This window comes from Chlorocebus sabaeus, chromosome 10 (assembly GCF_047675955.1).
Source record: "Chlorocebus sabaeus isolate Y175 chromosome 10, mChlSab1.0.hap1, whole genome shotgun sequence".
NCBI classification, from domain to species: Eukaryota; Metazoa; Chordata; class Mammalia; order Primates; family Cercopithecidae; genus Chlorocebus; species Chlorocebus sabaeus.
Genome location: NC_132913.1, coordinates 53,040,168 through 53,145,480, shown reverse-complemented (window position 1 = coordinate 53,145,480; position 105,313 = coordinate 53,040,168). Strand labels below are relative to the sequence as shown.

The 105,313-nt window shown below is 36.8% G+C and overlaps 1 protein-coding gene across 3 annotated transcripts; it reads left to right on the top strand.

The window, feature by feature from the left end:
- The first annotated feature begins 39,880 nt into the window (after positions 1–39,880).
- Positions 39,881–90,840, top strand: GALNT3 (polypeptide N-acetylgalactosaminyltransferase 3). Of its 3 annotated transcripts, XM_073019776.1 has the most exons (12): positions 39,881–40,595; positions 60,426–60,468; positions 64,731–65,351; positions 69,129–69,301; positions 72,136–72,285; positions 74,601–74,835; positions 75,312–75,429; positions 76,922–77,122; positions 79,189–79,320; positions 79,525–79,626; positions 84,397–84,549; positions 85,372–90,840. In XM_073019776.1, exons 3-12 carry the CDS (start codon positions 64,837–64,839, stop codon positions 85,492–85,494), a joined length of 1,902 nt encoding a protein of 633 aa, XP_072875877.1. In that variant the 5' UTR covers positions 39,881–40,595; positions 60,426–60,468; positions 64,731–64,836; the 3' UTR covers positions 85,495–90,840. The 3 variants fall into 3 exon arrangements, with proteins under 3 accessions (XP_072875877.1, XP_007963411.1, XP_007963413.1); XM_007965220.3 differs by lacking the exon at positions 60,426–60,468; XM_007965222.3 differs by lacking the exons at positions 39,881–40,595; positions 60,426–60,468 and adding an exon at positions 63,053–63,341.
- Positions 90,841–105,313: the final 14,473 nt, after the last annotated feature.

The window sequence follows — 105,313 nt, the reverse complement described above, 5'->3', positions numbered from 1 at the left end:
TGCTACATCAGCTAGTGGGCTTACCAGAAATAAGCAGGTACCCCATACATGTGTACTTTCGGTTAATACATAGTTTAAAAATAGAAGTTTCTAAAATAAATTATAATATTCCCATCTAATAGCTGTAAAAGTGACATTCAGTAAAGAATAATAAGGAAATCTTTGGATAAAGAGAAATGACATCTCTATAGCCATCAAGACTGGCTTATATCTCAATATAAGAAACTGTTTCATGTAAGATTGCATTAAATCAGATACGGGGTTGGAATGACACTTGTTTAATGATGATTGCAATAACAATGTAAAACAGTTACATAATTAATTAGATGCTAAACGCTATGTGTCTAAGAGTTTTATGCTGTAACAGAAGTAAAGGAGATTCATGTGTGGCTACAACCGTGCTGTCTATTGAGCACTTGAAATGTGGCTGGTCCAAATTGCGATGTGCTCTAAGTGCAAAATACACACAGGATTTTGAAGACATAGTATAAAAATAAGAATGTAGGCCGAGTACGATGGCTCATGCCTGTAATCCCAGCACTTTGGGAGGCCAAGGTGGGTGGATCATGAGGTCAGGAGATCAAGACCATCCTGGCTAACACAGTGAAACCCCGTCTCTACTAAAAAATACAAAAAACTAGCCAGGTGCGGTGGCGGGCGCCTGTAGTCCCAGCTACTCCAGAGGCTGAGGCAGGAGAATGACGTGAACCCGGGAGATGCAGCTTGCAGTGAGCTGAGATGGTGCCACTGCACTCCAGCCTGGGCAACAAAGCGAGACTCCATCTCAAAAAAAAAAAAAAAAAAGAAGAGAGAGAATGTAAAATAACTCTATAGTTTTTATGTTAATTACATGTTGAAGTGATATTTTAGATATATTGGGTTAAATAAAACATAATATTAACTTTATTTTCACCTATTTCTTTTTACTTTTTAAATGTAACTGCTAGAAAAATTTAAACTACATATATGTAGCTTGCATGAGAAGCTCATGTGAGATATACTTTTTGAACAATGATGGTCTACACAAAGAGAAGCAAAGGAGAAAACAAGGACAGAGGGTCTTCACCATTGTTTACGAAGAAAAAAAAAGTTGTCACTGTGAAGTGTCTTGAATCTCCCAGTCACTAGAGAGGGGATCTTGTTTCTGGGTTGCAGTACTTCAACAGGATTTCTAAAGATTTATTTCAAGATCTCTGAAAATTCATCCCATTCCCTTTTAAAGAACTCACCTTCAGGAGGGAAGGGAGGAGTTGAGGCAGAGAAATTTCCAATAACTAATTTGGTTTCCCAGATCTTCCAATAGAGGAAGGAGTGTCTAGGGGAAGCAACTAATGCCTTGTGGTTATTGGAAAGAATATGCCCCACTGGAAGTAAATGCATTGATCTTGAATCAATTATAGCACGTTTCACTGCAAATAATAGAAAAACTGGCTTAAGCAATGAGGAAACATATTGTCTCAACACCAAGTCCAGAGATAAAGCAGGCTTCTGCTCCATTTTTCTGCAGTTTCTCAGGCTCTGCTTTTCTGGGTATATTGGTTTTCTTTTCAAATTATTTTTAATAACATAATGAATTCGTGGCTTCATTTCTTCTTATTATTCTATTTATTTTTTACCACACTCTTTATCATTAAAACTTTCCAAAAATTTTGCAGGCTTTTTTTGGCCTTTATTTATTTATTTATTTATTTATGTAGTGAATATATTTATTGAGTACCTACAATGTGCCAGACATAACACAATTCTTGTTCTTATGGAGTTCGCCATCTCTCTCTTATTAGATAAAACAGACAAGTACACACAAATCATCTCTCAAGTTTGTCAAAACAATAAAGTTCTTCAATAGACTTAAAGTTACCTAAATTCAAGTCCAAAACTTTGTCTTTGAAATCCAGTGGCCAAATTGGGTGGAAGAACCAGCCTGGTCAGTCCAAGCCATTCCCGAGAAGGGACTTGTATCAGCAGGTTTTTCTGTTCTTCAGTCTGTGCTTTGGATCCATCAATGACTAATGCTTGTGGAACTGTGTGATGAATCTTGCCAAATATCTTTGTCAAAGAAAGAGAGTGAAGCTTTAATTTTCTGTGAAATTCTGTTTTTCTTTTTGCCCAGGTGAAACACTAGGGAGGCTCCGTAAGGCATGACTCTTTGAAGAAGGCCACTATCTTTTACTGCCACAACACCATTTCTCAGAACACATCACATGGCCCCTGAGTGGTCAGAAGTCCAGAGAAAAACAAATCAAGCCCTCGTTTAATAGTAAAATTGTTGTCTGACCCTCTCAAATGGCTTTTTAGATCTCTTGCAAACTGAACCAGAAGATCTTTGGTTCAAGTTCCTGACTTAGCAATTGTGGATGTGTTATCTCACATGCAATGATCAGGTTCTTTGTGGAAGTTCTCTTTAATTCTTTGTGAAATAGGTTGCGCTTTGTTTTATTTTTCAATGCCTATTTGAAATCTGAGGAAACAAAAGCTCGGAAAGTGACTGGGTCCTTGACTTCCCAGCTCTTTACTACAGTTATTGGGGAACACAGTGACCCCATCCCTAATCGCTTCTTCAAGAGGTGCAAGTGACCCAGGAATTCCCCGGCCATTGCACAATGAACTTTCCATACCTTTATTGGGAATTCAATTGTGGGGAGGAAATCAAGACTTCCAAAAACATTATCAGGAGACAAAAATGAAACCCCATCTGCATTTCAATTTTCCAGTTTCTCAGTGTCAGGCACTTTGTCATGGTTTGGCTTCCACTCGTTTTCTGCTTCAATGCTCAACAAGAAGACACAGAAGCGCAGCACCACCTAGAAGTCACTTGGTAAATCCTGTTGAAAGAAAGAAAGAATGAACGAATGAGCCCAGGTTTTCTCATCCTAGAGATTGCTATGAACTTCTGTCTTTAAAGATTGGTTTAATTTCAGGCCCATCTCAGAAAGAATAACCAGTTGGTGTGATGAAAAGTTTTTACATATGGGGTTTCCTTCTAGAGCTTTTATTACATTTCATTACCATTTTTCAGAGCAGACATTTTTTTTTGTTTTTGTTTTTGTTTGTTTGCTTGTTTTGTTTTGTTGTTTGAGACGGAGTCTCGCTTTGTCGCCCAGGAGTGGAGCAATCTCGGCTCACTGCAAGCTTTGCCTCCCAGGTTCACGCCATTCTCCTACCTCAGCAGAGCAGACAATTTTAACCGAGGATTAGGAGAGCTCAAAATATCTTTAGCACGCCTCGGTTTTCCCACATTTTTGACCAAGATACAGGAAAGAGAACAAATAGTAGGGAGAATGACTAGCCAACTCTTAATTCTTCAGGTTGGAAAGAAACGCATTTCCTGTGAGTTGGAAAAGGTCCTTCCGTTCTTTACAGGTGAGTGGACAGCAGAAGTATTTTTCTTGGTATTCTAAGTAGAAGTGGCCCTGGAAGCTGCTGAATCTTGGTTTTAACCAGTCAACTGAATTTGGTTGTGTTGTGGGAAGTGGACCGCTAATCATGAGTGCCTCTTCCGGTATTCCATAAAATCCTCCCACTCCATTTCCTGGCACTATAGGCCCCTTGTTTTGACAGATAGCTCTTACCTAATGATACAGATAGTTGTTCCAATTTATGCATAATGTTTTTAGTGCTAAATTCATAACACACCATGTAGTGTTTACAGCAGTGTATTGATAACACACACATACATATGTGTAGCTAAAGACTAATAACTTTCTATTTTGTCACTTACAACAATTTGTACTTGTTAATGATTTTTTCCCAATACTTACAATCCAGAGGTAGAGTCATTACAAATAAAGTGAGGGACCTATGGCAAGAGAGGGTTTGCTTTTCCCCAAACTACTCTCTACCATACCCCCTGACATCCTATCTCTATCTCCCTTCCCTCATCTAAAAAAAAGAAAACCACAAAATCTCTCCTAAGGATGTTTGTCAATGATTAAAATTCTACCTTCAATGGCATATATTCCTTTGATAGACTGCATCTCTTAATGGTATATAAATTACTCTGGAGAAAGGTTAACGTTGTGATTTTGCTATTTAGCCCTTGATGTTGAATGCGAAGAATGCATAGATCATGAAGCTGCTAAATAAATCCTCACAGTGGTATTGGTGGTAGGTGAGATTGCACCAGGCAATTTTGAGTATCAAGGGAAATTTTTGTCTACTGAACATTGTGGGCAGGGTTGGCATTCATATTGTGCTTCTTGCTTCTTGCTTGTGGCTATAGAAGGCTAGAAAAGTGTTATATAATCATGAAAAGCACTTGGAACGACTCCTGGTACTATCAGCTTTGTTGAAATTTGTACTGACTTGAGTTATGTTAACTAAAGTCTAATTGTTAAAACATTTATTATCAGAGTGTATTTCTGATAATGTTTATACAATTAAGAAGTGGCAAAGTTGGCCTAAGAAGCCGAATGTATCTGATTCTGGATACAAACCTTATTGTTTTGGAATCATATACATTAGGCTTCTTAGGCCAACTTTGCCACTTCTTGATTGTATAAACTTCAACTCTCAGGGCCTCATTTTCAGTTAAAGTTTATTTAAGTCAAGAGTAGTCTCCCTTTATCCATGGTTTCAATTTTTGCAGTTTCAGTTAGCCCTGGTCAACCTGAAAATATTAAATGGAAAATTCCAGAATTAAACAATTCTTAAGTTTTAAATTTTGTACCCTTCTGAGTAGTGTGATGAAATCTCATGCTGTCCCGCTCTGTCCTCCTCGAGACATGAATCCTCACCTGCACGCTGTACACAGTACTTGCCTATTAGTCACTTAGTATCTGTCTTGGTTATCAGATTGACTGTCCTGGCAGCCCAGTGCTTGGACTCAAATAACCTTTATTTTACTTACTAATGGCTCCAAAGTGCAAGAGGAGGGATACTAGCAATTTGAATATGCCAAAAAGAAGGCGTCAGTTGCTTCCTTTAAGTGAAAAGATAAAAGTCGTCAATTTTAGGGAGGAAAAAAATCATATGCTGAGATTGCTAAGATGTTCTGTCTGTGAAATTGTGAAGAAGGAAAAGAAATTTCTGCCAGTTTGGTTGTCACATCGCAAATTGCAGAAATTACAGTCACAGTGCATGCTAAGTGCTTGGTTAGATGGAAAAGGCATTAAACTTGTGAGTGGAAGACATGAACAGATACGTATTCCAACTGATGGCCATCAGGTGTGGTACTCTTCTAGGTTTCAGCTATCCACTGGGGTCTTGGAACTTATCCCCCATGGATTAGTGGGGGACTGTTGTACTTATTTTATAGTATTAGTATAGTAGATTGTATAGTACTTTATAGTATTACATATTAAGTAAGATAATGTGTGGTGGTTATTTAACACAGTGTAGATTTACTTAAATAATAAAGGTAACAATGATGATGATGATGATAGATGAGACTTTAACAGATGCATGTCAAGGTTTTACTCTTTTCAGTTGCTATATTAGTATTAAAATAAAACCTCTTAGGTTCCTAAGTAAAGACGTTTTTGATGACATGGTAATAGAATTTTTGAACATTAATGTCTTTTGACATGATAAGTCCAAATCTATACCTATTCCCAAGGCCCAACCTAGATCTATTATTACTAAAGATATTAATACATGCTTTGAGTTCTTTGCAATATAAGTAAGTCAAATGCTACATATCATCTTACCTCTTTCCTTGACAGTCTGTGAGCTCCTTGAGTTCCGTCCTGCATACTTTTTAGACCGTGCTTCCGTTTTGACTTCAATCATTTTCATAGAATCAACCTACAGTGATTCCTTACCCTGTATCCATCCATATACCCAACCACCTATGGTTGTCTCCATCTGAATGCCCCTCCCCAGCCCACCCTTACCTTCTTGGAGCCTTTAGAATTTGGTTTAGGTATCACCTCTTCTAGAAACCTTCCCTTTCATATATAGTTCAAGAGTTCCTCTTCTGAATACTTACAAGTTACATTATATACTTTGTGTAACGTGACTAGTTGGCAACACACATGCTTGATATATAATTAGTATATCATGAATAAAGTCACTTGGTCCTTTCAACCACTTCTATTTTCACACACATATGCTTCACTCATTTATATTGCACATGTCTTATAGATTACTAATTTATCTATGCTTAATGCATCTTCTGAGCTTCATGCATCCTGTTTATTTTCTTGCCTTCTACAGCTGAATTGATTGCTTGCAAATACGCATTACAGATTATGTATTTTTGTCACTCAGTACCACCAATTTGAAATACTATCTCTTCTTGAAATTTACCCTTGACAGTTTACCCTTTGAACCTAATCCAGGTATTAAATATTTCTAATTTAAAGGAAAAACAATTTGTTCCTTTAAGTCTCAAGGTGATTTACAGAAGTCAAGTTAAATGGCACCTTGGTTAACTACTTTAACCTCTCTAAGCTTTAGCTTCCTCTATCATAAAAGTAAGACTTTATATCAGATACATGTGAATGCTGCCATTTCAGCTTCATAGGGGCACGGGGGCATGTTCACTTTTGAATGGTTTAGCAGATCATATAGAGTGAGTATCTCTCAGGTCTAAGGATAGGTGGAGAGGGTTGAATATCTAAATCAGTACAAGGAAAAATACCCTATAAGGCTGGGCATGGCAACTCAGACCTGTAATCCCAGCACTTTGGGAAGGTGAGGAGGCAGGATCGCCTGAGTCCAGGAGTTTGAGATCACCCTGGAAACACAGTGAGACCCCAAATTTTAAAATTTTTTAAATTAAAAATTAAACTAGCCGAGCAAGGTGGCGGGTGCCTGTAGTCCCAGCTACTTGGGAGGCTGAGGCAGGCGAATGGCATAAACCCAGGAGGTGGAGCTTGCAGTGAGCTGAGATCGTGCCACTGCACTGCAGCCTGGGTGACAGAGCGAGACTCCGTCTCAAAAAAAATAAAATAAAATAAAAATAAAATAAAAATTTTAAAAAATTAGCCAGACATGGTGGCAGGCACCTGTCATCCTAGCTACTTGGGAGGCTAAGGTGGGAGGATCCTTTGAGCCCAGGAGTTCGAGGCTGCAGTGAGCTATGGTTGTATCACTGCACTCCAGCCTGGGTGATACAGCAAGGCTCTGTCTCCAAAAAAGTAAGATACCCTATAACACAGAAAGAAATGCTTGCTGCCATGTGGAGTTGCTTTCAAACCTTTAGTGCATTAGGCCTACCCATGCCTTTTCCATGACCAGTTAGTAAGTAAGTGGCCTGCTGCTGAATAAGGTGACCAACCATTCTGGTTTGCCCGGGAGTCTCCTGGTGTTAAGAGTGAAAATTCTGCAACCTGGGAAACCTCTCAGTCTCGGGCAAATCAGGATGGTGGTTGAACTTATTGCTTAGTCTCTGTTTCCTCAAATATAGAGGGGGAGATATAGACATATCCATCACAGCAGTTACAAGGGCTAAAAGAGGTAATGAGAGTAGAGTGCTTAACAACAATGCCTTCACTATGAAGGCCATGAACATCATGTTTCTCAACCACCAATCTAGTTTGGGGTTTCATCATCTCTGAGTAAACTTGTGCTTATTTTTATTTTATTTTACTTTATCTCATTTTTCATGGAAACACATGTAAACTGTCAGAGAATGGCAGATGGTTCCTCCTAAAAGTGCTGGTTTTTAACAAACTTAAAGGATAGAGTTTCCTCCTCTGCATATTATTATATGCAGCATTTGACTGCTAAGGGTTAAGGTTCCTCCTGTGTGTGGTGTTCATAGTTCAAATCTTTGGTGCAGTAGGCTTAGCCATGCCTTTCCCACAACCAGTTAGTAACTAAGTGACCTATGCAAATCATAGTTTCAGTCAATATCTTCCAGGCAACTGATTAACTTCCCATAGTTCACTGTAAATCAGAATAGGCAAAATTTTCCCTACTAGCCAAATATGATGTTCAACCTAAACTTAGAGTTTCAAAACATTTCAAACAAATGCAGAGTAAAATGTTCGGTAAGTGTAGCCAGATTTGACAATTACATTTTGAATGGCTGATTACATGTTTTACAGCTGTTTAAATTTAAGTGTTTCAATTTGGATGCTTAGTTACCTTCTCCCCTGTGAGATCACCTTGACTACTCTCAGCTTTTATACCCTTCCTTGTAGCAATGACTTCTTTGGAGGAAGTCAAATCTCATTCTCGGTGGCAGAAATAAAGTGAGCAGTGAAATGTAAACAAGGTCTCTTGACTTGACAAGATGTTCAAAATCCAAAATCCCTCTTCTCAGCGTAATAGCTATTGACAAAGTTTAAACATATATAGTCTTAGCAATCATGTTGCACCTCATTTAATGCTGAATTATCTGCCTCTGTAAATCAAGCTGCAACATTTGTGGGCATCTATTTTCAAAGATTGTTTTAGCTTTGGAGAAGGTTTCACTGGCACTCTCATCTCCCTTTCTTTTCCCTAAATTTGAGACACTTTTGAATTTGCAAAGTAACCTATTTTCTGAAATTCTGTTTCTGGCATAGGAATGTATTTAGATGAGAGAGGAAACTGATGAAATGTGAAGAGAAAAAGAGGATTATTAATCCAGGTAACAGTTATATTGTGTTTGTCGTAGGTAATTTATCATTATGTGTCATCTCGACTCTTAGAAAACAAGGGATTACTATGCCTTAGAGGGGCATCCTCTCCAACACTCCAACTTACCTTCAGCTGGGATTGGATGACCTATCTTAAACTTCAAGGAAAGATTAACACTTTAAAATGTCTATAGAGAATCAAACAAGGATATTGTCTAGCAGATTTTAAAGGAATAGAGATTGAGAGGCTGTTCCTAGATGGGAAGGGAAACTTACAAGTCACAAGGTCTGATACTAGGTGGGGCTCTTGCTCATTCTAGGGCCTATACTTCTCTGCATAATTTGTCTATTGTTACGTGACTTGATGGCACAAATCAACAGCAATCACTTCTTGTTATTATGACGTCTCATGGTTTTGGGTGCTTACTGGACTCAGTGAGGCGGTTCTTATTGGGGTGTCTCATATGGCCGCAGGCAGTGATTGCAACATCTGGTGCTCCTTGATCTCCACTCTCTATCATGAGGTCTTTCCAGCATTGCAGCTCTGGGGTGTTAGATTGCCACATGGCTCTTCAGGAGTTCAAAGGCACACAGTTTCCAATCTACTTCTTAGTTCTTCATTATGAAACATGAACACACAGCCAAGGATCATCAGGCATTTGAGGAAACTGTCTAACACAAATGATAAAGACTAAAATAAAACAGGAAAAAAAGGAACTTGGAGGAAATGGATATAATAACATATCATATAGGCCTCTTTTCCAGTTACTGTTCTGAGTGCCGGGTACATTTTGCTCTCATTTGTACCTCACAATAATGCCATGCGTTATTGTGTACTCTTATTGTTTCTATTTTACTGAGACAACTGATGAGTAGAGGTTAGATAACTTGCCCAAGGTCATAGGCACAGTCAATGGCAGTACTGATTGGCATTTAAGCTGGATGCAGAGTCTAAATTTCCAGCCAGTACACCATATACTAGAAACCATTCATGGAGTAACAGGAAAAGTTTCTGTAAGTCATATCCCCAGAAACAAAAGTAGATTTTGCACCCATGAAAAAGAACAGAATGCTGTCTAAAAGAAATAAAATTTTTAAAAACTCTTTAAATTAAAAAAAAAATACAGTAACACAGATAAGAACAGAAGAATTTAAACACAAATTTTGAGAAAGTCTTTCAGAAACTAAAATAAAAATCAAAGAGATGAAAAATGGTATAGAAAAGACAAGAATCAGAGGTTTCACATCCAATTAACCCATTTATGCAGGAGGTTGCAAATTTCTTTTGTGTGAAAAATCAGACCTTGGCGATGACCTTGAGCAGTAAGATATAAATAACTCTCACAAGCTTAGTGTTCCAATAATGGAACACTAGGCATAAATGGATTAATAGGAGTTCCACAAACAGAGAAGAGATATAACAGAGGGCATAGCATTATCAAGGAAATCATAGAATAAACATTTCTGGTACTGAAGGACACATTCTCAGATTGAAAACGCTGATTAAGAACCTAACACAATGAATGAAGAAAGACCCACATCAAGCAAGGCTTATCATCAGGAAGCCAGAGATAAAGAAAAGACCTTAAAAGTCTCCCAGAGAGAAAAATCAGTTCTCATTACAAGGATTCACAATCCAGATCAGATTCCACTGAACCTCTCAACAGCAGCATGGGTCCCGTCCCGGTCGGAGCACTGCCTTCAACGTTCTGGGGGAAAATGATTTCCAACCTTAAATTTGGTTCTGTGCCAAGCCACAATCAAGCATGAGAACAGAATAAAGATATTTTTGACATGCAGTACCTCAATATATTTACCTCTCAAATCCTACTTCTCAAGAGGCTGCTGAACGATTTGCTTCTTCACAATGAGAGGGTCAACAAAAAAAGAGGAGGGCATGAAATCTAAACTATACAGGGCTGATTAAAAATGAGAAAGAATGGGAATACTCAGAAAAAAAGCAGATGACATTTCTAGTACCACAGCAGTTCAGGCTACAAAATCATTTTTGGTAAAGACTTGCAAGGGGAATAAAATTAGCCATTTGAGAGTAGGATGAACTAAGGAATCTCTGGAAAAGTTCTTGTAGAGAGACACTCTTGGGAATCTGTGTCTATTTTATAGGCAAAACACAGCAACATTTGCTCTTTCCTGGTTATCCCTCACTCACACAAGAAACCTTATTCGAGACATAGGAAAAATAATCAAAATGAAAATAAAGTTGTATCTTCAGGTCACAGGTCAAGACTGCTCTTCACTAAATATTGAGTTTTATTGTCATTTGAATGAAGAGATACAATTAGGAATAATAGAGTATCTGTAGTGGACCAGAGAAGCAAAAGGACAGACAGCCCCAGGAAGACTGTCTCCATGAAAGGAAAAGTATTACCAATAGTTCACCTAATGTGTCTTAATTTTACTGAGAGTTTAGCAGCAGTATCAGAAAATTTGAGATTGCATGAATGATAGGCACATACGAAACAAGAAAACAAAACAGTGCATGGCTATTTTAAAGGCTAGGAATAATGGAAATTAATATGAGAAAAGAAATGTAAATTACAAAACATGGCATTTTTCAGCTGTGATTGATAGGCACAGTGACATCAATGGAAATATTAAATATTAATTTAACCCCAAAGTCTGCTATAGAGTAAGAAGATGGAAGGAGGGACATGTATTTGTGGTGTGCGGTGAGAAGCGTGCATCAGACTGCTTAATCTTAATTTCTCATACAGGGAAATCATTCAATAATGATATGTAAAATTGAAAAGTCAATAAAGTGGGCAGGTAGTTTAGAAATTCGGAAATACATATAAACAAATCAAGTGTTGAAGATTCTGCTTTTGAAATGAGGCAATGTAGCAGGCAAGCTACTTTTATTAAAAGCTCTCTAAGTGCTATTTTGCTTTGTAAAAGCATGCATCTGTGTATTACTCTGATAAAATTAAAAATTAAATAGAATTGAAGCGCCAATGAAATAATATTTATCAGTAGCTCCTATCTGTATCTATGATTGTGACTAGAAACTAAGAGCTGTTGCCCCGCTTGGTATGACTATGGATTTAACAGAAAACATCCTGTTGCAAGAAGCCTGAATTCCCTTGATGGAACAGATTTCTTTCCACTGAAGCACTGAAGGACACTTTTAAATTGCTCTTGCTACCTGGAGTAGTAACACACTGGTCTACCATCAGTCATTAATTTTCAAAATAGTTCATCAGTTAAAAGAGCATTATTTTGGAGTGCCTTGAGGAAACAAAGCCAAAGGCTAAAGCATTCAGAGGGTATAGAGTGAGGTAAATCTGGTCTTTGGGGCCCCACCTAGAAGTTCTGTCTGCAGGGACAGAGCTGAACGAGATGGGGAGAGGCTTCAGGCTGAGGTGTAGCAGTGTCAGCTGAAAAAGTTGGGCACTAGAGAAAGCGTGGGGGAAGATTGGACGGTAGTATTCAAAATAACACATCTTTCTATTTCATAGGTTTGCCATGGGCTTGTTTTGCAAAATTAAAGACCCCTATGGTTTTATCCATTTACAGACACATTTGGATTTAAATATCTGTAGAAGTATAAGAATTATTTTTATTCACTTTGGAAAGATTTTGAAACAATAACTTCTTTTTCTAAATGTAGTGTCTCCTAAAGGTATTCGTTAACCTGATCTAAAAAAGAACGTCCTGGTACAAACAAATGTGTGAGGGGGGAAAAGGACAATGCAGTTTTTTAACTCTAGTAAGAAAGGGAGACTGGTTTTTTTTTTTTTTAGCCTACTGAAAAAATTATTAACATTATATTTGAAAACAGATTTAAGCAAGGTCTCTTGTTATCTTTCTAACCTCCTGAGTGAAACAGTAACCTTCCAGCTCATTCATACTAAAACTTCTGGGTTTCTCTCCTACAGTTAACTTGTAGGTTCACAAGATTGTTCTCTCAGCAACTTCTTTGGATTGGTGCCCAACTTCATGTAACACATACCTTTTCTATTGTTAGGATATTTCAGCATCTCTAAGCTGTACTCATTTTTCTATAATCTCATAGACTTTTTTCTTAAGAAATATATCCAGTATCATCCTCATCTCTTAATCCTCTATCCCTCCTAATCACTTCCTTTACCCAAAATCTCCTTCCAAATAACCTTTGTGTAAAGTAGAAACTACCTTTAAGGATATTAAAACCATTGGTTTTAACATTGTTGAGGGAGAAGTTAAGAATACATTTCAAACATTTTAAATATCCATAGTCAGTAATCTTTGGGAATAAAACCTAAAGAGATAATCAGAGAAACACACATTGGTATTTGCTATAGTGTTATTTAAAATTGAATTGAAATTACTTAAATGTCCATCAATAGTGGATTGGTAAAATATGTAAAATAGAATCTAATACGATGCAGCACTTTAAGTGGTGAGTTGGAGATCTCTCTGTCTGATCATCTACTTATTTTATATATTTTAAATAGTATATTGTTACTTTTAAAAGAGTATGGTATTTTAGAGGAAATAAAATGTGTCTTCTACATTCTTGGGGTCTCTGACTAGACCTAAAAGTCAAATTGACATAAGATAGATGAATAGGAGAAAAGCACATAGGTTTTATTAGAATGGTACATGTACATGGGAATCCTCACAGGAAAATGAAACCATGAAGAAGTGACCAGAGTAGAAAGCATATGTACCTTTTGGACAAAGAAATGATGAATTTGTGAAGAAATGACAAGACAAAGTGGTTTGGGTTATGGGGCAGTTAATTGTAGGGAAGTAACTAAAAGATAAAGTAGGGAAAACTAGTGGACAGTAAGAGTTATTTTAGTAAATGTGTGTATACAGATTTATTTTAGTGTTGATTCCCAGTCTCTGCTGATAAGGATGTTCTTCACTTTTTGTTACAAGGAAGGCATCTTTTTCATATGAAATTTTATGGCCTGTTTTTAAATAGAAAGGAGGTGGTCAGAAAGTCCTTCTAATACCTACTGTCTCCTAAATGTCTTTTTTTAAATTATTATTTGAGACAGGCTCTCACTCTGTCACCCAGGCTGGAGTGCAGAGGTGTAATCTTAGCTCACTGGAGCCTCCACTTCCTGAGTTCAAGCAATTCTCCAGCCTCAGCCTCCTGAGTAGCTGGGACAACAGGTGAGTACCACCACTTCCAGCTAATTTTTGTATTTTTTTGGTAGAGATGGGGTTTTGCCATGTTAGACAGACTGGTCTCAAACTCCTGACCTCAAGTCCTCACCTATGTTGGCCTCCCAGAGTGCTGAGATTAAAGGCGTGAGCCACCATGCCCAACCTCAAGTGTCTTTAAATAAAAATAATCAGTACGCCAAAAGGACATATTTTGGGGTGGCAGGTCCTGAACTCCTCCAGTATTATCCCATTTGTTTTAAAAAATGTATATGCCTAATGTCTATCCATATAAATATCTGAAAGGATGTTCATGAACATTTTCATAGTGATATTCTTTGGGTACCTAGAAATATAGGTGGGTTGCATTGGGTTTAAACAATTTTTTAAGGAATTCCCCTATTTTGTTTTGCTATAAGTAGGCATTATTTTTAATCAGACAGAAAAAATAAGTTATTTTCATTTAAAAATACATATGGAAAATTAATTACTCTTTAAGTTATCTACAAATCATTTCAATAAAGAGTTTATCCTATTCTTTATATATCTGAATTAATTATTTGGTAAAAATAGCTAAACAGCTTTCAAATCATAAAGCAATGGTCTTGGAAGCAGCTCCAAGATATTGCCCTGATCTTTGAGCAAGATAATAATTAAGTTAAATACTTTCATATATTTTTCCATGAGAATATATTTAGGGGCAGTGTTGGGAGTATAATTAAAAGGCCAACCATAAATCTTAAATGGAACGAGCAATGCCTTTTGGGCAGAGGCAGTAACTGCTTTCATATACTGAGTGAATATCACTAATGAGAACATTTTATTACATGTGCACAATGGAAGTCAAAATCTCACTGTTCCATGAACACATTGTGAAACAAAGTATGCCGACTTGTCAGAAACCCTAAGAATACAAATGTGAGTTTTAAGTTTCTTAAGTAAGACAAAAGTGCAAAAGTTTTGACTGTACCATACACATACTTTCTGCTCATCAGCAGAAATTAGCACAACTTGATTAGAAAAATTGACCAGAGAGAAACTGGAATATCTAGAACCTAAAGAAAGGTTGTATTCACCTGCAAGGCTCAAACTCATTGAAATAGAAATGAAGTGGATTTCTCAGAGCTTTCAGAGTCCCTCATGTTAGTTCCTAGTTTTATCCAATTTCCTTGCCCGACAGTAAACATGGATTGCTTTTGTAAAATTTTTTACTTTTATACTAATTGCTATTGCTCTTATTAGTGAGGACAAGTAGCTTGGATTAGGTCCAATTTAAGGTCTGTGGAAATTAGTTTGGTTTCCTTCCAGACTAAGCCAATGAAAATAACTGGTTCCATTCATTTATTAGCCCAGATAAACAGAGCCAGTTTTATTCTGGGCATAATGCTTATCTGTGTGACTGACCTGCACTGAAGCAGAGGGGAAGACAGAAACCATGAAAGGCAGAAACTGAAAAGTTGGCCTCTTTTCCCAAGAGCTAATTGTGTTCCAGAGCAAAGAGAAATATTACGCAGAGGAGCTGATGTTAAGACCAATAGGCTCTCTGGTGTTTTGACCTTTGATAGGGAAAGGTCAAATTAATTACTGATTAAAGTAATTTTACAGTGTATTCTGCAAGAGCAGTTTTTCTTAGTTTGTACTCAGCTTAAAGATACACAGGAATGCAAATGAAATTACTCACTAAGGTACTGCTCCCTATTCGAAAACAACACTTCTCTCTTCCCAAACTGTGTGAAACATATTTCCTTTCAAAATTAGATTACCACTTACTTTTATTTTGAGATCTTTAAAGTAATTCTACAAGTTCTTGAACTACTCAGAAATGAACTTGTAATAAAATCAGGACTGGGAAATACTGGTTTATTAATTTGGGCATTAATTTCATGATTGCATATCACTTAGCCTCTAACTAGCCACTATGGAACTGACCAAAAATGGCTTATTTTTCTTTAATTAAATAATTTTTATTCTTTCTTTAATTAAATAATTTTTAATAAAAATATATTAGCATGGTAAATTCTTTCTTTAAATAGTTATTCTTTCTTTAATTAAATAATTTTTAATAAAAATATATTAGCATGGTAAAAATCACATAATACAAAGGACAGACAATGAAAAGTGTGCCTGCTGCTGAGTCCAGATTCCCATCCAGAAATGGGGATCACTATACGTACTTTCTTGCTGATCTTTTCAGAAATGTTCCATGCATACATAGCATTCACGTGTACTAAATGAATACATAAAGCACAGAAAAATATTTATGTCTCACAAATGGAAATCTTCCTTGTACCCATTCTGTACTTTTCTTTCTCTCTTTATTTTGTTTGTATTTGTGTTTTAATTTAAAAACATGTCCTGGAGATCATTCCAAATAAGCTCATGTAGATCTATATTATTCTTTATAATGACTGAATAATATTAATTATATGGATATGTCATAATTTAACTAGTTCTCTACTGAAGGATAGTTTGGCTGTTATCTGCTTTTTTTCCCTGCAAACAATGCTTCAAAAAACAATAAACATTCAGATATATATGTCTTTGCACATATGTATAAGTATGCATACATAGAATAAAATTCTAGAAGTGAAATTGCTCGGTCAAAGTTTCTCTGCTTCATTTTAAAAGCTCCCTGCATAATAAATTTTACAAAATTTTGTCTTCATTGGAATAACTTCACAATGAAAACATTACAAAGCCAAGAAGCTAACTGTATAAGATAGAATCAGTGATGGGCATTGATTTAAGGTCAATAATATACTCATTTTTGCATGTTTGGTGTATTTTTAAAAATCAGCATGTCGATGCAGCTAAACCAAAGAGAAAGGCTCTCCACAAGCTTATGCCCCTTTAAAACACATGCAACTTTCAGTTCCTGAAAGAATTTGCCACCAAGTTGTGAAGAAGATACCTTCTAGAGCATTTAAAATTAAATTCTCTAGTAATTCAGTTGAGATCTGCAAGTCTCTATTGCCTGCCCACTCTTTACTAAGCCCACATACACTGAAAAAAAAAAAAAAGGATTCTCTACTATTCATGTATTGTAGGGACATGGGAGTGAGAGAAAGCAACTCAACAAAGAGTTTAATGAAAGAACCCTATTTGAGGCCTATTTTCACTGTAACTTGGAAAATTATTTATCATATTTCTCATATAACATAATTTTGATATGAGGTGATTTCTATTATATCACTCATCATGGGACAAAGCTACGTTATATAACAGGTGATATAAGGAAAGTCATATTTTTCTAGCACATTGTAGATATCAACAAATGTGTTTTGAAGGAAAAAAGGAAGGAGAAAGGTAAGGACAAAATGACACTAAAAACAAAAACAGTCTCCAGCATGCATCATCCAAAAATATTTCCTTCATGTCTTATTCATCTTTGTGTCTCCATCGCTCATGTGATGTACCCAAGTACACATCTTATAATCCCATCTCTCTTGACTGCTTTGTCTTTTTCTGTAACATGTAAACACACAGACACACATAGAAACACAGAAACACACACACACACACCTTTTGCCCTTTCACCCTTCTATGCCTTTGCAACCATTGTTGGTTTCATCAGGAATGCCTTCCCTGCACTAATCCACCCAGCAATAGTCTACCTAATCTTGCATTGCTGACTCAAGGATCATTACCTATCCTTTCAATCTGGAAGGTACACCCATGTCTTCCTCTAGGATCACATGCTCCTGGGGTATATCTCTTCATTTTTTTAAGAGATGGGGTCTTGCTATCATGCCCAGGCCATGATGAGGAGGCCATGTCTCAATTATAGCTTTTTTTTCTTCCTGATCCCTTATTCTTCTGCACTATCAATTGGACATATCTGATCTTTCTTGCAATATTTATTACATACCATCTTTATTATGATTACTTGTGAATGTCACTTATGACTAGGCTATAATTTCTTTCATGTCTTCCCTAAAAATACGAGGAACATTCATATTTCTTACATTGTTTAACACAGTGCACTATAATAAAAAAATAACATCTACTATCCAGGTAATATGGCAATGTAATGGCTTATATTGCATCACTAAACACTTGGTAATAATAGCAAATGGTTATAGGGCTTACCATGTGTAGTCACTTATTAAAGTACTTTATATCATTAACCTATCTGTTTAATTTACAGCTACTGAGAGGTCAGTTTGCTATTATCATTTCTATTTTCAGATGTGGAAACTGAGGCACTGATAAATTCAATAATTTGCCTAAGTTTAATAGCTAAGTGTTAGCACTAGTCTTCAAACTGAGGCAGTTTGGCTTCAGAGTCCATGCTCTAAGTTGTTATACAAGACTGCCTTGAGGCTTGAGGAGATGTATACCTCAACGCTTTGGGCTAAACATCACAATTCCTATTTTAGAGTGGAGGCTTAGAGAAGCAAAATAACTTATTCACAGTCACCACAGCTCATTGGTGAAGATGGGTTCAAAATTATTTTTAATTCTAAAATCCATACATTTTCTACTGCCTATGCTTCAACTGGAATCAAAGTTCTACTTATCCCTCAGGCATGACTCAAGTCTCAATTTGTATTTTTCAGCAGAAGTTTTTGCCTGCCCAGCATGTTTCACCCAAGCACACTGTTATTTCTTCAAGGATCTATCCCCTCTCACTCTCAGTCCACAGAGGCAGCACAACATTTCTATTGCCCGTATGTTTACATGTCTTCTCCCTGGCAGGATTTGAAGCTCCTGAGAACAAGGATTCCTCCCAACTTCTTCCTTGTCCTCCTTCCTTCCTTCTCCTCCTCCTTCTTCTCCTTCATTAAGGTGAATCTTATGCATGACACACAGTAGGAGTTGAAAATATTCATTGAATGAATTGCTTGCATATGGTACTTGCTCACTCGATGTTTGTGGGATTGAGCTATTTGTCAAATTCCATAGCAAATAAAATGGGGTTCACCAAATTGTTAGAATGTCAGTAGGCAGAGAGAGATTAAGTGTCATATATGCCCCAGGAATCCTCTACTTCCTTGTACCATTCAAGGACAAGAGTATTTGAGGCACTGGCGATTTCGGAGGCAGTTTTTATGGGAGGGACCATGTAGAATACTTAAGCATAATTAACCTGTTAGTCATAAGGGAGTGACCATACTGATAGATTCCACTTCTTAACAGGGGGAAAACACAACATTCTCTGGATAGGGCAGTAAAGGGATTATGATACCTATCTCAATGGCAAAAATCAAGTAATTCCTATGCAGTCTTGGACTAAATCAGATTAAGACATTTAGAGTTTCTAAATAGTAAAGAAGATTACAATGTCCATCCACCTTCTATCCTTCCAAAAATACAGTTAAAAACAAACAAACCAAACAAAACGAACTCTAAGTCAAAAATAAATATAACAAAGTCCTGTGAAATTCCAAATTTTTCCACTGATAACTGTTTAAAAAAGCATCAAATATCTATTTTTTCCCCCCAAAAATGTTTATAGGAACCTTCCCTGCTGTGTCCTAAATATGTTCTTGATTTTTCTTTTGCATAGTTTTGTGCTGACTCTAAGATGAAAAGCAATGGTGATGTAAGTGCTGACACAGTCGTGAAAAGGTGGCCTCTCAGATTATGTCCTCTGTTGCTGCACAGAGACCCTGACTTCAGACTTGCTGGTCTACATGGATTCTCTGTTTCTAGAATACTATTCTATTCTATTCTATTCTATTCTACTCTATTCTATTCTATTCTATTCTATTCTATTCTATTCTATTCTATTCTATAACAGACATTCACATTCCTTGTTCGAAAACCACCATTTATTTCCCATTATCCACAACAATATTGCCCTGAGTATTTTCTGAAGAAAGCAGTCATAATCTTCCTAATATTCCTAATTTTACACTGCATCTGCAGTACAGAAAAAGTGCTTTGAGGTCACTCATGCATGGGTCACTCTATCTCATTCATTGGGGATATCAGATTACACTTATTATCATATAAAGGCCCTAATGGGTAAAGAAGGTGAACACAATGATAATATTGGAGTCCCAATCATTTGGCTTTGAGATACCATATTTATCAGGGAATGAGATAGAAATGAAGAAGGGCAGTGTAAATGAGGAAGTTAGAAAAGATGCAAATAATTATATTACCATTCTTCTTAGTACCACACTCTAGTTCCTGCTTCTAATTAAAGAACCTGTTATTTCAATCAGTTACTGTCCACACTGCTGAGCCTCGTTTAGGATGATTATATTTTTGACTCTGCATAACATAAAATTGTAGGAGTGGAGGTGAAAAAGTTCAAGGGAGAGGGGTATGAAAAAGGAAGTGTTTACCAAGATAAGATTTAGCGTAGGTCTACATTACTTCCTTGCGCAGCCATTGATACTTCTCGTTTTGCTGGTTTTAGTCTAAGTTTTCCATTTTATGTCTCTATTTGCTGAAAGACAACAAGAGGAAAGCTGGGCCTGGAAAGGAATTGGCCCACAAGATAGTTTTAATAATGGCTAATATTTTGAGTGCTTACAATTTGCAGTCACAGTGCTAAGACTTTGATGATCTGACTAAACCTGGTGCCCATGATATAGGTACTATTGTTAACCTAAGTTTACAAATGAGGAAATGGAAGCTTAGATTGGTTAAGAAAAAATAAAACTTATTAAGGCACACAGCTGTGCTTTAATCACTACTCTAAAATGACAAATGAATGATGTGAGTATAATAACCTGAGATGAGACAATGGCTGAGTAAAAAGGGTCTTGGTCTAGGAATAAAAGGACTCAGTTTTTCATCTGCCTCGATTATGGGGTTATTGTGACAAATCAGCTAAGATACTGTCTCTTTTAAGGCCTCTGTAAATGTACGCAAAAACAAACACAATGCGTTACTCTAGTACACATAAGACAGAATGGTTTGAGAGTTAGCAAATTCCCATCGGAGAACTAAAATTGAGGGAGTTCACACTTGATATTAGAGGGAGAAAGATGGCTATATGACTATGTGATTAGGTATTCTGATGCTTGGGAAGTTGGGGCAGACAGAGGAGGATGGGTCTAAGATTCTTTCTAGGAAAGCAAAAGAGGAAATACCAAATGACGAGTAGGTGTTGGCTAGCATGGCATGGAGATGTTTACACCAAAATAATAATAATAATAATGATAATAATAATGATAATGATAATGAAGAAGCAGCAGAAGGAGACAGAGACATCCAAAGCTCAATTCCAAACTGGAGTAACAAGGAAGTGGATTTTTCTCTGGCTGTTGGATTGTCTATGTTTGCTACTGTGGCTGCTGAAACAAATGCTAACCTGCTCTGAAGAAAAGGAAACTGCATCCTTGGTCTTCTGCATATTTGTTCTGTGGATGCCTGGGCCATCTAGGTTCTGTCTACGGGCTTCACTTGCTTTGCTTTTTCCTTCCTTCCTTCCTTCCTTCCTTCCTTCCTTCCTTCCTTCCTTCCTTCCTTCCTTCCTTCCTTCCTTCCTTCCTTCCTTCTTCCTCTCCTCCCCTTCCTCCCTCCTTCTCTCCTTGCCTCCTCCTTTCCCTCCCTCCCTCTGCCTCCCTCCCTCCATCCCTCCCTTCTTTTCCTCCCTTGGAAGCTCATGAAGTTGAATTTGAGATTTTTGCCAAATATCTTAAACCAGTGGTCTTCAAATTTAGTAAGCATTGGAATCCCTGGGATTTGTTTGCCAGATTTAGCAATTAAAAGTACAGGATACTCCATTTAATTTGAATTTCAGATAAACAATAAATAATTTTTTAGTATACGTATGTTCCCAATATTGCATGGGACATACTTATATTAAAAATTATTCATTGTTTATCTGAATTTCAAGTTTAACTGGATGTCCTATAATTTATCTGGCTCCCCCAGCTAGGGGGAGCTTGTTATATGCAGACTTACTAGTTTCATTTTCTAACTCTGTCAGTTAGTCTGAAATGGGGCCACGTGGGCCTCCAGGTGATTCCAGTGCAGCTTGTTCTTGTACAACACCTTGAAAGATACTGGTCAAGCTCGGATGATGCTGACTCGAGGATGAAACATTTCAGGAGGAGAGAAGGACATCTGGGAGAGAGGAGGGAGCTATGCATAACCATGGTAAACCCAGGGATGCTAGAGGACCTAGTCCTTGAGTAAGACCAGAAATAGCTGTGGGTGCTAGGATGCTAGTATGGTAACAAAAGAAGACATTGATTGAGCCCCACTGTTGTCATTTAGTCCTCTCAACAACCACATGAGAAAGATAACTATTATTATCTGTATCTCATTGGATGAGGAAATAAGAGCTCAGGATTATTTAACTTGTCAAATGTCCTATAGGTAGTACTGAGTGGAATCAGGGTTTGATCCTAGACTGGTTATTTCCAAAGTCCACATTCTGAGCCAGTCCTATGAAAAAATAGTAGGTTTGAGGAGTTTTGTCAATACAACTATGTATATATATTGCTAAGTTACCTAAAGTATAGTCAGGGATGTGACATTTGCCCTCTGGAAGTGCTCAAACATCTCTACATTCTAATATATAACAGGCAAAGTGCCTGCGCATTTGTGAAAAGCCTAAAGATTTAAGCTACTAAAAAATTTGGAGACTGATTAGATGAGATATTGTTTAAGGAAAGCTTTTTTTTTGTCTAGAAGGCTCAGCCACATAGCCAAACCCATCATCCTAAAGAAAAGTATGTCAAGGGACCTCTTCCTTTGGAGAATAGACCAACAATTCTCTCACCAGTTGACTCAAGACAGCTTAAAAGGCTCTGAAGAGAATGTCAGGTAAGATCACTAGATACAGGGAACAGGTCAGTGGAGGAATTGGAGCCAATTAGACTAGAAGAAAGACAGCTTGAAGAAAACATGGCTAAGGATTCCTAACATTTGTAGAGCTGGTAAAGAGAAAAGGCAATGGGGAAGGAGGGATATTAGTTGGAAAAGGATTTGACTCAATAACTATGTGGTACATTGCACTGTTATTCCAGATATTTACTGCTGTTCTCTGGGTTGTCTTGTTCTTGTCCTTCTCTCTAATGGGCAGTAAATGATTCTCCAGGACCTCTTTTCCTCTGCCATGAGATCAGAAATGTCCCAGAGAGGGGCTTCTCCCTCAGCCAGGATCCCATATGGATATCAATATATACCGGAGCCAAACTGATTTGATAGGCACATAATGTTAGCAAAAAAAAAAAAAAAAAAAAAAAAAAAAAAAGGCCTCTGTTGTATTAGAGTTGACATTTTAGGGCTGTTTGTTACTGCAGAACAGCTTAGCTATCCTGACTGGTGAAATAAGAAAGCATGCTCTAAAGTCGCAGTTGTCTAAGCATGGAAAGGACTACTTGAGGAAGTATTAGGTTCCATGGACTGGAAGTATTTGATATAGCTATAGGACCAGTTTGAATGGAAAATGTTAAAAGAAAAAAAAAAAGTCCTGGAGAGAGGTGGATTGAAATCTTGCGGGGAGTAGTTGGATCTTAATCTATTTTCCATACCTGAGAGTCTATGCTATGTTAATGGAAGATGAAGGTAGGTACAAACTGAACAAGACAAATTGTGTGGATCCATGCTTTCAACTCACTTGAAGAAGAGGAACACAGAGACATTAGGGTAGATTAATATCACTTTGTGGTTACTGAAACATATCGTTGTTTGAGAACAGGCTTCTGCAATGTAACTAAAAGGAGAGTTAAATATTTATATGGTTTGAGATTAACCATAAAAGACCTTCAGTGGAGGATTAGAACACAAGAATAGCTAGGGAAAGTACAATCTGGTCACTACCATGATGAGTCTCTCCTCAGAACGCCGCTAAATGTTAGTTGTGCAGTGCCAAGCCACACGCTTGGCCAGAGATCAGAGAAGACAGGGTCACGGGGTGGGATACCACCATTCCATCATATCCACAGTGCCCAGAGAAATATCTGGGTAGTGCTCACTCTTCTCCTCTCTCCTCTTTCCTGTTTATTTTCTTCATAATCCTGAGCTTTCACCCCTTCTTCCCTTTCATTCACCTCTCACTCTTAACTTCATCTCTCTTAATAATCTAATGTCTCATTATTTTCTCATCTGTCAATGATCTGACCTTATTTCCATCGATTCATCTACATAAGTCACCAGTGAGAAAGCTAGGAATGAAAAAGCGTAAAAACAAAGCAGAATTATAAAAGAAGGGAAGATTTTATTCACAAAATGAATTAATCAGCATGTAGTGGTATGTGTACTATGTGCCAGCATGACTTGGGGAGAAAAAGAGATTTTGTCCAAACTTCAGCTCCACTGCTTATGCCCTGGGTGGCCTTGAATGAATTACTTAGCCTCTCAGTTTTCACAGTTTTCTAACACTTAAGATGAGGCTAATAACTACCTAGTAGTGTTGTTGTGAAGATTAAAGTATGTTATACCATTATTACATAATAGGCACCAGATAAAAAGTTTCTATTATAGATTATATAACATTTTAGTTCAATTTGAATCTGTATTCACCACTTCTTATTTAAGTTTAAATGCATTAAAAGCTGGGACTATTTTCTGTTGGTTTTTTTTCAGTGTCTACAATTTTGCGGGGCATAGGAAGTTTTAATACGTATTCTAATACATGGAGCAAAAATTGACTTCTGGGAATATTCTATATTATTTTTAACATAGAAATAAATAATGGTCTAAATGTTTATGTTCCCCCAAATTTATATGTTGAAACCCTAACCTCTAGTGTGATGGTATTTGAATGTGGAACCTTTGCAGGGGTGCTCAGGTTTAGATCAGGACATGAGGGCGAAGTCCCCATGATGGGATTAGTGTCCTTATAAGAAAAGAAGGGAGGCCAGAGAACTCTCTCTCCACCATGCAAGGACACTAAGAGGAGATCATTTAAACCACCTAGTTCATCATATTTTGCTACAGTAGCCTAAGATGACCATGAATACATATATTTATAATCTCTTTCTAGTTTTGTGCTCAAATAGCACCCCTCATATTAGAAAAATTGAGTGAAATTTGGGGATACTGCCTTAGTGTATAGAATTTGTAGTGTCAAACATTTTTCTTATGGTCTGAGTTCTACACACAAAGAAGAGAACAGGCACAATCCCAGCCTTTAAGAATTTTACATTCAAATGAACTAGGGCATTTAGGCAGGCCCTTTCTGTCCCCTACCAAATATTCATTCCTCTGTGTCCTTTGCTACTACAATTTAAGATTTTGTTTGAATTGTCAATATGCCTTTTCCTAGGCAATGTCTCACAATGGTGCCAAAAATGAGAATCTTGTGTTCTGCTTTTCTACTCTTTGAAATTTGTGGCCTTGAGATGTAAGGAGGAGTCGCTAAGAGAGCTTCTGGGAAAGCTTTTGCTTTTCTGACAAAAGAGACAAAGATAGAGCTGGCAGCCCCTCCCTCCATCCTGCCCTCGCTCGAGCACTCAAGTATTAGTGGGCAATAGCAGCCATTTTGTGACCCTGATATGACACCTACCAGGAAGGAAACCCAACACGTTGAAGATAGTGAACAGAAATATAAAAAGACAAGACAGTTATTGATTATATTGTCGAATAACTGAAAGAAAGGCAGCAACCACCTACTTCTTGACTTGTTACATGAGAAAATAAACCTGTATTTAAGTCACTATGTTATATATTTCAAATCATAACCAAATACATTTTCAATAAATACCAGATAAAAGGAAAATGTATAGCAGAATTTCTGCTGCTGTGAAATTTCAGGACAAGTAAACAATAGGGCGAAATATCATTTGCATGGAAACAATGAAAAAGGGGAACATTTTTCTGAGATGCTTTTTCTTTTGTTGTTGTTGCTTGTTTGTTTTTGAGATGGAACCTCACTGTGCCACCCAGTTTAGAGTGCAGTGGTGCCATCTTGGTTCACTGCAGTCTCCACCTCTCAGGTTCAAGCAATTCTCCTGCCTCAGCCTCCCAAGTAGCTGGGATTACAGGCATGCACTACCATGCCTGTCTAATTTTTGTATTTTTAGTGGAGACGGGGTTTCACTCTGTTGGCCAGGCTGGTCTAGAACTCCTGACCTCAAGTGATGGTGCTTGCCTCCTCCTCCCAAAGTGCTGGGATTACAGGAATGAGCCACCGCACCAGCCCTGAGAAGCTTTTTATATTATAAAGACCCCATTTATGTGAGCAAATATAATCTTCACCGTGCTAAGAAATGATAAGTAGAGAACAGCTGTCAGTGGTATTTTATTAAAAAAAATTGATTTTCAATATTTAGAATATTCTTAAAGTAGATATATTAGGGAACATAAAACTTTATATTTTAATCTTAAAAGGAGAAGAAAAAATATATATAATACGTACATTTCAAAACATAAATAGGGAATGCTAGATGGATATGGCTATCTGATGATGAAAGAAAGTTATTTTAGGGAAACTTTTTATAGTAAATATTAGTTATGTGATGTTGGCAATTAACACAGTTTTTACCTGCTGTCGCCACATTTGTCAATATCATGTGTTGCAATGCTTAAAGGAAACTAAGCATCAATATATTATATTTAAATTTTTTTAAAATTTGGCTGTAGTCTGATTTCTTATTTCTAACTAGTCACCCCTTTACCCTCATATCGGTTTATGTCCCCATGCGAATTTGATTGTTTTGGAGTGCTTACCTTACTGCTAATTTCTACTGGGACATTATTTACCTCAGGATTAATTCAGTAATCTTCCATACTTTTTTAGTTTCATACATCTCTGAGTTTTATGTTTCTGTGAAAAACCTTTAATACAAGCAGGGCTTACCTACAATTTTTTTTTTCATGCAAATGTTTGATTATAGTTGGGCAGTTTGTATACCTTTCTTGTTGACTTCTTTTAAAATTGGCTTTCTTATATTCATAATACTTCTTTGGTCATTACAAAGTTTTCTAACTCAACACTTTGTGACTTGCTATGCTCAAAGGGATCAGAGCCAAGTACAGATGTACCAAAGACATTTCTTTAACATGTTTATCTAGTTACAGTAGCAGTTTAGATTGTGCAACTAACTGATGTTTAGAGTTGCACAGTATAGTAAGCACATCACCTTATTAGAGTTGCATAGTATAGTAAGCACATAGCTTCTACATCAGCTGGCATGAGCTGAATCCTCACTTTGCTGCTCACTAGCTTTGTTGCCTTGGTTAATTCACACAAATCTTCTAAAACTCAGTCTCCTCATCTGCAACATGATAGTAATATTACCTACCTGAAAAAACTTTTGCACAAAATAGAGTATGTAGTTATTGGTACATATGATATGAAATAATTAATATTCCATTGATATTTTTATTATTATTTGATGGACGATTTTTGATTTTTTTTTTTTTTTTTTTTTTTTTTTGAGACGGAGTCTCGCTCTGTAGCCCAGGCTGGAGTGCAGTGGCCGGATCTCAGCTCACTGCAAGCTCCACCTCCCGGGCTTACGCCATTCTCCAGCCTCAGCCTCCCAAGTAGCTGGGACTACAGGCGCCCGCCACCTTGCCCGGCTAGGTTTTTTTTTTGTATTTTTTAGTAGAGACGGGGTTTCACCGTATTATCCAGGATGGTCTCGATCTCTTGACCTCGTGATCCGCCCGTCTCGGCCTCCCAAAGTGCTGGGATTACAGGCTTGAGCCACCGAGCCCGGCCGATTTTTGATTTTTTTTTAAGGGCGGATGCTTGCTTTGTGATATTGGATTGAAGATTAGAAAAGCATCTCTGTGCTGAGTATTTCTCCATCAACAAAGCAATAACAATACCCAAATAATTTAGGGCCCAATGTATTTTGCATAGAAAATTCAGAAAATTTTTGCAGTTCTCTATTTAATTTGCAATATAAACCTATGATGTTTCTTATCATAGTACTTAGTGTCCAATAATTTCTCATTATTAATATCAATGATTGCTCATACGTACACTGGGTTACTCATTTAGTATTGATAAAGCATATTAGTGAGTGCACTGCACCACTGAAATGAACACATAATGAAGTACCTAAACCACTTTATCTTAACTGCAAGATAGAGTCTTACAGATTTCTGGTTCTCATGGAAGAGACCATCAGGGGCCCACACATTAAAAACAGCAGAGTGCAAGAGCTGGGAGGGTACCACTCTACGAACATTTTTAAATAATATTACCATTTGCTTGATTCTAATTTAATTAATTTGGAATTCTTATAACATTGGGAAATTTTGAAAAGTAGGATATTTACACAAAGAGATTATAAAAGAAATAATTTTTTGGAATTATGCAATGCATTTCTTTTAAGAGATATCACATTCTAGTAGGCCTTCACTGATTAAATTTATTAGATATAAATTTATCTCATTTATTAGATATAAATGAGAAGCATGTGCTTCTGGTAGTATTGTACCCAGAGGATTTTAGTTAAGTCAAGTCTGTACTTTTACAGCATTTGAAATATACTTAGTTGGGCAGTTAATGGATCCTCTTCAACTTAAAATAGATGATTATTATAGGAGAAAAAATGTACAAAAAGAGTTACAGAGTAGACAAAAATAAATTATTTTCCAGTGTTCCAATTCTGATGATTTTTAGGAGTTATAGCTGAGGAAGTATCCTCCATCCCTAAAATTGGTTTCTTGCATAACACGTTATTTTGAATGTTACCAGTTAGCCCTTGGGCTTCTTTAAAAGACCGAATAATAAGATTGAAAATAAAGTGAATGCATATTTTGGTCCTATAAATGAAGACATCAGAAGTGTAATAAAAGGCAAATGAAAGATAAATACATTTGTTTTTCCATCTGTTAAGATACAAGTGGCAGGGCGTGGTGGCTCACGCCTGTAATCCCAGCACTTTGGGAGGCCGAGAAGGGCAGATCACGAGGTCAGGAGATTGAGACCATCCTGGCTAACACAGTGAAACCCTGTCTCTACTAAAAATACAAAAAAAAATTAGCCGGACGTGGTGGTGGGCGCCTGTAGTCCCAGCTACTCAGGAGGCTGAGGCAGGAGAATGGCGTGAACCTGGGAGGCAGAGCTTGCAGTGAGCGGAGATCACGCCACTGCACTCCAGCCTGGGTGACAGAGCGAGACTGTCTCAAAAAAAAAAAAAAAAAAAAAAAATAGAAGATACAACTAAAACATTCTTCCCATTTTTTCCTTAATATTTTGTTTCCTGGCAACAAATGACAAAAATTCCCAATCAACCACATCTTTCACAGTTCTAGGTTTTCTGAAATGCCAGCACTAACACTATTATTTAGATTTTTAGTATATAAAATCATTTTCAGAAAAGGAGTTATGTATATTAAAATGATATATTGTGGATGTGTGTGTGCCTGTGTGTGTGTGAGAGACAGAGAGATAATAATGAAGCATGCCATTAAAACCATAAGGGTGTGTTATATAAGCACTTTGGAAAATAATTGGCATTATCTGGTAAATTTGCTACTACCCAGCAATTTCACTCTTAGTTATTTTTCCAAAAGAAGCTCTTTCACATGCTCTTTAACCAGAAGGAGAGTATAAAAATGTTCTTAGCAGCACTATTTGTAATCTCTCTCACACGTACACACGCAGCTGGAGATTTTTCAAATGTTCATCAAGAGCGGAATGGATTAACATAATACAGTGTGAAGGTTAATTAATTACAGCTACATGCAACAACATGTACAAATCTCATGTATCCAATTTTGGGCAAAAAAAATCAGGTAGCAAAATAATATCCATACACTTCATTAATATACAAAGCTGTAAAAAGTGTGAAATTAACCAGTATTTTGTTTAGGAAGATGCAGTAAACCTCTAAAGAAAAACAAGGAAGTGATTGAAAAAATTCAGAATTAGGAGGGGACAGGATCTGACAGGGTTCCATGATAGATACAAAAATATTTTTCTTTAAGTAAGTAGTAGGTACATAGTTGTTTATTGTATTATGATTCCTTATGTATTGTATGTATTTAGTAAGTGTTCCTTTGAAACTACTCAATATTTGGTAAAAGTATAAAACAAAGGGTGCTAATATTTATTGCCATTATTCTATCTAAGCAAAATATTTTAAAAGTAATATAATCCTTCAGTCCTTCATAACTCATCCACTTGTGTGTGGTCTGGAACATTATTTCATGATTTTGTGGCAGTGTTTAATTGCTGTTTAAAAAAAAAAAAAGATAAGATGGCAAAACGGGTAATACCAGTTCATCGTGGTTTGTGAGGCTGCAAAAAGTCAAATTCCATAAAGCAAATTAACAGGCTGTCTCAGGTCTATTGTGCTTCACAATATGTAGAAAGGAAAAGTTACTGTGAAATAACGGTTATAATCGAGATATTATAAAATATTTTTATTTATGAGTATTCTCTTCTTATTTTGGTCGACCTTTTCATGAAATAATTTCATATACTTTTGGAATGACTCTTTAAATGCCTCTGAAATTCCACATATCTAGGGGTTTGTATGTATTTCAATACAATTAAATGATAAAACATACAGTTCTAGTTTTGATATTAAATTCATTGTATCTTCTCATTTCACATTTTTGCTTCTGTCAAGAAATTGCTTTAGTTAAGAATTATTGGTCCAAAAGTCTTTCACTCTCAACTAAAGTTTATGGAGAGACTTAAAGGAGAGACCCTTATTTTTACATCAGTATATCAATTTGGAAGAATTTTATTTATTTTTTTCTAGTTATAATTTAATGGACCAAATTATACTATTAAATATTATAAAAAATACTTTGGATCATTTTATGTTTTAAAAATAACACATACAGCTGGGTGTGATAGGCTCAAGCATGTAATTCCAGCACTTTGGGAGGCCGAGGCCAGCAGATTGCTTGAGGTCAGGAGTTCGAGACCAGCCTGGGCAACATTTAGTAGAAACACTGTCTGTATTAAAAATACAAAAATTAACTGGGCATGGTGGCCACTTAGGAGGCAGAAGAATTGCTTGAACCCAGAAGGCAGAGGTTGCTGTGAGCCAAGATCACACCACTGCACTCCAGCCTGGGCAACAGAGTGAGACTCTCTCTCAAAATAACTAAGTAAATAAATAAATAAAAATAAAAATACCACATACCAAGTTATTATATAATTATACCAAAATTGTTACAATCAATTTTTTAAAGAAACCTCATTATACTTAAAGTTATACAGTACCCAAATGAACAAACAATGTTCTTATTCTTAAATAAAGCATTGTGTCAACCCAATTTTGTACTCCCTTTTTCCTCTGAGTTATCTAGAGTTTCCTGTGTTCCTCAGTGTTTTGATTATAGATTTAAGTGTGTTTGCTTTTTGGTATGACCCTGTTTCATAGCATCTTATATTTGAAGGAATCTCTATGTGAAGTGAAATTAACAATTTTGGCTTTATTACATTTGAAAATGTTGTAAAATTTATACATGAAAACAAAGCCTTCTATTGCTTAATACTTCCACATGTTATTCCTGTATGAATGGAACACAAACTGGTAAAGTAGAAATTGTTTATGAATGCCAAAGGGCAAGCTAATGATGACAAATTATTTACCCTTGGATTCCAGGTAAAATTATTTTACAACTTCTATGATGTAGTTTACAGAGCATGGGTTTTTGAGTCTGGCAGACCTGCTTTTACATTTTGGCTCTTTAGCTATACATCTTTGAGCTTGTCACTGAGGTCTTCTTACCTGTTATGTAGGGTTTTCTGGAGACTGAATGAGATAATGTAGGAATAATTCCTGGCACAGAGTTAATACTCAGTAAATGAACTCCCAGCTCCCACATCCCAGCTCAAAGTGGGGAGTAAGATTTTTCTCAATGTAAGAATGTCAGGCTATTGCAAAGGACAACAAGCTACTTCCTTATCATCCAAAGCACTTTCCAGTGTTTTATGTGCAATAAACCACAGAACTCTGGAACCCTGCCCTGTTGTTGCCTCCCACACACTTCATAGATGTTTTCCTATGCACCTCTTGTATCCTTGGGGCTTAGGGCAAGGGAGAGAAATAGTTGTCTCAGGGAATAGAAAAACTTATAGTAAAGGAAGGAGAGGAAAATTAACAAGCATCATCATCAGAAAAAGATTTTGTAATACATAAGTTGTGAATAACATGCTTCCTACATGAAATGGCAAAATAATAGAAAAATGATAGAAAAATGCTATCATGCAGTTTTCTAAGGTAAAAGACCAAGGGAAAACCTACTGAGGCAGAACATTCAGCAGGTATTTCCTTTTTATCAATTTTCTGTCATAATTATCACTATGGAAGGCTTTATAGTGCATGCCAGTTTCTGAAGACAGAACCAGGTATATAAGAAACTTAATCTAACATTATTTTCCTATGTCTATACCTAAGGTTATTTTTTCTCTTAAATCCCTGTTACACCATGTGACAATAGCTAAATCTCAGTAAAATCAGGGACTTTTCCTGTTTCACTAGAGATGCAGCTAACTCCATGGATCCTATCTAGCATAAGGTATATAGGATGGGAGTGGTAGGATGCATTTGTATAAGAAAATTAGGCCATCGCAGGTATCAGGCTTTCATGCTCTGACACTACACCCTGGTCCCAATGTCAGCAGCTGAAGACAATGGGCCTTTCCATTATGGTCCACATGGTTTATTTGTATTTTGTATTATTACACAAGGCTTAAGTTTTACCAGTTCTTTGTGTTTTATCTAATATAAGGACTTTTTAAAAATAAAGGACCAGATAGTAAATGTTTTAGGCTTTGTGTACCATATGATCTCTGTCACAGCTACCTAACTCTGCTATTGTAGTGTCAAAGCAGTCATAGGCAACAGGTAAATGTATGGGTTTGGCTCTCTTCCAATAAAAACTAATTTACAAAAACATGTGGATCTAAACCATTCTCACCTGCACTGAAAAACCACTTTGGGGCTCTCTGCATCTTCCTGGGACATGAGGGCTGTGGGACTGCCTAAGGCCTGTCTGCCTCAGGATCCTCTTTAGAATTGTTTTCTGTTCTTACTTAACATTGGGCAAGGAATAACTCTGGGGTCTTACCAATCTCCATCGTAGGGGCTATGAGCCTAGCTTCGCTTTCGTTGGTGAGCCCTCTCACCAGTCTGGTTTCAAAGGTCAAGATGCATTACTAAACATCTTACTCTATCTAAATGGCGGTCCATGAGGTTGTGCAATATGGTATTCTAGCATGGTGAGAGGCTACAGGGCTTTTTCTCAGGTGCATTGTCAATATCCACCTCTGACCCACCATCTTACCCCCGACTTTCTTCTCCTTTCTCCAGTCTGCACTAATATAATCAAGATTTGAGGTGGAAATAGAAAACTGGCTCAGAACTGAGAACATATTCTTCAAAATATATGGCTTTTGGCATGGTTTTGTACAGTCCTTCAAGGCTTAGACTTCTAAAATTCCAATACATTCGAGCTTTTGCATCTCAAAAGTTTTCTCTGTGTGAACAGGAAGAGTACAAAGAATGTACAAATGCAAAAAGAAAGTGCTTATGTTCATGTTAAGAGACCGAACTTAGGTGAAACAGTCAAAACACTCTCTCAAAACTTACTGGCTTAAGACAACAACAATTTAATATTTCTCATGATTCTGTGGGTTGACCAGGTGATTCTTCCGCTGGTATTTGCTTGGGGTCCATCACCAGGTTGCATTGAGCTGGCAGGTGGCTGGGGGCAGTGCTCAGTGAGAGCATCTGGGAAGCTGAGCCTCTCACTCCACATGGCCTTTCACCCCAGACTTCTTCATGGTGTGGTGATCTCAGGGCAACATTCCAAGGGAGTGAAAGCAGAAAGTGAAAAATCTCTTTTAAGACTTAGACCTGAAAGTCATGCAACATGACTTTCACCATATTTGATTGGTCAAAGAAAGTTGCATAGCTACTCTAGATTAAAAGGTGAAGAAACGGACTTTACCCTTGATAAGAAGAGCAGCAAGTCACATTCCAAAATGACATGCCTATTGGAGAGGGAGAAATTCATAGCCGTGTTTTACAATTCAATACCAACTTTCTGTGAATCAAATACATAATGGATCTTCATGAAGGCTATGATTTTTACGAGAAAGTTCAGGTAATTATGCCAAATCTGTACAGAGTTTGCAGTGGGAAGAGAAGGAGAGACAAAGAAATTGGATGTTGCTCCTGGTTTAGCTTCTGTCCTCCCTGTACATTCTTCTCAGGAGTGAAGTTACTTCCTTAAATCTTGGGGGGAATGTATCCCCTAAGATTCTCCTTGGGCGTTCAGAAGATGTCCCACATGGATGACTTTTTCTTTGCCTTCTACTCTTCCCTTTCCACCTTTAAAAAAACCATTTTCTAAGCCCTTTAACCCCTTCCCTACTACAATATTCCCATCCTCACTCCCTTTTTATATGTTATACAGTAACTCTTCCAATAGAAACAAACTTCCTTCTCTTGTAGTGACTTGACCTTTTGTATGCAACCCCAAATGTCAGCTGCCTGTCAGGGACTCTTGTCCTTGAAGTTTTGCAGAGAGGAGAAAGGGAATGTGATCTCAGGGTCTGTTGACTTACTTGGGAATGGAGAATTGGCACATTCTGATTTTGTGATTAGATGTAGGAAAGGACTATGGTGATGGGATTCTACCTTGGGCAGCAAATGCCTTTTCTTCTGGTAAATAAAAAGTAAAATATGTAAGTATACAGAAAAAGTATAATTTCCTTCAAAATTCCCCTTCTAACATGCATAAAAATTATATCTCTTTTTAATTTAATAACAATAATGCTATTTCTTTTGACCTGTTACCTCAAACCTAACTTGCTAAAAGGCTTGAATTCCTTAACAAATTATTATAACTTACCTGGCAACAAATTACGTCAAACCCAGGTAGCATCTCTCTGCAACTCTCCCTTTGTGTTATTGGAGTCAAGAGAGAGATGAGGGCCAAGGGAGGAAGGAAATTTACTTTATGCCAATGCATTGGAATTACAAAATATCAAGGTGATTTGAACTGATCCAGGAGGCTTGTATTAGTCTTGTTCTTACGCTGCTAATAAAGACCTACCCAAGATTGGCTAACTTATAAAGGAAAGAGGTTTGACTCACAGTTCCACATGGCTGGGGAGGCCTCACAATCACGGCAGAAGGCAAATGAGAAGCAAAGTCACGTCTTACATGGTGGCAGGTCAGACGAGCTTGTGCAGGGGAACTCCCATTTATAAAACCATCAGATCTCATGAGACTTATTCACTACCACAAGAGCAGTATGACGGAAAGCACCCCAAATGATTCAGTTATCTCCACCTGGTCCAGTCTCTGAGATGTGGGGACTATTATAATTCAAGGTGAGATTTGGGTGGGGACACAGCCAAACTATATCAAGGCTCCATGGGAGACTAGGGTCTTCAGTTGGGCTGGAGGGGATTTGGAGAGGGGGAAGAAAATCATATTAGAAGATACAAAGATTTTCATAGGTGGGAAACTGACTGTGGTATGATCAGAGGAAAATAAGAGATCTGAGTTTTTTAAAATAAGTGGGGTATTCTATTTTCCTATTTCTAAAATTATAAGGTTTTCATTGAAAAGAACATTCTTTGTATGAAGGTCTGGTAGCTAGAATTAATATTCTTATTATTTTTCATACCAATAGAAAGTGGTAAATTGTTAATATGTATTCTACCTCTTGTTTTTGTGATATGATGTCTCTAATGATATCGTCATGGTTTAGGATCTGGATAATTGACACAAAATGGCTTAATAAAAGTCAGGGCTGGGCATGGTGACTCCTGCCTGTAAGCCCAGCACTACAGGAGGCTGAAGAGGGATGATTGCTTGAGTCTAGGAGCTCGAGAACAGCCTGGGCAACACAGTAAGACCTCATCTCTCCAGAAAAAAAAAAAAAAGCCAGACATGATGTAACATGCCTGTAGTCCCAGCTATTCAGGAGGCTGAGGTGGGAGGATCACTTGAGCCTGGGAGGTTGAGGCTGCAGTGAGCCATGATTGCACCACTGTGATCCAGCCTGGGCAACAGGAGAAGACCCTGCCTCAAAAGACAAAAATATCCCTGGCCTGGTGGCTCATGCGTGTAATCCCAGCACTTTGGGAGGCCAAAACAGGAGGATTGCTTGAGTTCAGGAGTTCAATTGCAGCCTGGGCCACACGGTGAGACCCCATCTCACTAAATAAACAAAATAAAAGTCAATTACAAGAAAATCATCATAAATGTTTCAACAGATGAAGAGTATGACCATTATAGCACTGCTTGCAATAGCAAAATTTGGAAGCAATCTTCATTGTCCAACAGTAAGTGACAGAAGTGACAGATTAAATAAATCCTGACAAAGGGATATCAGGCAGCCATTAAAATAACTGTAAAATAAATGTATTGACATTTAATTATATGTTAAGTAGAAAACTTTGGCTACAAAACAAGTCCCCAGAATGATCTAGTTTTTATTTTACAAACCTGTCTCTGTATCCCTCTCTGTTCCCCATTCCATGCCGCGCCTCTAATTTTTTCAATTAAAAAAATCTGGAAAGATACAGATAGAAAGGGTCTGATAGCACTGATTTCATCTTGGTATAAGGAATTCTGAGTATTTCAAAGCTAATTTATTTGCATTTATGTGTATTTTCTGATTTTTCTGTAAAGAATATTAATTTCTTTTCAATTTAAAGAAGCATATTACAGAAAAAGAGAAATCAGTTTAGGAAAGGAGTCAGTGAGGGATACCCGAGTGCATCACTGAGGTCAACATCATGCAAGACTATCACCATGGTTTCCCACAAAATATTCTTTGGTGCCACTGTCAGAATTTAGAGCCAGTCAGATTGAATATTATTCTGACTCAGCATGACATTTCTTTTTGCTCTTAGGCTAATGCTTAAAAGCTTGAAACAATGCACTCTATTCAATACATTTCATCAAATATTTATTGAGTGCCTACTATGTGCCAAGTACTAAGAATACAAGATTAGCAAGACATAGTTTTGTTGTAATCTAAGTCAACCCCTCATAGTATGTGTACCACTTTGAAAATCTGAGATGATTGTTCTGAGATTCTACAGGCAGAAGGATCATAGAAAACAATGTCCAAAAAAGTTCATACTAAAATAACCTATTTATATTTTCACTGTTTTAATTCTTGCAATATTTTAAACACAATGTAGAATTATGTTGCATCATTATTTTAAAAATACCCACATATTTGTGGCTCTTCACTGTGATACTACCTCTATTCTCTGCTTGAATCAGTAACATTTCTATGCTTATTACTGCTTTGAGAAGAAATTATTCCAATCTGTTCAGTCTTTGAGCCAAATCTCTCAGTCTGACTTTGAGATCCTCACTAAAAACTCTAGTTCCCTCATGAGGCAAAACTCTTTCTAGAGTATGTTTCAAAGCAAAGTTGTGTAACCAACAATTAAACAGTTAATAAACTGAAATAGTTTAAAGTTGGACTTAGTAACTTTGCACATTTACTTATTACATTATATATTACAACTATTGTTTATGAATTAAAATTTTGATCTCAGTTAAATAATTTCAGTTTCTTCATCTTTGTTGTCCCATTAATTATTATTGCTATATCTAGAAGGTTTTATTTGTTTGTTTATTTATTTGCCCAATTCTCTTGGCATGGAGTTTATTTGAATCAGAATGTAAAGAAGCCTGGAGATCATCTTCTACCACTATTTTGTTTTGTGGAAGAGAATATTTAAGCCAGACATAAAGTAACTTGTAGGAGTGTAAAGTGTTTTGCATAGTGTCTTTTGAAATGTAGATACGTGAAAGCTGGTATCTATTGTTCTTAGAATTTTGTAATTCAGATTACCAGTCTAGTGTTCTTACCCACCTTGGATTATTTCTCCTTACTGTTGGGTAAAACCATTCTTTAGACCTGTAAATTGCTCAAGACACTAGGTGTATTTTTTTACGGTACTTGATGGGTCAATTTGTTCATTTAACACATATTTATTAAGTACCTACTAAGTGCCAGGTGCTGATCTTGGCATTAATTTAAATGTTAACAGAAAGTATTAAGGAGTAAGTATTATTTCAAATCCATACAAATGACCATTTTGTGCCTAGTCATGTGTGTGTGTGTGTTTGCGTGTGTGTGTGCATGGAATAAGTGTGTGTATGTGTGAGAGAGATAGAGAATGTTTGTTTCCTTCCTGTGTAAAATCTGCCCAATTTTCTATCTTACCTGTCATTATATGTCAAACATATGCTATTAAAATTAGCTTATTTCTGAGAAGCATGTCTACATTAAGGTTCCTGGGTTTTATTTTATGATGAAATGCTAACTTCTGTTTATGAAATAAATTATTTATTTCATAATTTTGAATAGGATGGTACTTTCAAAAACCTGCCTGTGATTAGATTTGGGGCATTAAACATTTCAATATGATAATTTTTTTTCTTGGGCCTGTGGCATCATTTTAATTTTATTGTGACATAGAAAAATTTTTATTAATAATAAGACTTTGCTTTCAGAATGCTATGAAATAGTACAAGTAATGTTGTGTAAAATAGTGCAGATGGAGCATCTCTAATCCACAGATCCAAAATCTGAAATGTTCCAAAATTCAAAACTTTTTGAGCACCAACATGACACCAGAAGTTGAAAATTCCACACATAAGTACTTTACACAAACTTTGTTTCGTGCATCAAACTATGTACAATGTTTTATAAAATTACCTTAAGGCTATGTGTATAAGCTGTATATGAAACATAAATGAATTTTGTGTTTAGACTTGGGTCTCATCCCCAAGATCTCTCTCTCTCTCTCTCTCTCTCTCTACATATATATATATATGACACTCAACGTGCACAAGTAATGCCACACTCAGAAAAACTGCTTCCTTCTTTAAATTGTTCGTCTCCATTGTAAAACTGACAGTCAAATTTTAGTAACTCCTGATCATTTTTATGTTTCTTCTGTTCTTTTTACACTCCTCATCCAACATTTTGGTCCTGTTTGTTGGCTCTCTCTTTTTATAGGTCTGCCCTATCTTCTCTTTTCAGTTGTTATTTGACGTTACTAGTCTTGCTGTCAATGCATCTCAGTCTTTGGATTCCAGATTGCTATTTTATATCCATCTGCTCTGTCCTGATTGTCAGTGAAAAGTGTTGCTCTTTGCTTGATGGGACATCAAAACTCTGATAATCTTTGACTCCTGCTTCATTCAGAGATGGGTGGTGTGTGAAAAAGGATACAGGTTTCTTGGTTATACATTTAGGATACCTTACAAATTTTCCAAAGACTGACATTAACCTCCAGTTAGGGGTAAACGACAAAGTGGCACAACGAAGAAGAAGAAGAAGGAGAAGGAGAAGAGAATTTGAGTAGTTAGTATTTTCAGTTCTGGACCTGGACCTAAGGAAAACCACTACCAAGTTAGTATATCAATACACACAAGTATCTCCTGAACTATTTTTTTGTTTGTTTTTGGAGGGAAAGGGAGCTTGGCAACTGCTTGTAGGTACTGATACTAAAATGTTGCAAATACATGAAGGTTCCTTGGTGCTTGCAAAATAAGCACAACATGTAAAACAAGCATAGAACTACCTAGTTTACTAAAGTCTTAAACCTAACTCACAGGTGTCATAGTATAAAATAGTACTATGGATGCTAAAACCAATGTCTTAGACTAGTCAAGTACTAAAGATACACTTGTTGATACTACACTAACCTGTATTTTAAACCTTATTTTTAGGTCACGCGTAGCACTAATAAAACAGTAAATAAGCACCATAAGAGCATGTCAAAATGTAGGAGGAAGGCCACAACTAAACTTCATAGTAAAACCTGCCACCATATGATTAAACATGCCACCAAAAAGTTTTTAGCTAGTTTTCGATTTATATCCCTACATATCTTTGGGATAGAGCCAAAGAAATGAGTTCATGGAAAGGTACAAAGGTCATTTTAAGCCCTGGTTTTGGGAGTGTCAGTGTTTGTTACAGCAGCAGAAGGAAGGCTGAAACAGAAAGTTGTGTCATAAACAGAACAAATACTGTTTTAACAATTTTTTTTTTGGTCTTAAAAACAGCAAAACCCACCATCTTCCTGGAGTCTGCGTTGTCCCCTTCCAGAATAGATGTGAAGTTTTTAAACGAACCTACAGTAGAAGCAAGCCTTCTCCAGGAAATCCCAATCTTTTTCCAAACAGGAACAGCAAGGGTTCTCTCTGTTGTGGCTGTTTTTCCCTCTGGGAATTGGTTTGCCTTCTGAGAGCATCCCAGGGAGGGGAGGTGCGCCCCAAATTAGCGAGGCTCTGCCAAATACCAAAGGCTCTTCTTTGGAAGGAGACTCCTCCTTTGGACGTGAGGCGCCCCTACCAGAGCACCCGCGTACAGAAACGGAAACCACTAGCTGCGCTGAAGTGAGTCAAGTGATGAAATCAAGACTACACGGGAAGGAAGCTCACGAAACCTAACTGGTGACAGAAGCTGCTGAACCCTGCCCGAGGAAACCACATGAGCCAGCAGTTGCTGCCCTTCCGAAGTGGTCCTCGGAGGCAGCGCACCCCTTCATTTTGGCGAACCGAGGAGGAAGGGAGGAAGCGTGTGGGGGAAATCTAGAACTTCTGTTTCCCCAAGGACCCAGCAGACTGTTCTGGCTACAAGGTGATCACTGCCACCAGGTCAGTGCAGGATTCCTCCAATGTAGACGGACCGGGAGCCACAACTTGCGCGGAGCAGCAGTCTCGCCGACCGCGCAGAGAGAAGCCGCACAACAGCCAGGCTTGGCCCGGACGGCGCCCCCACCCCGCGCGCGCGGTCAACGGTTCTCACCTGAAGCGCTCAGGTAGTGCTGGGGCGGGGCGGGAGGCTGGCGCGCAGGCGCGGGAGCGGGGCCTCGCCCCTGCCGACGTCGCAGACCGGAGCTCACCTGGGAGACTCCTAGAGGAAGCCGAGCCTCGGTTCTGCCTCTCCAGGCAACGCGGGAGGCCCAGCGGGAAGGCAGGAGGCGGCGGCGGAGGAGGAGCTCTACTTAGCCGCAACTGTAGCGACAGCAACCGGAGTCGCAGCGGCAGCCACCTGCACCTGGAGCCCAGCCCACGTCCAGCGCCCGCCCGGCCGCCGCTTCCCGCCGCCCTGCCCTGCCCTGCCCAGCCCACCCGCCAGGTAAGCCGGCGACAGGCGGAGGGAGATGCGGTACCCCTGGGCTGCGTTAGAGCAGGCGGGAGGACAGCCGCGGGGGTTCACATGCTGGGGACAGGGCTACGGTCCAGGTGGCCGGTTGGAGTCGGTCTCGAGAGCAGTGTTTCGGTTGCCCCTGGAGAGACCCCGAAAGGGGCTCCCCGGGCCAAGGGGCAGGTGGCGCCCCGGGGGGAGCCCAGTCACACCCTCTCGCCCACGGTGCCCCGCCAGTCCTTATGGGGCGGCCCCAGAGGAGCTGGACCGAGATCAAAGACCTGGTGGCCCCGGACTTGCCCCTGGGAGGGTCGCAGCGTGGGGACCCTGAGAGGGAGGGCCCGGCGGGAGGCGGGCGCGCTTCCACTCCGGCTAACAGGTTGCCTGTCTCCTCCAGCCTCTCTGCCCGAGAGGGCATCCCGCGACGGCGAAGGGCATGGCTTTGCCAGGCAACTTTCCCAGCCGGGGACCCCAAACGTTCTAGGCAGCAAACCGTGGCCGCCGAGCCATTTAAATGGTTTCCGAGTGGTTTGGAAAGGGCTCTGTGGCCGGGACGCAGACACCCCTCTCTCTCTCTTTCGACTCTGCACTTTTCCGGGTGCGCTCTCCAAGCCAGAGTTGGGCCCACTTTCCTGTCCAATGGAGAAGAGTTCTTTTCTTCCGTGGCGGGAGGAAATCCAACTGCCACGCACCAACCACACACCATCTCTTTAGAGGACCTGTTGACTTAAGGACCTGTATATCGCGGTTATGGTTTGCCTGTGGCATATGACTTAAAGGTTCAAAAAAAAAATTGTTTCAGGATCCTGCCACGTCTAAGCTTGGGTGTGCCAGGCCCAAATTCCTTTCCCTGCCTAATTAGGCTTTTCTGAAGCCTAACGATTGAGGGTGAAACTGGCGCTTACCTTAGACTTTTATTTCCTTCTCTTTCCAACTCATCAAAGAAACTATTTCTGTTTTAAGAATCCCATCGAGTTACCAATATTTCCGATTCTGAAAACGTTATTAAGTTAACATAACTTGCTAGAGAAGTTACAGTACATAATGAAGACATTTACACTCAAATTCTATAGCTAAAAAATATTAAAGTGACAGCATTTTAATTAGAAAAATCTCTGCTTGTGGGAAAATCTGTTGCTTCTTTCATTGTATATATTTTTTCTTTGAGTTTGTGGCTAAAGTCCATGAGGTTAAAGTTACACCCTGCCATCAGATTTTTTTAAATTTAACTTTTAATATCTGAAGTCTAGCGCATGCTAAACTTTCCGAGCAGTTTGTACCGAGAATCGTTATGTATTGCTTTAGCCAACATTTTTACAGAGGAGTTTCTAATAGTAATAACAATTCCACTAGATTTGTTTTCTTCTATCTCTGCATATTTTAAAAATATATTTTAAGTTGCACGTTTATCTTAAAATGCCTTATGCAACATGTAGTGGGTTTTTTCTTCTTCTTCTTTTTAAGATTATATGGAAATCTAAAAGCCAACCACAGCATAACAGGACATAATTATTAATTCAACCAGGAATTTTCTACATTTCTTGAAAGACTCTCACCTGACCTCTTAATCTCGTCTCCATACAGAGAAATAAATGTGCTAAATACTGTTTAAATATTAGATATAGGAGTTGTTCCCTGAATTTTGAATATTAATCTTCATTACTTACTGGGCAGATGTTATCAGACTATCTTTCCTCTTAACCTCTAGTGAGAAATGTAACATGTTTTCATTAGCCATAGTAACGGTATGACTTAATCTATCTGTTAAATAGGAAAAATAATACTTTCCTAGATTAAGATAACAAAGCCTTAAAAACAATCAAGAATATCTTCCAGCCCTAGCCTTCTCGGGATTCCTTTCTCACTTTGGAGATTCACTAGTGAAACCATTCATTTGTGAAAAATTGAAGCCGAGAGAGGTATTCTAACTTAATTTCACCCAGAGATGGCATGATCATTCCAGTGGCTTGACTCATGACTCCTGTATCTTACTTTTCACCACCCACATCCTCACTTATCATAAGATGTTTATCTTTTTTCTTTCATATACTTTGTAAGGCCTTTGTAATTACAGAATAGTCTATTGCTCTTTCTTCAGCTCTGATTTACCCTCATTTCTACTTGTCCAAATGATGCCTGACTTCATGGAGACTACCCAGTGAAGGCATCATGCTCCTCTCATTGTGAAATAGCATGCATATTGACGATGCCATGTCAATTGAGATTTTTAGTTCCTTCTTGGTATTTCCAAGCCACAGTTAATTTTTTAAGTCAATGTGGATAACATTATTTAGTCTTCTGATCTTTTTATTATATTGGCTTAAAATATATTTTATGAGGCAGCTACCCAGTGCCTTTCATCCGTTTGCAACACTCCAGATTTTTGGTTTCAAGCACACATCCTTAACACTAAGTTTCTTTAAACTTTTTTTTCTTTTACTGCAATCCTCAATAACTAATTTTTTCTCTGCCTCAACTCCATAAACTCCAGTGTGAGTGTATATAAATGAAACAAGTTTTATTAATATAAAACAGTGCTTAACCTTACAACTTGGATGTTCTTTATTATTTTATTTTTAAAAATATTGGTTTAAACACATTAGACCTCTTTATGACCACGAATGTGCTGGAGCCTACAATGTGAAAATAGCACTATTCTGTTGAATTTTTGTTTTTTTAAAGGCTGATTTTTCTACCAGCTTTCTTTTTCTCTGTGTCATACATGCACACGCACACACACATACACACACACACACACAGGCACATCCCCACTCACATGAAAGAAAATAAATTATTTCTTAAAAACTGTACTGTAACCCTAATTAAACATGTATTGTAGGGCTTGAGGCTCCAGGACCTTGGTGCTAGATTAAGCCTTTAAAATCTTAAGAACTATATGAAGCCTTGTTCATTATACATATTTTGTGTTGAATGAGTTCTCATCATGCTGTAGTGTATTTGGGAATAGGAAAAACTAGAAATATTTTTTTCTGAGGGGATTTTGATGGTAAGAATTAAGTGAAATTTTGAGGGAGAAACATTCTGTCCAGCTCTATTCTAAACTCTTAAAGTTTTATGACTGAGTTAGAGTCCTGGGTGGAGTCTAAAAAATTTATTAGAGAAAACATAGCCAGTTTATTATTTGGTTTATATTCTGTTAATATTTAATGCTTTTCTCTTTTACTATGAAACAAGTATAAGAGACAAATTATAGGAATTACACGTCCCCTCTCCACAAAAAGACTACATTGAGAGATTAAAATAGATCCCTAAATGATTTGTAGGAATGTAGTCTTGGAAGCTCTGATTGGATAATTAAGCCTTCTGTAGACACTTTCAATTTTAACCTGCCTTTACATTCTTGGTGAGTGAAATATTTCTTCTAAGGAAAATATTATCATATTTAGGATTTTGGAAACGATCAGTGCCTGAATCATCTTCACATGTATTCAGTTCTCTAGTCCATCAAGTGTAAAAATACATTTGGAATGATGGATACTTTATGGGTATAAAATCCTATTGAATAGGAAGGTATTTTCAATTACCTGTTCAATTATGCATCTAGTTAGTATCAAAATAATTCATACTATGTAATTTGGGTAAAATTTAACACAACTCATGTACACTCAGGGGGAAAACTGAATTCAAATCAATTCCAGCAGTGGCAGGAGACGAAAGTACATTCACTTATTGAAAAGCAAAGACAAGTAGGACTCTGAATTCAGGTCATTAGAGACTGCTGACAATTATATGACATTTCCTTGGGTCATTCTCAGAGTTGGGCTCTTATTTTTGGCACTGAATAGAGAATATTCCCCCAAGTAAACCTTTTCCCTATAATTGTTTCAGTTTCAAACTGTCCAAACTAATTTTCTTTTCTATATGATTGTCTCTTGGACATCTATAACATTTCTTCATCACCAGAGATTATATATGTTCAAACCAGAACCTTCATCTCATCAAAAAACAAATGAACAAACAACCTGCTCACTTTCTGTATTCTATCTATAGATAGCAGTACATTGTACCATTTCTTATCTATAATTCCAAAATCAGCCTCTGAAAACAAAGCAAAACAAAATTTAACTCATTTGTTAGCAAAACCTGAACTCAACTGGAGCAAAGCCTGAGTGAACTGTCAGGAGGCTATTGTGATTGTGTATGCAACTTAGTGGATTATGTCCAGCTGCAGAAATAGTGCTGTTTGATTACATAATACTGCCCCAGGCCCTGCTGGGGTACACTCTTACATTGGGTATGGAAACCATATCACCTTTCTAATATCCAAAAAAATCTGATTTTTTAATGAGACAAAAATCATGTTGCCCGGGCTGATCTTGAACTCCTGGGCTCAAGTGATCGTTCCATGTCAGCCTTCCAAGTAGCTGAGACTACAGGCTGTCAAATCCTGAATTTTAAAGCACATTTTGCTGCAGGGATTTGGGGGAATGAATCATAGATGTGTACCACCATCCAGGTGCCATACCAAAAATCCAGAGGTAATTTTAAACTCTTTTTCTTAGCCTCTACAACTGCTATGGTCTGAATGTTTGTATTTTCCGAAATTCATATGTTGAAATCAAATCCAGTAATCAAATCAAATACCTATTGGTATTAGGAGTAGGATCTTCGGGAGGTGATTAGGTCATGAGGACCTTGGCCTCTTGTGTTTTTATAAAAGATAATTCCTTATAAAAGAGGACTGAGAAAGCTTGTTAGCCTTTTGCCCTTCCTCCATGTGAGGTCACATAGGAGGCCATCTATGAGGGATGTGCCCTCGCCAGAAATTGAGTCTGCCAGCAGCTTGATCTTGGACTTCCCAGCTTTCAGACTGTGAGTGGTATATTTGTGTTGTTTAAATTACCCAGTCTAAGGTATTTTATTATAGCATGAACTAAGACAACAACCATTAGAATCCACTTAACATTTTACACCTTTCTCCAAGCCATAAATTCTTCTTTCACTTCTACTGCTCTAGTTAAGGGTCTTAACATCTCTTAACTAGGGTATCATAGCTGCTTCCTACCTGGCATCTCAGCAGATAGTGTTGTCATCCTTAAGTCCATCATCTGGAGGATGATGATGATCTTTTTAGAAATGTAAATTCTCCCTGTCACTTAAAATCCTTCAACAATTTTCTGTTGCTTACAGGATATCCCTTAAAATGGTCCCATGGGATCTGACACTTGCTTAACTCTGGATTGATACTCCATAAGCTGAAATTTTATCTCCCAGCAATAGACTTCTTGTTTTTGTGTGTGTGTGCGCGCTTTTCTTTTGCACTTCTCACTGCAGAGAGTGCCTTTCCTTCTACCTTTACCTCTATCTATAGCTCTTAATGACTCTTAAGACTCAAGAAGGTCTTGCCTCATTTGGGAAACTGTGTCCCCTCACCCACGTCTCCACATATACCTGAGCAGTGTGAGGTGTCCTGTGTATACTTCTATTATTTGCTTGACATGATATAAATATACTCTGCTTTTGCTCTTGTCTGTGACACACACACACACACACACCCCTTTTGGATTATGTGCAAAATATGCAAAATTTCCCTTTCCATTAAGCCTTTTGTGGAATAAAAATTTTGGAGTAGAAGTGTCACAGAGAGGGGAGAGCCATCGGCAGGTAGTATAAGTCATTCTGCTTTTTTTTTTTTTTTTTTGAGACGGAGTCTCGCTCTGTCACCCAGGCCGGAATGCAGTGGCGCGATCTCAGCTCACTGCAAGCTCCACCTCCTGGGTTCAGGCCATTCTCCTGCCTCAGCCTCCCAAGTAGCTGGGACTACAGGCGCCCGCCACCTCGCCCGGCTAATTTTTTTGTATTTTTAGTAGAGACGGGGTTTCACCATGTTAGCCAGGATGGTCTTGATCTCCTGACCTCATGAATCGCCTGCCTTGGCCTCCCAAAGTGTTGGGATTATAGGCGTGAGCCACCGCGCCCAACCCAATCTGCCTTTTTAATGGAAAGTAACCAAAGAAACTGGGGAGTAGCGAACTTGTTTCACTGACTTAATTAGTCTTTAATTTGGTTTGCTGTTACTTTCATCTCATTACTTTGAATTCTATTTTATTTTGGGGCCTTTTGGTTCTGTTCCAAGATCTGGGGGTTTTATCATTTAAAAGTGAAAAGTTAACTTTGTAATTGAAATGTCTTGCAGCTTTTGCTTATACATATTCCACAATTGAGTATATTATTATTGTTGAGGAGCTTAAAGGGAGCAGCCTTTACTTAAAAAATATAATTGAGTTAGACTAGACTGAAACCCTCTCCCAAACAAAGAAAAACAAAAATGAGGCAAAAGATTTCTTGGAATTAGCAGTCCTCCTTTCATCTCTTCCTAGCTAGTCCTATGCCAAGTTCTGTCAGTTTTACTTTCTAAATGTTTCTCAAATCCATCTACTTTTATTCATTCCTATCTCTATCATCATCTCTTGCCTGGACTTTTGCCATGGCCTCCCTGTTTGTCTATCTGAGCTAATTCTGGCTTCTTGCTTGTTGGTTCCTCACCTTGCACCCAGAGTGATCTTTTCAAAATATATGGTTATGTTATATCCTGCATAAAGCCCTTCATGGCCCTTAAGATAAGGCAAACTCCTTAACATGCCCAAAGGCCTGGCATGATTTGGCTCCCATCAAACACATAGCACACTCATCATTATTCCAACTCCGCCAATCTTTTTATATTGCTACATTCCTTTTGCCTCTAGGTCTTTGCAAGTGGTCTTCGCTGCCTGGAAGGCTCTTCCTCCCCTTTTGGCCTAACTACTTAACGTGCAGTCTTCAAATTCCAGTTTGAGCTCCCACTTTTTCATCCCTAACTGTAACTTGGAATTTTTCAACAATCTCACCACATCCTTCCCCCTAACTATGGGTTAGAGTGAAGACTGTAGCCTAAAGAAATAAAGTCCTATTTAGTACCTGAGAGCATTAACTTATAAAAACAAAAGTTTCCCCACAAAGGAGGCAGATATTAATATATGGCCCATATTTTTTAAAATAGATTTTAGTTATTAATGCCTTTATATTTTTATCAAGTAATAATAGTTTATATTTATTCTCATAATAAGTATTGGTCCTTATTTACTATTGAACACTTACATGGCAGGCATATTTTAAGCAATTTACATGAGTTTACTTATTTAATCTTCAAAGCAACCCTATGAGGTGCATGCTATTTTCCTCCCTATTTTAAAGATAGGAAAATTGAGAGATTAAGTAGTTTGCCTCTATTTACAAGGTTAGTGAAAGATTAGAGCCAAGACTCAAGTCCAAGCAATACAATTCCAAATCCTGCACAATTTGCCTTCTATTTCCATGAATTCTGTATCTATAGATTCAAACAAGCTTAGATTGAAAATATTCAGGAAAAAAGTAATACAGCAATAAAAAATAATATAAAAAAGCACAGTATAACAACTATTTATGCAATATTTACATTGAGTTAGACATTATAAGTAATCTAGAGATGATTTAATGTAATTGGGATGATGTGCGTAGGTTAAATCCAAATACTACATCATTTTATAAAAGCGACTTGAACATCTACAGATGCTGGTATCCACAGGGGTTATGGAACAAATCTCCTGCAGATACCAGGACATGACTGTACATTTGTCCTACTTACATGTAAATAAAATAAAATAGGGTTATTAAAAGACTTCCAACAACAATAAAAATCCAGTCAACTCTGCCCCTCCTTTCTCATCTCCCCAGTCCTATTGCCTAAAAGCAACTACTTTCATTTATTTAAATGTTTCTTCCAGCACTTACCTTTTCAAATAATATACTTATACTGCTGTTTCTTAATGTATCAATATTTGGCAATATCTACCGACTTCCCATTATGGTAGATAAATATTTAGATCTTTCATACACAGCCACTTCTACTCTCCCTCCTTGACCTCCCAATATAATTCTCACATTGTTTTGTTTGCATTTTAGTATTTATTTAGTGTGATTACATAGATACTGTTTACTACTGAGTCAAGCAAGCATATTACGAGTAGGATTCTTTACTTGTAGAATTTTTTTTTTTTAATCCTAGGAGTAATAATGAACTCATTTAAGAAAACACTTGGCTTAGTGTTTCCATATGTCAGTTAGAGTGCAATTTCTGTGTACTCTAACATCTTTTCAGCTTAGTTTTACATGTAGTCTAACATAACAGATTTATTGGTCCCTTTCTGGAGCAATCTGTGCTCTTGTCCCCGTTTTGACTGTTGCTCTCTAGGCCTGTTCCATGGTGGTTGTTTGGAATTTCTTTTTGCTGACATCTCTGATAGAGCCACTATTCCTTAGGTACTATGACTTTTGTTTTTTATTCACACCCTCATTTGGATGCAACACATATCCACCACTAGCTTCCTGAAAAATGGTGCATGGAATTAAGAAATGTGAGATATTGCATGCCTAAAACTCTTTATTCTACCTTTACACATTTTCCTTTCTGTTTTATTTAATTCTTAAACATGTGTTAGTAGTTGCAGTTGTTTGTGAACTCCAGTTGTTTGAAGTTCGCAATTTTCAAAAGTTAGGAAGGGTGTATGATAAATCTTCCTTTCACTGTTGTCCTCTGACACCAGTTTTCTTCTCCAGAGGTAACCAATGCTATTTTCTAAAAATATAATAACAATACATATGTATTTTCCTTCTTTTTAAAATACAAATCTTGCTTTTTTTTGTTCCCATTTAACTACATTGTGGGGATCATTTCATATCAGGATATAAATTAGCTTTGCTTTTTATTTTGCATAATATTTAATCATATTACTCCATCATAATTTATCTCTTTCCCTACTGGTAGAGTTCTAGGTTGTTTCAATCCTTTGATATTAGAACAATGCTTTAATGTGCAAGTTACAGGTGGGCCATTTCACTAGTGCATTAGCATATCTATGGGATTTCTAGAAGTTATCCTCACATCTGATTTACGCTTTGATAGAGACTAGAGTAGTAAGCAGCCCTGCAAGTTTGATAATTCTAAGTCAAATGAGATAGGAAGAAAGGGGGAAAAAACATCTGATAGTAAATACTTAATGGCAGAGTGGGCTCATTTCTAGAGGACAATTAATAAAGCAGACAGGTTTTCTAATAGAAATTATTGTTTTCTTTGAGCTTTTTGAACATGACCTTTGTTTTTTCAGATGCGACCCATCATTTTGAACTGGATAAAACTTATTTCTATTGTGACCTCAGTCTCCTTGTACTCTACCCTCCATCATTGCCTCCGTTAGTTTCACTGGCCTCTGGTCTCATATTTTTGAGTTCTAGGTCTACCACTGAAGATAATGCAGAAGAGAAGGCACTCCATTAGCTAGCACCTTTCTTTTTTGGGATGGGATCTTGATGTGTTTCCTAGGCAGGTCTTGAGCTCCTGGGCTCAAGCAATCCTCTTGCCTCAGCCTCCCAAGTAGCTGGGATTACAAGCACCTAGCTAGCTAGCACCTTTCAACAAGTCCAGAACACATCTTTTTTATTTTTTTTTAGAGACGGAGTCGCGCTTTGTCGCCCAGGCTGGAGTGCAATGGGGCGATCTCGGCTCACTGCAAGCTCCACCTCCCAGGTCACGCCATTCTCCTGCCTCAGCCTCCGAGTAGCTGGGACTACAGGTGCGCACCACGACGCCCGGCTAATTTTTTGTATTTTTAGTAGAGACGGGGTTTCACCGTGTTAGCCAGGATGGTCGCGATCTCCTGACCTCGTGATCCGCCCGCCTCGGCCTCCCAAAGTGCTGGGATTACAGGCGTGAGCCACCGCGCCCGGCCCAGAACACATCTTTAACACCCATCACAACTTAACAACCTCCGTAGCCTCCACATTGACTCATTTGCTGAGTTAAGCTAACTCTACTTCCAAAATCTGTTTCCAAGCTTCCATGCCTCTTATATTTATCTCTTGCCTGGATTGCTTTTAAGGGTATCCTAAATGCCTTTAGCCTCCTATCAGGTTTTTCTGCCTCCCCAAAAACTCCATGTTCAGCACAACTTCAAGGATAATCATTCTAAATTTCAGTTCTCATTAGGTCATCACCTTGCTTAAAACTCATCAGGGCCTCTCCCTTTGCCTAAATAATTAAGTATGAATCCCGTGGAATTAAGCACCCCACCCTCCCTTATTTGGAGCTTGGCATTCAGTGTGTGTTTAGTAGGCCTCACTGTATACGATAATTGACTATGCATGGTTCTGGGTAAAATTACCCTACTTGAGGCCATCTGTTGATAGAAGAATTAAAGTTTAGGCTAAGACTGGTTTATTTCCATCCCAAATTTTATATTAAAGGAGTCTTTCTTGTACCTTAACCATGAAGAGTGGATAATGCAGGAATTTCAGATGGTAGTTGGAGAAGTGGAAGGATATTGTTTGCTTCAAATTAGGCACATATATAGCCTAATCTTAAAGATAGATACAGATTTTATGTATAATAAAAAATGATGTTATGGAAGACTTGAAAAGAATTCTGTTTTACATCTGGGGAGGTGGCAGCTAATGGGGAAGCGGTAAATATGGGGAGACTTATACATATTGAGATTGAAGTCTTTTAGAATTTCCACAGCAGGGGTTAGCAAACTATAGTTCTTAGATCAAATTTGATGCACTTCCTGTTTTTGAAAACAAGTTTAATTGGAATGCAGCTATGCTCATTCATTTACAAACTGTCTTTTTTGTACTATAACGGAATTGAATAGTTGCAGTAGAGACAATATGGCCAGCAAAGCAAAAAAAATGTTTGTTATCTAGTCCTTTACAAAAAGTTTGTTGACACTTTTTCTATAGGGTAATGGAAGCTGAGAGGTGGAGGAGTAGTATCTATCACATCAGCATTGGTAAACCTGTAGGAAGTTGAATGCAAAATGATAACAATTGAATAAGCAATCTTCTTTATTCCTTCACTCCCTATTCCTTAATATTCTTGGGGCCTCAAAGGAAGAATGAATGGAGAGAAATTGCCTACTGCTTGTATGTGTTTGGACTCCTTCAAAAAAGGAATGTTTGGTTGAATTAATTGAATGCAATCTATCCATCCTCCAAACACATGCCATAAAAAGGCCCAGTAGATACTTCTTTCACTAAAGTATTAAGCAGTACATTAGTGAAGGGATTCCGTTTTTCCATGAAAAAAATCTGTGGCTGCTGTCCTTTGTAGACCATTGAAATTGGCTCTCTGATTTCACTGGAGATGATGAAATTCCATAGCAGCAAAAGCCAAGTGGCGGTAAGCCCTTATCCACCAAATATATATACATCCATAAGTATATACATATTATCCACCAAGTATGTACATCTCCCACAATGGAAAGCTGGGATGTAGAGGTATCAGTAAACATTGGCTTGCAGATGTTTTTGAGAGCCGAGATACTGTCTTTGGTATATGCCTAGTGGTAGCTAATGAATATTTACGTAAGCAGTACTATAGCATCCCTTCATCTATATAATAGGAGAAACTTTAGCTTTGGTAGCAAAAACGTTAACTTTAGTTGCTACAGTCAAGAGTCACAGCATCTTACTCAGTTTTCAGGCCTAAGTCAATTCACACTCCCAGAGCTTTTCCCCAAAGGGAACTGTAGCCATTTACCGGAGACTATGCTTTGGGGAAAAGGAAATAATCAGACCTTTCATACTAATTCCTAGGGGGACCCAAAAGCATTGTGACCAACTGTTCAAAGTGGAGACTTACAGTGCTCAGGTAACACATGGAATCTTAGCTCCAGCTATACTCATAGTGGGTCCAGAGAGTCAGCAGATCTAGCCTGTGCTTATTTCCCCAGTTCTTTAATGAATAATTGGAGTAGACATACTGGGTAACTGGCAGAATCTCCATATTGACTCTCTAAACCAAGCTTGTTTAACCTGTGGCCCATGGGCCACATGCCACCCTGGAAGGCTTTGAATGTGGCCCAACACAAATTTGTAAACTTTCTTAAAACATTATGAGATTTTTTTTTGTAATTCTTGGTTTTTTTTCCCCCTCCAGCTCATCAGCTATTGTATTAGTGTGTTTTATGTGTGGCCCAAGACAATCCTTCTTCTAATGTGGCCCAGGGAAACCAAAAGATTGGACACCCCTGCTAACCCATAGAGGGAGGACCATGTGATAGGAGAGCTAAGTAGAAGACTTTAGAATTTCCCCTTTCTTCAAAAATAGTAAATCAAAAGTAATAACATATCCCTGAGGAAACTGTCAAGATTGATGTCACTATCAAAGATTTAAAATAAGACTTGTGATATCTATCACATCCCCATTTAGCTCACTTATTTTGCCTAGGCAGAAGTTAAAAGGATCTTAGAGAATGGCTGTAGACTACCCTCAACTTAATTATTGGGTGACTCCAAATGTAGTTGCTGACCCAGATGTAATATCCTTATCAAACCACATAGCCCCTGGCATTTGGTATGTAGCTATTGACTTAGTATCTTTTTCTGCCAATTTACAAGGACCACTGAAAACAACTTGTTTTTATCTAGCAGGGCCAACAATAAGGCTTCACAGTCTTGCCTCAGGGCTAGATCAATTCTTAATCTTAGTCATCATAACATTTCACAAGCCATCACACTGATCCACTGCATTGATATTATGCTGATTGTCTCTGATGAGAAGAAAGTAGCAAATACTTTAGATATCCTTGTAGAGCATATAAGAATTAGAGGGTGACAAATCGGCCCCAGAGAAATTCAGCAAAATTTCTGAGCCTTCAGTAGCCACTATGCTCGATAGACTTTTTTTTTTTTTTTTTCTTTTTTGAGAGGGAGTCTCATTCTGTTGCCCAGGTTGGAATGCAGTGGTGAGATCTGGGGTCACTGCAACCTCCACCTCCTGGGCTCAAGCAATCCTTTCACCTCAGCCTCTTGAGTAGCTGGGACCATAGGTGAGCACCACACCCAGCTAATTTTTGTGTTTTTTTGTAGAGATGCGGTTTTGCCATATTACCCAGACTGGTCTTGCACTCCTGGGCTCAGGCAATTTGCCTACCTCAGCCTCCCAAAGTGCTGTAATTACAGGCATGAGCCACTGCACCGAGCCTCGATAGTCATTTTTGAATTTAGGGGCAACATTTACAACATTTGAATATGCTACCTCAACCTGTTTACAGAGTAACTCATAAGGCTACCAGTTTTTAATGATGATCAAAGTAGAAGAAGGCTCTGCAGCAAGCCCAGCAGTACAGGCTATGCTACCACTTCAGCTTTATGATGTAGCAAACTCAATGACTCTCTTAGTATCTAAGCCAAAGAAGAATGCTCTAAGGAGCCTCTGGAAAGTGCCGATGGCAAAATCACAATGCAGACATCTAGGATTTTGAAATAAATATTTTCTTCAGATAACTATTTACTTTTTGGTAAACAGCTTCTGACTTGCTACTAGGTAGATATTGAATGTATAATTATGGGTTAGCATGTGGACCAAGTTTCCCATCATTAGGTAAAATCTGACCTATCGTGCCATAAGGTTGGTGATATACAACAGCAGTATATCACTGAGTGGAAATAGTACATGAGACAGAACTAGAGCAGATCTGGATAGTACAAATAAGTTGTATGAACCAGGGACTCAGACTTCTTTGGTAGCAACTCTAATGGCATTGCCTCGTCTCCTTCAACTCATGCCTGTGGCTTCTTGGCAATTCCCTGAGTCCAGTTGTTAGAAGAAAAAAAAAAAAAAAACACCTCAAATCTGATTTGCAGATGAATCTGAATCTGAACAATACACTAGGACTACCCAAGATTAGACTGTATAGCACTACAGCTCTACCCATGAGTAACTGTGAATAATACTCGGTAAGGGACATTCTTTCTGTAGGCAGAAATTTGAACAGTCAATACGGTTGTCCACTATGTTGGGAATGAGACATGCCTACAAATACAGATCTATATTGGTCGTCAATAGGTAGTCGTTAATGGTGTGTATGGTCAGAGTTGGCAGGAACAGGATTGGAAGATTGGTGACAAAGTCATTAGTTTGAGGAAGAGGTATGTGAACGAATCTTTCAAAATGAAAAGACCCTGAAAAAATTTGTATCCCATCTGAGTGCCCACAAAAGCACATCCATTGCAGAGGAGGCTCTTAATAATCAAGTGGACAAAATGACACATTTTGCACGTCAGTCAGCCTCTCTTTCCAGCTGTCTCAGTGCTTGTTCAGTGGGCCCATAAACAGGGTCTTTGTGGCAGGACTGGAGCTGTGTATGCATGGGCTCAGCAACATGGCTTCCCCTTTCTAAAGTTGACTGGGATAGTACTGCTGCTGAGTTCCTAATCTGCAGAGACCAACATTGAGCCCCTGCGGGGATCAGCCAACCTCTGGGTGGCAGGTTCATTATACTGGATTTCTTCCTTCATTAAGGGGGCAGAGACTTCTCCTCACTAGAAGAGATAAATATTCTAGATATGGATTTGCCCTTCCTTGACATCACCAACATCTGTGGACTCCTAGAATGCTTAAGGGCATGGTGAATACAGAGTAGTAGTTAGTGTAAGAAAGAAGCCATAGATATTCATTATGACCTCGCAGCCAATTAGGTAAGTGAGGATTATTGTAGATTTGCATATTTTTAAAAAAATTTTTTCCATCAGCTTTCCCAGGTTCAATGCACATTTTTTCTTTGCTTCTTATATCTAGGTGTTTTTTTTTTTTTTGGTATATATTAATAATTTTATTCTCTCTCATTTTCATTTAAAAAAAATAGAAGCCGTTGGAGATCAACTTTACAAAATAGTAAAATATTAGGTAACAGAATATTTAGTGAGACTGTGACACAATTTAAGGAGTAACTTAGAGTCACAGCAGTGGCTACAATGGCTGTTAGGACTCTATGTCTCTCATTTTTGAGGCAATAGAACTTCTTCACTTATAAGGAACGACAGTTAGACTTTGTTAGGTGAAATATAGAATTGCGTTGTTATTGTACAGGAGTTTAAGTGTGTGGGAGAGGGTGAATGTGGAAGCTGAGTAGTCAAAAGTGCAGACTTTGCTGCTTATCAGTTTATTATCTCTTAGTTCCAAATTTACTGTATTAGCCTGCTCTATAATAATGGAGCTGGGCCTTGTAAATATTTCTTTTTTGCTGGCTCGTTCAATGTTAAGCCTTGTCAGTAGAGGGCACTGGAGGGACACTGAAGTGGCTGAGGCTTCTCTTTCTGGTTTCTGTGATGCTCACTGGCTAAGCTCCTTTGGAGCATGGTTTTCCTCTACTGCTCACTCCCCAATATGATTTTCTCCAGTACTGGTACCTGCAGAACACAGCTTTTTCTAGAGTTGGTGTCCCCCACACACTTCACTTTCTTTAGAGCTTGATTTGGGCAGCAGTGGTGTACCCTTGAGCCACAGACACCATGGACCTACTCTGTCACCCAAGTCACTACTCCCCAAACTCTCACCTCAGATCCACACATGCCAACTGGGGGACCCACAAGACTGGGTGTCTAGGGAGCCGGCTGCCCATCTTTGTCCCAGGCAGCCAGCCCAGAGCTGTTGTTGCCTGTGTGGCACATGAAAGTGCACTAAACTCCTGCAGGGGACAACCTCTGTGATTCCAGATTCCCTCAGCAGCCAGCAGTTTTCCGCAGCACTTAGCTAGTTCTAGGGTTCTGTCCCCAGCTGTGAACAGCCTCTTCTGGAACTTCAGGGGCAGATTTCTGATAAGTCCCATGAATGAAGTACTTCTGTGACTTTTCTAGCAGGTAGTCAAAACTAGGGCATCTCCATAGACATCTCTGGATCTCAGCCCTGGTAAGAGGAGAGCTCTTCCTTGAACACTTATTTCAGACTTAGGGGGAGTGGTTGCCCCTTATACTGTATTTACAACTCCTGTATTCTTTAGAATTCTCCTTAACTCCCACTAGGCAATTTCCTGTTACTCCAAACCTCTTTTAATACTAAATTGTATTAAACTCTCTCTGTTCAAATTACTGTGTGGTTTCTATCTCCTTACTAATCCAAAAGCCACCAACTATGTTTACAAGGTAAATAGATGGACAAAGATTTTTTTTTTTTTTTTTTTTCCTTAAGACGGAGTCTCGCTGTGTCACCCAGGCTGGAGTGCTGTGGCACAATATCAGCTCACTGCAAACTCCGCCTCCTGGGTTCACGCCATTCTCCTGCCTCAGCTTCCCGAGTAGCTGGGACTACAGGCACCCGCCACCATGCCCGGCTAATTTTTTGTATTTTTAGTAGAGACAGGGTTTCACCGTGTTAGCGGATGGTCTTGATCTCCTGACCTCGTGATCCTCCTGCCTCGGCCTCCCAAAGTGCTGGGATTATAGGTGTGAGCCACCGCGCCCGACTGATGGACAATGTTTTAAAATGCAGTGCCTCTGCCTGAGGGGGAGGGAATACCAGTTACATGAATAATCTCTGGATCCACCTAAATCACTCCTCAAAATTCCTCTACTCCGTAGTATGCCATAATTAATCAATGCATATCTTTCATCCGTAATGTAAAAGTCATTCACAGGTGCAGATGTGGCAGGAAAGAGCATGTGAGACCCTGAGTTTGTGATTCCCTTGGCAGGTAATGTAGTATCATAATTACTGGTTTGTATCAAACTGTCGAGGTAGAGAGTTGACTAGCTCACAAATCCAGATTCTATCAGCAACCTTTCACATTCAGAGATGACGACAAGGGAGATGTCTGTCTGACTAGGGGTAGTTGAGAATTTGGATGTCTCACCCTGTCCTTGTCAGTATTGAAACCTGTGCCTCACAGTTGCTGATGGTTAACTCTGTCACTCGGCTTTTTGTCTCACAACCTGCAGATATCTTTGTTCAGAAAGCTGTTCTTAGTTTATAACAATTGCACGTAGTTTAGTTATCCGCTGGTGGCGTTGCCCAGCCACCCAGAGTAACTCTACTTTGCCTTTAGCTGAGATCTTTGAGGTGTGTCTACTGCTACCCACTCTGAGACAGAATGTGGCTGTCTCCATGCAGTTTGATTTGCATCAGTATTTGTCTCTTGTCATACATCCACATGCCACTTCCTGCTCAGAAGAAATGCTGCCAAGGGTGTAAACATGAACTTAAACATAATCAAAACTAACAAACTACAGCAGCAAAACACCATGAGATTTGATCCACCAATAAATGCAAGCAGAAATGACTTTCTGCCACTCCTCTGTTCCCTAACACTTTAACCAGTAGATGAGGGGCACATAATACAACTTCTACTCAAGCACTTAAAGGTTTGTTATCAGGGCAAGATCTTTAAATTTTGTTTTTCTTTGTTTTGTTTTGAATTCAGTTAGGAAATACAGATGATAGGTAATGTGTGGCAAAGATCCAGTGAGTTTTATAATAATTCACAATAGTGTACTTTTCTTAATCTATAATCTGTATTAGGATATTGGGATGTAATTTTGTGTTTTTTTCTGCTTAGTGTGGTTACCCCTAACTTGTTACAGCAAGCTTTAACTCAGTAGTAAGGAAGTTTTATATACCAAATTAGACATCATGGCAGTTAAATTCATCAGGAACCAGACTTTAAACCTCTGGAGTTGTAATGGTTTATTGTCACAAACATGGAAACAAGAAGTGAAAGGAAACACTATCTTATTTCATTAAATGTTACTTTCATGTAAAATTATAATGTTCTGCTTTCCACTACTTCAGAAAATTGCTTCAGTTGGAATTTTTAGGTTAAATGAACAACTAGTATTTCTGCAACCTATGCTTCTCCATCTAGAGGGACAATCATGATGGATATTACCTTGATATTTTTCCTTCTCAATTTGTGTTTAAACAAGATCCCCAGGTAATTCATAGTCACTTTAAAGTTTGAGAAGCTGTAGTCTAGCTAACTGGAAGCCACCACTTTTTAATTAGATTATTTTAAATTTGTAAGATTTTAGATGGAAGCATATTTTTACCCCTGAGAATAATCCATTGATTTTAACACAGTGTCACAACTAGTTAAAATTGTGTGTATTGCTTTAGCTTTTCACTTTATGAATATTTTTATTAATGACTTTTTAAAATGTCTACATATATAGCAGGATACAGATTAATACTTTTTAAAACCAGGTCTCTGAATTTGACTCTTTAGAAATTCATAAGAATTTAGAATTTAGAAGATCTCTGAATTTTTTTTTTTTAATTTTTAAAAACTATTTTATGATTTTTGACTTCTCTTCCTCTGTGAATTTAACTAGCAAATAGCCATATTGGACATAGCATTTAAAGGTTTTAGAAAGTGTACAAGAAGAACAAACCCTTTATCTGCTAATCATTTCTAATGTGCAAATATGACACATTATATCCTGAGTTTGCTGTTGTGCTGGTTTTTTCTTATCAATTCTCAAACTTCGGAGTCCAACTGGAAGTTGACTGTAGGAGAGATTTGTTTTGTTTCATGAGCTGTTTTTACATAGGTCTTCCAATTTGGCAGGTAGTACTGACAAGGAACATGGCATTATTCCCAGAAAAAGGAATTAAGAATCCTGGTTTCATTTTACTCATTCATTTATTGTGTGTCTTTTGGCTTATGTCTTTCATTGTTCAGGTATCAATTTTCCCATTTTTATGATTGGAATAAGATATTTATAAAATGATTTTACAGAATCATAATTTGCAATAAAACCTCAGTGCCTCATGTATATCAGCATAAGTCCCTGTGTCCTTTTGGAAAACTGTGGGTCATTCCTGCTTTGGATTTTATCATATATCTCCAAGTCTAAATAACTTCTATTCATTTACATCAAGAGTCTATTTTGAAACACTCATCTTTGGCATATTAGAAATTAGTAATGTGATTGCCTTTGGACAGATATAACCCTTATCAGATGCTAGTTTTGATTTGCCCAAATCTTGTGATCTAGACGAGTAATTCTTAACCTTCTCTGCTTGTTAGAATTATCTGGAGAGCTTAAAGTAACAACAAAAGCAGAGTATATGCCCTGCCCCCACACCGATTAAATCAGAGGTGAAGTCTAAGGCACTTTATTTTTTAAGAGCTTTCCACTAATGTATATCCAGAATTGAAGACAACTGATAGAGATGCTTAGTGTTGAGTGGCATTCAGCATTAATGGAAGCCTGATATTGCACATTAACAGCAAAGTACAGAAAAGTCATAATGAAAATCCCATCGATGTTGGAATCTTTAAGTGATCAGGGTTGATAAGAGAAGATTCAGAAATAGTCTGAAAAGATCAAAACATCATCTTCCTATTTCTAGGCTCTGCCTCTGTAAGGTTCTCAACTTCTTAATCTTCTATTTTAAGATCTACAACCTTATTTTCAATCTTTATTTCTGAAAAGGTGCTTTGAAAAGCTTTAAAATCATTTATTTGTAAAACATTACCCAATGATAGGAAGCTATTTATAGTTTTTATGGTTTTTCTTCAGTTTTTTTTTCTTATCCCTTCTATTTAGGATATCAGTTCTTGACTCTTAAACATTTTATTTTAGATAATTTCAGTTAAAAACTCAGGATTTTACATTGAACCTGAGTTTGAACTCAGTTAGAAAAATGCTGGTCTTAAACTGAACTGGCATGGCCAAGCCACCTAATCTCTTTGACTCTCCATATCGGTCAGTAAAATTGGAATAACAAGGGCTAGATGCAGTAGCTCATGCCTGTAATCCCAGCACTTTGGGAGGCTGAGATAGGAGGATTGGGGAAGTCAAGGTCAGTCTGTCTGGGCAACATAGCAAGATCTTATCTCTACAAAAAAAAAAATAGTAATAATACTTCACAATATTGCTGAGAGAGTGAGAACTTATGTATTAAATGTCATTTAATACCAGGGACCTAGTCAACATTTAACACAAGTTAAGGATTGTTTTTGTTGTTGTTTCTGATAAAATCTTGGTCCTCTTTCTTCCTTTTTCCAGTGAACAAATTTTTCTGGGTGCCTACTGTGTTACCAACATTGTGGTAAGTGCCAGAAAAACAACCATGAATAGGATGCTATCCATGTCTTTCATAAGCTTTCCTCGACTCCTCTGTTATTAGCATCCCAAACTAAAACCTACTAACTGAGTGGGTCCTTACATAGATACACATGTACTCACAATGATAGGATTACTGTCCTTCTGATGAAGAATTCCTCTACTTTATGTTTTATTCCTAAAAAGAACTCTCTTCTATCTGCATCATTAAGTCTATCCTTCTTTTCAATTCCCACCCTACCCACATACATGATTTCTGACATAAAACGTTTTGGGAAAACTATCACTACTGTGGAAGAATCTAGTTCTGTCATATCCTCCTATTCTGTGCTTTCTCTGAACTCTTTTTCCATGTTCTGTCAAAATATCTCAGGGAAACCAGCTCAATTCTTCTCAAATTCCTAATTTAGCCTACCTCTAGCTACAGAAAAATTGAGTATCACTAGATAGCCCTGGGGAAGGCTATCTATTTTTGCCTTTTTTTTTTTTTTTGGCAGGGCAGGGAGGGGTAGTCCTCTCAGGAACAGAAAGGAGGTGAACACAGGTTGACGAATGTCATCCTTTCGTCAAGATACAGTTAGAGGGGATGAGGTTGTAGTTCATCAACTGGGAACCACTTTCCTGTGAGACCCCAACATTTTGCCCATTCTTACCTTCCTGGAACCCCATAGATGAGGTTACTGCCCTATTATTCTGGAAGTGCCCTGAATCCTAAGCCTTAGGATCTTGAAGGCATGACTACAACTACTCTCTCTGCCAAGGTTCTCTTCTCATTTTTCACTAAAGCCCATTAGACCAGGTCTAATGAAGTTCAGTTTTAAAGGTCAACCAACTGTTACACATTTAACATCTCTCAAGTGTGAGATAAGATTATAAAATTACCTCCACTTGACATGGATAATTTATCTGTGTTTTCATTTGTGTTTTTTATTTTTTTGCCCGCCCCCCACTCTTCATAGGATTGGAAAAATTGGACTTTCTTTCCAGTCAGTCTCTTTTTTTCTACCCTTAAATGTAGGTATTTCTCTGTCCTATTTGTTTTACGTTACATTTACCCCAAGACTGACTCAAATTTTCATCTCTACTGCAGAGCTTTTTCATAATTTCCTGTCCCATATATCTTTTTGCTCATCCAAACTCACTTTGGAAGTTCCATTAGCATATTACATTTGCTACGTCCAAAACTGAACAAATTATCTTCTTAATTCCTACCCTGAATCTGTGCTTCTTCCTGTATTTCTTGCCTTTGTTAATGTTATCACTTTACTCATTTGTATTAGTTTGTTCTCATGCTGCTAATAAAGACTTACCAGAGACTGAATAATTTATAAAGAAAAAAAGGTTTAATGGACTCACAATTTGACATGGCTGGGGAGACCTCACAATAATGGCAGAAGGTGAAAGAGGAGCAAAGGCACATCTTACATGATGGCAGGCAAGACAGCATGTTCAGGGGAACTCCTATTTATAAAACCATCAGGTCTCGTGAGACTTATCCATGACCATGAAAACAGTATGGGGGAAACCACTCCCATGATTAATTTATCTCCATCTGCCCTGCTCTTGACACATGGGGATTTTTACAATTTAAGGTGAGAGTTGGGTGGGGACACAGCCAAACCGTATCACCATTCATCTCCCATTCTTCCCTTTCTCTCACCAAGACCGTTGTTTGATTCCACTTCCTGGACTTTCTTGAAATCATTTCACTCCATCCTTTGGCTCCCCTCATCTCATTAATATCCATCACCTTTACGGGGGCTTAAAAACTTGTAATTTTTCTAAAACAGAAATTTGATTATGATCTTTTCTTTTTCTTTTTTCTTGTTTTTGTTTGAGAGAGAGTCTCGCTCTGTGGCCCAGGCTGGAGCGCAGTGGCTCAATCTCAGCTCACTGCAAGCTCTGCCTCCTGGGTTCACGCCATTCTCCTGCCTCAGTCTCCCAAGTAGCTGGGACTACAGGCACCTGCCACCACACCCGGCTAATTTTTTGTATTTTTAGTAGAGACCAGGTTTCACCATGTTAGCCAGGATGGTCTCGATCTCCTGACCTCGTGATCCACCCGCCTCAGCCTCCCAAAGTGCTGGGATTACAGGCGTGAGGATTATGATCTTTTCTTAAAAACAGTTTTCTCCATTCCATCTATTTTGGAAAAAAATTGATAATTTCCAAATTCACTGAAAGATGTACAAGACTTTATGAACTGATCTTTAACTGACCTTCGAGTCACATCAGTTGTCATTCTCTCCCTGTGCCTTCCACTTATGCTGTACTGAAGGACTGATCATGCTTTTTCTTGCTTTTATGGTTTTGCATCTGACATTCCCTCTCTGTTTTCCCTCCTGTCTACCTGCCTAAAATGTACTTGTATTTCAAGATTTTGCTCAACAGTGTCATCTCTAAGAAAATTTCCCTAACATTTCTCCTGACCCTCTACACTGTTTACTTTTTCTTTTTTTTTCTTTTCTTTTTTTTTTTTTTTTTTGAGACAGAGTATTGTCCTGCTACCCATGCTGGAGTGCAGTGGCACAATCACAGCCCAGTGCAGCCTTAACCTCTTGAGCTCAAGCCATCCTCCCACCTCAGCCACTTGAGTAGCTGGGACTACAGGCGTGTGCCACCACATTTGACTAATTTTTGTATTTTTTTGTAGGATGGGGTCTTGCTATATTGCCCAGGCTAGTCTCAAACTCCTGGTCTCAAGTCATCCTCTGGCCTCAGCTTCCTAAAGTGCTGGGATTATAGGCATGAGCCACTGTTCCAAGCCTGTATAGCTTTCTTTGTCTCCTGTCATAACACATATCACACTGCTTTGTGACTGGCCTCTGACTTCTTATATTTCAATTCTGCTTCTTGAAGGTAAGGGCTATCTTTAATTTTGTAACCACAGCCTAGCACAACATTTGACACATAATTAATTACACAACTGTCATTGTGTGGTTCTGTAACTTCTTATATTCTTTTCAAAAGCTTAAGCGGTCATTTCATTTTTTACATGAAGTTCTTAAAGCAACCAAAGCTCAGAAATATTAGAATCTCACTTTTATGAGCAATATATGCCAGAATTGGGGTTATCTTTTGGAGCAGAAGTGTCCACTCCATACTGAAAAGAATATAGAATTAGAAATAGTATATAGAACTAAGTTCTGCCTATTTTGTTTATTCCACTTAAAATTTCCTGCCAAAAACCAGAGAATCCATCTTGGAACCTGGTTTTCTTATTTTAAATTTGGTGAGAACTTTGGAAGAGAAGTTAAAGAAGGTGTCAAAAGTTAATTTTCATTGCTATAAATGATATTTTCTTTAAAATGTATTTAGACCATAGGAGGAACAGGCATTTTCCCTCCCCTTTGTCCTTGCAAATTTCTTGACTGTCTGTCATGGCTCATAGTATGTAATCATTTCCTGAAAAGTCCTATTTTTCTTTTCCTTTGTTCCTGTTGTCCCATATTAGGGTTTAATAAACTTGCTGTCCTCTTCTTAGGGTCAATTGCAAGCAATATTTTACCAAACCAAATTCTGCATTTTTAACTTAATGACCTCTATAGGCTCCCTAGAGACACTGCAAGTAAAGCTAATGAATTCTCTTTTTACTATTAGATCTTGTATTTCTGTGAGCTATTAAAACTAGCTGTTATAAAACAACAAATTAAATGCCACTGATTTTCTTGTTTTTAGGGGTTCCTTCAGGATTCACAAGTACTATTGGGTCAGAAAATCTGGGAGAATGATAGTTTACTTACTGATGAAACTGCTATATTACCGTCATTGGTTACGCTGGAGTACACCTTAGTTTGAGAGTAAACTACATAAAATGAAGGCCACTATTTTAGGTGGATGCCTGGTAGTACCTATCAGTATACCCTTGCTTCCTTATGGAGCTCTCTTTTTTGTAATTCATTTAATGAGGTCCTTTGATTCCTTGGTTATCAAGTGAAGATATTCTTTTTTAACTCAAAATATATTTATAAAATTAATTTTATAAATAGTGGATATTAGAGTTTAAAAAGAATGTATTTTTGAATGGAGACGAATATCAATATTTTGCAACCCCAATAAATTGTAGTAAATCGTAACAATTATTTTCTTCCAAAAGTGTAATTTTCTTGAGGATGAGATATCTTTGTTTTCTCATTAACCATAAGAGTACATTGGTAGCTTGTGTTCAGTTGTTGGTTAAATGAATGAGTTGAGCCATGCCTGTAGGACTGAATAACTGCTAATACCATCTACCATTTCTGTTTATAGGTACTACCATTTAAAGATACCTTCTTCTCAGCAAATCTATGATAAAAAATATAAGTAACAGAAGAAATAACTGTTATTTGTCGAGTGACAAGCTTTTAATGTCAGAATGGCTCACCTAAAGCGACTAGTCAAATTACACATTAAAAGACATTACCATAAAAAGTTCTGGAAGCTTGGTGCAGTAGTTTTTTTCTTTATTATAGTTTTGGTGTTAATGCAAAGAGAAGTAAGTGTTCAATATTCCAAAGAGGAATCAAGGATGGAAAGAAGCATGAAAAACAAAAACAAGATGTTAGATTTAATGCTAGAAGCTGTAAACAATATTAAGGATGCAATGCCAAAAATGCAAATAGGAGCACCTGTCAGGCAAAACATTGATGTTGGTGAGAGACCTTGTTTGCAAGGATATTATACAGCAGCAGAATTGAAGCCTGTTCTTGACCGTCCACCTCAGGATTCAAATGCACCTGGTGCTTCTGGTAAAGCATTCAAGACAACCAATTTAAGTGTTGAAGAGCAAAAGGAAAAGGAACGTGGGGAAGCTAAACACTGTTTTAATGCTTTCGCAAGTGACAGGATTTCTTTGCACCGAGATCTTGGACCAGACACTCGACCTCCTGAGTATGTTGAAGAATATTTATTGTTTATTCTTTATCATCAGGCTTTGCAGGGGACAGAGGGGTGAGCTAAGGAAGTTGCCTGTTCTTTAGCTACTCTAAGGCAGAAAATCAGCAAATACTGTTTATTTAACCTGTTGTATTTATTTTTTGCTTATAATGATTGAGGCTACATATCCATATTTATGCTTGGTGAGGCAGTACAGATATGAAAATTATTAGCTTGGAAATTAGAAAACTGAATTCTAGATCTCACTGCTATCCACAAGGAAATCCTTTATTCCTAAATACTGCAGCTTTCTCATCTATTTAGGGGGAATTATTGGACAATTTTTATGGGAAATGTAGAAGGTAGAGGAATTGTTTCCATTTCTCTGTGTATTTCTTTAGAATAAAAATGTTTAAAAATATGCCAAGATTTTGGAACTGATGGATAATATTTTATAGATTTGTAAACCAATTCACAGTCTGTGATTACTTTGACTCAAAGTCTTTGAGTACCTAATTATATTTCAGAATGCCCTGTTTTTTGTGAACAATCCCGAGTAGCTGGGATTACAGGCGCTTGCCACTGCAGCTGGCTAATTTTTTGTATTTTTAGTAGAAACGGGTTTCACTATGTTGCCCAGGGTGGTCTTAAACTCCTGACCTCAGGTGATCCGCCTGCCTCGGCCTCCCAAAGTGCTGGGAATACAGGCATGAGCCACTGCGCCCGGCCCGCCCTCAGCAGATTATTCATTATTGTTATTATTATTATTGCTATCATTATTTTGAGATGGAGTCTTTCTCTGTCACTGAGGCTGGAGTGCAGTGGTGTGATCTCGGCTCACTGCAACCTCTGCCTCCCGGGTTCAAGCGATTCTCCAGTGTCAGCTCCCGAGTAGCTAGGACTACAGGCATGCGGCACCACTTCTGGCTAATTTTTGTATTTTTAATAGAGATGGGGTTTCACCATGTTGGCCAGGCTGGAGTGCAATGGCACGGGTCTCCGCTCACTGCAACCTCCGCCTCCCAGGTTCAAGCGATTCTCCAGCATCAGGCTCCCGAGCAGCTGGAACCACAAGCACACAGCACCCTGTCTGGCTAATTTTTGTATTTTTAAAAGAGACGGGGTTTCACCATGTTGGCCAGGCTGGTCTCAAACTCCTGACCTCAAGTGATCCTCCCACCTCAGCCTCCCGAAGTGCTGGGATTACAGGTGTGAGCCACTGCACCCAGCCCCTCAGTAGATTTTTAATTGTACAAGATAGGCCAGGTTTGGTGAAAGTAAGTAAGTAAGTGAAAAACAAGTAAGAACATTAACAACATTTTTTGGTTGGAGTTGAAGATTTAATTATTTCTTACTTTGGACAGGGTTTGTACAGGTGGTAAAGATTTGTTTTTTGACTTCATGATCCACCCGCCTTGGCCTCCCGAAGTGCTGGGATTAAAGGCATGAGCTACCGCGCCTGGCCTGGCCAACATGGTGAAACCTCATCTCTACTAAACATACATAAATTAGCTGGGCGTGGTGATGCGCGCCTGTAGTTCCAGCTACTTGGGAGGCTGAGGCAGGAGAATCGCTTGAACCCGGGAGGCGGAGGTTGCAGTGAGGCAAGCTTGCACCATTGTACTCCAGCCTGGTGACAGAGCAAGACTCTGTCTCCAAAAAAAAAAGTTTTGTTTTGTACTTCGAATGTAGCCAGTATCAGCAAATAACACGTTTTCTGAAGAACTGCTAATGTTTTCCATGCTCATTAGAAATATAGATCTAGTTTCTTCCAAAGCCAGATGGTCATGTGACTGATAATTTAGGCATGTTTCTATGTGCCAGGTTTTTCAAATGGTTTGACTGGAATGATACAGTTGCTTTGGCAAGTTATTTTAATTGCACTATTTTAAATGTGTAAAACAACTTTCAAAGCATACATTTAACATGTTAATTGTTTCAAAAGGAATGGAGTTTATGAAAGTATATTGTGAAATTTTATTAATTATGTTAATGATATAACATGACATTTTTACTTGATATTGGTAATTATCAGTTAAGCAAATAAATCCTAGTTTAAACTGATGGAAAATTTTGCAAGATTAAAGTGATAACATTTTACTAGTATGAATGTTTGTGAAATTTTATACTTTAAATCTTCAAAATCATTTTATAATTATCGATTAATACTATATTAATTAACCACACAGCAAATAAAGGTAGGAAAAAAATCTTAAACTAGAATTTCACTTTCTCCTCAAAATGCTTATAACAAATCATGAGTTTCCTCTTTTTTTCTTCCTTTAAAAATAAAATATCATAGTATGGAATTTTTCGTAATTTTTCTTTCTAGTTTATGTTGGTTATAAACTTTTATGGGTTCAAAATATAAGCTTATATTTAGTTATTTATTTCTGTGTAATTGTGGTTCAAGTGTGTATATGAATAGTTTGTGTTTGAGCTTTTTTTTAATTGGCAGTTTATCCAAAATTCAATTTAGAATAAATAATTTGTTTTTATTTATGAATGATAAAGGTGCCCGTGCACCTGTATCATGCTTTGAAATCATGAAGAAACTAAAGAGCAATGCCACTTTCACTCAGAACCCATCCTCTCCTTTTTCTAATCTATTGTTGACATCTTCTTTGATATTTTGCTCTAATCCAACTCCTTTTTTATCACTACAAATATTCCATTCGAAAGACTTGCTGTTAGAAAAGGGTATCAGAGACATTCCTATTGAGGTATGACTATGAAAGTAATTAATGGGATAATTTGTGTATCTTTTTTTAGGGTGGTTTTCTCAGGCCCCTAATATCACACTGGAAGCTACAGTTTCCCCATTGGCCCTGGCAGAGCAACTGAAGGGTGTTGGGCTCTTATCTCCATGAGTAAATTTAAATAATGTTAAGAAGGACATAGGTTTTACAGTAAAGCTATTTTTTCCCTTTTGATTCTGTATGCAGATTAAGTAAATTGATTCAATAAGCCTAGGAAATAAGAAACCTATAGTACATACTTAGGTAAATACGTAATTAAAGATGATCTTTATAAAAATGATTTAATAGGCTAGGCACAGTGGCTCACGCCTGTAATCCCAGCACTTTGGGAGGCCGAGGCGGGCAGATCACAAGGTCAGGAGATTGAAACCATCCTGGCTAACATGATAAAACCCCATCTCTACTAAAAATACAAAAAATTAATTGGGCATGGTAGTGGGCGCCTGTAGTCCCAGCTACTCAGGAGGCTGAGGCAGGAGAATTGCGTGAACCTGGGAGGTGAAGCTTGCAGTGAGCTGAGATCACACCACTGCACTCCAGCCTGGGCAATAGAGCAAAGCTCCGTCAAAAAAAAAAAAAATAAATAAATAAATTTAATAAGGTGGTACAATTTTTAAAGTTGCAAATATGAAAAATGGATGATTTCTGCATGAAATAAGAAAAATTTGGTTTTTATTTGAGCAATTATAAGGATTTGTCATTTTTACATGCTGTCTCATCGTAGGTTATTTTCATTATTTAAGATGTTATTTGTATTTTAAGTTATATTGTTGAGAATGCTATAATAACGTGTTGTAATTCTTGACATGTTGCCATCTCTGTTGGTGGACATCATCTCTGGGTGAGTGATTTGCTTGTAAAAAATTTGTTTTGATTTATTTACATTTTATATAGCATTGAGATTATATTACATAGAAGAAAACTATCATTTTTCAGTGATAAATATTCAATAATGATAATGTTAGCAATGGTATAGCTGTGAAATAAAATAATAAAATTTATAACTGTTTTCTACTTCTTTGACTTCTTCTAGATGTATTGAACAAAAATTTAAGCGTTGCCCTCCCCTGCCCACCACCAGTGTCATAATAGTTTTTCATAATGAAGCGTGGTCCACGTTGCTTAGAACTGTCCACAGTGTGCTCTATTCTTCACCTGCAATACTGCTGAAGGAAATCATTCTGGTGGATGATGCTAGTGTAGATGGTAAGAAAGCACATGCAAATTAAATTGTTTCCCACATCCATATGGTGGTATCCCAAGTCTACTTGATTATATGGTGCTCTCTCTATGCCATCTCAGAGCTTGAATATAATAGTTTGGATAGTGGGTATGCTGAATGAAATTAGAATCCAAGGATGGACATATTCAAATATTTTCAAATGCAGAAATGTATGAAACACCGTTATTCATAACTGTATAGTCCTCAATGCGAGACTGTTATTGTAAGACATAGAAGTTAAGACCACAGACTTGAGCCTTTGAGTCAGGCTGCCTTGATTTGAATCCCAGCTCTTTTCCTAACCAACTATATGACTTGGGCAAGTTACTAAACCTCTCTGCCGTGATTTATCAGTAAAATGGGAATAATGCCATATTTCATCAAATGTATTATATGTCATTAATTTATAAATTACTAGAGAAAACCCACAGCTAATTAAACTTAGCATGCCATTGATTATAAGAAATTGATAAGAAGAATCCAATTATGTAGCTTAAAATTGAGGAAATACAGAACTGGTATATAACTTCTAGAGTTATTTTAAAGTCTAAATGAGTTAATATAAATAATATATCAATAAATAATATAAATGAATAGTTAAAAATCACTAAAGAGTCACCGTGTTCTATTTTATTTCATTGTTCTTAAATATTCCAATATTACTCACCAGGTTAGCCAAATTCTTTAGTACATTTACACTTAAAATTGGAAGTCAAATACTAAATTACACATTTTAAATTGGAATCACAAGGTGAATTTAACAAATACTCTAACTTGTAAATTTTCAAACATCACAAGTATTTTAAATATTGTATCAAACAGATACATATTATTTCAATGATTACAAAATTTATTCCTTAATAAATCCAAGTTTGGAATCAGATTCCTGAAGGTCAGATGTCTCATTTTATCCTTCCAGCAATGTCTTGTGATGGTAAGTCCTACTATCCTCATCTTAAATAAACTGAGATGCAGAAAAGGTAAAATTCCTTGCCCAAGATCACACAGCTAAAAGTAATTGTGCTACAAAGTGAAATCAGGGCATCTGATTTCATGTAGCTTTCTGTTCTCAACCTCCCAAATAAAGGATGTGCATGGAAGCTAAATTTAGGGTGCAGATATAAATTTACAGGAAGTTCCTGTGTTATGGGTAAGTTAAAAGTTTTTTTTTTTAAACAAATTCCAACAGTGAGAAGGTATATTGAAGGAATCTGTAGTAACTCCATTTAAAATAATTCTAATCAAGAATGTTGAAATTTTTACAAGTCTCTTAAAACAGAAAATGTTTATGATTATGTATTTAAGATGAGTTAAAATTCTGCTCGTCTTTCTGAGAATTATATCCGAGGTAGTTAAAAGCTTAATCTGAGAATTATTTTGAGGTAGTTAGAAGGTGTTCAAAAGTTAATCTATCACTCTGAGACAACAGTGTTTAGATAGATTTATTTTTCCACAAGGGTTGTTCCTGCACTTACCTCTCTTATGAATGTTTAAGCTTTAAATAAGCAGCTCTCTTAACTGAACTACTGGAGAATTGAAAAAAAGGTTATATTATCACAGATAAAGTCAAAGTCATCTGCATTTGCTTCTAAAATCTAGCAGAAGAAAACTTTTACCCCAGGATATTTATTGATTTTCTTAACATTCCCAAATCTTTTTGAGGCTATGTTTTGGGCCCATGAAGGCTGCTTGAAGAACTGCATTTTGTACTCAATAAGAAATCAAAAATGTAATTGTGAAAAGCAGGCTTAAGAAGTTGTTTCAGAATACGAACAGCTCGGCGCAGTGGCTCAACCTGTAATCCGAGCATTTTGGGAGGCTGAGGCCTGCAGATAGCTTGAGTTCAGGAGTTCCAGACCAGCCTGGGCAACATGATGAAACCCCGTCTCCAAAAAAAAAAAAAGAAAAGAAAAATTAGCTGGGCGTGTTGGCACATGCCTGTGGTCCCAGCTACTTGGGAAGCTGAGGAGAACTGCTTGCGGCCCAGAGGCAGAGGTTGCAGTGAGTTGTGCCACTGCACTCCACCCTGGACGACAGAGCACGACCTTGTCTCAAAACAAAACCAAACAAACAAAAAACAACACTTGATTGACGTTTGTTAATAACTTTTTAAAAACCTATTATCTCAATTTTTGCTTATTACAAACCTTATCCAATTTGGGATATTGAATATCTTAAAGTATATACCCAATACTAAAATTTGCCTGGTTCATATTTTACTAAATAAAACTCTGTCAGGAGACTCCAAAGCTTTCGCAAATTTTTCTGCTGATTCTGTGTAGGAGTCGTCCCAAAATGCTATAACCGTGGACTTTCTGACTTGTCTCAACATTTTGATCTTAAATTATTTCGATCCTTAGTTAAATATGAGAGGTCTTTTGATATTTGACATTTTTCTTTAAGATTTCTAGATTTAAATACTAACGTCAAAGCATTGAATATCTTTTTGACCAAATTCCATATCTTTCACTCTGACAGTCAGTCTTCTCAGACCTCTAAATGAGCCTTCTGAACAGCTAGGGTTGACTCCATTTGAAGGTTTTCACTTCCCTCCCAACACATTATATTTATTGATAGGAAGTGTACAGAATAAGTATGTGTTACAGTGTTATGTGTTACAGTAGTGATCATTTGCATAGCTAGCCTTTTTCCCCAGTAACGAGTTAAAGATAAAATTTTCATTTTACTGGAAGGACACATGCAACTGTTAAGATTATGAATTTGGAAGGATCATTACTCTGTGGTTTCATTAGCTTTCATAAGCTATATATGAAAATAAATTTAGAAAGAATTAATCCTGATTTGTTTTTCCTTACAGAGTACTTACATGATAAACTAGATGAATATGTAAAACAATTTTCTATAGTAAAAATAGTCAGACAAAGAGAAAGAAAAGGTCTGATCACTGCTCGGTTGCTAGGAGCAACAGTCGCAACAGCTGAAACGCTCACATTTTTAGATGCTCACTGTAAGTATATATGTATGGATATGGTTGTAACATTTTCCTTCCCTCTGTCTCTAATTTAAAAGGTAAGGAAGGCTTTTCTTTTCTAAATGCCTAATTGAATTTTCTTTAACAGCGTTTTCAACTGGTGATTATAGCAATGACAGCCCAAGCAGATAACAGCTCAGCGGAGAAAATTCCTTTCACTTATGCAGAATTCTTACCTCGTTTGTGTTTAAGTTTCCTCAACTTTAATGTTCTCCAGTTACTAGCTGTTCCAGCCAGTTATCCATGCCTCATTTTTTTTTTCATGTTTCTTTTCTGTTTAAAAAAAAAAAAAAAGTTGTTTTTTTTTCTCTGTTGTTTTTTTTGATTCTCACATTTTGAGTGAAAGCTTATTTACTATTTAAATGTGGCGGGGCACAGTGGCTCATGCCTGTAATCCTAGCACTTTGGGAGGCCGCAGTGGGTGAATCACTTGAGGTCAGGAGTTCATGACGAGCCTCGCCAGTAAGGTAAAACTCTATCTCTACTAAAAATACAAAAATTAGCCAGGCATGGTGACGTGTGCCTATAATTCCAGCTCTTAAGGAGACTGAGGAATGGGAATCACTTGAACCTGGGAGGCAGAGGTTGCACTGAGCTGAGATTGTGCCACTGCTCTCTAGCCTGAGCGGCAGAGTGACACTCCATTTCAAAATGAATGAATGAATGAATGAATGAATGTAATCCACCCTATCATTAAACTTTGTCCTAGTACTGCTGCTTTTTTATATTTTAGTTTTTTTTTTTTTTTAAATTTGCAGACTCCTTGGCATAAAAAGGAGTCTGCGAATTTTCAAAAACACCCACAAAAACATGTTTATATATATAGTTTTTATGCCAGGTTAGGGGTGCCCCATCCCATCTTCTTTGGTATCCCTTACATAAACACTGTCAATTTTTGTTTGACTTTGTTGCTGTTGGTTTTTCTTTGTCCTTTAATTTTTTTCAGAGTCAAATTTTTTAAAGTATTTAGAAAGCATTTTTAGAGTCAATGTGTCATATGCATGCTAGTTATTACTAAAATGTCATTTAGTCCCTTGAGCTTTGAGTTTAGTGGGCTATACTCTATGAATGTCTAGCTTTGAATTGGCCAGTGCTTAGGTTATGTTTCACCCAATTACTGGTTTTGAGCACACACTGATTATTACAGAAGGGCTTTTGCATGTGCTTGGGTTGCTTAGAGCCATCACATTCAGTTCTCTTTTAATACCAGACATTTAGAAAATGAAGAGAAGACTAAAGGTAATCCTAGAGAGGTGTTTTAAAAAGGAAAATACCATCCTCTGGTATTTCTTCTCCTTGTTCAAAATTACAGTAAGATCATACTGGACATTCTTACCCACTACCCACTGGGTGAATGTGTCTGATGGTCTTCCTGGACCATGACTGCCAAATACTGCTTTGTGGGGAGCCCAGAATAGGACAGCACTTCATTGGCTGAACTTGCTGTGTGTTATCTAAAACAACCTGGCCTGTGAGCAGGGCCCAGACCTATCTCAGCATGAAATTCCTTGGCCCTCCCTTTATATTAGGTCTGGGGCAGCTTTGAATGGTCCTTCTTCTCTAGTTGCTAAAATCGGAATTTATACTGACTCCTTATTTTCTCCTAAGACCCAGTCAGATAAATGAAAATTTCAATTACTGTGCCTTACTCAGGGAGACACAAGTTTAAATAAATCAGAACACGTTTAGGGCCAGGTGACGTGGAACAGCAAAAAGCTACCTTTGATTCATAGGTCATTTTAACACATCATCTAAACTTTAAGTACACTAATGTTATTTTGCATCTTTTGTAGAAGAAAGAAGGTCATCATCTGTAGGGGAATTTTTCTAACTGTACTGAATCTTGTTTCACCTTTTTCATCCTACCTTAATCTCATCACAAGAAACCTTTAAGAAATCTCACCTTCTGGGGATCAATTGTACAATGTGGTGATTGTAATTCATAGTAATGTAGTGTCTACTCAAAAATTGCGAAGAGTAGATCTTAAATGTTCTTAACCACCCACTCCATAAGCCAATAAGGTGATGGATATGTTAATTAGCTTGATTGTAATAATCATTTTACAATGTATACATATATAAACACTATGATACACACTGTAAATAAGTAGAATTTTTATTTTGTCTGTTATATCTCAATAAATCTGAGGGAGAAAGAAGTCTCCATTATATACATGTTCAAAACACAAATTGACTCTGTTATTCTCATTTCTCTGTAAATTTTCACCTAAATAACTAAATAACAAACTTCATTGTTTTTATTGAATTAGTTAAAATTCTGTTCCCTCCAGGTGAGTGTTTCTATGGTTGGTTAGAACCTCTGTTGGCCAGAATAGCTGAGAACTACACAGCTGTCGTGAGTCCAGATATTGCATCCATAGATCTGAACACATTTGAATTCAACAAACCTTCTCCTTATGGAAGTAACCATAACCGTGGAAATTTTGACTGGAGTCTTTCATTTGGCTGGGAGTCACTTCCTGATCATGAGAAGCAAAGAAGGAAAGATGAAACCTACCCAATTAAGTAAGATGATTGCTCTCAGAGTTTTATATTTACACCCTGTACCATACATTGAATACGTACACACTGTTTGCTTTATAGCGATTGCCTCTGAGGTAATTGATAAAGAACACACATATTCTATATAAAGAGAATCTAAAAGTCATTCATTTGTGTACTCACTTACACATAATGTTGCTGAGTAAGAGGTAGCAGTAAGTGAGCTCTTATGTCCTCCTCATCAATCATTACTTAAAAATCTTAAAGCATGATTAGGAGAAGACATTTAAGTTTGTTCCAATGGGAGCAGACACGAGGTACTCCCCCCGACCCCAAAAATCTTGACTTTGAAGATAGCATTTCTAGTTTTTATTAATCTGAATAAAAGCTTTGAAAATGTGATATGGCTTTAATTTTTTAAATTTGATTCAGTTCTTAAAATATGCTGTTTTATCTTGTTTAGTTTTTATAACAAAATTTGACAATGGATTATTTTTCAGAACACCCACTTTTGCAGGAGGACTTTTTTCCATATCAAAAGAATATTTTGAGTATATTGGAAGTTACGATGAAGAAATGGAAATCTGGGGAGGTGAAAATATAGAAATGTCTTTCAGAGTAAGTTTATGGGAATTAAATATTGCAGATATATTAAACAATGAAATATATTGTGTTCTAATTGGCTGGTACAGATGATTACAGATGTGCGCACTCTACTTTTTGTGCTTTCTAAAACTTAATTGCTGGAAATTTTGGAATAAGAATATTTTCTTTTAATATGTAACTTAATATATTTGTTCATTGTTGCCAATGTAACAAGAGGAATCAGTTAAACTCCTGTGTCCAGGCAATAACACCAATTAATGCACTTGTAGCTACTGAATTCCAGCCAAGATAAATATAATTAAATCTAGTGCTTCAGGAAATGAGTTGATCATCAAGGGAGTTAGAATGGAAAAACATCTATGAATAATTTTAAAGGACATTGGACTTAACTGTTTGGATTGAATGAGCTGGATTTTTTTCTATACATAAGTTAATATAAAAAAAGGCTTTGGATAGACTCCGTATGTATCTTATGTATTTGATTTCATGAGTTTCATTTTCTGCAGTAACTTTATCATTCATTTTTCATCTCTTAGGCTGGAATGTAGTGGAAAAAGAACTGAACTAGGAGTTAGAAGATTTAAATTTTGGCTCTGGCTCCATCACATACTGGCAGTGATGATCTCAGCCAAGTTTGAACTGCTTATGGCGGGGTCTTGTTTATTTATTTCAGTATTTCCAACCCCTAGCACATGTTGGGTCACAAGCACAGTTTGTTGAATTGAACATATCACTGAGTCTTCTCATTTGTTCAAGAAAGAAAGGAGAGAAAGAGATTGTAATCACTTGCTCTACTACTAGCACGTAGTATTAAATATGACTTATTTTCTGATTCTTTGCTTGGTAACTATGGCAGAGTCAATTATTAAGATATTTAAGTGAAAAGGCATTGATTTCATGATTTGCCATTTTATTTAACATTAATGCAAATCAGGGTTTTTTTGACATTTTATCTCTAAATTGGCATGAATTTTTAAATAATCATCCACTACTTTGCAATTTCAATAGAATGGTCATTGGTAAAAATAGCCATCTGGAATTGTTTTCTTGGTTACAAAATTGAATATACAAGAGGTAAATAGGGTCTGAGTCCACTTCTACCCAAGCTTAGAAGAGAAACTCTAGTTTAAGTGAAGTGACTATGTTAGTAGTTCAGACGAAGTCAAATGCGTAAGAGCCTTTAGTTTTCTGTGCATATTAGAGAACTTACATAATTATTTGCGAAAACAAAAGCCTGGAATTCATTTTTATGAAAAATCTGAAATCACCATTTTGTTAACTTACTGAAAATGCACTTCTGTTGTCTTTAGTGTCTATGCCATTTAATGAAATAATTCCTTACATTTAAGAACTTAAGTTGAAATGGCAGGGGACAGAGACTATTTGTAATATTGTAATCTCTTCTTTAATTTTGTTTTTCATAATGTCTTAAAGGTGAACTTAAAAGCAACAATTTGATTTTTCTAAAATACTGTAAATTTAAACAAATATCATTAATTATCAGGTATGGCAATGTGGTGGGCAGTTGGAGATTATGCCTTGCTCTGTTGTTGGACATGTTTTTCGCAGCAAAAGCCCTCATAGCTTTCCAAAAGGCACTCAGGTGATTGCTAGAAACCAAGTTCGCCTTGCAGAAGTCTGGATGGATGAATACAAGGAAATATTTTATAGGAGAAATACAGATGCAGCAAAAATTGTTAAACAAGTAAGTTAAAGCTAAGTAGTTAAACTGCAATAAAACCTATAACAAGTTCACATGTCCTTTTGCTTCAATTCATCTCAAGTACAAAACATCAAAAAATTTGAAAGTAGATTTTTAATTTTAACTCTTAAAGTACATAACTTAGGAATCCGAGTTTCCATTTTTAAGAAAAAAGCTAAATAAACTGCTTTTTAAAAATCAGGAATTCTACTTGATGTTTTTAATATGAAAGATATTTATTTTCTTTTTTTTCTTTTTCTTTTTTTTTTTTTTTTTTTACTCAAAGAAAATTAAGTGGAACTGTTTTTACTGGTTTTAGGAGATATAACACCTAAATAAAAACACCTAAATAAAGGTTCTAAGTGACTTTTTGCACTGGAGATATAGTGTCTTAATGTGACGTGAGAATAAACCAGGAGTGCCAAGCCGTTTTTTTTTTTTTTTTTTTTTCAAGCTCTAGTTTCACTACTTACTGGAGATGTTACTTTGGCAAAGCCTTTGAGAATGTAAAATAGGGAAGACACTTCATAGAGTGGCTGCAAGGTGGCTGGACATGGAGTGCATGCTTAACATGTTTCTTTTCTCTCCTTCTGTGTTTTAAGAGATGAAATACACATCCTGCCTCTCTCCCAGAGTAGCTGTGAAATAAGAAAGTGATAAGTGCTAACAAATATATGGTACTCTTGTTATTAACCTACCATAAATAGATTCTGTTCTGCAGAATCATGAAACTTAATATGTGCTAACAAATATATGGTACTCTTGTTATTAACCTGCCATAAGTAGATTCTTTTCGGCAGAATCATGAAACTTAATATATTAGAAGTAAGTTCCAACAGTCTTACTAATACTAGATATGGTAAATTAACTAGATAGTTTAAGACCATGCTTCAGTGAATAGTACTCGTCTCTTTATAGGAAATAGTGCTAATTTGCAGGGCGAGGGAAGGTAGAGTATTTATTGGGAGTCAAAGGTATCAATATTTTGGCTGTTGTGGTAAAGAACGATTTGGTTACCTCTTTCGCCTTTTCTTTGGTCTCCAGTATCTCCCTGTTAGGATGCAAATTCAGAGCACTATTGAGTTAGATTGCTATCTTTTTACCCAAGGCCGTGAAGACAAAGTGATAGCACTTGGCTAAGCAGGCAAGTGGGCACTAAATGAAGCTAATGCTCTGCTTGTCCCCCACAAAGGGGCACACGAGTTAGCAAATACCTGTTTGTTACCACAGGACACATAGATCTACATGGTAAATGTAATAAGCTAGCCAGAAGTCCTAAAGACTCATACTTTTTGCTGAAATGCCTGGGTTCAAGACATCGAAGTTGGCATAAGGAAATATTTTCTTTAGTTGAACTGATAAGATGGAGTATTTACTTTTGCATACATTTAGATATTACATGTACTTTTTCTCTAATATTTTGCCTGTAGGTTAGATACCTTGAAGTTTAATAATAGTTTTTTTTAAATTATTTTCTTAGTCCCTTAAAATAAAGGAAAATAAAATTCATTTAACTTGAAAATTGCCTTTTTATACTAAAGGTTCAGTTGGGGATATTGTTAAGAACAAGCAACATCCTGAAACTAGAAAAGTTACTCCCAGTGGGTTATTTCTTGCTGGTGGTTTTCTGTGATCTCGATGAAGAAGAGATAGAAGTTGCATTGTGTATTGGCACAGTTTGTCTTTACCTGATTTCTCACACCTCACTTTGCAGATCACTTTTAGGTATAAAGTTGGGACCAATTTTGGATGCGCCTACCACCATTACTTTGCCCACAACATTTTACTAGAAATTTTTGTCTTGTAGGGAATGTTTGTGGCACAAATGAAGAATAAAATAGCATCATTTTAGTATTTTAATCAGCACTGAAGTGGTCTTGACTGTCTTTTAAAGCCAGAAATGAACAGGCAGACATACTTTTTACTTGAATGAATGATAACGGCTGTTGAATCCATGAATAGCATGGATTTTTAAAAATACCTAAATAGAAACACAAATAGTAGTATTTTAAGTACTTTCTCAATGTTGTTTTAATTAAGCATTCCCTTCATTTCTCATCTTTCTACAGAAAGCATTTGGTGATCTTTCAAAAAGATTTGAAATAAAACACCGCCTTCAGTGTAAAAATTTTACATGGTATCTGAACAATATTTATCCAGAGGTGTATGTGCCAGACCTTAATCCTGTTATATCTGGATATGTGAGTATTTTCCTGTTCCTTTTTTACTTAATATACTCCTTGCCACCTACCTTTATGGTTCTAAGAAAATTGCTGAAATACTTTCTGGTTTATTGCTTTTGAGATTTTACATTATAATAATTAACATTACTTTCTAAGTTATTTTAAAAATATATAAACCACATGGATTAAAAAACTTTTCATAACTTGAAAATTTTCCTTTAGATTAAAAGCGTTGGTCAGCCTCTATGTCTGGATGTTGGAGAAAACAATCAAGGAGGCAAACCGTTAATTATGTATACATGTCATGGACTTGGGGGAAACCAGGTGAGCACTCACTGCATTAAAAATCCTTCACTTGTAAAGCATTTACCAGCACAAGTGAGATGTTGCCTATATTTCAGACGTCCCAAAGCAGCCTTATACTTGGGTAAGCTGGTGTGTGAAATGTTTTTGGACTGAGTTTGGCAATTGATATTGATGAGTATTTTTTTGGTTTTTATTCTGGCTCTGAAAACAATTTGAGTAGCTTAACCATTCTAAGAAAAAAAAAAAAAAAAAAGGCTGGGCAGAGTGGCTCACGCCTGTAATCCCAGCAGTTTGGGAGGCTGAGATGGGTGGATCACTTGAGGTCAGGAGTTCAAGACCAGCCTGGAGAATATGATGAAACCTCATCTCTACTAAAAGTACAAAAATTAGCCGGGTGTGGTGGTGTATGCCTGTGTTCCCAGCTACTCAGGAGGCTGAGGCTGGAGAATTGCTTGAACCACGGAGGTGGAGGTTGCAGTGAGCCGAGATCACACAATTGCATACCAGCCTGGGTGACAGAGTGAGACTCTGTCTCAAAAACAAACACACACACAAACCAAAAAAAAAAAAAAAAGAAGAAAAATGAAAATGAGAAAATAATAGAAAAAGCCATTTGAATTTTTTTTTTTAAAAGAAACTTCTATTTAGCTCTTTGATGCTTCGACTTTTGCATGACTATTGGCATGGTAATTTTGCAAGTTTACACATAAAGGCCACATATAACTGGATTGAATCACAAATTACTTCAAGTGTTAATAACAAAATAGAGCATTATAAATTAATTTTGTGGGCTGCAATATTATTTCAATATGTTCCTCCTTCTCCCACAAAAGAGGACTATTCTCCTTGATTAGTGACATCCCTGCTTTACTACCTTTTGACGATTTTACTGATTAAGATTCAAATGTCAAATATTACTATTTAACGTGCCTATGGGTAGAGGACATGTTACATACAAAGTTTCTGTTTTTTTAAGCTTCCTTTCCTTACCTTTTGCAAATTAACTCCTGGAAAGATTAGACTATTTCTCTCATTTGTTCATTCAACAAATTAATTGAGTGAGCCCTGCATGCCAGATACTCTGAGGAGTTCAAGCTATTTAGACTCTAACTCCTTTAGGAAATCGGTAAACCAGCAGTTCCTGAGGATAAAGCATTCAGAGTGTTCTCGGGGTATAGAAAAGGGCATCTGAATGAGAGTGGGTGCCACACATTTTCCTGAGAAAGATGACATTTGAAAACATTAAAAAAAAAAAAAAAAAAAAAGTAGGTAGGAGCTAGTGAGGTGGCTGTTGGGAATGGCAACAGAATAAGAAGAGTGTGAAGGAAAGTGAACTGAAGAGAAGAGCCTGGAGTATCTCTTATGGGCATTGCAGTTATTTCGATGTAGAGTCCAAGATGTGTGTGGAGGAGTTTTGCAATTATTAATATCCATGATGTCCTATTTTAATGGGATGAAACTTTGAGATGTCAGTTTTAGGAAGAAAGAACCAGTTTATCTCCTGGTCCATCCTCTTCTGTATTTCTTCCTACCCATTAGGCTCAGCTTAATCTAGTTCTAATCCTTATTCACCTAAACCAATCTTTCTACTGAGGGCAGACGATACAGATGCCCAGAAACCAGAGCTGGTGAACTGGATCTATTGCTGGATGGTTAAGGTGTAATTCTGAAATAGGATGGAGATATATATGGACACATATAGACATACATGCATCTATACCTATATCTACATACATATATCTGTACATATATGTGTATGTGCATAAATCTATATGCATCTTTTTAAGAATGTTCTTACCCTTCATATATTAGAAGAAAAATAGTTACATAAATAATTGCATTCTATGGAAATAACACTGATCTATGCTTGTAAAAATTAAGATTTTGAGCAAAAGGAAATATCTCTGCATTTGTAAAAATCTTATCACTAAATGCAAATCCTTATAAATTTCTCTTAGGCTTCTTCTAGCATTACATTTATTTCATCTTAAAAGCTGAGGATATATTGTACACATTGCTTTTTTCCATTTTTCTGTTATTGTCATAAAGATAATAACAGCTTCATGATAGCTCTGTATCAAAAATATGTTTACATTTTAAATAGAATATAGCTATCTTTTAGAAATTGGGGGATGGGAAAAATTCACATATTCTTTCAATAAATATTTGTTTAGAACCTATAAAGTAGCTTGTAATGACTGTTACCGTAGTGAAAAGACAAAGCTCCTGATCTTGTGGAGCTTATGTTCCACAGGAACAAAGAAAAAAATATGTAGTATTGGGCATGAAGAAAAATATAGCAGGTAAGAGAATAGTGTGTTTTGGGGTGGAGTGGTTATTTTAAGAGGTGAAGGAAGACCTTTTTGGAAAAGCGACCTTAGAGTGGAGGCCTGAATACTTTGAGAGAGTGTTCCAGGAAAAGATGCTTATCTTGGAGGAAGGATTTCCAAGGGTGGAGGCCCAGAGGCAGATACATGGAGAAAGCAGACAGCCAGTGTGCCTAGAACAGAGTGGTCTAGCAAAGAGGAGTAGGAAGTGAGGTCAGGGACATTGATAAGGACCTGATCATCTAGGGCTTAACAGGCCCCATTAAGAAACTTGGACTTAATTCTGAGTTTGACAGAAATGGCTGAAGAGTTTTGAACAGGAGAGTAAATATTATCTGGTATACATATTAAATAGAAAAATTTGGCTTTTGTTACCCTAACACAGCTATTGATTTTATTTTGGTTCATTTCCTTGACATTTTATTTTTAATCAAGCATTGCACTTAAACCGTTTTGTAAATTTCAGTTCCCTGAGTGCTAAAATTTCATGACATTATATAACTTGATCATTTTTCATGTTTCCTTTTACTTTTGATCAGATAATGTCTTTATAGCATAAAACTTCATTGTAACACTTTTCATGTATGCCAAGTAAAAATAAATATTTTGGTTATGTGACTAAGTTGGCCAATATTACTAGAGCAATGCAGTTTGAGTCATTATAACTTGATTATGTTTACTGCTTTGCCTCTTCCACTTTCTCTACTCGTTCTAAGTAATGGGCCTCTCCAACATTCTTAGCTATTCAATTATGTGCTCTTTTTTGTTACCAAAGTACTTTCAATATTTTCAATTTTTTATCATTTTTGTTTTAATGACTTTTTAATAATAGGTAAAATACTTGACAGCCTTTGTTACCATCTTTGAGATCTTAAGGCTTCTCTTTCTTAGCCAAGTATAGCTAGAATGCTATTTTCATCATCTAAACCCATTTTCTTCCAGTGTTTCCATCTGAAGAACTACTAGTTATAAAAATGACTGATGTTTTGCTTGTGGGCGGAGATAAATTAAGCATGAGACTAAGAGTAGGGAAACTCAAGATATGTGGCTCTGTGAATTCAGCAAATGTTTGTAGAAGTGCCTGCTCTAATATACATAAGGAGTTTAACACAGTGTCTGCCTCGCATGTAATAAGGACTTAACAAATATTAATGCTCTTACTAATTATTTCATTATTGAAAATCAATTATGTTAACTTATTTTATCTTTATAATGTCAATATTATGAAATATTGGATTTGTAATGGGTTTTATGACTCGATAAATTACCTGACTTCAGTCTATGGGGAAGCCAGCTCTATATACCACACACAATTCTAATACAGTGCTAGAAAAGTTATGTCTGATGTACTATGGGAACCTTGAAAAGAGTGTAATTTTGTGCAGCAGGGCAAAATCAGGCAAAGCCAAAGAAGGAAGGTAATATTTGAGTTGGCTCTTGAAGGATTAAAAAGGAGTTAGCCAGACAGAAAAGGGTCAAAAATATATTCCAGGCAGAGGACATACTGTAAAGCAAAATCTTAGAATTATAGATACACATGTTCTGATTGGTGGAATTGTGTGAAAGAAACATAATATATAACTGGGGCAATGGTTGATGCAAGATCAAAAATGATAGATTTCATGTACCGATTAAGGAGTGTGGACTTTATCTCAGCAACAGTAGTGATTCACTTAAGCAAGGGCAGTCAGGGATCAAACCAATGCTATAAAAGACTATCTGGCAGCAGATTGGATTGCTGGATGATAGGAACAGAAACTGGAGGTAGCTCTAGGTGTTTCAGTAAAATTCTGAGAGTCTGAGTAACAGAAGTGAATACACGGAAGTAAGAATGGATGGGATGTTAACATCTGAGAGAAATAGTACAGCTAAGGGACGAATTATTTGGATATGTGGAGAAAGAGAAGCGTCAATAGTAACAATAGCTAAAATGTATGAAAACTCACCATGTGCCAGTCATTGTTCTAAGTGTATGATACATATTAACCCACTTATCTTCATAACCCTATGGGGTAGGAACTAGTAAATTATCCATTTTCAAGTGAGAAAACTGAGGCATGGTGAACACCCTGAAGTCCCTAGTTTAGTGAAAACACCTTTAATTGAGATGAAGAAGAGCAATGGAACACTTGTGGGAGAGAGGCAATTAAAGTGCTTGTTAGCTCTTCATTCCCTTTTCTGAGGAATGGCTGGGGTAGTCCCGATTCTCCTTGATAACTTCCAACTTGTGGTATGGGAGGAAGACAGTACCTTCTTAATGAAGTAACCAACTGTTGATGAAGGAAGGCTATTGTATCGTCTATCATAAAAACTCAGCGTATGTTTCTGATAACTATTTTTATTGTATTATTTTGTTGAAATAGAAATGACTTCATTATTTAATGAGGTGCTGATTTATTTATTTATTTTGCAACTGAGCACATGGGTTGCTTTTGTCAATAACAGTGTATTCCTTCCATAGTACTTTGAATACTCTGCTCAACATGAAATCCGGCACAATATCCAGAAGGAATTATGTCTTCATGCTGCCCAAGGTCTCGTTCAGCTGAAGGCATGTACCTACAAAGGTCACAAGACAGTTGTCACTGGAGAGCAGATATGGGAGATCCAGAAGGTACCTCAGTGCAATTAATTCATCTCTTGAACTGTTTTTCTTAGCTCTACTTGCTTACCTGGGAAAATGAGTGGAACATGGTACATTAATATTATCTATCAGAATTTCTCTCTTTATTAACTTTGTTGTTATGTGTTTCTACCCATGTGATAAGAGAATATATCTATGAATTAAGTACTCTTAGTAACAAAAAATTAAGTTGCTTGGTTGAACCATGATATATGCAGATGAGCACTTCTGTGAATTATTATTAGTCACTTGCTTTTTACTATTTAGGGTTTCTTACAATGCTTTTGGCAACAGTCATATTTTTTTTTCTGGCAGAGAGAGGAAAAATTATTATATCTTCTCGCTTGAAGAGATTAATTTTTTTCTACCCTGTTTTAGCACTTTTTCATGAACCTAGAATTGAGAGAATACAAAACAGGTCTATTCTGTTTTTAAACATGTTTAAGGCTTAGCTGTATCGTAGCAATTCTTACCCGAACATTGTTTTGTGCAATAACACTGGCTTTTATGATTTACAATGTTTTTAGGAGTTTGTCACTTACAAATATATCAAGGGAATACTTCTTGTTTGAAAATGTGATTCAAACCTTGTTCTGTCTGCCTCTCTTCATTATGTGATACCTTACTAATTGAACAGTAGTAGCTTAAAAAGGTGGCATTTTCACTAGAAGTCAAAAAGAGTTTATCAGACATGGCTCACCTTAGAAAGATTTACTATTAGGTTTGCTTCAGTGAAGCCATAAAATCTTTTTCATATTTATCACTTAACTATGAGTCTTGAAATTTAATGTCTGTTGTTTCCTTTTATTCTAGGATCAACTTCTATACAATCCATTCTTAAAAATGTGCCTTTCAGCAAATGGAGAGCATCCAAGTTTAGTGTCATGCAACCCATCAGATCCACTCCAAAAATGGATATTTAGCCAAAATGATTAAGTGTTCCTTAAAATTAAGTTGAAAAAGGAGACATTCTTTCTCATAAAACTGTGACTAGGCATACACTGTAGGTTTTGAAAATTATGCAAAAGCAGCTAAATGTAACTTATTCCAAGTGCATTTTTCTTATTTATATCTTAAAATATCTATGTAGCACTACTACAGAAATTCTGCAAGTTTCTGTTTCAAAGCACAGTAACTAGTAATACCAAAGACTATTTCAAAATGTCCAGATGTAGGGGAAGAGATGTTTACAGTATGATGAAAATAATTTTCGAAGTAAAGTGATGTTTGTGTGTTTTGTACACTTAGGGATATCTATAGCTACATTCACACACTCACAATTTAAAATACTTCCCCTAGTTTTTTGGGGGGATAGGAAGAAAGATTTGTTACTATATTTTTTTAACTATATAGAAATAGATCAATGAAGGTCAGCATTGGCCTCTGTGTACAAACCAAGAGCTTTTACAGATCCAGAATTTATTATTTTAAAATGCAGGTGAATTTTTTTTTGCCTTTGGTTTACTTGTCTGTTAAATGTTTCTTTAAACATGAAACTGAATAAGGAGAGGAGTATTTTTAACACTTAAATTTCTTGGAAATTTTTAAAACATTTTTTAGTCTGCAACCCACTCCACTTGAAGCACTTAAGTCTTCCTTAAATGACTTTTCTTAAGTAACGATACTGTGTGTTTTCCCAAAGCACTTTTAAAAACACTTCTATAAATTACTATCTGTTGAAAAGGTGTCCTTTTCCTTTCTGCTAGTGTTTTTTTTTCTTACCAAAATTCACTAATCTTGAATGTTTGTAATATTAAATTTCAAATGCAGAATACTTGACTCATTTAAAGCTAAATTTTGTTACTGATTTAATTATAATTGTAATGGATTTTTTACTTTGTAATGGATTCTTTTCATCAAAAAGCCTTATTTTTTATCTATATGGAAAACACAATAAAAAGTCCTCAACACTATTGTAATTATTTGATTAAGTGTTTTTCCTCTTTTGGGTAAAATCTATAATTGATAATAGGTGGGGGAAAATGAATTTTGTATGCTGAATTTCTAAGCACCTATCACTTGTAAAGCCATCAGATATTTCTTGAGGCACAAAAAATGACGAATAGCAAAATTTCTGTGTTCAATATTTAGAAAATTTTGTGTTAATTTCTGATACTTTTCCTTGAGCATCTGATAGATGACTTTTTTTTAAAAAAATTGATGCTTGCTTAGGAGATTTAATACTTTTGTTTGTTTGTTTTGGTCATTTTATATTTAGATCTACTGTATTCTTGTTCCAGAAGTAAAGTATGATTGGTTTCATATTTTAAATCTGGCAGAGCCTCAGCTGTACAAAAAAGAGCATATGTTGGTTATTGACCCCATCTTCTCATTGTTTGTTTTTAGGTTTGAATTTGTATTAAAAAGCCTGCATTCCGAGCTGGACATGGTGGCTCAGCCTCTAATCCCAGCACTTTGTTAGAAAAGGTGGGAGGATCATTTCAGCTCAGGAGTTCCAGACCAGCCTGGGCAACATAGCAAAATCTCATCTCTACAAAACATAAAATTAAAAAAATGAAATTAAAAATAAAATTAGATAGGTGTGATGGCACATATCTGTAATTCCAGCTATACAGGAAGGTGAGGCAGAAGCATTGCTTGAGCTTGGGAGATTGAGGCTACAGTTAGCTATGATTACACCACTGCATTTCAGTTTGTGTGACTGAGCAAGACTCTTTCAAAAAAAAAAACACAAAGCCTACATTCTCCAATTGATTATTTCAACTAACGTGTATTATATGCCTAATTTTCTACAAGAAGTTGTATTAGTCCGTTTTCACACTGCTGTTAAAGACATACCTGAGACTGGGTAATTTATAAAGAAAAATGGGTTCGATGGACTCACAGGTCCGTGTGGCTGGGGAGGCTTCACAATCATGGCAGAAGGTGAAAGGCATGTCTTACATGTTGGGAGACAAGACAGAATGGGAACCAAGTGAAAGGGATTTTCCCTTATAAAACCATCAGGTCTCGTGAGACTTACTCACTATCACAAGAACAGTGTGGTGGAAACCACCCCCATTATTCAATTATCTACTACTGGACCCCTCTCACAACATGTGGGAATTATGGGAGCTACAATTCAAGATGACATTTGGGTGGGAACACAGCCAAACCATATCAGAAGTGCTGGTAGGCAGAGTAAGACTTGTTATTGCTTTTGAGCTATGTCTCATGGGTCAGAAAGAAAGGCAAATAATTTTAAAGTAGATAGTACCAGTAGGCATGAATATCCATGAGCATATATTTCTCTTAGAGCTTATATCTCTAAACACAAAATTATTTCTCAAATATATTTTATAAATGAACTTAAGAATATTTTTTAAAAAACCAAAGTGAGTGCCCTGCATGGATCACTCATATGTTGTCATATCATGATCCAACTGAAATCTACTTAGATTAGGTTGATATTATTATGGGAAAGTCCTTTTTACCTGATTTGGCAGCCTCAGGCTATTGCTCAAGTTTCATACAAATCATGTCATTAAGGACTGGACCTTTAGGGTAGGCAGTGCCTTTTAAAAGTCTGAGTTTTGGAACAATGATAACGGGGAGTTATTTATGGAGCCTGGCTGCCATCCACCTGAGACTTAACTGCACTCATGTGTGAAATTGTGGAATTCTTGCTCAATTTAAAGCTGCCATGGCAAATGGTCTGGCTGCTACAGAAGACCTGGCATGCTGCCTTCATTCCAGAGGACCAAGTCCTAAGAACTCTAGGTTGGTAAGCTGCACTGCCAAATCCACTAGGGTTAACCTGATGGGCAAGTCCACTGAAATCTGAGAGGGGATCACACAGTTAACTATAGGAGAAAATAAGTAACACACTAAAATTGCCCATTACTATAACCAATGATGATGGATTTTTTTAAGCCCCTATATTACCAGAGACTAGTCTTGGACAATTTAGTTAAGTACTTTATATACCATCAAAATATAAGTGCAAAGAGGACAAGTTTGACTTTATAAGAAAGGCTAGATAAAAGTCAAATCATTTTTAAAATGCTGTTATGTATAGATGAGAATTTTAAAAGATAGGGAAAACAAAAATCTAGGAAGATTCTGTACTGATTGCTTCACAATTCACTTTAAAGACAGCAGAAATAAATATCTTTAGACAATGCATTTTTAGTATGCTTTGTGCAGGAAAGATGTTTGCAGAACTCTCAGAAACCAGTTCATACTCCAATAAAAGGCCTTGACTCTACAATAGAATATCTGTGACGGAATTAATGTACATACAAATGTAGCGGAGTGTGTGTGTGTGTGTATTTGAAATTAAAATATTTGACATCTTTTTTATGAATTTATATTTTAATTACCTTTCCCCAATTATCAACCTACCCAATCTTCCCTTTTGCAATCCTACAGTCCTACCTTCTCCATATCACCAGCCCAGCTGCTAAAGAGATTCCTCCTGCACACATAGTCCCTCTTGCTCTCCAGGCTTCCACAATATCTAGGAAATTTTTTGTGTATGTTTTAGGGATTTTATTAGGCACCAGGCACTAATAATATACAAAATAGTCCCTATCTGAAGGCAGAGAAAGTTATAGTTTAGTAATGTGCTCATCAATGTGGTCTCATAATGATGTTTTAAAGAGAAATAGTCCCATGATGAATTCAACATATTCACCTTCTGGTGAGTCCACTGACAAGAGCTAGAGGAGAAAACAGGCATCCCATATTTTAGAGGTAAATAATTAAAGTAATGCTTCTTAAACCTTATTGTACACACAATAGTAAGATTCTGATTGATTAAGAATCAATCAGATTGAGTAAGATTCTGATTGATTAAGCCTGGGGTAGAGCTTGTAATTTTGTATTTCTGACAAGCTTTCAAGTGATACCAAAGCAGCTGGCCCTGGTACCACACTTTGAATGGAAAGGATACCCAGTGAACTAATGCCCAGGGTTCTCTGAGACTACCATGATGACTTTGACCATGCTTGACATCCATAATTACTTCGAGTACCACTAGAAGCCAATGCCTCTCTATCAACCATTATCATAATTATTCTTCCCTGGTAGCTCCTACATCCTTTGTATATCTCTAAGTTGATAAATCCCCCACATTCTGATTACCTTCTACTCGGCAAACAACTTTGATTAGAAAACTCTTTTATATCAGCAATTTTGTCTCTGAAAATTCTGCGTATTTTCTTGCCCTAACTGAAACTGGACATTAATTAAGGATACATCTTCCAATTCTAGTGAGGGTTATTGTTTTTTGTTTTTGTTTTCTATCATTCCTCTTGTACTTCAAGGCTAGGATTTGGGATAGGTGTGTCCTTCAAAAATGCCTCAGCTTATTTGAAGCCATGTCATGTGGATATATTATGCCCTGCCCCTTCGTGGTACTGTCAACCATTAATCTATAGGTCATTTATCTTAATTCATTCCCTACATTAATTGAATACTTTAGTTCCTGTTGGTCTTTCTTTCTTTATACCTCTACTTGTATCACCCTATGGGTGACTTCATTATCGGTGCAGATAACTCCATTCTGAGCTCTCAGTATTTGACCCACATTTCCTTCCCTCAACCACACATTCGCTAGTCATCACTAGAAACCATATCTTCTCTAACATCTTGATCACCTTAACCTCTCTGACTACCACCTCCTTTCCTAGCTCATTTATGCTAGTTCTTGCTCTCTAGAAATTTTTTAATATCTCTTCAGGACTTCTAAACAATTGATTTTGCTACTTGTTCGCTATCATTCTCCTCTAGTCTATACTTTCATTCTTATCCAGAATGGTTTTAATATTTCATCATTGTAACAACCCTTTTTCACTGTCAATTCATGTGTCTGTTTTCCATCGTGCTTACCTAGAAAATCCCAAACCCTGGATAAACCAAAATATTTGCAACCACTACTTCTGCATCCAAACAATTGTCATGCTGGGCACATTCACCATCTTTCTGGGGATATCCTGTTTCCTCTCTCTCTTTCATATGTTAGATCTCCTGTTTTGTGTATACTATAACTTCCTCTTTCTTGGTTAACTTTCTCATTTTGGAGGAGTACATTACACAGTAATGTTCTGGGGAACGGTTTAGGATGCATACAGTGTTTGAGACCTTTATATCCAAAATACCTGTGTTCTACCCTCATAATTAGAAGGTTAGCTGAGTATAGATTTCTTGGATGGAATTTCTTTTTTCAGTATTTTAAAAGTTTTTTTTGTTTGTTTGTTTCTTTTTTTCTAAATTTCAGTATTGAAAACTCCAATCTATTTTTGATTCTTGATTCTTTGTTAGTATTTTATTATTTTCACTCCAAATACTTATAGATATCCTATTTGCCCCAATGTGTTAAATTTCACTGTAAGTCTTATATTACAGTATACTTTACTGTGCTCTTTAAATACTCATGTATTTAAATTATGAAAATCTTTTCCAAATATTTATTAATTTTATCCTTTGTAGTCTCAATTTCTTTCTGGGAATCTTATTATATCAGACCCTTAACATATTGATTCTCTAGTCTATATAGGAGGGAAGCTTTTCTGACCTATATTTCATCTCTTTGCATACTCCAGGATGTATTCTTAATGTACTCCTTTAAGCCTTCTGTTGAGTTTTTCTTTTCTGTCATTTGTAATTTCCAAGAGCACATTCTTGTTCTCTGAATTTTTCTTCTATACCACTATTATTTTGTGAATGTGATTTTTTTCTTTTGTCTTTCTGAGATTATCAATAAAAATATTAATGGTAGTTCTTTTTTTAAAGGTTTCATCTACTTGCATAGTCTATTTCCTCCAAGCTGCTTTTTCCCCCCTATTTACTCTCTGCATTTCATAACAGATGCTTTCCTCTAATGTCTGGTGATTTATAATTGTTTACATTGAACAGAGGATTGAATACGTACTGAAAGCTCTTTGGTCTGAGGAGGGCTTATTGACTATAGTCTTTCCTGTAGGCTGACCCAACTGCAGCCATTGTGCTGGAAAACAAAATGACAAGTTAGATCCCCAGAGAAAAATCTTCCAATCACCCTGGAAGGTGTAAACCCGAGTATCATTGGGCGAAGAGGACTGGGGATACATTTTCAACATAAGATTCTTGTCCTCAACTGTGCTGGTAGCCCCTGTTCTACAGATACTCTATTTTATCCTATCCAGTGAATGAATGTCTAAGCTTCCATTTGAGTGTGGGAGAGGAATGAGGAGTCTAACTGATTCGTAAATGGAATGTCAACTCCTCTTCGTCCCCAACTGTATCTTTCTTATTTTTGGAGGCTCCTGGTTCCACTAGTTCTTGATTCTTTCTGTGGTTCTGTAGTATGAAATGCATTACTACCCTGCTTTCTCCAATGATAGCTTTGGACTAACTACTAATTAATTTGCTTTCCAGGCTTCAAAACGGTGTTGTCATTAAATTTCTCCTACTCTTCTCCCCATGGATATATATTTTTTTCCTGTATCTTTACTGTCATTTTAATGGGATTTTGGAAGAGAGCAGAAGAAAATGAGATAGAATCTGATATTCTTGACAAGAAATCCCCATTAATTCTTCCATGACTTCCAATATATCTTCTGCCACAAACAACTTGCAAGTTGCTACATTCAATACCCCTTTTCCTGCCGTCATTTACTTAATCTGTGCAGCATTTGAAACAATTGATTGTGCTACCACTTCTGAAATTTCTGAAACTCTTTCCCCTCTGGGATTCTATGACACCACAAGCTTCTATCTTCACCTCTGCTTCAAACTATCATTCAATCTCACATGGACTAAAATGATGTCTTAACTAATTGCTCTATTTTGGGGTCATTCCTCTAGTTGATTTTTTCACAGCAACTTAACTTTTTAAATAAGAAACAACATTGCTCCTCTGCTTTGTAACCTTTCAATGGCTCTCAAATTGTTCTTGGAGTAAAATTCTTGCTTCTGGTTATAGCCTGCAAGGACCTATATGACCCACTCCTTGCCAATTTCTCCTGCCTCATCTAGGACCACCTTATCTGTGCCAAGTGTGCTTCAGACAGAGTAGTTGCCTCCTGGATTTGTCTTATGTATCAAACTGATTCTTGCTTTAGAGACTACGTTTTCTTTGTCTGGATGTCCCTAGTAACAGTATCTTTTACATGTTTCTGTTCTCTGCTCAAATAAAACACTCTGAGAAGAGACCATCTTCTTCTATAAAGTAACCCAATCGCTACTGAATCACCATGTTTATTTCCTTGTTACATTTACCACTACCTGAAATTTTATGTGTGAACTTATCTTTTGTCTCCATAAATGTCATCTTCACAAAAGCAAGATAAGAAATGAAATCCATATCATGTTCAAATTTAGGTAACTTCAGTATATCCTCAAAATAAAACAACACTATTTTTCAAGGATGTTTACAATAAACACAGAATTGGTGCCAGTGAGGATGGGCCATGAGCATAGGAATGGAGGATGAAGAGAAAAATATGGGCAAAAATAAAAAAGGACAAAAAAGACAGATTTTTCTTAGACTGATGAAGAGCAACAACAAAAATTCTTGATAGGAAAAGTTTTCTGAGAGGATGCATTATTTCTTCAAAAGATATGTTACAGAAAATGTAGGTTTATTTACAATATCCTATAGTACAAGAATAATGGAACCAAGAAATAGAGGTACTAGTTCGCGTAGCACACAATATATCTGTGAAACTCATTACTCAAAAGAGTTTATGTAAGTGGAAATTTTGAATAGACTCAACAAAATTGATCACAAATTCACAATCAATAAGAAAAAATAGAATGTATAGCATGTCCCCATATTTTCAGAGTCACATAGAAGAGAGCATCTTCCTAAACATATCCCTTTGATACTACATCAGTCACAGCATGTTCCCTTGAATGTTAGTTATTAGAGTATTTGCTTTTATTTAATATTATCATAATTTTATGATATTCCTTTAGAATCTCAGCTAATCATTGTGTAAAGTATTATGGGAGAAATCTATTTTTTTTCCAGTGGATCTTTTGAAAATTTATCTCCTTTAAAACATGATGTTAACTGTGAAAAATACTTTTCTTTGAAAGCACAGGTGGAATTCATGGTGTCAAAAAAGTTATATTTAAGTATGTATTTTTAAAAAGAAGACCAAAAGCTTCTACTTGTTTGTAAAATCCTTGTTAACTAGGTGGAGCATTATTTCTGTTATTCTGTGTTAGAGTGCATTTATTATTTTATTTTTCCATCAGAGTCAGTATTGCCAGCAATAGAAATTAACTCTGGATGATTTAAGTGGAAAAGAAGTTTGTTGAAAGGATATTGAGTAGTTCACAGAGTCATTTGGAACACTAGAGAAAAGGCTTAAAAAATGGGCAGGGAGGATAAAACAAAGCGCGTAGCTTTGAAGCTAAAATTATGCTGCAGAACTTGACTGGTGAGGATATTCTTTCTGCTGCCAGCAAACGCTAGATGAATGGTTTGTACCTCTCATTTCCCTGGCATTGGCATTGTTTGCTGCTGACACTGGCTACTGGATGACCCCCCTGCTATAGCTGTGACTAGATCCTCGAAGCAACTGCTACCATTATTGCTGCCAGAATGAATTCTCCACTGAGTGCTTCTTTTCTCACTAGTTCCCAAGTCAATATCCAAACTGAATTCTGAGTAACTGAGCCTATTCATGTGCCCTGCCCTCAAGGAATGGAGGCTATGAAAGCAAGTATCTGGCTTTGTAGCTTCTGCAGTTGAAGGTGGAAATTTCACAGGCACAGAAAGGGAGTTCAGATGCCAGGTGGCTAAGAAAAAAAAAAATGACAAACAACTTCAGTACAAACCTTAGGATTTGAAAACCATAGCATTCTTTTCCTCACTATTTTTTCCTTTAAGCTGTAAACATTTAAATGATTATACACATAAAATGCCATTCACTTAATCAGATTGTAGGAACTTTCTTGCTTTTCTTTTGTTGACTTTCAAATAGGTCAAAGATATTACTATATTTTTTATTTTGTTCTCTGTACAGTTAGATGGTATATTCATAATTTGTTTTCTCAGAACAGCAATTTTTATTGTTTTTAAATTCTTTTTGCAAAATACTGTATATATAATAAAATGACAGAATTTGAAAGTTCAGTTTAATGAGTTTTGACTTGTAACTGCCACCCAAAACGAGATCTAGAATATTTCCTTCACACCACAAAATGTGTTAAGTAGTATATTAATATTTTGTTTTCTCCGAGCAGCAACTTTTATTGCTTTTTAAAAATTAATTCTTATTGCAAAATAACTTATATATAATAAAATGAACAAAATTTGTTCAGTTTAATGAGTTTTGACTTGCAGATATCCTCATAACTGCCACCCAAAACAAGATCTAGAATATTTCCTTCAAACCAGAAAGTGTTTTGCATCTCCCTCCACTCAAACTTTCAACCCTGAAAGCAACCATCCTGATTTTTATCAACATGCATTAGCATCAATTATTCATTTGTTTCATCTAAATGGAATAATACATTATCTATTTTTGTACCTGCTTTTGGTTGTTCATTATAATGTTTTTTGATATGAATCCGTGAGGTTTTTGTCTATTTGTGACTTTCTTTTCAATTGCTGAGTATTATTCCATATATAGATATACCACAGTTTCTTTGTCCATTCTTTCATTGACAGATATTTGAGTTATTTCAAATTTTTGAATATTTTGAATAAGGGGGCTATGATCATTCATATTCAAGTCTCTTATCTTTAAAAAAAAGTGAAAACGTGGCGGGGCGTGGGGACTCACACCTGTAATTCCAACGCTTTGGGAGGCCGAGGCCGGCAAATCACGAGGACAAGGTCAGGAGATGGAGGCCATCCTGGCTAGCACAGTGAAAACCCGTCTCTACTAAAAATACAAAAAATTAGCCCGGCATGTTGGCGGCTGCCTGTAGTCCCAGCTACTCCGGAGGCTGAGACAAGAGAATGGTCTGAACCCAGGAGGCAGAGTTTGCAGTGAGCTGAGACCTCGCCACTGCACTCCAGCCTGGGTGACAGAGAGAGACTCTGTCTCAAAAAAAAAAAAAAAAAAAAAAAGGGGTGGGGGAGAACATTAAAAGGTTTTAGTTTTTCACTGGAGAAAAAGTTCTACAATGAAACATCTTTAACATTTTCCAGTGAAAAATGTTTTCACTTTTTTTTAAAGGTAGACACCTAGGAATGGATTCATGGATACCATGTATGTTTAACTTTAAAAGGTATTGCCATAGGTTTTTTTAAATGGTTGTGATATTTCACATTTCCACCAGCAATATTCCCAGTGGTTTCATATCCTTGCCAAAACTTGGTATTTTCAGTCTTTTTTATTTTAAACATTCTAGTATGTTTCTTGTGGTGGTTTTAATTGTTATTTCCCTGATAAGCACCTTTTTATGTTCATATTAAACAGTAATTTTTTTTTGTAAAATGTTTACATATTATATGCATGTTGATTGAGTAGATTTCTTCATTATTGATTTGCAGGTCATCGTATATTCTAAATACAAGTCCTTTGTTAGATATTTGTATTGTAAATATTTGTATTGTAAAATATTTGTGTTGTAAATATTGTCTTCAAGTCTGAAGCTTGATTTTATTTCTTATAATATTTTTTAATGTGCAGAAGTTCTTATCTTTGATGCTGTGTTATTTATCAATTTTTGTTTTATGTTTGGTGCTTTTTATGCTCTAAAGAAATCTTTGCCTATCTCAAACGTATGAAGACCTAGTTCAATGTTTTTTCTAGATGCTTGATTTTTCTAACTTTTATTTTAGGTCAATAATTAATCTTGAAATATATTTTGTATATAGAGTGATGCAGGAGGTTGAGATTTGTTAATTTAATTTTCCATTGTTCAAACACCATTTGGGAACTTGCTTTCCCAAAGGAATTGTTATGGTTTGGCTGTGTCCCTACCCAAATCTCATCTTGAATTAGAGCTCCCATAATCTCCACATGTCCTGGAGATAATTGAATCATGGGGGCGGTTTCCTCCATCCTATTCTCGTGACAGTGAGTGAGTTCTTATGAGATCTGATGGTTTTACAAGGGACTTTTCCCCCTTTTGCTCTGCACTTCTCCTACCTGTCATCATGTGAAGAAGGATGCATTTGCTTCCCCTCCTGCCATGCAATTAAACTACTTTCCTTTATAAATTACCCAGTCTCAGGCAGTTCTTTATAGCAATGTGAGAATGGACTAATATAGGAATTGTGTCGGTACCACTGTTAAAAATCAATGGCCGCTATGCTTGTGTGTGTCAATTTCTGAACCGACTCTTCTATTTTATTGGTCTAGATGTCTTTGCTTATGGGAACCGCAGTCTTGATTACTGTAGTTTTATAGATTGTGTATTGTCCTACTTTTTTATTCTGTTTTCAACATTATTTTGACTGTTTTAGATTATTTGCATTTTTCCTGTAAATTTTGGAATCTACTTGTTAATTTACCTTTCCCCCACAATGTTTATGCCTTGTAGTTCTTTTTCTTACCTTATTACATTTATCAGAACTTGTATCACAATGTTGAATAGTGATAGTGATAGTGAACATCCTTGCATTTTTCTTAAGAGGAAAATATTCACTGTTTTACCCTTAAGTGTGGTCTTTGCTATAGAGTTTGCACTTATCAAATTCAGGAAATTTCCTTCTATTCCTAGTTTGAGAGTTTTTATCATGCATAAATGTAGAATTTTGTCAAACATGTTTTCTGTTCAATTGAGTTCATGATAGGATCTTATCCTTTATCCTACTCATGTTGTGCTTTTCATGTGTGAAACCAGCCTTGCATACTTGGGATAACCTACACTTGGTCATAAACAAGTATTCCTTTTATAACATAGGATTAAAAAAAGAATAATCTACTTGTCTGTCTGTAGAGATATTCCTATGCTTGACATTTTGTATAAATGGAGTCATGTAATATATGGTTTTCTGTGACTGGCTTATTTAATTTAGGCACAGTGTTTTTAAGATTCATGCATATTGCAGCAAGTATCAGCATTTTTTCTTATGACCAAATGATATTTCATTATATGGATAAGCCACGTTTGTTTATTTATTAATCACCTGATGGACATTTGACACTTTTTGACTTTTATGAATAATTCTACTGTGTATACACAAAAATATTAGTTCATAAGTTTTTGCTTGAATGCCTGTTTTTGTTTTGTTTTGTTGTTTTTTGAGACTGCGTCTGGCTCTGTTGCCCAGGCTAGAGTATAGTGGCATGGTCTTGGCTCACTGCATCCTTGCCAGTCTCCCTCCTTAGCCTCCTGAGTAGCTGGGACTACAGGCACATGCCACCACGCCCAGCTAATTTTTGTATTTTGTTTAGAGATAGAGTCTCACTTTGTCATCCATGCTGGTCTCTAAAACCTGAGCTCAAGCAATCCACCTGCCTTGGCCTCCCAAAGTGCTGGAATTACAGGCATGAGCCACCATACCTAGCTGAAAACATGCTTTTAATTCTGTTGAGTACGTATCTAGGAGTGGAATTGCTGGGTCGTATGGTCTCTCTATATTTAATCACTTTAGGAATTACCTATTGTTTTCCAAAATGGCTGCACCATTGTACAACTCCACCAGCAATGTATGAGGGTTTTGATTTCTCCTCATCCTTACCAACACTTTTTATTATCTAACTTTTCGATTCTAGCCATCCTTGTGTGTTTGAATTGGTATCTCATTTGGGTTTATATTTGCATTTCTCTGATGAATAATTGTGTTAAATATCTTTCATGTGCTTATTGGTAATTTGTATATTTTCCTTAAAGAAATGTTTATTGTGATTATTTGCCTATTTTTAATTTGGATTGTCTTTTTTATTAGTAAGTTGTGTTATTTATATATTCTGGAAAGTCCCATATAAGAGATATGATTTGCAAATATTTTTTCCAATTCTGTGAAATTGTCATTTCACTTTCTTGGTGGTTTCCTTTGAAGGACAGGGTTTTAATTTTTATTAAGTTCGAATTATCAATTTTTTTTATTTTGTTGTTCATACTCTTCATGCCATAGGTAAGAATCCTTTGCCAAATCTGAGGTCATGAAGATTTATGTCTATGTTTTCTTCAATGAATTTTTATAGTTTTCAGTTTTAAATTTAGGTCTTTGATGCATTTTAAGTTTATTTTTGTATATGGTGTGAGGTAAAGGCTCAGCTTCATTATTTTGCATGTGGATATCCAATAGTCCCAGCCCCATTTGTTGAAAAGACTATTCTTCTCCCATTTAATGGTTGTGGCACTCTTGTCAAAATCAGTTGACCACAGAAACATGGTCTCTCAATTCAATTCCATTTATCTATATTCTGTCCTTGTGCTAGCACCACACTATTTTAATTGCCATTGTTTTGGAGTAAATTTTGAAATTGAGAGGTGTGATTTTTTTCTACTTTGCTTTCTGTGTTTTCAAGATTGTTTTAGCTCTTATGTATCCTTTGCAATTTTATATGAACTTTACCATCAGCTTGTCAATTGCCACAATGACATCTGGGATTCTGATAGAGATTGCCATTTTAACAATATTAAGTCTTCTGATCCATGAACATGGGATGTTTTTCCATTTATTGTAATACCTAATTTCTTTCAATAATGTTTTATAGTTTGCAGACTATAAATTTTGCACTTCTTTTGTTAAATTTATTCCTGTCTTTCTTTTTGCTGCAATTATAAATTTTCTTAGTTTTGTTTTTGAGTTTTTTTAAATTCATTGCAAGTGTATAGAAATACAAATGATTTTTATATATTGATCTTGTAGTCTGAAACCTTGCTGAATTTTTAGATTTAATAGTTTGTTAGTGGATTCCTTAGGGCTTCCTATATATGAGATCATGCTATCTGTGTGTAGAAATAGTTTTACTTCTTTCTTTCTAATCTGGATACCTTTTATTTCTGTTCTCACTTAGTTGCCCTGACTACAACCTGCATTACAAATACTTTTTATATTTTGATTGATTTAATTTGTTAAGATTTTGTGGGGTACTTTTGTGTCTATATTTGTGAAAGATATTAGTAGGGAATTTTCTTATAATGTGTCAGGTTTTATTATCAAGGTTATGCTGGACATAGAACCATTTGGAAAGTTGTTTCCTCCACCTTTATTTTCTGAAAGATAATGTGTAATATAAATATTATTTCTTGGCTGATGCAGGGATTCATGCCTGAAATCCCAACACTTTGGGCGGCTGGGGCAGGAGGATCACTTGAGGCCAGGAGTTCAAGACCAGCCTCAGCAATATAGTGGGACTCCATCTCTTCAAAAAAACAAAAACCCACACAAATTAGCCAGGCACGGTGGTGCATCCCTAAAGGTGGAAACTTGAGTAATTGGTTTTAAACCCTTTTTCTTGTTCAAAGCTGTAAATTCTCCTGTAATACTTTAGCTGCAGCACACCACAATTATGATATATGGTGTTTTTATTATCACTCTGTTCAAATTATTTTTCAGTTTATCTTTTCAACTCATGAACTCTTTATATGTATATTGCTTAATTTCTAAATTTGATGAAATTCTAAATATCTTATTTTTGGTTTTTTTCCCCAACTTTTAGTTTAGATTCAGTGAGTACATGTGCAGGTTTGTTACATGAGTAAATTGTATGTCATGGGGGTAACACTTTTCTGCTTGTCTTTTTTGTTATTGATCTCATACTGAGTGTTGTGTATGAAAAACAGTAGAGACTGACAATGTTTATCTACAGAAAAGGGCATGCTCCTCTGTTAAGCTGCTGGAGTTGGGTGAATCTAATCTGTTCTTAAGCAACATTTGAATTTTTTATAACTTTAATAAGATTCAGCTCACTATTGTATAAAGACATTCTGAGGGCAGAATTAGGGTCTTCAGCAGAGCTTGAGGATTGTTCATCAGTGAGATTTCAGATCTCCTTATACTTTATGGCACAGACACCTGTTTTTCAAATCATGGAAGAGGTCTTTCTGTTTTATAACTAGACTGTCCAACTCTCTAGGTCACTTGGGAGTTATATTTTCTCTGTAGTATGGCCCCCACTTTTCTGCAACTTGGGGTACTTCTCTTGGCCTTTCACTCAACTTTCAATGGGCAGCAGGTGAAGTTCTAGTGCATATCAGAAGGACTTCTCTCAGCTTGCCTGCCCTACCCCTAGACTGATACCTGAGATGGCTTCAGGATATGTCAGTCAACTCTACTGCCCCAACTTCCAAACTTTGGTAGACTGCTGCAAAGCACTTGGAGAAACACCTTCCCTCTTGTGGTAACAAGTATATTTTTCAGCTGCCTTGTGTGCACCTAGCCTTTATTAGGCCATCCAGCAGCAATTTTTAGAAGACGTGTAGTACCGATTTTGTTTCAATACATACTTTTATTGAGAATCTTCATAAATTCTTCACTTCCTATTCTTGCCAATTATTTTCCTCTCCCTGTGTCTTTGTGGAGAAGGCGAGACTCCAGTTTAAATGAAAGAATAGATGTTCTCTGCCATATTAAAAAAACACAAATTAATATTTTTATGTTTTTAAGCTGCATGCTAAGCACATTTTCTACTCCTTTCTAAAAATCACATGAGTTTTAAAGTGCTATGACTCTGGGATCTTTGAGTACTTGGAGATGCTGAGTATGAAAAATGTTTACATTTTTATTTTATAACTTATTTTTATAACAGATTCTTTACTTGGACACATTTTTATCTATTTCCATTGGAATAATCCACTGAAAATGTTTCAGAAATTATTTATTCTGGTGCTTATTTCTTAAACTGTATTTTTGTATGGGCTTTTATATTGAAACTGCTTTTGGTTAATAACTTACAGAGTTGAATACATCATTTGCCCACTGAAAGCCTACAATGACTTTCTCGTTTTTGAGACAAGGTTTTTCTCTGTCCCCCAAGCTGGAGTGTGAGGAGACAACCATGGCTCACTGCATCCTCAACCTCCCACCTCAGCTTCCCAAGTAGCTGGGACCACAGGTGTGCACCATCACATCTGGCTAATTTTTAAATTTTTTTAAATTTTTTTCTTTTTTTTTAGAGATGAGAGCTCACTATATTGCTCAGGCTGGTGTCAAATTCCTGGTTTCAAGTGATCCTCTTGCATTTGCCCGCAAGGTGCTGGGATTACAGGCACTGGCAACCATGTCCAGCTACATGGCTTTCTACTCTTTGGTCAGATAATGTCCAAAAGCTCCAGTGTCATAATTTGGCCTCTAGTTTTTTTTTTTTTTTTTTTTAAGGGATTTTTTCCCCTCACTATATTCCTTCTCGTCACTTACAGCTAATGTACTGACCTCATTATTCCCTGAAATACCATTCAATTTTACACTACCATATTTTGCCTATTGTTTATTACTTTCCTTAATGTTTGAAATCTATGGTCTTCTAGGCCCATTTAAATTACCTCTTGTGTAAAACTATTTTTCTAGGCATTATTTATATTTTTAATTGCCCACTAAGATAAAGGAGTAACTATTACATTTTTAAAATTCTTGGATTCTCAATATTTAGTTTACAGTGATTAGCATCTCTTACAGGCTTGAATAAATATTTGTGGCATGAAAGTTCACACACACACATACACACACACACACACACACACACACACAGAGGCACACTTCATTATTTTTTTTCCTGAATCATTTTGGGATCATAGGAGTTGTAGTCAGCATGTCCCATGATTCCTAATACCCCATAGTACATTTCATACAAAAAACACTCTCCCACGTAATAGAGATACCACTTTCTAAAATCAAGTAATAAACATTGATACAATACTGGCATCCAATTATTCCAAAGATCTCATCCAAATATTCCTGTTCCCATAATGTTTCTTTCTCCTTCTTGTTCTAGAACTCAAAACAGGATCATGCATTGCATTTGGTTGTCATATATTTTAGTCTCCTTCAACATGGAGTGACTTGACAGTCTTTTCCTTGACTTTCATGTAGTTTTCAGTTTTAGAGCATAAGCCATGTCAGTCAACCTGGAGCCATCTAATATTTCCTCATGTTCACAATCAGGCCATACATTCTTATCAGAATAGCACTGAAATGATACTGTACTTCCAGTAGTATATCAGGAATCCTTCAATGTTAATTCATCTGAACCCTGGAGACGTTAACATTGACATCCTGTTCAAGTTGGTGTCTGACAGGTTCCTGGACCATAGGTCCACCATTTTCCCCTTTGTGAGTGAAAGTGTTTTTTGGGGAGATACTCAAGACTGTGCAAATATATAATTCTTCATCAAATTTCTGCCCACTGGCTTTGGTATCCACTGATGACTCCTACCTGATTCAACTTCCTCTCTGACATATGTCGTCTTCTACATTAGTTCGTTGGCATTATGCTGCAAGAATTTTTTCCTTTAATTCATTTATTTATTCATTATGGTCTGATGGATTCCTACTTTATTCAATGGGTTATAATCTGGTTACTATCATCATTTATTCTGATACTTCATTTGTCTCAGATTTGGCCAAGAGAGCCTCTTCAAGCTAAGTTCTGTGGGTTATTTTGCATGTTTCCATCATTCTTAGAACATTTCCATACTTTCGGGCTAATTTTGTACTTTCCCTGTACCAACCTTGGAATCAACCATTTCTCTCTGCAGTCTGGTTCCTTTTAGTAGAGGCATTTATAAATCCAGATCTGGATGCTTAGTATACTCATTACTACCAGGCTGACAGAGCTGTGTTTATGTATCATCTATCTCTCTATATATATATCCATCTAATTATAAAAGTGTGTGTGTGTGTATATATATATATATATGTTTCGTCTGTACCTTTCTACCTCCCTCTGCTTTCTCAATGACAGCCTAATACCTTAGCTTTCTGCATTTTCATATATATATATATATATATATTTTTTTTTTTTTTTTTTCTGAGACAGAGTCTTGCTCTGTCATCTAGGTTGGAGTGCAGTGGTGAGATCTCGGCTCACTGTAGCCTCTGCCTCCAGGGTTTAAGCAATTTTCCTGCCTCAGCCTCCTGAGTAGGTGGGATTACAGGCATGTGCCAGCACAATAGGCTAATTTTTGTATTTTTAGTAAAGACGGCATTTTGCCATGTTGGCCAGGCTGGTCTCGAACTTCTGGTCTCGAAATCACAAAGTGATTCACCCACCTTGTCCTCCCGAAGTGCTGGGATTATAGACATGAGCCAAAGCCCTGGCTCATTTGCATTTTTATAAATCCCTTCTCTGACAGTGAGAAACCTGGCTCTCATTATCTTCAATATTTGCTTATTTCCTTAATCACCCTGCCTGTAACCAATCTACTGACTATGTCATCAGCTTTTTTTTTGGCTCCTGACCTCACGACTATCGCCTCAGCCATTTTCTCCTTGTTCTTCTAACTTCCTCAGCCCCCAGTCACCTCCAAGCAAAGGGAAAAGAAAAGGAGAAGGAAAGGGCCAAGAGGAAACACCCTCCTTTTTTAAAGAAAAAAAAATTGTATTTTTGGTCAAATTTTATCTGCATCACTGTAGTTGAGCATAGAAGAGGTGTACTGAATACATTTTTAAATGGCACTAAATATAAGGGACATTTTGATTGCTTTGTAAAGATTATCTATATAAAAATCGGGAAAACATTTGCAACATGTGAATCAGTTTCCCGATTCCACTACACAAATTACCACACAATAGCTGGCTTAATGCAACATAAATCTGTTTATCTTACAGTTCTGCAGATCAGAAGTCTGAAATGAGTCTCATTTGACAAAAATCAAGATGCTGGCAGAGCTGTGTTCTTCTGCAAGCTCGAAGAGCGAATCTATTTCTTTGCTGTTTCCAGCTTCTAGAGCCCCCCAGCATTTCTTGGTTTGTGGCTCCATTCCTCCATCTTTAAGCCTGCAGTGCAGCAACTTCAAGCCTCTCTCTGACTCTGATCCCGCCTCCACCTCTCTCCTACTTCTAAGAACCTTATAATTCCATTTAGTCCACTGGATAATCCAAGGTAATCTCCTTATTTTAGGTCAGTTGATTAGCAACCTCAGTTCCATCTATAACCTCCATTCCCTTTTGTCATGTAACATAAGATATTTAGAGGCCTTATGAGGACTAAGATGTGGACATTTGGGTGAAGTCTTATTCTGCCTACCACAAGTGAGACAGACAAAAGTTTGAAATCTTTAATTATATAACCTCATAAATACATAAGAATAATAATACCCTAACAGAAAAAAAAAAAAACCATTGATAAGCAATTAATAAAAGAAAAAGTAGCAAATGGGTAAAAACTTTTAAAGTGTTTAATCACGCTAGTAGTTAAAGAAATGCAAGTTAGAGAAAATCTTAAACACAAATTTTCACTGATCAAATTGGCAGAGATTTTTTTTTCTTCTTCATTATGTTCAGTGTTGGCAAAGAATGAGAGAAAATGACACTCATTCATTGCTGGCGGGAATGGAAACTGACATTACTTTTCTGGGTGGCAGTTTAGCAATATATATTAATGGCCTTAAAATTGTACAAACCATTTTGCTCAGCAATCCTAGTTCTAGAAATTTATCCTAGCATTAAAAAAGAGGATATTTGCAACATTTGAACAGAAGAATATTTGTCAGGGTTTTTTTCAGTGGAAAATTGGAAAAAATACAAACACTTATTGGAATGAGACTGCTTTAATATATTTTCATATATTATGAAATAATATAATTTTCATATGGAAATTTTTACATATAAAACATGTATGGTATAAAAATAATAAAAAATATTTGTGTGTTTGGAATCATGGCTAAACCCTTAACAAGTTCAATTCTCTCATTTACAAAACACCCAGTCTTCTGAAAAAAAAGTTTTTTTATTTATTTTGCATTATGATTT

Coding starts and splice junctions, on each gene's coding strand:
- GALNT3 (XM_007965220.3), top strand. CDS start 64,837: ATGGCTCACCTAAAGCGACTAGTCAAATTACACATTAAAAGACATTAC. Junction 74,836..75,311: donor GATGAAACCTACCCAATTAA/GTAAGATGATTG, acceptor ATTATTTTTCAG/AACACCCACTTTTGCAGGAG. Junction 84,550..85,371: donor AGATATGGGAGATCCAGAAG/GTACCTCAGTGC, acceptor CTTTTATTCTAG/GATCAACTTCTATACAATCC.